The sequence below is a fragment of the Mytilus edulis genome, chromosome 9 (assembly GCF_963676685.1).
Source record: "Mytilus edulis chromosome 9, xbMytEdul2.2, whole genome shotgun sequence".
Lineage (NCBI taxonomy): Eukaryota > Metazoa > Mollusca > Bivalvia > Mytilida > Mytilidae > Mytilus > Mytilus edulis.
In genome coordinates, this window is record NC_092352.1 from 18,253,079 (window position 1) to 18,387,850 (window position 134,772).

Consider the following 134,772-nt stretch of genomic DNA (forward strand, 5'->3'; position numbering starts at 1 on the left):
CAATTTAAATAATTTTATGAACGTTTCCCATATGTAAACATCACATGGAGATAATTAGATCTGATAGAGGTCAAAATGATGGACTTATTGATTGATTTTTGGTTTCATAAAGCCACTTAAGCACATATGCATGAAATGAAAGTTTGGATTAAAAATATGCAAGAAAATAAGTATATAACAAGGTTCAACTCTTTGTAAAATAAATTATTGTAAACATTTCTGCAAGAAAATTGAGGTTAAATATGCCATAAATTTATTGTTTACTGTGAAAGTACTTTTATTCGTGGGGTACCAATTTTCGTGGATTTCGTGGATGACTTTATCCACGAATTTAAGTGTCCAACGAAATAAAACAACCATTGTCCAAATCAAGACATGGAAAGATCCCCATCGGTAGGTTTGACTACAGTAACTGATCAATATGATCTAGAGAATATATTGAATAACGCCAAATCTGAGAATACTTTAATAGCAGTCACAGAACTACAACCACATGCAGGATTATACCCATTTAATCTTTAATAACATAAACTGTACAACTTTTGATCTTTAAATTCTCATAAAAAATATTTTTGATCGATGAAAGTTAGATTTCCGGAATGATATGCTAATTGATAAAGTGTTCATTTTATATCCTCCTAGTTCTCGTACATATGGGAAATAATAATTTCATGCTGGGCTTGATTTTAATAAGAATTATTTGACAATTCAAGATACGTTTATAGCATTTGTTTATGTTACTGTTTTCTTTAGGTGACATGTTTATGACCTAATTAACACCTTTTGTAATCTTTAATCTGCTGATCACTTTATCATGGGTTAATTAGTGTTATCACTACGATTTAAACAGGTCAATGTTTACTTTGCAATTTCCTTCAATCCAGAATGTTTGGGTGTCATCCTGGTTTGCCCACTTTTAATTACATGTATATGTAAACATAGAGGGAATTGTTGTTTTAACAATTATAGTTTATTTCTGAATTATAGTCATATTTTTTACCTTGTAACCTTCGTTTCTAAAGGCTTTAATCTTTCATTTTTTTTTTTAGAAAACTAAAATCCACGAATTTAAAAACCCACGAACATGTAAATATTGCTCAAACCACGAAAATTGATACCCACGAATTAAAGTACTTTCACAGTATATAACATTTTGGAGATATTACGTTCCACATACCTGACTTTGTCTGTCACATGGATGATAGGTAGGGTGTGGATATAAGTTCGGGAATTCTTCTGGTGGAAATAAAATAAATCTCTTATATCCATAAACTTGTGCAAAGAAATTCTCTTGTTCATCATAATGGACTGGAGTTATGTTTCCTACAATGTACACTTAATTTGTAAACAAAAATACATGTAGAAAATATATAGAAGTGCCATACAGGTACATGTATTAACTTAAAACATAATCATTTCCATGGACAACTAGAAGTTGCACTGTTTGTCATGTTAAATTATCCCTGCTGATAATTCAAAGTTTGGAAGACATGAAGTACATGTCTGACAAATCCAAAAAGCACTCGAACATTAAAACCCATAGCTGTAATGCTGCTGACAAAAATTGTTGAGTAGTTCCAGAGAAAAGTGTGACAGAAATAGTTGTTAGACAAAAGGGCATTAACTCTCAAAAACACTTTTTAACTCAATAAAGATCCTTTCAACTAAATATATATCGAAATATGTCATTAATTTCCAAGGGGCATAACTGGTTATTTACTCCCATTAAATTTTCTCATTGGCATTGTTTTCCATCTTTTAAAATTAAAACGAGTAAAATGCTCGGTAAAATGTAATTTACGTAATCTGAATAGTTATTCAACTTTAAAGATAGCCAATCCTTGATACAAGTGTATGAACAATGTACTTATTGTGTTTTATTTTTATGCCCCATTTATCGTCATTATGTTTTCTGGTCTGTGTGTCGGTCCATCTGTTCGTCCATCCATCCGTTCATCCCACTTCAGGTTAAAGTTTTTGATCGAGGTAGTTTTTGATGAAGTTGAAGTCCAATCAACTTGAAACTTAGTATACATGTTCCCTATGATATGATATGATCTTTCTAAATTTAATGACAAATTAGAGAATTTCCCCCATTTTCACGGTCCACTGAACAGAAAATGATAGTGCGGATGGGGCATCCGTGTACTGAGAACACATTCTTGTTGTACTATCAACTCTTTAAATATTCAATTTCCTTTGGGTCAGTGGGTATGACTCCTTTCTGTACCTCTGTTTAAATTGTGATCGCTTTTAATATAATACAACATCTATCAATAGAACAAGTTAATTTTTCTCGACATATTTTTGTATTTTGATTCAGAATTGACGAAAGTATAAGGGAGACAACTCGAAGCGATTATATGGAAGACTCCATTTCGGCTGAAGGGGTGTTCTAGTTACACCTTTACCTTGTGGACTAATTTAAATGATGCATATGATATAAAATTATGCAACAACAATAACCCGCAATAGCAGACAGACATAGAAAGGATCATGTGAGTTTCAAATTAATCAATGGGGAGGGGATCAAGAGCAACCATTCAATCTGATACCCCTTGAAGTCAAGAAAACTATACCCATGCACATAATAACCTAAACAAATCCTAGACTTGTGATTTGTAGCAAGGACCTATATTAAATGTTAATTAAACAACCTCCATTTTATTTATGGAAGTACAATATCAAATATCAGTTGCATAACAGTGACATATAAGAAAACTCCACTTCCACTACATGACAGAAATAGATTTATCGATCGAAATTCAGAGAACTCTTGCATGTTATCAAAACTGGGGAATTCCCTCTGACATGTTTCTAAATTCATGAAAACACTAAATAAAAAAATGTATAAATACTGCTTAATTCTGATTTTCCGGGTTGTTAAAAACATGCATAATACGTCAAGGGAAATATCCAAAACATGAAGATTATGAGAAGAAAATTATAGGACAGTTGTTTAAATTCAATCCTTTTGTTTGTTTTTACCATTTAAAGCAAGACAATCTTAAGAATCTGAGATGTTCCTATGTTTAGAATAAAACGGTTGACGTGAGGGCATGGCCCTGAGTCAATGGTAAAAGTCTACAGATTGCTTGAAAGCAATCGTATCCCAAAAATCATTTATTGAGTTAATCGATGAAATCTATTCTTTCTTAGATAAGAAGATATTTTATAAAATTATTTTGTTTTGTATGGCGTGTTTTGTTTTCCTATTACGGTTTTTCATTCAAAAATTGTACAAGTCAAAATTGGGAACTTATAAGAAACAAAAAGTTTGATATACCTTCTTGGCCTATTAGTAACATGTTATTTGTAAGAGGACCAAAACTGTTCTTTTTCTGTTGAGCTGTTACCCAGTTCCAGTTAAATCCCAGGAAGTCTGAGACAATGTTCTTTCCAACTGTCTCATTTAGTGTCTGTTGTAGGTAACATCTGTCAAAAAAAATAATACAAATAATATATAATAGATATTTACTATTCATAAAATATTACAATTTTTTTTTGTTACATACATGTTAAGGGTTATCATAAAACATATCCTTGTGCTTAGCTAAACATGTAATAACTTTCTATGCAAAAACAGGACTTAATTAGTATTTAAGTAGAATTGTCATGGATGTTTGTTAATGAAGGCCTTATGTTGACATCAAATTGTTTGGTCATGATCTTCTCTGATATAGCAGACTTTATAATATGGATAATGATTTTGTTTTTTATTGAAGGCTACACAGAGACCTACATAGCATAGTTGATTATATCTCCCTCATTTAGATTATAGTGGATAGTTGTCTCATTGGCAATCAAATCACATTTCCTTCTATTTATAGCTTTATTAAATTCTATTTAACATGATTTAAACTGTTTTGATATTTTGGAGGGAAAAATATACCATACCTTTGTCCTTTTGATTTCCCTTTGTTAATTTTTTGTACAAATTCATCAAATGTCAGCTCTTCTTGTTCCATTGGCTTCTTGAAGCTTTTTACGTTTGGACATTTTTTATCATCATAATATTTGAATTTTTTACTGCTTGAAAAATATGTCATAAACTTTCCATCGCCAATGTTATCATGGAGGTAATCTATGTTCCAATGCCTGGCTGATGCAACTAAATTTACATCTGGAATTACTACTGGCAACTGAAAAAATGAATTATAAACATGCGAAGTTGATTATTTATTTCTTAAGACTTTATCCCACATATTAACCATAACAGAGATTCAGGTATCCAGGTTAATGTGATAGCAATAAGGTGAAGTGTATTGTTGTATACAATTACATAACAATAGGCTGTCAGAGGGACAGTAATTTTGGATTTTCCTGCAGAGGTTGAACTCTGATCAGTTGAGCAAGTATAGACACAACAAGCTTAAAGCTTAAGCTTAAAACAACTCTGAATTAGGAATGGGACTGTGGAATATTTGATACAGCATACATGTAGGTTTGTGACACAATATGAATGTGATCAATGAACTGAAAATTTGGAATTTGACATTAACCTATTATGGTCCAATAACCAAATTGTAAGTACATGGCTAGAATCAGCATACCAAAGAACCCAAGAATTCATTTTTTAATGAAATACTTATCAAGTAAACCACTTATGTTCAAAGTGAAATAACTCAAACTTATTTCCATGACAGCAAAAATAGTTCTCTAAAATTAGATATGATTTAACTACTAAAAAATAGTTCTCTAAAATTAGATATGATGTTATATCTATTTTCAAATTATAATCAAATTTAATTAATAGTTCCTTTCATTTGCACAAACTAATATAGATGTGCAGCTTATCTATCAATGTCAACAACTTTATCTACTTGATTTAATGTAATGAAATGTATCCTTTAATAAAATTAGATTATTACTAAGAAAATGATATTTGCAAATGTAGACCCTCAAACATGTACAGGATCAAGTAAAAAGTAAACATTAACACACACACAACAAAATTGAAATAACACATAACAACTGTGATATCCACCTTCAAAACACACCTGACTAAAAAAAATAGTTATAAAGGATAGTTTTTACCACCCTAGAGTCCAGACTAATCAATTCATTGTTAAAAGACTATTTATACATTAACTTATAAATTTCTGTTCAAAGGGAAATAACTCAATCACATAATAAGTACAAAAAGAGGATCAAAAACTCAACAACGAGAAAAGCTAAAGTTGAGTCCTGATAATTGAATCAAACATTCATTTAGTCACAAGAAACAACATACTTAAATTTGAAAATAAATGGACACGTACTGCAGTCGCCTGCCTCCCACTGCACATCCCTAAATCAATTACAGATTTTCCAAAATCCTGTTAAAAATTCGATTGTTTTGTTCTATATACATGATATATGCATGAACTTAGGGTGACAACATGAAAGCTACAAAGCCTGAGAAACTAAGTTCTACTACACTATTGACTGGTATTGGAAACCGTAAAAGATTCTGTAGAAATTTTAAGAATTCAATGCCAACTAATAAAAGAAGTCATTGACTTAAGATTGTAGCACAGATCCAGGAATCCAGGTAATGGCAATAATGTGTATATTTGTACTGTTGTAATAAATTATAGATCAATCTCAATAGTTTTTTTTATGAATATTGAACAATCGGTTCTTTCTTTATGTAATAATGTAAGCTTTCTTACATAGGAAATGTTGGGGATAATGCACCAATATGTTAGTTGTCTATACAACCATATAAACATTAAAGTATATAATTTTTATAAATTTTTTAAATAAAATAGATAAATTTATTTTTCAAATTAATATTATTGATTTTCAATTTTCATTAACCTTAGAATTATAATCCTTAAACTATATCATGTAGGATTTTAAAATTACCACAATTGCTAATAATAAAAATAAAGCTGATTTATTTAATTTAATATGTCTCTGATTTAATTTGGAGAGAGAAAAAAATGACTACATGACATGATGTATCAATGGAAACCGAAAGTTGACTCTAGAAATGAAACTCGAAATAATTCATTTGGAAACATACTCCATTTGCGATACGTTCTTCACATTCTGGATCATGACAGCTCAGTCTAGGTATGACTTCGGTGGCGAAGGTGTATTTTTTCACCTCAAAACTTTTTCTTCCGTCTGTGAGACGTGTTGTTTGTGACATTTTGTTTACCTTCTCAGTTATCTCCCCTACACATGAACTTTTCTAATAATACATTTTATTGTTGAAAGGTGCACAGAAGTTCATTACCCTCTGTATCAATCTGAATTATATATTTTTTTTAAATTAATATGGTGATATAATTTGTAAAGTAAAGTAAAATAGTCTAAAATAATCCTTATGGCTTGGGACTATATTTTAGTAAGCCGTATTCAAGAAAGTTCCGGAACTATTTTCAAAAAATATTTTTGATGGTCAGTGTACATAATCAAACTTTACCCCAAAAAACATAAAAAGGAATCTCTGTATGTATTTATCGATACACTCAAACTATAAATAACGAGATTTGTAATATTAATATAAACAGACAGTTCAACATCAAATAGAATAGTTTCACTTGTTCATCTGTCTTTTCAATTTGTTCAATCATTTGACAGGCCTTGACATGCCCCACATGGTGTGTTCAAGTAATCACATAATCTCAACTTGACTTTTTCGCCAATATATCATCATCACTAATTATTTTTTTAACAATATAATCAAATTTATCAAAAATATGAATTTTCAAATAATCAGAAAATATTTGGTCTGGTAATCAAATAATTCACTATAAAAACGACAAATTTTAAAAAGTAATCAAATAATCAAAAACTCCACTAGGAGGCTGAGCACATGCATAATCAAAATTATTATTCATCAGTCCCATAAAGGTTCAAAGGTTAGACCAAAGGTTAGATCAAAGGTCGCATAAGGCTATGTTTCAAATAAGCTTTTTTTTTTTACTTATTACAAAACTAACTATTTCTGTATTCCGCTTTTATAAATGTTGAAAATATGTTTTTTTTCAATTTTGATCTTGATCATTGCGTGATTAATTCCCTTAATGAGGTTTTTGAATGTTTTCCTATATTATGACAAGTAAGCGGGACTAAAACATCGACAGCATATCGTAGTTAACAAACTGAAACAGAACACTTGATTTTTATTGGAAGAAAAATCAAATATAAAAAAAGAAGATGTGGTATGATTGCCAATGAGACAACTCTCCACAAGAGACCAACATGACACAGAAATTAACAGAAATATATATATTTATAGTCAGCTATAAAAGGCTTCGAACTTATGATGACAATAATAAAACAATTCAATCGAGAAAACTAACGGCCTTATTTATGTAAGACTATCTATCTATCTATATTCCCGTCAAGGAGTGGACTCATATTTGAGTGTATATGTTGTGTACAAATTGTAATGTTGTACAAATTATAATTTGTACAGAATTTTTGTACAAGTTATCAGTGTTTTATGACCTGCTGAACAAAAATGGATGATGCAAGCACCCAGTCTTTTGCTCCGCATATTTCTGTCAATTTTTCACAACTTCATGATACAGTCTCATACTTTGCTTTGATACAAAAACATTATAAGACCTCACAAGGATTTTGTATAGATATGAATATGGTATAAAGAAAAAATTAAAATTAGAATTTAAACCATTCATGTATCCTCATTTCCAGTTTGAAGGCAAGGAGAATAGCACTTAATGTTAGGTTGACGTATATTTGTTTGAATTTAAAACATTACACTGGTACATTTTATAAGTTAAACCTGTATCACCTGTTGCAAGAAGGTAGGTGTCAAAAAACTTATAACTTGTACAAAAACCCTGTACAAATTATAATTTGTACAAACTTACATCTTGTACACAACATATATACTCCAGCGTGAGCGAACAGCTAAAAACCTTCAAGTATGTACAGTTAAAAAGAGATCTGTAAACGGTGCTGTAATTTAGATGTGGAGTAGTGTCGACACGCTGACATCTTGGATGGCGTGTCGAAAGTGTTCCACAGACGGGGAAGCTCGAATATCTGGTGGTATGTTGTTCCAGGATATGATGGTGGCTGGGATGAATGAATATTTAAAGCAGTCCATTCTGGGCCTTATCTGTCTGATGTTATTTGACACGGAACCACGGGTTCTGGTATCATGATGGCTGAGCAGATGGTGAACAGGAACTTCTACAATATGGTTTATTATCTTGTAGAACATGATGACTCTGCTCCTGGCTCTCCTATGTTCCAGTGGTTCCCAACCTAGTTTCTGAGTCATTTTAGTCACGCAATCTGGTTCCCTCGAGAAAAAGTCCCCCATTACGAATCTAGCAGCCTGGCGTTGTACGTTTTCCAGTTGTTGGATTTGTTGTTGCTGGTAGGGATCCCAGACAGCGCTGGCGTACTCGAGGACGGGTCTTACTAAAGTTGTGTAGGCTTGGCTTTTTACTTCCTGAGGACAACTCCTGAGGTTCCTTCGCAGGAACCCAACAGATCTGGCTGTGGTCTGGTTAATGTGCTCACGCCAAGACAGGGCCTTGCTGATGTATAAGCCAAGGTATTTCCCGCCTGGGACGCTTTCAAGGGTATGGCCATGCAGATGGTAATCGCATATGGTGGGTTTGCGTTTCTTGCTGATATGGATGGTGGTACATTTTTGCGGGTGGAACGCCATTTGCCAATCATTTTCCCATTTTTCTAATTTATCAAGGTCGTCTTGTAGTTTGGTGGAATCGCTAGTGGATCGAATAGGACGATATAACAGGCAGTCATCAGCAAACAATTTCACGTTAGAGTTAACCGATTCAGGGAGGTCATTGGTGAAGACAAGAAAGAGCAGGGGTCCCATTACTGTACCTTGTGGTACACCGGAAACTACCTCTGCTTCGTCTGACATTGTTCCCTCCACTAGAACATGTTGTTTCCTACTGTTCAGGAAGCTCTCCACCCATTTGAGAGTATAGTCACTGACTGTATAGTATTGGAGCTTATGGAGAAGTCGCTTGTGTGGCACCCTATCACAGGCTTTGGCAAAGTCTAATAGTATTGCGTCGATTTATTGGCCATCTGATAGTCCATTTGCCAGTTCATGAATAGTGGCAATCAGCTGAGTCTCACATGAGCGGTTTGTGCGGAACCCATGTTGGGCTGGTGTTAAAATGGAGTGTTTTTCTAGATGTTCCATTATCTTTGAGTGGAGTATGTGCTCCATCACTTTGGAGCAAATTGCTGTTAGAGACACGGGACGGTAATTTGCCGCAGTACTCTTGTCTCCTTTCTTGAAGAGGGGCACCACATGTGCCATGCGCCAGTCTTATGGAACTTGTCCGACATTAATTGAGAATTGAAAGATGTGTGCTAGAGCAGGCGCTAATTCTGATGATAACCCTTTAGACTGTATCAAGACCGTTTTTTAAAAGACCATGCAGCCGTCACAACACCAGTGAAACCTTTAATTGAATATGCAGCTATCGTATCTAAACTTACAAGCCAAAGAAAAAAATCTAGGTCTTGAAAAATATGCAAAGAAGAGCAGCACGCTTTATCACAAGCAACTGTATACGCCACCACTGGCAACATGTTAACAACACTTTTTTTGGCAAAGTCTTGAACAGAGAAGACTCTATAGTAGACTGTGTTCAATATACAAAATTCTAAACACCAGCTTTGAGCAACACTTGAGTCATAATAACAGCCAGGGACTTTTTATACTAAAGTATAGAAAGTCCCTGTAACAGCAGGAGGTCGACATTGATTCTTCTAAGAACGATATAATATTAGTAAATACAGAAACTCCGTCATAAGAACAATCCGATATCGGAATGTACCAGCAGTCAGCGTAGCTGCTGCAGCCACAATAGAGGACGGAGAGTGGTTAACATTGGAGTTAGCACAACCAGTTACTATAGACAGGGACCCTATTTATACAGTTCAAAGTTTGATTATACAAGTAACTTATTTTTGTAGATTTAAATATATTTTAGATATAGATATATAAGGGGACGACTACATGTCACAGTACGCGCCTGACATGAATAGCCCAACATAACTTTTAAAAGTCGACAACGACTCTCGTTTAATAACCAAAAGAACACTAGCTACGTACGAGATATATAAAAACTCTAAAGTATTTTTTTTTGTTCAGCCATAAAGAATGTGGCGGGTTACACATTTGTGTGAGTGCTCAACCCTCCCCGTACCGACTGGGGCAGTGGTACATAACATACGCATATCGGAACAGGAATCTTTGAACCCTCGCCTACCTGAATCAATCCCTGTCCCGTTTGACGTTATTTGCAGTCGAGACTCTAAGAACCGTAAAATCATATATATTTTTTAAAGAGAAACTACGATTGGTCAATGATCAGAACTAGGACTGAATAATATAGTCCCATGCAGATCCAATCTAATTAAAATATTGATACATATGTAGTATAACGAAATCAGAGATCAGTATTTCAATTAGATTGTCCCAGATCATAATCTTCAATGCCTAAAATAAAAGTTAGCTTCCATGCTTCATTCAACACTTGTCATCAATCCTATCTTAGGTTAAAGTTATCCACGTGAACAGACACATATCATATGTCTCTGACGTGCAGTAGTTTTCAAATAAAGATAAGATACCCGCCCGCCCGCCCGCAAGGGTCAACAATTTTTATTTCTATTTCTATATACGTTGTGTTTATCAGTTTGTTTTGAAATAGTTGAGCATAAAGAATCATCCTTACTTTGTCTAAATAATGATGTTTTTCTCGCTATGTTGAAGGCCCAATGGTGGCCTTCGGCTGTTTTCTGCACTTTGGTAAGGTTGTTGTTTCTTTGACACATTCCACATTTCCATTCATCATGATTCATTATTTTTTTTTTGCTGATAAATTTTGTGTTTCGCCTTCCAACTGATTTTGTAAAGTAGTATATAAATCGAGACATACATGTATGTCAGTGGTTTACTTTATTAGGCAGTTGCTATTTTCCGGACTCCGTCAAAATAGCCTTGTAGGGACCGTGCTATTTTTCCGGCTCCGGCAAAATAGCGATCTACATTGTATATAGAATTTTGCTCTTTTGCCGGTCTTATTACAGATTTTTTTTCAGATTATATGAAATAAATAGAATTGAGGCCTTATGCGACTTCTTGCGCTGAGAGAATTAAGATTAAGATAATAAAAGTTTTCATCCACAAATGATATATGTGAATGGCTAGATGTAAATAACCTTTTAGTATTTACTTTGCTTTCAGGTCTTTGTAACACTATAGTACATGTATAACATTTTCAGGTTATTGAATGTTACTTCTTCAAAACTATTGGGAAATCTTTATTAATAGTTTTAATTAAAATGTCGATTTTTATATGGGTGTGCATGCTTTACTTTAACTTTTCGAAATACTTAGGATTTTCTTATCCCAGGAGTAGATTACCTTAGCCGTATTTGGCACAACATTTTGGAATTTTTGGGTCCTCAATGCTCTTCAACTTTGTACTTGTTTGGCTTCAGTTTAAATGTTTTGATATGAGCGTCACTGATGAGTCTTATGTAGACGAAACGCGCGTCTGGCGTATAAAATTATAATCCTGGTACCTTTGATAACTATTTTTTAATATAAAAATGTTATCAAAAAGACAAAATAAATCGAGACTTCCTATTAACTTGTAAAGACTGGGACTAGTATATCTAAACAGGAACATATATATTATTAGATATACTGTTCCCAGATCTAATACAGGTCTACCAATATTTATGTTCCTGGAAAAGCATATCAATTTCAATATGCATGCTTTGTAATTATACTGAATTTTTGTCTTAGGCCTAAATAAGACCTGTAGCTATTTGTTCAGTTAGCGATTTTTTTATTTTTTTTTATCAAAGTGAATGTTTCAATATTTTTTCTATTCTTTTAAAATTTATTAAAACAGATAAAGCAGGACCGGCAAAATAGCAAAATTCTATCAAAATAGCCACTGCCTCATTATAATTTCAAAATTAAAGATCCAGGCTAAGGATACTATAGTCTATACAAATCCTTGTTCCAGGTTAGCAGTAGTGACCTTTACTATACAAATCCTTGTTCCAGGTTATCAATAGTGTAACCTTTCAGTTCCGGTTACCTTACATATTACTACGCCGTGTTGACAGTTCCACACCTGTTTCAGAAGACCTGTTGATAATAATATTTCGTGAATATGTTGCCTTGTTCTTTTCTTGGTTTGTTTACAATGTGTCTAAAACAGGCGGACAAATTATAACAATGACTAATTTAAAGTGAATTTGTACGATTAGATATAAGTTTGAAAGTACTGGGAAAGTAATGTAAACAAAGTGTAATGGCTCTTAAATGCAGAAAGTTTGAACCAAATATATTCAACAAACTTAAATGTCAGAGCTGTTTTGGAGCAAAGGAACATCATTCTGCAGAAGCTCTTCAAAATAATAAGGTATGATGACTGCACATTCCCACCTTAAAGCTATATAAATACTTAAAAATCTTCACAAATGTGACCCTCGTTTCATTGATAAAACAAGGGATTTAAGAGGGTGCGAAATCTCTTCAACTGGTTATTTCGGCTTTAGTTAGTGTCAATTAATTTATGAATTTACTGTGATTTTCCGAATTATCCTGATCTGCAATCATCAGAGGTCTCAAATAACTCTCGCTGTCGTTATTGAAAATAACTAACATGTTTTGTCAAAATCAGTAGATTTTTTTATCGTCTACAAGAAAGTGTACATTTTATCGTCATGCTGAAAAATGACTGTTATTAACGTCATTTGGCAAGAATTTTTGCCGTTATTTGTACCTGAATGTTAATTGTAAGACCCGCATGTAAAGGCGAATCTTTGGTGTTAAAACAATTTGTTGGGAACCTGTATATGAAATTCACTTATTTCCAAACAGATCTGCTTTATAATTATCAAGCCAAAAGAAGTTTTATGGGTTACAAATACTTCACTTAACTTGATACAACTTTTAACACGTTGAACCACACACAAGTCACACCAAGCACATGCCTCCTTCACAAACAGTTCTCACCTAACATGTTCACACCTTACATGTACACGTTCATACAGTGTACCTTTTAATAAGTTTGTGTTAAAATCTTTTTGGAGTTGTGTTAAAGTTCATGTATTCTTTGAATGTCTTGCTAGCACTCTCACATCATTCACATGTATAGTTCTTGCTAGATTTTTATAAACTTCTTCGAAAATCAGTTCAGACCAATTATTTTTAAAAGATTTACATGATTTATGTCCCTAAGAAACATTAATTACATGTATATAAATTTTTTTGTAATCTCTCTTACATGTTGAAGGCTGTACCTTGAACTATAATGGTTTACTTTTTAAATTGTTACTTGGGTAGGGAGTTGTCTCATTGGCACTCATACCACATGATCTTCCTATATCTATATACAATGTATTTGTTTAATTCTTGCCAAATTTATATCATTTCATAGGCTTTATTCCGCTTATACCAGAAATGTCTTGACAAGTGCAAAAATCAGTGCCTATCAAATTTTTAAAGAAGATATGCCCTAGAAAATATTGATTATATCGAAATTTGCATTGTTAACGCTTTTTGTGTACAATTCTTGTCGGAATGTTTTGAAACTCATGTTAAAGGTTTACATCATTTAATGTTTTGGAATACAAGTTGTAGTTTGAAAATCAGTGCCTATCAATTATATTGTAAAGAGTTATGCCCCTTAGAAATGTTGATTTACATGTATATTGAATATTGCATTGTACATGTAAGCACTTTCTATCTCATGTACAATTCTTGCAAGATTTTTATGAAATTTTTATCCATGTTTCACACAAATTTGAAAATCAGTGCCAATCAATTATTTTTTAAAAGAGTTACAAAAATGTACATGTATTCCCTTGGAAAATTGCATTGTTTGCACTCTTGTGTACAATTCTTGCATGATTTTTTGAATTTTTATATAGGTTTATGAATACGTGATAATTTATATTATCCATGTCTCATATAAATTTGAAAATCAGTGCTGATCAAATATTTTAAAAAGATTTATGTCCCTTGGAAATTTGATTATAAATATGGAAAATTGCATTGTTTGTGCTCTCATGTGTACATTGATTCTTGTCAGAATTTTATGAAACTTATATCATAGCTTTATATCAGCAATGTGTTTGACACGTAATGAAAGAAGTGACCAAATATTTTTAACTAGTTATGTCCCTTGGAAAAATCAATTACAAAATGTATAACGGAATTGCATTACATGTACATATACATTTGCTCTGAAGCCTGATAATATTAAATAAAAATAGAATAGAAGAACCAATGTTTTATATAATTAATGAAGGGCAATATCCATGTAGGAAGCTTTTCTCTCTCTCAAAACTTAAATTAAGCTTTTAAGGTACATTTTGAATCATCAATGTAAATGAAATGCCATTTAAAAAAATGAAATGGTGTTCTCTCGATCAACAGTTTTAACAGTAAGTGTATTCACAAATAAATAATCCTTAATGCAGTAAGGGTTATTTTCTGTTGCTTTATTCAATGAAAGTGTCTTGTATTTTATTTCATGTTCTAAATCCATACATTTAGCTAATTTTACATATTTACATTAGTTCTCCACACTAACCATACAGAAGGTACTGTAGTGAGATTTCAATAACACACTGTGATGCACCATTTAGGAAATATATTTAAATTGCATTTGCCTTAGGAATAATGGACTGTTGCCTGTATTCAATGTTAAATTTATACATGTGTTGTCCAGCTGGTATATCTTTAAGAAATGATGTTTTCTTGATAAAAATATATCAAAATAATTATAAATATGCCCATAAATAAATACATATTTCTTAAGGGGTTTTGTGTTGTTAGGTTGTTGTTGTTGTTGTTACATCTTTGACTCATTAAAAGCCAATTTTTATGAAACCAAGTTTGGATAGGTTGGTTAAGGTTTAGATTCTAGCCAAAGCTGTTATTTGCATCACATGAATCATACATGTATGTGAAGGGAATAATTACAATATCAGCTGTTTGGGCTGATCAGGAACATACACTACCACTTCTGTAAACAAATTAGAACTACAAAATAAACAAATCAACAGATAACCAGTACACATTTTGTTTAATTATGCAAATTGTCAAATAGAATATATCTACAACTACATGATTGTAATTTTATAAATGATATAGACTTTATAGCTGTTTACTCCTTAATTTGAAATCGGTTAAAAATTTGCAGGTTTTTTAGTATCAATTAACTTTATTTCTGTACATTTATTATAATTTAATGATCTTTGGCTATGAAATGCGCACATCTGCCTTTATCAAAAAGGTAGTAAATATTATTTTATTGATTGTATGTATCAGTGGCTATGTAATTATGCACTTTAAAGTTAATAAATGTAGGTGTATAAAGTATAAAGTGAATAAACTCCTTAAGATTCCAAAAATGTTTTTCATATTTTCATTAATAAATATCATCAATGTCCTTGTAATTATTCATCTTTTCTCCCACAAATATGTTTAAGTAATAATACGCTTTTGAGCATAGGTGACTAACTACGACCACTGCCCTAGGGTCTGGTATGAATGTGTTGTGATTGATATGGACATGGCTAGTCATTTGGATAATCATCTTCCTTAAAAACATTTTAACAAATACACATATTATTTTAAAGTATCATCAATGACCCAAATAAAAAATCTTCATGACAGGTTTAACGATTTACAATTGAAACCAGTCACCCGTAAATAATATTAAATACAAGCACCTTAAATTACCTCGTTTTATAACATTTAATTGAGTGAACACTGAGGTTTATACAATGTTATTATATAGCATTATATAATGGTACATTTATTTCTGACCATGGCCCCTCTGTCATATAATAAATGACAAATTTCTACTTCATCAGGACACACTTGTCATAGGTAGATTTTATTGTGATAAATTTTCTTTAAAACCTACTTCTTTTGTGGTTATGTTGGTCACATAGGTACAGAACAATTATATAGTATACATGTGTTTTCTTCACTCAGACAACAAAACAACATGAAACAAATATTATGGTCCTGTAACTTTTGAAAAAAATGGTTATACTGGAGAAAATATTAAGACTCCAGTATTTTCACTGATGGTTTTAAGACAATGAGACCTTTAGAATGTCACACTTACATATACTTCACTTCATCTACAATGTATTAATTATTGATATGACTAGTAACTATGAAATGTAACCACAATTTACAAAATGTTTATTGATTACAATATACATGTAGAAAGTTTCCAACTTTGGTAAAGAAGTTTGGTCCATCTGACTTTTCCACATTTTCTATTTTTGTCAGACTAGGAAAGAAAACATCTAACAATGTTTTAATATTTTCCCACTTCTTCCTCATTTTCTTTTAGTAGGGGGTAATTTATTATTTTATATTTATTAGTATTCATTAAATTCCTTTTCCTTCAAATTTTTACATGTACATTGTATAAACTTATTCATATAATTAACTGATGGTTCAATGAAATGGAGTACCAATAGTACAAAGTGTGCTTTCCTCCACACCATTTTGACTCTTTTGGATAGTTGTCTCATTAGCAATCTTAATAAATCTCATTCTGTTTGAAGTACAAAATATAGTTCATTTTATTACTAATGAGCCATTTATATACAACTAACTACCATAACAAAAGATCAGAGATTCTAAGCAAAGTAAATATATATAACCAGTCTACTTTACATTTATTATATCAAAGTCACCCTAAAAGGGACATTATTATTTAATGATTAGTTGCATACAATATGCAAATATATGTACTAAACTGTTTAAACATGTAAAAGTACTTGTAATATATATATAACTTCACCTGATATTTATTTCTGTATATCTGAAATATCATTTGGGTTTCAATAAACATGAAATAATTCTACTTATCATCTAAATCGTTTTGCTACTGACCTGAATGGGTTGTTAAGGGCATTTAACACCCCATAGCAGTAGTACATTTTGTGGGGTATGGCTTATTATGTAGTATATATACATTGTATAAATTTTATAAAATTTTTGTCCTCAATGCTCTTCAACTTCATAGAACTTCATACTGTATTTGGCTTTTTTTTTAATTTTGTTTCGAGCGTCACTGATAAGTCTTTTGTAGACAAACGCACTTGTGGCATACATACAAAATTTCAATCCTGGTATCTTTGATGAGAATATTGTATACTCACCATTTTCAAAATAATAGGGTTAAAAAGAGAAATAAAAACACTCATAATAGTCCCTCCATTTTTTTGCTCAAAACATGGGAGCATTCTCTGAGCTTATCACTAATTGATATAAAACGAAATTATGAGAATGATTCATTTTCTAAGTGTACATGCACTAGACATTCATTGCAATGCACCAAACCATTAACTTTTTTTTGCATTCCATTATCAAAATAAAAGATTACCAAGTACAATTTTTAGGGGAGAAAACAGCATGGTGTATGCACATGTTTATCTGATCAAACTGATTAAATTGTAGTTTAAAACATATATTTCATGAAATTTATGTCTAATGGCATTATGCAATTGTACATGTAAGCATGATAAAGCATCAATTTGAAAACTTCAAATAATTTCGAATATTAGAGTACTCATTAAATTAGCATATATATATTTGTTTACAAAGTCAGTAGGTACATGGAGATAACATTAGGATCAATTCTTATGTCAGGGAGAAATCTCAAGTTAAGTTTTAAACATATGGGTTATTATCTTGACACTTACAAGGTTACCAATGTTTGTAATGTGATATATTATTACAGGTGAAACTTGTGTTAAATAGGGCATGTATATACTTTAAAATAATTTAGATACAAAAAAAGGATAGACCCGCTATTGTTTTGTCTTTTAATTTACATATGTTCAGTACATGTCATTTTTTAAGTTACAAAAAAAGGATAAGACCACCAGTGTTTTGTCTTTCAATATACATATGTTTAGTACTATTCATTTTTGGAGTGGCGATTGAAGCCTTTTTATCTGATTTTAATATACCTTCCTATAAAATAAAAAATATATATATTTAATTGTGAACATGTTTCTTACAAACACTTTCCCACACAGGTTTAACAATTTGAAAGATTAGGAATGGACTCCCTATTAGATCTGACACATTCTTGATTTTATAACCATCTGTAACATGTTGTGTTGTGGGATCTACTTTTCTAAAGAGAGCTGCATACTCATAATTCATAAACACAAATTATTATCTTTTTTTTAAAAAGAAATACCTAAAACAAATACAATGTACTTATCTGTGGAACCTGCAAGTCTCATGTAGAAAAAAAGGGGGGGGGGGGGGGGGGGGGGGGGGGGGTTGGTCTGTTGGACAGGGTGGATAAGGTACAAGTTTAAATGATCCTGTGTTTACTCCCATTTGACAGGGGGGAAAGAAAACCAATCTAATTTTATTTCGGAGTCAATGCATACATGTGATAAGTTCACTGCTCAAATGCCTTCAGTGAGAAGGAAGATTTTTGTCGAGCCTGCAACTTTTGTTGCAGAAAGCTCGACATAGGGATAGTGATCCGGCGGCGGCGGCTACGGCGGCTACGGCGGCGGTGTTAGCTCACTTCTTAAAAGCTATATATTTTAGAAGGTGGAAGACCTGGATGCTTCATATTTTGTATATAGATGCCTCATGTTACGAAGTTTCCGTCAGTCACATGTCCAATGTCCTTGACCTCATTTTCATGGTTCAGTGACCACTTGAAAAAATAGTTCAAAATTTTTGTAACGTTGAATTCTCTCTTATTATAAGTAATAGGATAACTATATTTGGTATGTGCGTACCTTGCAAGGTCCTCATGCCCGTCAGACAGTTTTCACTTGACCTCGACCTCATTTCATGGATCAGTGAACAAGGTTAAGTTTTGGTGGTCAAGTCCATATCTCAGATACTATAAGCAATAGGGCTAGTATATTTGGTGTATGGAAGGACTGGAAGGTGTACATGTCCAACTGGCAGGTGTCATCTGACCTTGACCTCATTTTCATGGTTCAGTGGTTATAGTTACGTTTTTGTGTTTTGGTCTGTTTTTCTCATACTTGATGCAATAGGTCTTCTATATTTGTTGTATGGAATGATTGTAAGGTGTACATGTCTAGCAGGCAGATGTCATCTGACCTTGACCTCATTTTCATGGTTCAGTGGTCAAAGTTAAGTTTTTAAGTTTTGATCTTTTTATCTAATATTATATGCCAAAGGTCAACTATATTTGGTGTATGGAAATATATTATGATCTATATGTCAGTCCCGCAGGTTTTATTTGACCATGACCTCAATTGCACGGTTCATTGGACAGTGTTAAACTTTTGTGTTTTGGTCTATTTTTCTTAAACTAAGTAATAGGTCAACTATATTTGTTGTATGGAAGCATTGTTAGCTGTACATGTCTGCCTGGCATGGTTCATCTGACCTTGACCTCATTTTCATGGTTCATTGGTCTTTGTTTAACTATCTTGTTTAATGTTAAGTTTATGTGACAGTTGTAATAACGCTTTATACTTAGGACTATCAACATAATATCAATGATTAGTAAAGAAGGCGAGACATTTCAGTGTGTGCACTCTTGTTATAACATATTATTCACACATGAACCAGTGTGCTACATGTACTTAGGCCTGTATTAGATATGGATACAAAGTTTCATTTCAATTCATGAACTTCTCGAGTTAGACAGCTATACAAAACAATCAATATTCTGTTAAAACATTACCTTAGATTTAATTTAAACAGATAATGCAATTTTCATCTCCCTCTTGGAGACATTTCAAAACTATTGAATTCTTAGAGTCTCGTCTTGAAGTTACTAGTATTACGCTTTTTGGGATGGCATTATCAAGATGTGTGGCCTTTCTTGAAGGAAATAGGAAATTTTATCCATGCATTGCTAAGAGGTATTTCCCAGCGCTATGACAGCAGTTATTGAGGCTCCAATTCTCTGCTGATTCTTTTACATAATTTGGAATACTCAGACTACATTTGTTCTCTACAGATTATTTGATAGTAGACGATTGACAGTTGTGAATACTATTTTCACAACCTCGACTCTATTTTCATCCATGTTTAACATGTTTAAGTGACATGAGGCCGTTGAAAAGCACATGCAGAATCTATATCATAGTAAAAGTATACATGTCATTCTTGAAGATGTTTTCTAAACTTGATTTACCAATATTTATATATGTTGAATAAATATATATTCCTCTGAATGTGTTGCTTTCTATTTGATGCTAAGATATTTCTAAACCAGTTGTTGACGAATGGATAGAGAATTCAGAAGAAGATCATCATGTTGACATTTATACATGTATTAAAATGAATTATAACAATCAAGGTTCAAAAGCTGGCATATAATATTGATGATAATTGTAAATTTGATAAAACAATACCTATACTTGCAAACTGTTAACTTTCATTTCAATGTATTACTTGACAGTCCATTCAGTGCATAGATACATAATTTGGATATATATGATGATAATAATAATAATAATAATTCTTTATTTAAAGAGGGGTACACAGTTAGCTAAAAAACTAATCCTCCCTGAGGCCCTCATGAAATACAATGTAATATAACAAACAATTACAAAATATCAAACAAACAAACACACATACATGAATAATGAAATAAAAAATAGTTACGAAATATACAATTTTAAAAACAGGTAAAAGTTAAAAATTCATATACAATATTGGCATCAACAATATCATAAGTTATAGTAAGTGTGTGAAAATTATTATGCATATAAAATCGCACAGCTTCTTAATGTATTTAATTGTGTTTTTTTTGTTGTATTTCAGGCTTCCAGAAAAGTTTCAAAGTGTGGCTACCTGTTTGTTGCTCCAGATTACGATTTTAATAATCCTTTAGACAAATCTAGGGTAAGCTCTCACTATCAACAAATATATTTGTATTTCATTCAATTTATAATGGTCAATATTTCAAATAAAAATGTGAAAGGAATTTTACATTTAACACAATCACAACACTGAAGGAATGACAAATGTTTCCTTGAACATCCACTGATTGGGAAATCATCAAAATAAAATGAAGAGAAATAAAATATACATTTCACAGATAGATAACATATTTAATTGCTTTATAATGATATGTTATTTTTAAAAAGACTCATTTTTATCTCGTTTATGTAAACTTGAAACGTAATTTATATATCTCAAGGTTTTAAAAATGAAGAATGTGTTTTTTGGGCATAAATATTTAACAAGAAGAAAGCAAAATTTACAATAAGTATAGGGAGGTCTTCCATGGGTGGAATGTGTATAGCCAGCTTAAACTGAGCAACACTGGAATCTACCTCTTTCAGTATCACAGTTAATCCCAAAAGTTGCTGTTAAAGTTTCTGTGCAATGCAGGGCCGTAACTAGCCTCTTTTAAATGTGAGGCAAAATATTTTATATTATATATAATATATAATTTTGGGCGAGGGGTCGGGGGGGGGGGGGGGGGGGGGGGGCGCTGAAAGCCTCCAGACGCTCTGAGAAAAATAATGCAAAATCGTGCATTCTGAGCTATTTTTCAACAATATTCTGGTCTCATAGCAATAACAAAAATTCATTGTATTTTAAAACTTTTAGGTTCTAGGGATAACATTAAAAAAAGATCGATATATACGTGATGGGTAAAGCAAAAATCGTAATTCTCATAATTCTTAATACCGAATCTGTCTGTCTGTTCTTGTCTTGTATTGTACTTAGACTTTGGTGATTTTTTTATGACTAGATTTGAATATAGTGACAGTGCAGTATTATACTTTAAATACTAGTACTGTTAAAGTCGACACTAGGGACCATCTTGACCTTGTTTTACGATATTAATGATTCTTTTATTGTTGGAGACCATCCAGCAACTATCAAGATGAAGAACAGGAATTAAACTTGATCAATTGATCATTCGAATCGTATTTTTCTATACATTGACTTTGTGTGCGATTAGGTTCCGCGTGCACGTGTACTCAATATTCCTTTTTTTCTGTTAAAAGAGTCTGAACATGACTTAATGCAAGGATAACCCTTCAATGTAAAAGGTCATATGGCAATACATTGTTGTTGGGTTTTTTTCTCAAATTTTTTGATACCACGGAATTGGTGACCATATTTCAATTTAAACCATGTCAGCTTTCTATTTTTTAATATCTACAAAAAAAGCCAGTTTTGTTCTCTTTGATATCAAGTTCAATTCTCCATGCAGAAACAACAATTTTTTCCGTGTCCAGTAGCATCGTATATTCTTAAAATATTTTCTCGCACATTGTCTGGACATCGGTTGGCATGCAACATTGCAAAACCACACGTTTACAAATGAAAATCAACACTCAGACTACAGTCATTAAGTAGGACAATAAATTAACAAAAGACAAACCCGGGACATAGAAGTACAAACAATAGACCATCAACTCTGATAACTAAAAGTAAAATAGAAACATGGATCACGAAAAACATGAAGGGGCTACATCAGAGAGTGAAGGGCTTCTTGCAAGACACTTTCCGTCAAAACAATTTGACAATCTTTTTGTTTCAGTTTTTTTTTTTTTTTTTTTTTTTGAAATTTCAAACATGAGGCATTTGCCTCATTTGCCTCAATGTAGTTACGGCCCTGCAATGATTATTCATACATGTAAATTAAGAACAACTTTAAGTTGCAGATTACAAAAATCCACATCCAATTAATAAATCTATTAATGGATTTTCGAGCATTCTTTAGGGTCCAATAAAAGGAGTCATAATCCATGGGAATAGATCCAAAATTATGCAGAATTCTTATATCAACCAATCTTACTAATTTTCTTTCCCAAATTATATTTTAAAAACTTTTTAAAAATGATAGGAAAAGGACCATTCTTCCATATATATGTAATTGGTTCAAGAACATATCATAATAGGTGAAATTGAATGATATCATATTGATTCAATCATTGCTTGTATTTTACATCCCCTTTATTCACACAGTCACCCAAAAAAAAAAATTCGCCACCATCATCAAAATGTTTAAAAGACCAGCAAAAAACAAGAACACAAATTTATATTCATGAATATAGGAAAATTGTACTGTAGTGAAGTCTTTTATAATTTATAAATGAAAGGAGATAATGGTATATTTCAATGAGGTAGCAACCCAGCATTACAAAAACAGAAAACAAAATTTGAAGTCAACATGCAATCTTCATTGATAGACAAGTGTGGCATGCTCTGAATGAGAGAATATGGAAATTCCAAGAGATCTACCATCAACAAAACAAAAAAACTAAGATATAAGTTATAATACAATGATAATAGACTATACTTTCACTCTGAGACTACCACTTACAAGGCCCTTGACCTTAAGACATGCACATTAACACATGTAACATGTAGTGGTCTTACAAAAATTATGAAAATGGAAAAATAACTATAACCATTAATATTTTTGTAAATATTTTCAGAGATGGCAGCGTAGATTATTTCGATTGTATGACGATGGAGAACTGTCATACTATGTGGATGAAGATGTAAGTTATACTTATAATAACAAATAATTCATATATCCATAGTTCTTAAATTATTCTATTTTCAATTTTGGGACTAAAATCTTACTTGGAAATCTCAGAAAGGGGAGATAATTAAATTTCATGTCTTCTTTCTATTCTGGGAATGATAGCTATGGTAGATATTACCATTGTAGGTTAATCTAGTAAAGATTCTAATACATTTAAGGTGGTATGGGTGTCTTTCGCCATCTTGGATTGTAAAAAACAGAGAACATAAGGTCCAGATTTTCAATCAAGTTAGCAAAATTTGATGAATGAATGGAGATATTTGATGTGAATTTTCATTTAAAAGAACCAATTTATAAGAATATTACTTATAAATATTAATATTTATACAAGTGTAGATCATTTTTGGTTGTTTTCAAATGTTTTCAAATTGGCATTTTAAGGGGAGGTAACTCTAAAACAGTGCATTTTCTGAAGGAATCTACATGGAATTTTCCTATTTTGTATTTGAGCCTGAAAAAACGTACGGTGACCCTATCTTTTCTTTTGATATTCTCAAAGCATTGTCAGAAAGCTATCTTTTTCTAATTTAATTTACAATTCTATCATTTTGTTAAGTTTCTAATCACAAAATGGTGTTTTTTCCTGTATAAACCATACAAAATGTGCCATTTTGTCACGACCTGTAGGTTGAGAAAATGCGCGGTGACCTATCATTTTTATAATATTTTTTAACATATATCAATAGATACTACCTTTTTGCAAAGTATGAACAAATTCTATCATTTTCATTTTAGTCTCCCATACCACCTTAAGAATGAATTATGTACATAATCAGTGATGGAAGATTTTGATTGTGGAGAGGCCTGTCTGTGGATCAAGGGTTCTCAAAATATTGTAAATACAGAGATGAACTGAAATTGAAAGTTGCCATTTATGACTATTACCTGATTAATTTAAGAGAGTGTATAATTGCCTTCTTCTTCTTATTTGTTTTTCTTCATTTCAGCCTGACACTATACCCCAACAGATAGTAGATATGAACAAATGTACGGAGGTGAAGGATGCAGAAAAACTAACAACCCATCACTGTTCCTTGGCCGTCATCACACCAGACAAGACAACATACATTAAAGCTGCCTCAAAGGAAGAAATTATGTGGTAAGGTCTATTTCTTTGAACAGAAAGGGCATCAGTATTCAGTCATTTCATATAAAGACCAAAAATGGTATTTTTTGTGTCAATTAATTTTTTGTGATAATCATACAGACGGTTTTTGTGATGAACAAGTACACCTTCCTACCAATAGTGTTCAACTTTATATAAACATATTTTATATTATCTAATATGTACAAATGTATATAATCAATTTAAAGAAGTACTGTGTGAAATAAATTTTCACAAATACTTTCATTTTTTTGCTTTATATGAATAAACTCCTCATAGATACCAGGATTAAATATTGTATTTACGCCAGACGCATGTTTCATCTTCATAAGACTCATCAGTGACGCAAGTACAAAGTTGAAGAGCATTGAGGACCCAAAATTCCTAAAAGTTGTGCCAAATATGGCTACGGTAATCTATTCCTGAGATAGAAAAGCCTTCGTATTTCAAAAATGACTAAACACTGATGTTGTTTTAGTTAAAGAAAAACACATAAATTTCAATGATTTCATATAATTCTGTACTTATAACATGCAAAAAACAAACATGAACAGTTTGATGGATCATTAGAAATCCAAAATTAAATGCATACAAAAGATCTGCTTTAGTTGTCTTAAAATTAATGACTCTACATGATAAGCATTAATAATAAAAAATAATTTGCTTAACTTTTCTATTCAGGTGGCATGATGAATTAATAACTAAAAATAATTTGTTGTACTTTCTTATTCAGGTGGCATGATGCTCTTGTAGTGTATCCAAGAAGTCTGCAGAAGCCAAAGAATAGACGATTTACCATGCCAATCTTCAGTAGCAAAGACAAAATAGCAGTAAGATATATATTTATTAAAAATCTAATCAAGTTTTATTATTCAAATATATCATTCAGTGAGTTACTTTCACAATTCATTTTTGAAGTGGATAACGAATACATCAATTTGAAAATTTTACATTCTTAGGATGTTTTACTCCATGGTCTTCCAGACATTAATATTCAAATTTGCACCTGATACAGGTTATTGTGTAATTCAAGTTTTAAAACCAACCAATTTAAAGCATTATGAATTAATGTAAGCTTAAAGCACTAAAATATAAAAAGTTCGCTTTTTCTTAATCTTTGGCTGCTAGAAAAATAAATAATTTGGTTAAAAAACACAACACAGAACCCTCATTACAATGGGGCCATATTAACAAAGTAAATTCTAATATGGATATATGACATGAGTTAGGAATGGACATTGTCTGATCGGCACTCAAACCACATTCTCTTATATCTATGGAAATGCCTTTTTGAAGAATCTCCTAATATGGTACTTTATTATTTTAGCCTTTGGATAGTGGTAGATTGTCAGGTGAAAGTGCTGACACAGCAGCTGTAACTACAGGTAGATTTCAGGTAGAGAAAGTCAAACCAAAGGAAACTCATATGACCTACCGTGGTGTTCGAAATATGAAGCACAAGGGAGATAAACACTTACAAGATGGTCTGCGTAAGAGTAGTAGTCTACATGATTTATCATCAGATGAAGTTGGACTAGATCTGGCTGCTTCACGATATCTCAGCAGGTCAGGAGAACAATTAGATAAGTTAAATGGTGCTCAAAATATTCTTAATGATCCAAAGGTTGTAAATAACCCCTACTTCACATTACCAAGGAATACCTGGCAAACTCTAGCTAATAATAGTCGACAGACAGCTTCACAGCCTGCTTTGACACAGCCACTAGCCCCACCTAGTAGTGCAACAAAGAAACCAGAAGAGAGATCAGGCATCACACGACCAAAAAATACAAATGAGAGGAACAGATTACATAGAGAGCGATCATCCAGTCTAAAAGATTTCCATTCACAGTTTACTCTGGCACCTGAAAAGGGTAATAGGACATCCTTATCTGGTATAGATAGGTTGACAACACATGCTGATTCAGTTGATGGGACCAGTGATAGAGGAAGTGTAAGCAGTGTTTACTCATCCAAAGACAATGAAACAGATGAACTCAAGGTAGGACTTTATTAGATTTGTTTACAAGAAATGAGAATGCCTAAAATAGGAAAAAACATGTATAAATTTGTTCTCTTATTGTTTTAGTGTAAATGAGAAGTAGGCTTTTATCTGCTCTTTGGTCTGGTTGTTGTCTCTTTGACATATTCCCAAATTCCATTCTCAAATTTATGTTTGTCTGTATTTACTCCAGTCAAGGGGAGATAAATGTTATTGCTTATGCCGGAGAGTAGGCATAAAGTATCACACTGTATTTCTTCTGTTATTGTGGATCTTTCAATTGCATGCAATGAATTTTTTTGTGATATGCTTAAAAATAACTTAGTACATACAACAGGAACATGCAAAAAGTACTTGTAGAATGCCAAAGGACACAAAAAATGATTGTCAAGTAGATGAATACTTGTTTTACATCATGTACAATGTAACTGTATGAAATAAATTTATTTTGGCTTATGTTATTAACCAAGCTTATTATGGAAGGGCAAGAGATAGCCAATGTTTATTGTCAAAAGAAACTCACAGCCACTTTATGCAGTTCCCATGCATTTGATAACACCTTTTCAAAATACATTTTTAAACAAGCTATTTTCAGTCAAAAGCCAATGGTTTTAAAATGTTATTGGAATTACTGAATAAACATATTGACAATATAGATACATTTTATCAATCTTTACCACTGGACATTAATTATATATAAATTAATAACAATCAATAATCAATTGTTGATTTATAAATCATAAGAAGGGGAGATAATTCTTTTGAATTGATCTGTTTGGAAACTGCATTAGTACAACAAAAACATATACATGTATAATGAATTGACAACAAATTTATGCTGTTTATTAGAAACATATACTTTATATATATTTAAACTATCAGTATCAATGCGAAATACAATATAGTCATTTACAATATCTAAATGATCATTTTTGTGAAAATCCCCCAAAAATGCTTTAAAACTCTTATTTGTGAAATTTTTTTGTATTTATTGTGCAGGAATTTTGTCAATTTTGCAAAAAAATAGAATCCAGCTATGGTTCTTTATGTCACAAAATACAATTTTTTTAACTTCATCTTGTGTCATGACTCAAAATACTGCCACTGGCGTATTTTTGGTGCCACTGCTATCCCTTTATCAAATTTTTTTATTCTTGACTATGATGGTAATAATATCAAAATATAAGGGACAAATAGTGGTAAGTTAAGTTGTTAGGTAGCACATGCTGAAATCTCCTTGAATTTATTCATGGCTTTCTATTTCTTTTATAAACAATTTAAATGTCACTAATAGACCCTAATAGCTGAGTAAACCTGTTGATCATCAAAACATTGCTCTCTATGACCTCAGAGGGAAAATTGAAAATAATAACAATAAACTTTAAAGGAAGTAATAATTTTATACAGTACTCAAATACTACTCTTTGAAAATAATAAAACAGTAATGAGAATAAATCGTCCAATGTTATTATTACATTAAAATTATGAATTTACAGTTTTTCAGTTTTTTCAATACTATAAGTGTCAATGTAAACTGCTTGCTATTAAAGACAGGAATGCTTTTCATATAGTAACTGATCATGATGATCACCTTCATTTAAAAAGTTTGATTCATGCAGGGGTTTCATTATCTTTCATGTTGACTGGTACTTTCCACGTTTCTAGGTGGTACTTTTCAATTAATTCCATGAATATCTTATATAAAAATTCCTACATTTTTTGGTCGTATATTGCTATCACGTTGGCGTAGTCGGCGGCGGCGTCGGCGTCGTCGTCATCGTCCGAATACTTTTAGTTTTCGCACTCTAACTTTAGTAACAGTGAATAGAAATCAATGAAATTTTAACACAAGGTTTATGACCACAAAAGGAAGGTTGGGATTGATTTTTGGAGATGAGGTCACAACAGTTTATGAATTAGGGGCCAAAAAGGGGCCCAAATAAGCATTATTTTTGGTTTTGCACCATAACTTTAGTATAAGTAATTAGAAATCTATGAAATTTAAACACAAGGTTTATGACCATAAAAGGAAGGTTAGGTTTGATTTTGGGAGTTTTGGTCCCAACAGTTTAGGAATAAGGGGCCCAAAGGGTCCAAAATTGAACTTTGTGTGATTTCATCAAAAATTGAATAATTGGGGTTCTTTGATATGCCGAATCTAACTATGTATGTAGATTCTTAATTTTTGGTCCCGTTTTCAAATTGGTCTACATTAAGGTCCAAAGGGTCCAAAATTAAACTTAGTTTGATTTTAACAAAAATTGAATCCTTGGGGTTCTTTGATATTCTGAATTTAAAAATGTACTTAGATTTTTAATTATTGGCCTAGTTTTCAAGCTGGTCCAAATGGGGGTCCAAAATTAAACTTTGTTTGATTTCATCAAAAATTGAATAAATGGGTTCTTTGATATGCCAAATCTAAGTGTGTATGTAGATTCTTAATTTTTGGTCCAGTTTTCAAATTGGTCTACATTAAGGTCCAAAGGGTCCAAAATTAAACTAAGTTTGATTTTAACAAAAATTAAATTCTTGGGCTTATTTGATATGCTTTATCTAAATATGTACTTTGATTTTTGATTATGGGCCCAGTTTTCAAGTTGGTCCAAATCAGGATTCCATATCAAGTATTGTGCATTAGCAAGAAATTTTCAATTGCACAGTATTGCACAATAGCAAGAAATATCTAATTGCACAATTTTGTGCAATAGCAATTAATTTTCAATTGGAGTTATCTTTCTTTGTATAGAATAGTAGTTGATAATATATGTTGGAAATTTGCCAGACATGACTATGATGTCATTTTCTATTTTTATTTGCCAATAACTTTATGTAAATAACTTCATTGGAAATTTGCCAATTATAAAATGTTGCTGATGAAGCTTTTTTTCCTTATCTTATCTAAAATGTTTTTAGATAATGTATGTTGGACATTTGCCAGACATGACTATGATGTCATTTTCTATTTTTATTTGCCAATAACTTTATGTAAATAACTTCATTGGAAATTTGCCAATATAAAATGTTGCTGATGAAGTTTTTATACGACCGCAAAATTTGAAAAATTTTTCGTCGTATATTGCTATCACGTTGGCGTCGGCGTCGTCGTCGTCGTCGTCGTCGTCGTCGTCGTCGTCGTCGTCGTCGTCGTCGTCCGGCGTCCGAATACTTTTAGTTTTCGCACTCTAACTTTAGTAAAAGTGAATAAAAATCTATGAAATTTTAACACAAGGTTTATGACCACAAAAGGAAGGTTGGGATTGATTTTGGGAGTTTTGGTCCCAACATTTTAGGAATTAGGGGCCAAAAAGGGCCCAAATAAGCATTTTCTTGGTTTTCGCACTATAACTTTAGTTTAAGTTAATAGAAATCTATGAAATTTTGACACAAGGTTTATGACCACAAAAGAAAGGTTGGGATTGATTTTGGGAGTTTTGGTTCCAACAGTTTAGGAATTAGGGGCCAAAAAAGGGCCCAAATAAGCATTATTCTTGGTTTTCGCACAATTACTTTAGTTTAAGTAAATAGAAATCAATGAAATTTAAACACAATGTTCATGACCACAAAAGGAAGGTTGGGATTGATTTTTGGAGTTGAGGTCACAACAGTTTATGAATTAAGGGCCAAAAAGGGGCCCAAATAAGCATTATTTTTGGTTTTTGCACCATAACTTTAGTATAAGTAAATAGAAATCTATGAAATTTAAGCACAAGGTTTATGACCATAAAAGGAAGGTTGGGTTTGATTTTGGGAGTTTTGGTCCTAACAGTTTAGGAATAAGGGGCCCAAAGGGTCCAAAATTGAACTTTGTGTGATTTCATCAAAAATTGAATAATTGGGGTTCTTTGATATGCCGAATCTAACTCTGTATGTAGATTCTTAATTTTTGGTCCCGTTTTCAAATTGGTCTACATTAAGGTCCAAAGGGTCCAAAATTAAACTTAGTTTGATTTTAACAAAAATTGAATCCTTGGGGTTCTTTGATATACTGAATTTAAAAATGTACTTAGATTTTTAATTATTGGCCTAGTTTTCAAGTTGGTCCAAATGGGGGTCCAAAATTAAACTTTGTTTGATTTCATCAAAAATTGAATAAATGGGTTCTTTGATATGCCAAATCTAACTGTGTATGTAGATTCTTAATTTTTGGTCCAGTTTTCAAATTGGTCTATATTAAGGTCCAAAGGGTCCAAAATTAAACTTAGTTTGATTTTTTAAAAAATTAAATTCTTGGGCTTATTTGATATGCTTTATCTAAATATGTACTTTGATTTTTGATTATGGGCCCAGTTTTCAAGTTGGTCCAAATCAGGATTCCATATCAAGTATTGTGCAATAGCAAGAAATTTTCAATTGCACAGTATTGCACAATAGCAAGAAATATCTAATTGCACAATATTGTGCAATAGCAATTAATTTTCAATTGGAGTTATCTTTCTTTGTATAGAATAGTAGTTGATAATATATGTTGGAAATTTGCCAGACATGACTATGATGTCATTTTCTATTTTTATTTGCCAATAACTTTATGTAAATAACTTCATTGGAAATTTGCCAATATAAAATGTTGCTGATGAAGCTTTTTTTCCTTATCTTATCTAAAATGTTTTTAGATAATGTATGTTGGACATTTGCCAGACATGACTATGATGTCATTTTCTATTTTTATTTGCCAATAACTTTATGTAAATAACTTCATTGGTAATTTGCCAATATAAAATGTTGCTGATGAAGTTTTTTTTATTGTTTTATACAATAAACAATGTATATTCACTTTTACTACCAACCAATCTTTACCATTCAGTGATAACAAGCACTTTATTTTACATTTTAATATTTTATGATGTATTTAAAAGAGTAGTTATTGTTGCAAACTCCATTAGAAATTTGAATTGATATCAGTTTTGGAAAAAGGGAAACGGGGATGTGAAAAAAAAGGGGGGGGGGTTAAATTTTTCTCATTTCAGATTTCATAAATAAAAAGAAAATTTCTCTAAACATTTTTTTGAGAGGATTAATATTCAACAGCATAGTGAATTGCTCAAAGGCAAAAAAAAACTTTTAAGTTCATTAGACCACATTCATTCTGTGTCAGAAACCTATGCTGTGTCAACTATTTAATTTTAGATTTAAAAAGTTTGAAGAAGAAATCTTTAATTGATTTGTAAAATCTTGACATTTGTTTTGTGTAAAAAAAACCCATGTAATGTCAAAAATTTGATCACAATCCAAATTCAGAGCTGTATCACGCTTGAATGTTTTGTCCATACTTGCCCCAACTGTTCAGGGTTCGACCTCTGCGGTCGTATAAAGCTGCGCCCTGCGGAGCACCTGGTTTTTATTGTTTTATACAATAAACAATGTATATTCACTTTTACTACCAACCAATCTTTACCATTCAGTGATAACAAGCACTTTATTTTACATTTTAATATTTTATGATGTATTTAAAAGAGTAGTTATTGTTGCAAACTCCATTAGAAATTTGAATTGATATCAGTTTTGGAAAAAGGGAAACGGGGATGTGAAAAAAAAGGGGGGGGGGGGTTAAATTTTTCTCATTTCAGATTTCATAAATAAAAAGAAAATTTCTTCAAACATTTTTTTGAGAGGATTAATATTCAACAGCATAGTGAATTGCGCAAAGGCAAAAAAAAACCTTTAAGTTCATTAGAACACATTCATTCTGTGTCAGAAACCTATGCTGTGTCAACTATTTCATTTTAGATTTAAAAAGTTTGAAGAAGAAATCTTTAATTGATTTGTAAAATCTTGACATTTGTTTTGTGTAAAAAAAAACCCATGTAATGTCAAAAATTTGATCACAATCCAAATTCAGAGCTGTATCACGCTTGAATGTTTTGTCCATACTTGCCCCAACTGTTCAGGGTTCGACCTCTGCGGTCGTATAAAGCTGCGCCCTGCGGAGCACCTGGTTTTTTCATGATTTTTCACACAACAACATTTCGGAAGAGTACACTGACTGAGAAGAATCAATAAATAAAGACTTTTTTAAGGATTTTAAACTTATTTAAATTATGATTTTAAGATTAGAAACAAAAAGGAAAATTTGTATTCAGGGAAACGTCACCTGATTAAATAAATGAAATTTTGGTAAACAAGATTAAAAACATGCCAACCTGATTACTCTTTTTGTTTTCGTGTAGAAATAATTGGATTTTTAATTACATAAAACTTTATTATGATAAAAAATGTTTACATAGATAATGACATCATAAATAAAGTGCCTAAAAACATGATCAACATCAGGGACAACTCTGTATTCCAGATTATTTTCAACAAATTATGCAAGAAATTCAGTAAACTTGGTTATTTTATTGTTGAGGCCTCGATCGTGAAGATAAAGATGGATGATATTTCAGCTTTATATTTATATAACCAATTATTGTATGTGATTTTGTAATGTCATTGCACAGAGTAAAATAATTAAATAGTAATAAAAACTTGATGTTGGAACAAAACTTATTATAAGTTTATTGAATTAATCTAGATTAATGCAGTTTAACATACAATATAAGTAGAAGGGAGTTCATCCTCGTTCATACGTAACATCTCTGCCTCATACTATAAGCTGAAAAACTATCAAATTGGTTTAAATTATGAAACAGTGCTTTTCTGTACTGGTGTTTTCCAGTCTTGTTCCACATGTTCTCCTTAATACTGTAAATCATTGTATGTGAACATTTAAGAAATATTATCATAAAAAGGGGCATTTAAGTGCTACCTTGACCTTCAGTCTGTCCCATTTCAGTTTCTGTACTCTACCTAAGTTTTCCTCATCCAATTTACTTATACACAATATATGTATAAGAACCAAAACTGGCAGGCAGAGTTTGAATTTGGGTATTGAATCAATTATTATTCTAGAGTTATGACCCTTTTCAACTTTTAAAATTGTAAAGCTTTAGTAGGGGCATTCCTGTCCTCAGACACATTTTTATACGACCGCAAAAATTGAAAATTTTTTGGTCGAATATTGGTATCACGTTGGTGTCGTCGTCGTCGTCAACGGACTACTTTTAATTTTCGCACTCTAACTCTAATCTATGAAATTTAATCACAGGGTTTATGACCAAGAAAGGAAGGTTGGGAATTGATTTTGGGAGTTTTGGTTCCAACAGTTTAGGAATTAGGGGCCAAAAAGGGCCCAAATAAGCATTATTCTTGGTTTTTGCACAATAACTTTAGTTTACATTTGTAAGTCAATAGAAATCAATGAAATTTAAACACAAGGTTTATGACCACAAAAGGAAGGTTGGGATTGATTTTGGGAGTTGAGGTCTCAACAGTTTAGGAATTAGGGGCCAAAAAGGGGCCCAAATAAGCATTATTCTTGGTTTTCTCACCATAACTTTAGTATAAGTAAATAGAAATCTATGAAATATAAACTCAAGGTTTATGACTATAAAAGGAAGGTTGGGTTTGATTTTGGGAGTTTTGGTCCCAACTAGTGAGTTTAGGAATAAGGGGTCCAAAGGGTCCAAATTGAACTTTGATTTCATCAAAAATTGAATATTTGGGGTTCTTTGATATGCCGAATCTAACTGTGTATGTAGATTCTTACTTTTTGGTCCCGTTTTCAAATTGGTCTACATTAAGGTCCAAAGGGTCCAAAATTAAACTTAGTTTGATTTTAACAAAAATAGAATCCTTGGGGTTCTTTGATATGCTGAATCTAAAAATGTACTTAGATTTTTAATTATTGGCCCAGTTTTCAAGTTGGTCCAAATCGGGTTCTAAAATTAAACTTTGTTTGATTTTATCAAAAATTGAATAATTGGGGTTCTTTGATATGCCAAATCTAACTGTGTATGTAGATTCTTAATTTTTAGTCCCGTTTTCAAATTGGTCTACATTAAATACCAAAGGGTCCAAAATTAAACTAAGTTTGATTTTAATGAAAATTGAATTCTTTGGCTATTTTGATATGCTGAATTTAATCATATACTTAGATTTTTGATTATGGGCCCAGTTTTCAAGTTGGTTCAAATCAGGATCCAAAATTATTATATTAAGTATTGTGCAATAGCAAGAAATTTTCAATTGCACAGTATTCAGCAATAGCAAGAAATCTTCAATTGCACAGTATTGTGCAATAGCAAAAAATGTTCAATTGCACAGTATTGTGCAATAGCAAGAAATCTTCAATTGCACAGTATTGTGCAATAGCAAATATTTTCAATTACACAGTATTGCGCAATAGCAAGAAATATCTAATTGCACAATATCGTGCAATAGCAAGACATTTTCAATTGATTGGAGTTATCTTTCTTTGTCCAGAATAGTAGTTGAATCAACTTAAATCATTGTTTTATACAATACACAATGTATATTCACTTTTACTACCAGCTGATAAATTAAAACAATCTTTACCATTCAGTGATAACAAGCACTTTTTGTTACATTTTTGGAAAATGACGCAGTCATTGTTCCATAACTGCCGACCTGATTTCTCTGCCTACCGCGCTTGGTTTCGTATTTACTAATTTCAATACAAACTGGAGGAATGTGCTTGTGTTATCATTATGCATGAGCATTGTGTAGTAATCAGCCAGGAACCAGTTTACAAACTAACTGGTTTCTGTTTGTATTCCACTACAGTCGAAGAAAGTGTTGTAGTTTGACAGGAACCAGTCCAGAATTTTGTAAACTACAAAACGTAATCGGTTATTATCATTCCGTTTTGGTGTTTCATACCGACTTATATGGTTTGAATAAGCTTAAGACCCTTCAAACATTAATGTGATAGGTATATTAAAGACTGTTTTACAAAAGGATGAAACTGTTTTGCTTTAAAAGTCGTACTATAGTGATATATGTTATGTACGGATTTCCACTCTCACCGGTTAATTTCTTCTTTTACACGTGCTTTTGAAACTTCCTGTTTAAACATCGCAAGTTTTAACATTGTTTTTTGAGTGAATTAAACTTATTTTAACAATCACGAAGCGTTCGGGAATCATTTCAAGCAGTTTCTTCTTCTCTTTGATGATGGAAAATAGGCTTTCTCAAGAAAATACCGCAAACGATCGCAGAGGAATTGAAACGTACAAGTCAAGTCGGCACCTGGTTAAATTGGCATCTAGTCAAATCGGCACCTATTTGACGTCAATTCGGCTTCCAATAATATTTATTATAATATTTTCTATTCAATTAATTAATAACTGTTACCAAGTACATAGTGAATATTAGGTAAACAACGAGACCAAAGTGAATATGTTGTTGTGTATAAAAGTAAACAACGAAGCTATTGTTTTAACCATTAGACAATTATTAAAATTAAATGAAAAACTATGAGTCCCTTTCAATAAATCAAACTTTCATGCCAAATAATTAGCAAATTTAAGGTGGTTTTTTTTTCAGTAATGTTTAAACAGCATTAAACAAACAATCCTGTAAAAGACTTAACTGGTTAAATAATGCATAAAAATATCCAATAAGGCTATTTTATTTTTTTCTGGGACGCCTTCCTAAGACGTTCGTAGGAAGGCGTCCCAGAAAAAAATTAACATAAGCCTTGTGGTCATAGGAAGGTGTCCCAGAATAAAATTTAAAAAGCCTTGCCAGACGTAATAATTATTTGGACTACTCATATATATCATTAAAAATACACCAAAAAATTCATGTAGTTGAGAAAAATAAATACATTCAAAATGTACATGAACATCCAAAAAAGTGAAAGTTAGTATTAACTCTTTTTGCTTTAAAAATTTACAACTGCATTTAAGTATTGAATGCTTTCTTTTGTAAATTCATTGAGGTGTAAAAGCGTTGACCGAAGTACTTTTTGTATGAAGCGCGTAAGCGCTTCATTCTAAAAATGTGCACACGGTCAACGCTTTTGCAACCCTATGAGGTTACAAAAAGAAACATTCAATACTTATAATTACTTTTTTTAGCTAGGATCATGAAAACACGAATTTTATAACTTTTTTATTCAATTCATCTGTGCACTTTATTGTGGGACCACGTGTTATCATGAATGAAAAGTTTTATAGAGTGATGCAATTGCTTGAGGAATAACATGTGATGTGCAGTTAGCCAATCAGAATAAAGTATTATAATGAAACATATATCAAATGTAATTATAACAAAATACATTACGTTGTAAGAGTTATCTCCCCAAACACTGTTTTTCTTGTGGCCACCTCTCCTTCGTAACCGTAAAAGATTTTATTTTACCAAATTGCTCGTTACATATTTAGGATAAGAATATTCGTTTGAACCATAGCTCTATGGGGACTCCATATGAGAGTTATTCCCCCTTTTTCATTTGATTCAAGCGATATGCATTTTCAACTGGTAAACCATAACTGATAGAGACCTAGGGTCTTTATGAGGTCATTGGTACTAAAAATGAAAATGAGGTCAATGTCAAAGGTCAAGGTCATATTATAAATTTTGATTTTGGCTTATTTTCACTTCTTTTCAAATACTGTATGACATTTTGACAAATAATTTTTCATAAATTATTAGTTGCGACATGTCCTTACTTGTATATTTTGGTTGAAAGGCTGCGCATACAATAAAAGGGAGTTTTTGTCCATCTTACATTTAAAATTACGCGTCAAGTGGTAGTACTCATTAACCAAACATATTAAAGACCTAGGATATTTTGATTCAAGGTCCATGGTTTGTGACCTTGAAATTGAGGTCAAGGTCATAGGTTAATAGGACGTCATAAAGCCATAGGAACTAACATTTTAAACTGATTTTTCATATTTCAATATAAAAATAGATCTTTTCTAGTGGAAAGACTTCAATTGTTCTCTGAACAATTTGTTTTTAATTTACATCATATTTTCTGGGAGAAGGGGGTTCAGACTATGTGGTATCAGGTCTGTTTGCGCCCAATACACTTTCGCACCTCGCACGTTCACACCCAAGGTCCGTTCGCACTCTACTCATTCGCGCCCAATTTTAATTCAAATTCAAGTTGAATAATTGGAAAATCATGATTGTTGTTTTAAATTGCTTTGGTGTAAATACTGAATGTATTTTTAGCTTGGTATGAGTAAAACATTGAAGATTTTAAAGGAAAAACACAAAAGATAATTGTTTTTAAGCCCTTTGATCTGAAACAACAAAACAATAAAATATAGGAACCAAAATATAGCAATCCACTATTATAACCAAACATGATAAAATTTATTCAACACACAGAAAAAAAATAGTCAGAATCTCACTTCATTATGAAAGAGGTCAATGAAACAAAGTATAGCAATACACTAACCAAAACATGATTAAGAGTTATTCAACGCTAAATAAAACGTTGACAAAATACCACTTTATTTAGAAACGATTATTATTATCTTTAACAATACGCTATCCAAAACATGATTAAGATTTATTCAACACAAAAAAAAAATGCTGTCTCACTTTATTTTGAGACAATGACAACAATTATACTTATAAGAAAACACTTGCTTACAGAGTTATTAAACACAAAACCAATTAAGATTAGTTGCGAACATGTAGGGTGTGAAAGTGAAAGGGGGCGAACATGAGTTGGTGCAAACGTGAATGGGCGCGAACGGACCCGGATTCAGCCTATGTACCAGTGAGAAATATAGAAGCCTTTCTACGGTATTTATTTGTACAATTCAGGTAGTCTTGACCTATTCATTTGTCTTAAAAAAAAAACCCAGCCAGTTGGCACCTTCACTTCACACACACACATATACGAATATCAATTATATGCTTACGAGACATGTTGCATTGTTAAACTAATTACGGTATGTGAAAATCAAGACTTGCATAAAAACTATCCCAATATTAGAGACAGTGGCGTCATTTTTCTTCAGAGCTTTCAGCTCTTTGATTATATTTTATGATGTATTTAAATGAGTAGTTATTGTTGCAAACTCCATTAGAAATTTGAATTGAGATCAGTTTTGAAAAAAGGGAAAGGGGGATGTGAAAAAAAAATGGTGGGGGGGGGGGGGGTTAATTTTTCTCATTTCAGATTTCATAAATAAAAAGAAAATTTCTTCAAACATTTTTTTGAGAGGATTAATATTCAACAGCATAGTGATTGCTCAAAGACAAAAAAATTATTTTAAATTCATTAGACCACATTCATTCTGTGTCCAAAACCTATGCTGTGTCAACTATTTAATCACAATCCAAATTTAGAGTTGAATGTTGTGTCCATACTTGCCCCAACCGTTCAGGGTTCAACCTCTGCGGTCGTATAAAGCTGTGCCCTGCGGAGCATCTGGTTATTTTTGTTAAATGTCATTCACCAATGTATCAAATAAATGGTGTATGTAATTGTATTCCTGTACGAGTTTTAGTTCTTAGTGTAAAATGACTTGTGTTTAGTAACAAGTTTCATTCCTACTTTATGTTTGCCCAGTTACAGTACCTGAAAATAGATACATTGTACATGTAAGTAAACAACTGATAAACCTTGTGCTTTGATCAAATATCATATTCTTAATTAAACTCACTTTGTCAACTTTAAATTGATTCAGAGTTTGTTGACAAGAACTTCCCAACAAAATGGGGTATTGTCCGCCATAAATCTTCAGGTAGTAATAAAAGACAAGATAACAGGTACATTAATATTCATCTTTAAAATGTGTATCCTTCTGTTACTGTCACATGACAGAATACTTTACCTTTATGAATATTACCGTATTTTGGGGAAAATTACACTCATTTATTATTACCAAGTTTTAACGGAATTTTTATTACAATATTAAAATGAATTTAGAATATCCTGTTGACAAATGTATTTGTAAGTATCTTCGAAACAGTTTGATTTCATACATGGTCCTGTATCTGACACCTATTCAATTATTTGCTTGGAACTAGCAGAACATTAATCCGCTCTTTTCATGTTCAAAGATAACTATAGTGTACACTTCAGATGAATCAAGGCTTAGCTGACCAATGTCAATAACATGTCAATAACATCAAAACTTTGTGTATCAGCTTTGAATAAATAAAATTTGTAAAGTTTGTGAAATATCAAATAATTGTTTTAACAAATCCAGGATAATCCTTTACAGCTGCTAAAGAATTGATGTTTATTTAGTTTTGATTTTAAATGGTGTGGTAATTCTAATTTATCAATAGTTTTGGGATTAACTTTTGTTTGAAGTTGACACAAGATACTGAAATTCACCAAAATATTTAGACATTGGATAAATTTTGCTGCTTTGGACTTCTTTTTTTTTCAAAGTTCAAATTGATACTTGAAATACAAGTACATCGATTATATTCTCAAGAACAAAACTTTTAATTGTCAAGTAAATCAAACATTTTCTGATCAGATTTATATTGAAGCATGTGATTTAAATTTTATTGCGATGATAAAATGAAGGATTATGCAAATTTATAAGACATTTACGAAGACTAGCACATCATAAAAGTTTTATGATTCACTATTATATGGAAATGATTATCTGAGTTGCACAATGGATGATACAGATTATTTATATCTTATAAATCATCTTGATCTATATGTTGACTTGTACATCTGGAAAAATCGTCTAATATGTCAGGTGAGAGGGACATTTTTATACTTTCTATCAAAATATTAAGACCTACTACACATATGACATTATTAAACATTGACTTCTTCCGAACTGGATCCTTCAAGCAAAAGAACAGTACTTAAATCTGTAACATATTTATGTAAAATATAAAAAAAAACTTCGGTGTCAGCTAAAACAGTAACTGATGCTTTTTCTCATCCAAAGTATTGTTAAGTCTGGTAATGCCTTAAGATGAAGAAATTCAGACAAGAGTGATAAGAAAGATTCTTTATAAAATCTATGTGAACAGAGAAAAATATTGAATCTCCTTGTTATATAATATATGAAAAAAAGAATTCATTCTGCTTGAAAAACAAGCACAGATAAAGTTATTGTATGTAGTTTTAAGTTTGTCTTTCTTCTTAGAATATGAAATCCTGTATGTAATGTTCACTCTGAACTAAATTTGTACCATTCCATAGTTTGCACAATCGTCCCACCATACATGGTGCATTACTCTTACATGAGTTGACATCTGATTGCTCTTATTTGCCAAATACTTAAACATAAATACCACAAATACCAATGGTTTGTGGTTAACCTTGGCTGGTGATTCAACTAATGACATCCCTATTACCTAACCACAATGCAATACGAGAGCATAAAACCAATAGACCATGTTCAACTGATTTGTCACATGATTGAACAATTGATCTGATAACAAAACAGAGACACCTCCTGATTTGTCTCTAATCCTAACAAAAAACAGACAGGACAATTTTTATGAATTCATAATACAAGCTATGGTTTCACTGTAAAAATAAGCATAATTACTTTAATAATCTTTATTGTGGTCAGATCTTGATCAAAATTAAAAAGAAGGCAAAAATCATCCTTGATTGTGGTCACTTCTCTTTTGAGATTTGTCAACTTTTATAGTATATAATGGAAGAAATGTTGGTTAGAATTTTTGTACAACAAAGTATCCATAAAAATTTCTACAATTCACTCATTTCTGATAGGTCTTACTTTGACATTAGTTATTAGACCTTTCATAGTGTCACATGAATTGTATTAATGTATGTGTGTAATAGATACATAATGAAGAATGAAAAAAAGAATACTAGTAAAATAATAACATTTAAAGTAATTATTAGTATTGACAAGTTTTATGTCAAGGTGATGGAATGTGTCGTCCCCGGTCCCCAGGCATTTAGATGGGTAGAAGACATTATGAATTAAATGACGTATATTGACTGTATGATTTGGTGTACAATTACATCAAATTAGGCAAATAAAAATGAGAGATACCCCCAATTTTAATGTTATATCAATCAAATAAGATTCATTATTAACTTCTTTAAGTCTTTCATCTAGAATTTAGTGGTGCATTAAATAGAGTCAAAATGAAGTACAATCGCTAACAATTACAGAAAGATTTTCCTTTAGATCGGAATCATAGCCGTTTAATTAAAGGTTATGTAATATAACATTAAAAGTAAGTACACAACCATTGTTTTGTAAGAAGGTTTAGATCTCACTTTTTATCCACTATAAGATGGATGTTTTGGGAGGATTGTAGAATTGATAGATTGGATGGTATTACACACCTGTATAATTGTGACCTGATTGTTGTATTATTTACATAAATTACAAATTCTGACAGGTATCTTATATTTAATGGTATCATACTATAAGGATTGTAGTGTTTTAAATGTACAAAATCATTGGAATTTGGGATTTTATTGAAAGGACAACATTGTTTTTAGTGTAGAAAGGATACATTTAAAATGTTTGTTAAACCTGGGATTGGTTTCAAGTAAGCTTATTTCATTACATGTTTTTCATGAAGAGTATACACATGGCAGGTATTTGTTTATTGCTGGATTTAGTAAATAAATTTCTTCTTTGACATGAGGTATGGGACAAATTGTTTGCTAATGTAATGCAGCCATTTTTGTTATGCCTCAGCTCTCTGACAGCGATAAAGAATATTATCAGGCATTGGCATCAATAGATAATGTTGAGTTTAATTCTCTATGTATCTTAGTTAGAACTTCTCTTGATAATACAGGTTTGCTCTTATTGCAGATTTTTACTCAAGGTATATTTGCATGTAGACAAAATCTCTGATTTTCAGTTTTATTATTTGGAAGCTAGATGGCTTTAACTGTTATAGTCTTAAAATTTCCTAGCAGATGTTATTCTGGTTTGCTAGAAAGGATATTTATGAAATTTATAGTGTTTTATTCCATCTGCAGAGAGACAAACTTTTTTTTTAATTTTGACAATTTTCTGTGTTGTTTCTTGTTATGAAGTTCAATTTGATAAATTTATATATATGTCTCATGATTATTATTGAATAAACTTTTTTTTTTGTATGACTAGATCTTCATAATATTTTGTTCTTCCTATTAATTTTGAAAATCTACTTTTCCAGTCTTAGTTATTGGTCTGTAATTAATTAGAATGTGACAGTTGAGCATATGTCATCCTAACTCAGGTGTTTATAGTGTAGTCGAGATCATTTTAGAAACATTTCATAAGCCCTGACTATCTATTTTCTACAGAGTAACACATATGTATAAAAAAATTTTGTGAAAGATTATTTTGAAATCAGTGGCGGATCCAAAACTTTGTATAAGGGGTGAGTGGGGTGGGGAGTGGGGGCACTGACTGCCATAAGAGGGGGCGGCTACAGTCATACTATACAATACACCAAATTTTCCCCACAAAATGGCGGGCTCAGGCACTACAGCCCCACTCCCTTCTGGATTCAACTATGCTAATCTGAAACAGAGAATGTCATTCAGGATTATATTTAATGCTTCATTTATTTTTTTAAAACCCAAGTTAAGGTCTAAGAAACTAACTTTGAGTCATGAACTATGATATATATTGTTACACTCCTTTGTCTGGTGGCTTCAATGAAAAATTGGTCACCTAACCTACTTTTGATGTTTCACTGACTTTCAAGAAATTTGAATTCTGACTACTAATTCTCTTATAGTTTGTCCTGTAGCCATGATACTAGTAACCATATTTTCAGATGCATCTTTCAGTAAATATTTTCTAAAGTATTATAAACCAATTATTTGAATATTTCATGCTTTTTCACTTTGAAATTCAATTCTACTTCAATAACAGATTTAATTACCATTTGATTTAAAGAGGCTGTAATTTATTATAAGAATGAGTCAAAGTTTGTAATTGTAGACAACTTATCTTTTACTTTCACAAACCTTCAGATAGGTTAAAAATGTGATGTTATACAATCTAGTTAGAAAGAAATATAGTACAAATTGTAATCCCTGATGCAGTATTTATCTCTATACAACTTGTAGTTGGTGTGGATACACTTTTTTATCAAGACTTAGAATTTATTTCTTGATTAATATCATTTTGTAAAACTACAATTAGACCAGAACCGATAACACATATTAATATCTGATGGATTTTATGCATATATTGCATGTTATGAGAGGCAATAAAATTAATTCTGTAATTATTGATATCAGTTCTGGGAGACAATTTGTCTCCAGAGATGATGAATTTGGAAAAGGTATTGATTTGAGGTATGAGAATAATTGGAAGTCCATGTTTAGTTTGCTTTGATAATTATACAGCAGACAAGCATAAAACTATTGGTTAATGTCATTTTAATAAATAATATTATCTTTTATTACAGATGGCTAAATCTAGTGAGTTACAGGCTGCAGGAAGATCACAGTCAGCTTCAGCCTTGCATCCTGCAGGGTCACAGGCTAGTGTAGGGACCAGATATGAGGTAAGTTTTAAGAATAACATTGGGACAGGTTGAAGATGAGGAGAAAATAGAATACAAGATGCTCTTGATGAAAATCAGTCAATTATACTTGTAAAATTCTTCAAATGTTAAAAAAAAGAAATTTCAGGCTTGGGTTCTGGGATTTAATATATTGGGTAAAAACCCATATCAATACACCCTCAATCATACAGGTAACCAGTCAAAGAGAGAAACCAGGTCATAATAGGGAGCAAATGGAAATGTTGGAACTGGCCTGTGGTCTGCTTATGTACAAAGTTAGATATTGTAATGCAAGCAAACAAAAGGTAAGAATAGCAAGTGTTTGCAAGCTTGATAAGCTTTGAGGTTGTGTATGCAAAGCAGAGCCATAGAGAAACTTTAGTAGAATTATCAACAAGCACTTTACAATGGTCTGTTTACAGAGTTTCCATATACGGTTTGTCACCTATAGTCAGGTAACAATTAAGTAAAGCGAGAAGCATTCAAAAGTAAAGCAGTGAGTTTCTTTTTGATTATAGTGTAAAACTAGGTATTGGTATGCATTAAACAGTGTTAAGCAAGTTATCTTCTAGAATTATAGGTTTTACTTTTTATTGAAGTGCATCCAAAGGAAGGTCTAAATGCCTTCATTGATTTGATTTAATTTTGAGTTGGATGTATACTAAAGTAAAGGACTGCCTATAATTAAAAAAAAATTGTTTTAGAAATTTTATTGAATATGGAAAGATTTCTTGAATATTGCAATGCTTTGTTTGATTTCATGTTTTATACTTTCAAATCTTGTCCCGAGAAAACTTTCAGCTTTTAAGTAGAATTATTTTGTGTGAAGTGAGAGTGAGCTAGACAGCACAGCATTTTAAAGCATGTTTAAAATAAATGAAGGATTTCTGGATTTTGTTTTACATTTAATATGTCTGTATAATGAAAGCTTAGCGACCATGATTAGAGGGTACTCATGATTTTGTTAAATCAGGAAGCCAGAGATTTAGAAGTTGATATGTAGCTACAATTGAAGGCTAAAAGAGCAAAATGGGAAATGAAATCAGAATGATTAATGCTTGTTATCAAGAATGGACTGTTAGACTTGCCAGTAACAAATTAGCAAAAATTGGTTGTTTATTCAAATAAATTTAATGCTGTTTATTGAAAATAAAGAAAAAGAAGGGTTGATTAATTTAGAATACAATATTTGCATGTTTTCTTAAATCTAATTGAATGGTATTTAATTATTCAAGGTTATAGGTTTATCTTGAACATAATAAACTTCTACTTTGATTTTAATCAGAAGTAAACAATAAGTTCATCAGAGAATAGAAGGTTAAATAGAAATATATCAACAGAAAAGATTGTTATTTAAACAATGTTGAAAAAGGTATGCTTAATCTTACGACGCCGCTGATTTTAAGCATGCCTGTGTAAGGTTGTTACTTTTGTTTTGAATTGTTATTGATACTTATTTGTGTAAGAGTTTTCTGTGTTTAACAAATCAGTTGAAATAAAATCCAAACAGATGCTTAAAGCAAGTTTAAATGTCACTGAACCATGCGTACTAGTTAAGTCAAGGTATGAATTTGGTGAAAATGTTGAGTAAAATAAACTGTTTGATTTTAGGATCTGATGTACATGAAGAAAGGCTGGTTGATCAAGCAAGGTCTATCAGAGAAAGATTGGAAGAAGCATTGGTTTGTCTTGACTGGAAATTCTTTACGTTATTATAAAGATGCCAAAGCCGAGGAAACAAACACTTTAGATGGTAGAATAGATCTATCTACATGTTACGATATTGTTGAAGTCAGTATTGGTAGGAATTATGGATTTCGTATAAAGGTAAGTTCAAATAAGTAATCATTTTGATCTTAATTTTTGTAATGGAGCTAGGATTGATTTGATCTTTATTGTGCATTAACTCTTTCATCAGGTTTTAGTAAAATATAAAGAAATACCCTATATATTCAATTTGAAGGATGATTTTCAAATAACAAATTTTTTATAGTCCTACACTGTAAACCAACTTATTTTCACGGATACTTTATTTCGCATTAATATAAAAAAGAAGATATGGTATGATTGCCAATGAGACAACTCTCCACAAGAGACCAAAATGACACAGACATTAACAAATATAGGTCACCTTACAGTCTTCAACAATGAGCAAAGCCCATACCGCATAGTCAGCTATAAAAGGCCCTTTATATCCCTTTTTGCTGCAATTTAATTTCACGATTTTCAAATTAACTTTAAGTAGTTGAACGATCTATGATTTACATATTCCCGATGATATATATATTCGCGTTATTTTTCTACTCTCAAAAATAAGTTGGTTTACAGTAAGTTGAATGTCTCTTTCTGACTTTGTTTGTTTTTAGCCAAAGTAAGGTTAAAATGTTATATTTCTACTTGTTGCAGACAAGAAATGGAGAGTATTTGTTGTCAGCAATGACCTCCGGCATAAGGAACAACTGGATGAAAGCTGTTCGCCTTGTTATGGATTTACAAAACTCAAATGTAAAATCAGAGTCTAAATCTTCTTCCACTGACTCTTCTCGTCAAGGTTCAGAAGAATTAGACCAGGCAGTTGTCAACGGTAGACTTGGCACTGCAGCTACTAGTGATAGTAAGCAAGACACTAAAAAGAAAGAAAGTTTGAAAAATGCTCGTAGACATCATTCTGATATTAATTTAGCTGTGAATGTAGGACAGTTGTTGAAGGTGAATGAACTGAGTGATAGTTTGGAAGGTCTTGACCTGGGAAATGTTCAGGTTCCAGAACAATCTACTCTATCTAGGGATATAGCTGATGCAGGTGATGAACCAAAGCTCAGAATGTCTGCTAGTGAATCTGCTGTTGATAGTCTTCCATTAAATAGATTTGTAGAAGGTAGTGAAAACGTAACTCCAGTATCCGCATCAGCCAATACTGCTGATCCAACACGGCCTAAAAAGAGTGAGAGTAAGAAAGAAGAAGATGAAAGAAAACAACGAGCAAAATCACCTAGTGCCAGAATCAAGGACAAAACAAGGTCAAAAGCTCAAAAAGTATCTTCTGATGATCTAAGAATGGCTATACCTGGGTCTGATAAAGATGATACTAAATACTCTAGTTCTGATGGAGATACAGGGGATCAGGAATCATCTCAAGCTGTAAGTTGTAATTATTCTTTATTCAACATGGATACAATAAAATTGATATTCGTATATGAATATTATATATAAATGTGAGGTTTTTTGGCATTTTTTTTTTTTTTTTTATAGTAGATACAACGAAATTGTCAGTAAAAAATTATTAGCAGGACAAGATCTTTCCATCCTAATCCTGTTACCTTCACATTTAGAAATCTTTCTATCAATGGACAGGGTGCCATTATTTTCCCTTATTTTTCACTGAAATTGGAGGTTTGATAAAAGATTTACAGTTATGATTTTGTTAAAGTTGAGATACTGCAAAAAAAACTAAAACTTGGGGTTGAGAATCCATGATTTCACAATAAAAGTATATGTGAGTCAATGAAAAGTCACTAGAGATGAAGAAATAATAGAGTTTGGTCAGTTTCTATTAGTTTTTGGATCACAATTCTGGAGCACATGAAAATTTTGATTAAATAATTTACCATGATGTGTTTGTCATTATAAATAACATCTCTCATTTAATAGTTTTTGTGGAACATGCTTGTGTGCAAAATTTTTATGTTAAAAATGTGTCAATATATGCATTATATCATAATGTGTATATAAATTAAATTTATTCTGTGCTTAGCCTTTGGAGTATAAAATCTACATAATTGTTAATAAAATTTGATAGATCTGATGGTTTAATTTTTGTTCATACTCTTTAATCATTTTTACACTTTAAGGGGCTTATTGTATAGTACAAAATGTACTTCAATTTTTTGGTCCTAAAGTGGCAGAAGTGAATCTCGTTTCCTTTGGAGACTGGGTAAATGATGCTTTATAATTAATATAAACATAAGGTGATGTGGAATAATACTTGTATCCACCAAACTTCCAAAGAGAAAGGCCACACTTAGAAATATTTTGGTTTGCCCAAATCCTTTTCTTGACAAAGAGAAATTTAAGTGTTCGATGCAGATGTTTATTAATCTTCATGCTTATTTGATAAAAAAAAATTCACGTCAGGACAATAAAATATTTTTGAGTAGGCAGCTATTTTCTGGCTAGGTAAGTTAGGACAAACACACAAAGGATATGGATGTAGACAGCTTCAAACCACCAAATACAGCCTTTAACAATGAGCATGTATTTTACATTTTCTTTCCTTTTTTGCATAGATTGAAAGCAAATAATCAGTAAATCTATTTTAGGAAATAATCTCTTAGTCTTACTTTTCTAACTTTAGTAACGTTCTCCTACAATTTATTTATAATTAAAACATGTATGATATTGATCTATGTCTAAATGTTTCACAATATCTGCAAATTAGAAAAAATCATATTAATATTGATGGTTCTTCTTTCACAACACATGTGTATCTTGTCTTCTATTTATTTTGTAACATTTATTTTGTCATTGATTATTGATTATTTTTCACCACATGTTGCATATTCTTACACCTAATAACAGGACTGTATCTTTATCTGGTAGTCAATTTTATAAAATACTTTGTGTTAATGTACCTTGTAAGACTGATTGAGCACTTTGTTTATGTTAAACTAATGGAATTTAAACATTCTTATGTTTTATTCAAGTGATGTTGTGAGTGAAATTTATAAATGTCCTTTAATTTTATAGATTGGAACTTATGTAATGGATGTTGTTGACAAAGCTTTAACATGGAAAGCACAACCTTTATATCCGTACATGATGAGATACAAAGATATTTGCATTTTGACATGTGTCACATGTATGCTTTTAGTGCAGTTGGAAAGAAAACTGATAAATAAACAATGTGGATATCATTAGAATAGGATAACATATAATATGTAAATGATGTTTATGTTTGTTACAGGAGACGTCCTACCATTCTTTGATGGATGATAACCTGACCGCTTCCTCTGGGGATGGCATGTTGGTGGAACTACTAGAAACTGAGGTGGGTATATCGTATGTTACATATATTTTTGTGAGGATTTAATTTTCTTCGTGCATAGCTGTGTGGTCTATATAGTTGTAGTCCTGTCAATACTTGGGTAAAGGTTCAGGTGTCACTCCAGTACACATCAGGTGAAAGGTCAGGCATCACATCAGTACACATGAGGTTAGAGTTCAGGCATCACTTCGGTAGTATTTACAGCTATAAATGGATTTTAGAATTTTTACCTGCGTTTATAAAGGTAATCTTTTGGAAAGTCAGTCATTTCCGTCATTAGAACTCACCTTAATGAGATTCATCATTATATATTTATACAAAAAAGTAGATGTGGTATGATTGCCAATGAGACAGCTATATCCACTAAAAACCAAATGACAGTGAAGTACATAACTATTAGACGCTTTATGGCCTTCCACAATAAAAAAAATAAACATATTGTATAAACTACTAGACACTTTATGGCCTTCAACAATAAGGATAAAAATACTGTATAGTACTGATTGACTGATTAGAGATTGCTGTATGCCACATCGGGTACATTATAGTAAGGTCTCTGGCATATCAAAATTTGAAAAAAATTCAAGAGAAAAACCAACTTTTATTGCTTAAAACAACATACAAAAAACATATAATCATGTAGTCCTTGGTGTAGAAAGTGGCATTATATCTTTGATAATCAGACTATGTAATAAGATAAACTTTGTGATAGATAACCAAAGTTCAAAAACTCTTAGCTGAATTGATAGGAAACTATTCTTAAAAAACAAAATTTCATACAACTTATATATACAGTGAGAAAATTTATCACTATTTGAAATGGTTGCAGGTTTCTGTTTAATTTCTTTGTCTTCCTATATGCATTAGTAGATTGTTTTACTTGTATTTTTGGTTGCAATTTTTTAAGACAAATGTTTAGTCAGATAAGGGTAAAATTAATTGCTTTCAATTCACTTTTACTGTGGTTATAGTTAGATATAAGCTACATATAAAGACAGTGATTACATTTCACCTTACTTAGTTTAATATTTTACTGATTTTCCCAGATAACAAGGTGTAAATGTAGTCCAGATTTCTGATTTATTAAAGATTTGATTGATTTTAAACCACCCCAAAACAGCAAACCTTGTACTTAGCAAGTAGAAGTTAATTTTTACACATTTATCTTACAAGCTAGAAAGTTGAGGAAAAGATTATTTTTGATTGACAAAAAGATTATATTTACTGTAATTATCTATAAGACATGATAAAAGTAGCTAACATTCAGATAAAAGTCCCATTAGGTCAGGTAAATTTACCAGGTAAGGCCATGAAAAACATTTCCTTCATTTTCGGCAGCAGTTCAAATAGAATAAGATGGGAATTTTGTTTGATGTTTAGACTTCAGACAAAAATAGTTTTTGATTTATTGTTAATAGAAATTGAAAGGGTTAGAGTTTATTAAATATGATAAAATCTTGAATCTATGTAACAATCGCTATGTTTAGATTCATTGAAATTGATTTGATCCCGCCTTGACCATTGATTGATAGTTGATTGCAAGTAGCCTTTGAATTATTGATTCTTGACATGGTAGTCATCAAGTCATAAAAGTTATCTTGTTTTAAAGCTCCCCAATAAACCTAATCACTGTTTTATGGACAAAGCAATAGCATAAAATAAGGATCAGTTTTAAAGTGCATTAAGAAAGATAGATTTGATTGTGAAGCTGCCAATATTTTGACTGGTGATTCAATTTTGCAGCTATGTCTCAGAGCAAAAAATTGGTAGGATAATTTTAGTGTTTTGTTTACAGTTGCACTTTAGTTTCTGGAGAACAATCGTAAAAATGGGATAATTGATATGATATTCTTTTGTGATCTTAAGGGATAACTCAGTCTCTTGGTGATCAATAACATTTTCATATTTGTGCCTGACTTTGGAAGAAAAAATAAAGACAATAAAGTATCTGAGGGATTTTAAGTAAACAGCCGTGTTGTGTAATTTTGCAGCATTTATTTATAATTCTGAGATTAAACAAGGAAAAATTATTTGACAGTTGTGGTGCTTAACACACTTTACTTTCTTTACAGCATACCTTTTGTTTACAGTATGATAGATTGATTTATTTTTGTGATTTTCTTTAATAAACAGATTGTGACACAACTGATGATTTATAAAACATTAAAACAAGACTGGATAATAGTTGGATAGGAGGGGTAATGGACTATCACTTAATTTCTCCTCACTTTACATTGTACCTTAATTGGAGACATTTATACAGCAATTAATTCAGAAATGATAGCACAAAAAAATTATCAATAATTCTCATTATTGCAATTTTCTAAATTTGTCCCTGTGAAGAAATATTCATTGTTTTAAGAATGATTAAAAGTATAATGGTAATATAATTGCAGGTTGATTCCCTCAAGGACCAGTTGGATCATACTCATGACGAAATTGTAAAATTACACGAGACAAACATGGATTTAAAGAATCGATTACAAACTGCAGTACGAGAAAAGGACGTAACACAGGTATACAAGTTGATTATCTCCCTCTAGCATGGTTCTGCCGTAGATCATTCGACCGTAGATGAACACAGGCAGATAGTTTGCACAAATATGTAGATATGATGCTACAGAGCTTCATTACAAATTCTGCTAATCTTATGTTTGCCATGGTTTGCTTTAATTTGTAATTTAATGTTTTTGTTGTTTTTGCTTTCTTTAATTTTATCGCAAAATTGAGTGCTTCAGAAGCTGCCATTAATACTTATCATTTAGATACTTCAAGTTTTTATTTTCCAATTATTGAAATGAATATCAAAATGTAATATTTATATGTATCTATTACATTCTAATATAAGGAAGTTTGATCAAAACGTCTTGACCAATTGAAAATGTGTACCTAAATATACCTCATGGTATAAAGCAAATATTTGTAAACTAAAAATATTTTTTGAGAAAAGATATGTCCAATAACATAGAAAATGATGGTAAATAACTGGACTTATTTCAGTCATTCATTTTATATATGTCACATATGTTTAATGAAATAGCATTTCATATAAAGTTTGGAACTTAAAGTACAACACTCTGTATTTAAAAACAAATATATATATGTTAAGATTTAGGCAACAAATGTATATTGTCAGAGAACAGTTTGAATTAGAATTTAGGCATAGTAGATATTTTTGGATGAGATGCTAGATTATAGTGATAGCTTACATTATGCCTATTAAAGGACATAAAGCTTAATTCAGCTTTATAATAAGCTCAGGGCTATTCCAGGAATATCTGAATGGGAGTGTTAAAAGGCATTTTTATTTTTTACATGAAATCATCATGTTTTTAAAATTACACCATATTATGCTAGCAACTAGTACAAATCCAATAGACAACTTTCGAGTTCGATGCATTTCCGTCAAAAACTCTGGTTTTAGTGAACGTCATTTGTGCGTTAAGGGGCGTCGTCACTTCCATTCCAATGTTGAGCGAGTGGTTGGAAAACTATAATTCTATAATTGTACGAATTATACGACAAATTGAATTCTCAAAATTGACAATCCGCATTGATGTCATTAGGGAATTGTCATTAAGTACCTACAGAACAACCATTATTTCTAGTTTATCCTGCACAATGACGATCACCAAGACGCTTGATGAACGTAAATAGTGCAGGGATACAGGCGACCCCCTCTATCTGGTAAATGACGTCATAAAGGCGCGTATAATTGACGAGTTTTTTCCGGTGACGGATGAACTCGAAAGTGGTCTATTGTTAAAGGCCTTGCAACACCTCAAATAGATATTTTTGAGTAGCCCTCATTATGTTTATGAGTTTTAGCTACTTCATTTGCTAATTTGGTTTAGTTTTCTTATTATTTCAGTCTTATCTGTAGCCATTTGCATGTTTATTACTTTCATTTTATATATTTTTAATTTAATTGTACAAATCTTTATTTCATAAATTGTTTGAGACAGGTAATTGTACTAATTTTAACTGAAGTGAACATTAATTATTGCAATGAATAAAAAAAGAAATGAAATTTTCAGAAAAATATCAATACAAAAAAACAACATTATAAAGTTGAACATGTCATATGGTTACAGAAATTGAATTAACTATTGATTCATGGTCACATGTTGCTTGATAATGTTTTTTTATCTTACTTTAAGAATTTCTTGTGGGATATTGTCTTGTACAATGTATTAACTTAAACAGAGTAGAAAAAATGATAATGCTTTGAAAGGGCTAGACAAAGGAATGTGGTGATGGTCTTTATAAACAACTCAAGTAACATGTGACCATTGGTTTTTAGTGCTTGCTATTTCGGCTTTGTTACTAAGCTTTGGTTAACTGTTTTTACAGCCTCAGACTGGGTTAGAAAGTCCTATAATACGTAGTATGTACAACGATCAAAATCAAGATTCTACGCAGGTTTGTATGAAATGCTCTGTTGCTATATATACTGTATATCTGCTTTATGTTTGAGGCTGAGATGATGAAATGTTCACATGTGTAGCATTGCTAAGTAACTAAAAGAATGTTTCATTTGACTTCAAGTCAGATGTTAAAATTTGTAGATGTCAGTACACATGAAATCCATGTTGTGTTTTGAATATTGTTTTGCTTTTGTATTTCAGTCTATATATTATGCATGTGAGGATTTTTATTTTGTTTGTGCTTTGTGTTATTTGTTTCAACTCTTGGATTAACTATGTTTATATATTTAAAATGGTCACTTCATTATGTTACTCTGTATGTGTCAAGTTAAAAGTTAAAACTTTTATCCTGTCAACAAATTTGAATGCAACAGAATGCAGGACATATTGATGCATATTAAGATGCAGTTGTTAACCTGTATAAAGCTTTATATTTAAGAAGGTACCAGTAATCCTACTGTAATCTTGTAAACAAATGTGATATAAAGTTTCTGTCTGGAATATAAATGTTGTCCTTGACTTTATTTTCTTGGTTCAGTGACTCGATAAAAAATATTTTTATGCCCCATTTATGGGCATTATGTTTTCTGGTCTGTGCGTCAGTTCATCCGTTCCTCTGTCCCGCTTTAGGTTATTGGTTTTTGGTCAAGGAAGTTTTTGATCAAGTAGAAGTCCAATCAACTTGAAACTTAGTACACATGTTCCCTATGATATGATCTTTCTTATTTTTATGCCAAATTAGAGATTTCCCCCCATTTTCACGGTTCACTGAACATAGAAAATGATAGTGCGGATGGGGCATCTTTGTACTGGGGACACACTCTTGTTTATTAATAACATAATCTTTTCAGTTCCTGTGAGTAATATTTCAATTATGTTTGGTATATTGATTGGATGGTATTTTAATTCTTTTTTACATGGTTTATCTGACCTCAATTACATTTTGTGGTTTCTTGCTCATATATTAAGTCAGCTTCTCAGGTACATAGTAATACATCAACTATATTTGGTGTATAATGATTGTGATGTCCATCTGACCTGGAAGTTGTTGCCATTATAGTTCATTAGTCATTTGATGTTTTGGTGATTAGATCATATTTTCAGTCTCTATAAGTAAAAGGTGAAATGTATTTCTTGTGTAGAAACATTTATGGTATAAATGTCCTTATGACACGATTTATCTAACCTTCCCCTCCTTTTCATCGTTCATTGAACAATATTTTTCATAATTAGATAATAATCTCAGTTACTATTAACAATAGTTTGACAACATTTAAACATTTAGATCTGCAAAGTTTCAAAAAAGGTTCACTCATATTTTATTAAAACATGCAAGATATTTGGGCATCTTCAGTTTTGCCTGTAAACATAACTTTTTGAATAAAATATTGTTATATGATTAAAAAAATTGCAAACAAACATTCAGACTTTACTAGTAAAACTTGACCCTTACCGTTCTACCAATTGCTTATTTCAAACTTCAAAATGTAACAATGTTTGATAAAACATTGTAAAGTAAATATATGACTGAAAATTCATAATTATTTATTTTACAGGTTACAACAATGAGAAGACAAGTGAAGGAGGCAAGAGAAACAATTCAAAAACAAAAACAAGATATCGAAACACTTCAGGCAAAACTTGCTATGTCTACATCAAAACTAACTGGAACTGAAAAAGCTCTTTCAGAAGCACTGAAAGAACTGAAGCAGGAAAAAGATAAATTCATGAAATTATCTAATGACTGGAATAGAAAGATACGTAGTTTAGAAAACCAGTTAAAGGAAGTAAATGGTCAGTTTGAACGGCAGAAAAGCAGCGTGACTGCAAAAGAAAATGACAATAAACGCCTCGATAATGAATTAAAAGCGAGTCATGTTAGATGTAACGAACTTGAAAGACAAATAAAATCATACGAATTAGAAAAAAAAAGATTGAAAGATAATTTAGATGATACCAATAGGAAAGTAGCCTTGTTGAAAGATGAATTAAAAATGAAAGAAGGAAAACTTCAAGAAATAGAATCACATTATGAAAATCAGATTGCAGAGTTAGAGCAGGAATTTGCACAGGAGAGAGATGATGTTGAACAACACATGGAAGATCTCAAGAAGCAATGGATGGAAGCTCAACGTAAAACTGACGAATCCGACTCTCTGACAAACAATATGGCTGATATTATAGGAGAAAAAGATGAAATAATCAATCAGTTAGAAGAGAAAATGATAGAATGTGACAAGAAAATGTGCGATGTCACTGAAGAATACAATTCAAAACTACAAGAATTGAAAAACTTGCAAACTTCGTCTAAAAAACTCAAGGAAGATAATAAAAAACTAGAAAAGAAATTGGAAGATTTGGAAAAGTCAAAATCTAAAATTCATACAGACAGAAGTAAGATTGACAGTGAAACGGAATCATATAAGAAACAATATGATGATGTTAAGAAAGAGAACATAAGCTTAATGGAAGAACTTGAAACTGAAAAGCAATCGCTATCAGACTTGATAAAAGAGAAAGCAGAGCTTGAACATGCAGTAAATAGATTAGAAATGCAAGTACAGGACTCTCGTGGAAGGTCCAACGATTCAACTTCATCGGATAATTCCACGGTAAAAGAAATGATACATAATTTTATCATGATTGAATCGGAAATGCAGGAGTTGACCCAGTCAGTAGAGGATATACAGACAATATTTAGTGATTATCTCTGTGATAAAGAGGAGGAAGACCATGTGGAGTTAGTGGGTGTGGCTCAAATGGTGGACGATGTTCATAGTCATTGCAACAAACTGTTAGATATTCTAAAGGAAGGATCAAAAGAGTTGGGTATGGAATCTCCCGAGAAAGACTCGTCATCTTCTGAAATGAGTAGCAAATTTGAAGAGGCAATGTCTCAAGTTAAAAAGTTAAAATCTGAATTGAAGGATTCACATACACAATATGAATTGATGAAAAATAGTGAAAAGGAACTTACCACAAAACTACGCAATATGGAAACCAGATATCAAGGGCAGATTGATGCAATGTCAGAGAAGCTTGAAAAGTTATACAGTAGATGTGAGAAAAGTGTCAAACAAATGCCTAAAGCACAACCAAAAACCACTGAAAAGGGAAGACATTCCTTAGAATTATCAGAACAAATTGAAGCACAGTTAAGTCAGTTAGAGGAGAAAATTAGCATAGTGGAACAAGTTTTACCAAACATTAGCCTCCCACCTTCTGAGGAGGACGAGGATACAGGAAGTGAGATTGACGAGGATTCTGATAGTTTTGAAAGTTCCGAAGAAGATGGTAGTGAAAGTGATGATGAAAGTGAACCTAGTGATATCTTGAGTAAATTAAAACAAATGAAGTCACAGTTAGAAAGGACCAACAATAGAATTCAGGACTTGACATGTGATTTAAGTGATCAAACATTTAGCTCTGCCAATGATTCAGCTGCTGATGGTGACAGTCAACAGCTTAGGTCAACACTTCAGAAATGTGGAGAAAAAATCGACAATTTAACTACTCGATTTACAGAAAATGTTAGAATGGCTAAGTCTGGTGTTGTACCTGGAAGTTTTGCTTCTGTTCATATGTTTAAAAATTGTGTGAATGACGTGAAACAGAAATTAAAGGACATTAACAAAATAGTTACAGAACATGAAGTACTAGATGCCAAAGGTCTTAAAGTTATTAACGATAAAATTTACAAGTTATTTGAATATCTTGCACCGTACCAAAGACTTCAAACCTCTGACTTTGAAATAATTGGTCAGGTTTTACAACAAAAAACAGTTTGCCAGTCTGCTCTTGTTGATAAGGAACATGCTGCCAAAAGAAAACATTTAGGATATGAAGATAAGCTTCATGTTTATGCTGACAGGTTGTCAGTAGAGGCCATTGTATTAGGGCAAATGGCTTCATTAATACAGCAACACCATGTGACCAATTTATATCGGGACCAATTAATGAATGAAATAAACTCTCTAAACCAAGTTCTGTATGAACTCAAAAAGAAAGTAGATAGTGTATCTCACTCACCAACTAGTGGTAATGTTGTGTCGATGTATGCTTCTGTACTTGCCGAAAAAATCATTCTTGAAGGTCAGCTGGCATCATGTGCTGTAACTGATGACCATCACCCAACAGATGATACTGCTATTTTGTCTTCACTTAACATTTCTGACAATCCTTCAATTATGGCTATGGAAGTGTTTCTCCGTTCACAAGTAGATTCCTCTGTGTATCGACAATTACAACGATCAGGAGAATTATTAGACAATGCCACTGCTCAGGTAGTCACTCGATTTCTTTTACAAGGGGAAATCACCCAAGCTTTACAAAAAATCAAAGATAAATATAGAACTGATACTGAACATGAAAAAGTTCAAGATTTAGTCATTCGACAAAGAAAATTTTGTACAGAGGAACTAATAGAGAGACATGAGACCGTGTCAGAAAGTATTGATGTAAATTTAAAACTAGTTCTATCTCTAATCAAACAATCACAAAATAAAAAACAAGCTTTAGAATCATTTATTAATCTACTCAAAAGAATCTTTCAAAGACAATCAACAGAATTGCAAGAACTTCATTCAGGTAATAGCTTTGAACAAAATAAAAGTCAGCAGATTTGCTCAACTCTTCAGTCTGACCTTGATCAACTGCTGTCTCAGATACCAAAGATATTTGATGAAGTAAGTGATCCATCAACAGACGTGGAAGAAACTGTTGAAACCTTATCTACGCAGGTAGCAGATATGTTACTTCAGAAATCTGTAACCAAAGGATGGTTAACATACATTTGTCATTTAAATCAATCTAATAGTGTACCAGTTGTAGTTGAGGTAGAAAACCAGTCCATTGATGGACATTCTCAAGCTCTTAGTCAATCTCTAATGGATGAAGCTACTTCAAAGCAAACTTTATCTGTGGAATTGAAGTCTCAAAACAAAGAATCGGAAAAGTTGACAAACTTTGTCAATTCTTTACCTGATATTGGCTTGTTCAATCCAGAAAATATGGATTCTTATTCAGAAAATTTAGTAAAGGAAGCCATATTTCAATCACAGTTGACCTATTTGACCTTCAAAATGAAATTAGAACATGAACGACAAATGAGAGACTTGAAAATCAAACTAGAGTCTGGTCAAAAAGTTGCCTTGACTTCAGTAATTAGTAAAGATTCAGAAGGCGATATTCAGTCTTCATTATCTGTGTTTGAGGAAATATTAGAGACCAAGTTTGAAGATGAATGTGAAGTTCTGAGTAATTTGGATAAGGAACTTAAACAATTACAATCCATCACAAGTGATAATCCAGAACTTAGTAAAGAATTAACAAACTTTGCTTCCATGTTTGATCACGAGCTTTCTGTGGCACAAGAAAGACATGATATACATTTAGATGTACTGCGACAAGAAATGACGGCCATTTGTATCAGAATGGAAACTGTGGCTGAAAGCAATGAAACCGAAAAAGAATCTCTGATCTGTGAATATGAGGATCGTATAAAGAGAATGCAGGATGAATTGGTGTGTGTTAAGATAGATCACGAGGAGGAGTTAGAACAAGTTAGGCAGGATATAATGACAGCTGTCTGTGCCATCAAAGCTAACGAAGAGGAGGAGCCTGATCACATAAAACATAAAATGTTACAACATAAACATGCTGTGTTGGTAAGTTATTACTTTATATAACATGAAATAAAGCATAAAATGTTACAACATAATTATCTGATTTTGGTATAATACTTTATAACATGACATTAAACATATAACATGACATAAAGCATATATTGTTACAACATAAACATATAACATATAACATAACATAAAACGTTTAATGTTACAACATAAATATGCTATTTTGTTAAGTTATTTCTTTATAGCATGACATAAAACATAAAATGTTACAACATAAACATGCTGTGTTGGTAAGTTTTTATTGTATATAACAAATCATAAAACAGTTAATGTTACAACATAAATAATCCATTTTGGTAAGTTATTTCTTTATAAGATGACATAAAACCTAAGATGTTACAGCATAGATGTGCTATTTCTGTACATATAAATCATTTCATATGTTTTTACAATGATACAATACAAATATATTTATAAACAACACAATGATTCAATGCAAACATAAAAACTACAGTGACATCATGAACATGAACACAACAGAATGGTTCAATACATATTTTCAAAACAACAGAATGGTTCAATAACCAATATAAAGAAACAAATTTGACACAATAAAGAAAAAATAAAAAGTAATCATGTAGATATTTTTATTGTAAGGAATGATTTCATTACCAATGATAACATTGGACAGTAAAAATTGCTAAACTGCATAGATAATTAACCAATGATGACTTGATATTTCAGATACTATTAGAAGACATCCAGTCGTCACTTGGAGGTGTCAATAATGATTTGGTAAAGAAACTGAAAGAACAAATAGAGGAACTCAAAGCAGTCTTCCTGACTATTGAGGTAAGCTTAAATTTGTCTATATTTTTTATTTCAAAGATTTATTTTTCTGAACCACAATCAACTGAGCATACAGTGAATGAAGTAAACATATTTAAGTGAGAATAAAGGAATCATGTGTGAATTCAATTGATAGATTGTTTGTATAATATTCAATGACAAATGATAGATTGTTTGTATAATATTCAATGACAAATGATAGATTGTTTGTATAATATTCAATGACAAATATTTTGTGCATATTGTAAAAAGGGCAGAACATAACAAAAAATACAAGTCTGCAAAGTGGCAGGTATGAGATGAAGGATTGAAAACGCCACTGGAAAATTAGTTTATGTTGGATAGGGGCAGATATTTCTAACATGCCACCTACACAACTGTTATTGTAAGGTTTCTTAAATGTGGAGGAAGCATGATACTCTTCCTGCATGAGGCGTTGAATTTAATGTCACCATTCCAAAAGGATCTGTTTGTGTATTTCTACATCCTGTTCAGCCAATCAGAGGCCCATGGTTACACAGAAAAAAATATGCATTTGAATTATAGGGAAAATGAATCATGCAATTGTTAGTATCAGTTTGAAAGAATCTTAAATGATTCATGAATAATTTTGTTCATTGAGTTCTTGCACATTTTGTATTTCAAAGGAGAAAAAAAATAACTTTATTTTATGAAATGTTTTATACATGTATCACATTGCCTCAGTTCCTTCTGTCTATAACACTATAAAATAATAACACTTTTATTGTCTTTTATTATAGGATCCAACAGATGATCCAGCTGCAGTTATGTCCCCTGTTGCTAAGGATGGAGATGTTTACCCAGATAGAAGAATATCCATCTCAACATCTAACTTAGAAGTGAGGGACAAATTATTAGTAAACAATATATATTTTTATCCAATATTTATGTCTATTATAGTGATTGGGTTATTTATGTGTTTCAGTGTAAAAAAAATGTTTAAATGGTTCCTTAATTTCTTCAAATTTTGGAATCCCAAGCATATCAGATTCTGTTTGTAAGAGGAAAGAAATTTGACCAAGCTCCAGTTAGTTCTGATTGATATGTAATGTAAAAGATATACCTTTTTTGTTGTACGTTTAGGCTTAAGATGATGCATCATCATTTAAGGACTTATCTCATTTTAAAACCAATTTTTCATAAATTTCATTAGTTAGAAAGGATTTTAGACATGCATAACATACACATGATTTAAAAATTTTAAAAGAACAAATGTTGAATGCTAATCTTTTCATAAACAGAACAGGAAATATCAAACAAATTCTAAACTTATTAAATCTTACATTTATATCAAGTATTTGGTTTAATTATAGCCTCCTGGAACCCCAGGTCTGGATATATCTCACCATGAGCATGAACTGGAACTTCTCAAGAAACAAAAAGATGATGCCCTGGCAGAGGAAATCAAAACCACAAAAGCAGGTAAGTCTTTGGAACATATTGCCACAGTTAAGTATTTTAGACTATTGAGAGTTAAAAATGTTTTTATATAAATATGAGATATCAGAGTACTATGATTTTTCTTAAAAGATAGAAAATAAATTATATGTATAAGAATCAATATTTTGCTGATGTATGATAGACACAACCCATAGCTAATTTTCAGTTGTCAGTTAAAAATTTATCATTCTCTAAAATGTTGTATGCTGCAGTTCTATTTCAAACTACTGCATGTGTGTTAAGTTCTATTAATCTGCCTGTAGATGAGAAGATTTTTGGTAATAATTGTTTGTTAAATGTATAGTTATAGATGAATTTGTATTGTGTTCCATTTGAGTTTCTCCTGTTAGGATGTAAGAATGGGAAGTTTAATATTCCCAAAACACTATAATTGTGTTTAATTAAACCTTATTTTGTATTATTTGTTATTTACCTTAGCTTTGGATGCCATGAGAAAGGCATATGAAGAGGATTTAGAAGAAGAAAAGCAAAAATACAGAGATGCTCTGAAATCTATGTTTACTGATGATTTTGTGGAAGAAATAAGGAGACGTCATGAGTATGTATACTTTCTTTAGATTTGACATGAGCAAAAGAACAAAATATGGAGAATATGTGTTTCAGTAGTACAAATTAGAAGAAAAAAAACAACTATAGGCTACTATACAGTTTTAACAATGAACAAATTCCTAAGCTTAGTCAGTTTTTAATAAACAGCAATTAATGAAAACCACTAAATAACAGACTTCTGATTTGGGATAGTCTAACAACAAGGTCATGTGCAATTTTCAAATTTGAAACTCTTTTCTTTCCACTATTATGAAAATATTGTTAAGTTGTGTTACTGATCATGGCAAAAATTGAACAAAATTGGACTCCTTGATCAGTACGAAAATCTTAGCTGTTAATGAATATTAAATGTATTTTTTCTATTGGCACTGGGTTTTTAAATTCTTCACCAATGAAAACTGAGTCAAGAAAAAGCACATCAGTGCTGAAAGTGGCGTTAATCACTGATCAATCAATCAATCCAATTTATCATTAAAACCTTACAATTATATTCCATTGCTGTTCTTGAAGTTATGTTTATATTTATTTTAGGACTGAAATGAGTAAAACAACAGAAGAATTGAAGCAGTTAAGACTACATTACGATTCAAAATGTGAAGATTACAAAGTACTAGAATCTAAGAGTGGAAATACAAAATCAGCTTATGAAACTCACATTAAACATCTAACAACCAGGTAATGTTTAACATCTAGATCAAAAGTGCTAAATGTCTTACATGAAAGTTCTAGATATCATGTTTTAAAGAGCTAGATATCATGTTTTGAAGTTCTAGATATCAGGTTTGAAAGCTTTAGATATCATGTTTTAAAGTTCTCAACATCATGTTTGAAAGAAATATATATCATTTCGAAAGTGATAAAATTATCATTGATATGGTTATATTTTAAATTAACTGTTTACAAAATTTTGAATTTTTGAAATACTAAGGCTTTTCTACCTGAGACATAGATTACCTTAGCTGGATTTGGCAAAACTTTTAGGAATTTTGGTCTTCAATGCTCTTCAACTTCATACTTTATTTGGCCTTTTTAACTTCTTTGGATTCGAGCGTCACTGATGAGTCTTAAAAGGCGCGTCTGGCGTATATAAAAAAACTAGTTCTGGTATCTATGATGAGTTTATATATTAGAATACTTGCAAAATTAGAAATTTTGTATTTTCCTAGAATCTTCAATCAGTAACACAAAAATAACACTGTCCAAATGTGCATAGCTTTCGTAACTTTTTAGAAATTAAAATGCAAGTTCACATAAAGATTGTGCTATTGTAACAATATATGAATTATCATTTTGTATAACAGTAAAATGTATTTTAGCCTTATCTCAATTATAAATTATATTTTCAGTAATCAACAATTACAAGACCTTGTCAATGAGGAGATAGGAAAGTTAAAGGACTTCATACAAAACAGAACTATGGCCTCTGTTCCAGGAAATGGTACCATAGAAGAAGAACTTTATGATGCTCAGGTAACTTTATTCAGAAGTCATGTACATTTGAAAGCTGTCTGTATGAATGTAATAAATGAGAGATGTTTGAGGTGTATAACACAAAAAAAGTTTCATTAGTGAATGCTGTTATTGGAGTTATTAAATTGGAAGATGTATTTGAAAATTGTCTTTTAAAAAATTGGTGAGATTAAAAAATCTTTCTAACTTGCTTGACAGTGATTACAAACAAACAAAAAGCAATAGAGTTGAAATTTGTGATTTTATGAATTATCTCCCTTTTCTTTCAAAATGATGATCTGTTAGTTTACAAATTTTTCATGAAATTTCAGATTATGGTAAGAGTAAAGGATGCTGAATTACAGAAACTTCGATCACAAACAAAGAATTTACAGAACAGTTTGGATAGAAGTTCTGAGGTTAGTTATTTTTATTGTTTAAATGACCTATTTAAAATGTTGTATCATTTTGGAGAGCATGATACTCAATTTTAAGTTTTCAAGTTATTTATTTACCCAATCATGGCAAGCAATTCTTTGCTTGTTTGCACTATTACATGATAAACTTAGGCGGGTCCAGGGGAGGCCCTGGGGGGCCCACCCCCCCCCCCCCTTTCGTGGTAAAAATTTGGTCGATTATATAGGGAATCACTGAAGCATGACTGGAGAGGGCCCCCCCCTTAGGTCAGTCAGAGCCCCCCCCCCCCCCTTAGGAAAAGTTCTGGATCCGCCACTGATAAATTCAGTTTAAGGGGACATGCAAATATTAAGTCAACGATATTCGATATGCAGAAATATTAGCATTGTCACATCTCTTTCAGTGCAGATTCTATGGCCCCAGCCCCTTGGTCATGTTCTATTGACTTTGAAAGTTTTTGTAAATTTAATAAAATATGGAGTGGAAATGGGAAATGTGTCACAGAGACAAAAATGCAACCAAAGAGTAAAAAAAAAATGTTACCATGCTTATTTCAACATTTCATCATACTATCAAAACTACACATTGTACCATGTCCTAAAGATACTTTTTATGTATATAGCATATATTGAGGACACTTTGTAATCTTTCAGTTAAATGATACCTTCAAAGTATTAAATAGGTTATTTCTTATTTATAGTATACATAAGACAAACTGATTTTCAGGATTGTTAATTAACTCTGTGCAGGCTTTTATAAAATTTAGTACAAGCGATTGTTATAAAGGATCCATATTTTTCATTTATAGGAACAACGTGTAAGCATGACACAATATTTCCAACTGAACAAGAAATACCAGGAATCCCAGAAACAGTTAAAAGAAATATTAGAAGAGAAACGTGCAGAGGAAGCCAAATCATCTAGATCCCTGCGTAGAGGTATGTTATTATTCTTACCAATATTTGTATCAGATAGAAATGGGTCACTTTGATATAAAGGAGTTTTTACCAATAATTCAAATTCAAACTTTAAATCATTTTGGAAGGTATAACACCATGAATTTCAAGACATCATACATTCTCAACCAATGGTCTTAATCTGTTGCAAGAAAAAAACATTTTAAAATTATTTGAATATATGTAGAAAATTAAAAACTTGAGTGACTTAAATCTTCAGATTGATGAAGATTTTTTTGCACACAAAGTATGAGTGTTTGATGCATGCTATAATATAGTATTGGTTTATTTTCCAGCTCCATCCTTTCACCATCGTGCTAGAAGTCCAAGTCCCCAGCCTACAACTTCTCCTAATAAAAAGGATGCTGCTGAACATCACAGTAGAGATTCACATAGAAGGAGGCATATTGATGCAAGAGGTAAACTTTTGTGTGAATCATATTTTTTTAAAATTTCAAAATAAATATTTGTATTGATGTTTCCTGTTTTATGTCCAAGCTGTAATCTTAAGCAATGTTACTTTTTTTAATAAAAAAAACTCTACACACTTTCAAATCTATATTATTCAATTACTTCACAAGTTTCCATTGGAAAAAAAACTGTGAAAGAAAAGAAATTGAAAATAACACATAGGATCATGGCTGTGCTACATATTTCAGATATTAAGTGTAGTTACCACAACTGTGTTTGTTTATATATATAATGTTATAAATGAAAACAACTAAATATTAAAAAAAAACAAAAAAACAGAATTTAAAAATCATATTTATTTTAAATAAAGAAAAGACAAAACCATTGCCAAATGAAATAAAGAGACATGAAAAGAAACATTGTCCTCTCATCATTACAAATAAACATTTGAAAACTTCAAACCCATAGCCAACAGTCGTACAGAAATTTTTTCCATTATATATGTAGATATTTTTAAAAGCAATATATTTCTTCCATTAATGTATTATTGCTACATTTCAAGCTTCCATTTCATTTTGGAGTAATGATCTAGACAAATCTTATGTTCATTTCAGGGTAAAAAGTAGTCTCTATATTCAGCTTACTCCAAATTTGTTTGTATTTCTTGATTATTTTTATCTTTGTGCCAGCTCATACACATAACTCTTTCTTCCATTTCAGACTTAAAAAGATCAAAAAGCAGTCCCTCTATTCCATATGTATTTGATGGTCGCCCAGTCGGAAGTCTTGGGAAAAGCAAAGATTTGAAGAAATTGACAAGATCTCCTAAATCCTGATGAGATTGTATATTCAGCAAAAGATACAATAAAAAGTTACAGGAAAATCTTCATGCCCATTTCATGCCAAATTATATTTGTCTTCCTTTGAATTGTTTTTGTATCAAGACCATAATATGAAATGGACAGAGCAAAAAAATTACTGCCAATCATTTATCTACCATTAGATAAACCATAAAAGTTTTACCTGCAATATTTTGACGAGAAAATGTTTTAATAGATGATTTTTTTCTCATATTTGATCCACCATAGACATACACTTTTCTTTATATGCCTTACGTTTACAAATATTTACAAATTAAGTTGTCATTTGTAAAAATTTGACAATAATTGTAATTACATAGATTGTTTTCAAAACCTGTGTATAAATTGAAGTGTTTGATTTAATACGGACGAAGGATGTTTTAGAAAAAAGTACAAAATAAATAAAAAAGAAAGTATTATCTGAAATTGTAAAATTAAGCTTGAAATATCCACAAAATGGAAACTTTTAAAAGATTTTCGTTATTAAAGTTTTTTTGATACTGATAGGTTGTTAATTGTTAGGTTGTAAAAGTTTAAAAGAAAGATTCACAAATAACAATACTTATTGTTTTATTTTATTTTTCTCACTAAATTACAAATTAAATTAAACGCATACCTAAATAACCAGTGCTTTATAAAGCTACTGTATATTTTACTAGAATTAATATTTTTGTGCACTATGACAAAAGTCTTTAACAGGACTGAACCACTGCAGGTGAAGGGCAATTAACAAAAAACCAAGGTTGAGGCATGTACTTATTTATATTTGACGTATTTTGATATTGCTTTTGATGTGAATTGTGATAATTAACCAGTGTTATATAAGTGATAGTTAACCAGTGTAATATCAGTGATTATTAACCAGTGTAATATGAATGATTATTAACCAGTGTAATATCAATACCGTAGATCTGTTGCCTATATATCATGTAATACCATATCCTAGACACCTTTACATAGAAGTATTATATTGAAGTTATTCGTCTTCTGTATGTAGTACCATATACTAATCATTTATAATATTGAAGCTTATCATTCCTGTGATCTTTAGACAAGTCTTTATAGCAAATTGTAAATGGAGTCTGCAATACAAAGTGGACCATATTGTGGGTCCATTACAGAAATTTAGTTGTCCTTCTTTCACAAGAAAATTTATTTGAAAATTGGTAGCTGCCAATATCAAAATACCCATAGTAATATATGTCCAAAAACGTTGTTGGTTCATCAGTTCATCTATATGTGTGTAAGGAAATAATGATAATATGCATGTTGATTTTATATGAATTCAATTTTTCAGACTTTACAAATCCTTTGTGAGTATCAAATCAATGTTTTAAATTTCTTTGTTCAGTACCACTGAATTATACATGAATTATACATGATCACCATTGAACTAAAAATGACCAAATCTCTCGTTTTCTCATTATTTTCTTGTATTTTATGATTCCATTTACATGATTTAAAGACTTGTAAGTGTACCATACCTACATATATATGTGTGTATTAGTGTGTTTTTGTTGTATGTTTATCGGTTGTGTGTATATGTAACCATGACAATTAATCTGTCCATTAAATTTACACCATATCATATATTTTTATAGATATTGTGATCGTACTATATATATAATCATGTGTAATTTATATGATTATTGTGCCTTTTTATTCAGGAATTCTAGCTAGTTTATTATTTAACCCTTGAATGTGTATTTTTTGTCACAAAATAACAATTAAACCAGACTGTTTATTTTGTCTTACAAAATAACAATTAAACCAGACGATGGAATGTAACCAAGATGAAGTTGGTTCATAGTGAGGGCCCTCATGGGGTTTTTGATTATGTGATTACTTGGCCGTTTTTTTAATGATTATTTGATTATTAAGCCAAATATTTCATGATTATTTGATTACCTAGGACTGTATTTTTAGTTTATGATTATTTGATTACTAAAGATAAGCAAATATTTAATGATTATGTGATTATATTGGCCAAAAAATGGTGATTATGTGATTACTAGGACCCCCCCATGAGGGGCCTCCATAGTGTATAGTTTAGAAAACCAAACATGTATATTCATTATAGGATTTTTGAAGTCCCGTTGTAGATGTGTGCAAAAAATCAGTAACTTATGATATTTCATATTATCTTGTACTTAATATATAAAAGATCAATTTTCAAATTCAGATTTGTTAAAAATTATTACAATTTATGCCAACAAATGATGAGAGAAACTTAAGTTATAACAAACCAATTATTTATTATATATTTTTTTTAAAGTAAAAAGTTTTCCTTCCTGAAAAAATTACCAATATTTATGATTTACCATTTGTTAACCATATAAAACAATTATTTTAGTCATAACCAATGTATATTGTATTTACTACAATTGTTATAGACATGGAAAATCTTGAAAGAAATTGGTGCAGATTTCCATAGGAATTAAGGTGGACTTTTATATAAAGCAAAAAAGGTTGTTGTTTACTAAGTTATGTTGCTGTTGTAGTACTTTGATGTGAAGAAAGATTTGTAAGTCAGTGCTAAAGTTAACATATTTATTGAAAGTTAATTTAAAAATGTGTGTGGGTTGGGTAATAATTTCAAAGTCTTTAACCGATTTACAGCCAAATATTTATACAATACCATTTTTATATTAAAATAATTTAATATTTATTGCTGTCTTTGTTTGTACTTCTACTGGTTATTCTAATACATGAAATATATATCCTACTATTATAGATATATTAAATATTAAGAAAATGTGGTATGAGTGCCAATGAGACAACTCTCCATCCAAGTCATAATTTGTAAAAGTAAACCATTACATGTCAAAGTATGGTCTTCAACACACAGAACCCTGTGATTGCTGCTGTTGGTGTTAAAGTGTTATGTTGACTTACAAAGAGAATCCAAATTCCAAATACAGAATTTTATAAAAAAAAAAAAAGTCCAAACACTGAAATGTTTCACCTACTGACCATTGTTTTTATGTTGCAAGTCCTTAAAAAAAAAACATCACAGAAACTAAGGTCAGATTAATGCTGTCAGACAGACATTTTCACATTACAATTTTTTTATTCACAAAATATAATTGACCTATTGCTTATGATAATTGAAAACATAAAAAAAACACAAACTTAAAATTGACCAATGAACCATGAAAATAATGTCAAGGTCAAACTATACCTGCCAGACAGACATATACACATTAAAACCATTCCATACACCAAATATGGTTGACATATTGCTTAAAGTACTTGAAAAACAGACCAAAAAAAACCCTAATAACTTTATCTTGACCAATGAACCATGAAAATGTGGTCAAGGTTAAAAGATACTTGTTAAACAGACATATACACCTTTCAACCATTCCATTCACCTAAAATAGTTGACATATTGCTTTTAGTACTTAAAAAACAGACAAAACCACAAAAAACTAAAATTGACTATAAACCATGAAAATGAGGTCATGGTCAGATGAAACTTGCCAGACTCACTCATCACAGTCATACAAAACACCACATATAGTTGACCAATTGCTTATAGTATTTGAAAAAAGAACCAAAACACAAATTGTACATAGACCAAAGGTTAGATGATACCTGCCAGATAAGACATATAGGTACACCTTACAATCATTCCATACACCTACAGTAGAACATGTAATATAGTTGATCTGTTGATAATGGTACTTGAAAAACTAGAGGCTCTAAAGAGCCTGTGTCGCTCACCTTGGTCTATGTGCATATTAAACAAAGGACAAAGATGGATTCATGACAAAATTGTGTTTTGGTGATAGTGATGTGTTTGTAGATCTTACTTTACTGAACATTCTTGCTTCTTGCAATTTTCTCTATCTGTAGTAAACTTGGCCCTTTATATACAGAGGAAAATATTTTGTAAAAATTTACAAAAATTTACCAAATTAATGAAAATTGTTAAAAATCGACTATAAAGGTCAATAACTCCTTAAGGAGTCAACTGACCATTTTAGTCATGTTGACTTATTTTAGATCTTCTTTTGCTGAACATTATTGCTGTTTACAGTTTATCTCTATCTATAATAGTATTCAGCAACCCAACAACCAGTTGTCTCATTCATCTGAAAATTTCAGGGCAGATAGATATTGACTTGACAAACAAATTAACCCCTTGTCAGGTTTGCTCTAAATGCTTTGGTTTCAGAGTTATATCCAAAATCTACGTTTTACCCTGGTGTTCTATTTTTTGCCATGGCAGCCATCTTGATTGGTTGGCTGGGTCACCGCACACATTTTTAAAACAAGATACCCTAATAATGATTGTGGCTAAGTTTGGTTAAATTTAACTCAGTAGTTTCAGAGAAGATTTTTGTAAAAGATAACAAAAATTTACGAAAAATTTGTAAAAAGTGACTATAAAGGGCAAAACTCCTTAAGGGGTCAACTGAACATATTGGTTATGTTGACTTATTTGTAGATCTTACTTTGCTGAACATTATTCCTGTTTACAGTTTATCTCTATCTATAATAATATTCAAGATAATAACCAAAAAACGCCAAAATTTCCTTAAAATTACCAATTCAGGGGCAGCAACCCAACAACAGCCTGAACAGGCTGTCTGATTCATCTGAAAATTTCAGGGCAGATAGATATTGACTTGACAAACAAATTAACCCCTTGTCAGGTTTGCTCTAAATGCTTTGGTTTCAGAGTAATAAGCCAAAATCTACATTTTACCCCTTATGTTCTATTTTTAGCCATCTTGGTCGGTTGGCCGGGTTACTGGACACAATTTTAAAACTAAATACCCTAGTGATGATTGTGGCCAAGTTTGGTTAAATTTGTAGTTTCAGAGAAGATTTTTTGTAAAAGTTTACGACGGACCACGATGGACGACTTACCAAGAATTTTTTATGTCTCATGTAGTCACTTTGGAACATACCTCATCTTTAAACTAAACCTGATCATTTTGGCATGAAATTAAGATCAAAGCTTTTATGACTAACATATACTCCTCGTAACCAATGTAAAGACCTAATATTGTCAACCTAAAAGGTTTAAACAAATGTCATCCTGGAAACAAACAGACCACCAGGGTGTTAAATTAAGTTAAGGCCACATAACATATAACAGAGACACATACTAATAAAATCTTTAAACCAAATATTCATTTTTTACATTTAGTAACTTTGAGTACTCATAGGTCAGCACTTTCTGTTTTTTGTTATTTTGATGTTTGTTTGGGCTTTTTATTAATTTGGAAATAAGGACTTGGTATTGTTCCCAATGAGAACAATGTCTAGCGAAGATGTATTACAACGGGTTAACATACTGCAAAATACAATGAACAAACTGATACTGTACAGTAAGCTATCCCTGATATTTTGTTTTATGACATAAAAATTTTACGGGAACCTGTGTGGTATCCAGTAATGGCGGACAAATAGCGACAAGGTGTATTCAAAACACTATAATTTATTGTTCCAGATGTTAGATTAAGTGTATGATATTGTCAACATATTTTTGTGTGTGAATTGATCACAAAGATAATACTATTATGTGCCAAAGGTCTGTATTTCTCTTTGGGCACTCGACTTCTTCCACCAATAAATACTGGCTGTCATAATGCAGACAAGACTTCTAATAGTGACATTAAACACCAACAATCCATCAATCAATAAATTTACTCTTATGTCTGCCTATCACATTGCCTATACCCTTATGTCTGCCCGTCACATTTCCTATACCCTTATGTCTGCCCGTCACATTGCCTATACCCTTATGTCTGCCTGTCACATTGCCTATACCCTTATGTCTGCCTGTCACATTGCCTATACCCTTATGTCTGCCCGTCACATTGCCTATACCCTTATGTCTGCCTGTCACATTGCCTATACCCTTATGTCTGCCTGTCACATTGCCTATACCCTTATGTCTGCCCGTCACATTGCCTATACCCTTATGTCTGCCTGTCACATTGCCTATACCCTTATGTCTGCCTGTCACATTGCCTATACCCTTATGTCTGCCTGTCACATTGCCTATACTCTTATGTCTGCCTGTCACATTGCCTATACCCTTATGTCTGCCTGTCACATTGCCTATACCCTTATGTCTGCCTGTCACATTGCCTATACTCTTATGTCTGCCTGTCACATTGCCTATACCCTTATGTCTGCCTGTCACATTGCCTATACCCTTATGTCTGCCTGTCACATTGCCTATACTCTTATGTCTGCCTGTCACATTGCCTATACTCTTATGTCTGCCTGTCACATTGCCTATACCCTAAATTTCAAGCTTTGGTCAGGTTGTTGTCTCTTTTGACTTGTTAGTACTTTTCATGGAATTGTTGAGTTTTTAGGGAAACCTTGCTTCATTTAATCAAAAGCATTTCAAATATGTGTATACCCAAACTATTTCGATCAATTAATATCACATGATCCTTTGAAATATAGATAATGTCTAGTGGCAAATATAACATGCATATCAGGACTAGGCTTGTCAATGTGATATGAATATAAACCCTGCTTGCAACAAAATGCTAAGCCCAATATTTTAATATGCCAGTTAACACAGTAACAGCAGAAAGACATTTCACTCTACCACAACATTACTCTGACATTGATGACATTAGCTTTTACTAGTAAATGCTTGGGGAGAAGCAGCAAACATTTTTTCAACTGAAGATTGAAACCCATGACCTCTATTACTCGATGCAAGCATGCTACAATGAGTTCAACGAGGAAGTGTGTAAGATATGGACCTCTAACATTATTTTTTTTATATTTAGTGATTTATACAAATTATACATATGTGCCTGTCCCCAGTCAGATGTCATATTTGTTTTTCAAAATTGTTTTGTTATAAACTAAGGCCGGTAGTTTTCTCAATTGAATTGTTTGATATTGTTCATGTCGGGGCCTTTTATTGACAACCATACAGTACAAGTTTTTCTCATTGTTGAATGCTGTACAGTTACCTATAATTGCTTACATCCTCTTCATTTGAACTTTGGTGGATAGTTGTCTCATAGGTAATCATATCACATCTTCTTCTATTTAAATGACCAATTGGTTCAATAGACACTTAGATTTCAGGGGAAAAGATCCTGTTGTTTAACTTTTCCTGGATATAAAGTGTTCCAGCCAAACTACAGCAAAGGCTCCTTAGAACTTCAAATATTTTGTAAGCCAACACCTATCTAACAATTATGTATAACTAAAAAATCTGAATTATGTGTAAAACAATGTTATGGATTCTTTTTTTAATGAAGTGTTTACAAATTGTCTGATTTTGTCAGTAATAATAGACTAAGATGGATTGCTCTTTTCAGAATTTTTCCATCTTGCTTGTTTAAAAATCACTGTAATACATTATTCTGATGGTCTGTTCAACATCAATTTAATATTAAAATGGTTTGTACAATTACTACTGCAAACATACACACATTCAGTCTAACACTCATCCAAATACATAAATGATAACATTGTTTTTATCATGATGTTGGTGGCATTGGTGGCATCATTCCTGGCATCATGGGAGAACTTCCACCCATAGCTGCATTTGGTCCCAGCAATATCTGTAAAAACAAATAAAATTAACAAACTTTAAGTGATGTACAACAGTCATGTAAGTCTAATTTGGTAGGTTGTTATTTGATAGTAATATTTTTTTCTTCTTTATTTGCAATATTTTATAAGGAATTCATGGTTCAACTAATAAGCAAGCACTCATGAATCTTCCCAACTAAGAACACACTCAACATGCTCAATGGTTATAAAGCCAATAGACATATTTTTTGGGAAATCTACAAATATTCGTTCCCATTATGATTATATGATCTATTTAGGATTTGAGTAAAATATTTATCAAAAGACTTTGAAGATATGGCATGTTTTTGACAACTTTAAAAACAGATTTTTGAAGAATGTCTACATAGTATGCACCAAACTTGTAGGAGATGTTTAACACTGAAGATATTCTCTAACTTTACATGTTCACTTCAAAAAATCATGAATTCATTGCATACCATTGATGCTCTAACCATTTTTATGTATTGATACAGATGTTGGTTTTTGTTTGATTTGTATTTTAAATTTATCTACTAGATTTATTATCTTACATAATTCATCTCTTTAATCTGAATCACTGTTTTGAATTAAAAATTCACTAAATTAAAAAATTTACAATGATAACAGTAAATCAACTTTTTCTGTTACAACTTTTTATTTTAACATTTAGCCTTTTTGTGCTATTTATTTTTACTTTTTTTTTATTTTGTTGGTGAAAACATATCAGAGACTTTCGAAGTTTGATCATTGAATGGCTTATTATTTTCAAATGTGAAAAACAAATTTATGAATTGGTTGGATAACAGTAGACCCATAATTTTTTGAAATTCAGATTTTTTTTATCACCTGTCTTTCTTGCTGTCTTTGTTGTTCTTGATGTTGAGCCCTTTCTTTTTCAAACACAACAGGTAAGACTAAAAGTGTTGCAGCAGATGTGGCCACCCACAGTAAGTTCCTGGTCAGACCATATCCTTGTACTGTATATTTTCCTGATAAACTGACAGCTTGACTGCAGAAATTTCTAAGGCCTTCAGGAAACATTTCTGTTAAACCAACCAATCTCTCAACAACGGTTTCATCCATAACCTCCTGAAAATAAATCATATATATATAATTTCCATAAAAAATGATGAAGACATCACAAATTAACATAAAGAGATATGTCATGTGCCATATACATCTGTCGATTTTTCAAAGAAGTAAAAATGTCTGAATCGATGGGTCACTGTGAAAACTGTCTAATTATGAGAAAATAAAGGATGGCAGGTAGGTGAAGCTTACATAAATGAAGAGATAAATGAACTAGAGGCTCTAAAGAGCCTGTGTCGCTCACCTTGGTCTTGTGCATATTAAATAATGGACACGGATAAATTCATGACAAAATTGTGTTTTGGTGATAGTGATGTGTTTGTAGATCTTACTTTACTGAACATTCTTGTTGCTACAATTATCTCTGTCTATAATGAACTTGGCCCAGTAATTACAGTGGAAAATATTTTCTACAAATTTACAAAAATTTATGAAAAATGTTAAAAATTAAAAAAGGGCAATAACTCCTTAAGGGGTCAATTGACTATTTTGGTCATGCAAACTTATTTGTAGATCTTATTTTGCTGAACGTTATTGCTGTATACAGTTTATCTCTATCTATAATAATATTCAAGATAATAACAAAAAACGGCAAAATTTCCTTAAAATTACCAATTCAGGACAGTAACCTAACAACGGGTTGTCCGATCCATGTGAAAACATCAGGGCAGATAGATCTTGACCTGATAAACAATTAAACCCTGTCAGATTTTCTCTTAATGCTTCGGTTTTTGAGTTATAAGCCAAAAACTGCATTTTACCCCTATGTTCTATTATTAGCCGTGGCAGCCATTTTAGTTGATTGGCCAGGTCACGCCACACATTTTTTAAACAAATTACCCCAATGATGATTGTGGCAAAGTTTAGTTTAATTTGGTCCAGTAGTTGCAGAGAAGAAGATTTTTGTAAAAGATTACTAAGATTTACGAAAAAATGGTTAAAAATTGACTATAAAGGGCAATAACTCCTTCAGGGGTCAACTGACCATTTTGGTCATGCTGACTTATTTGTAAATCTTACTTTGCTGAACATTATTGCTGTTTACAGTTTATCTCTATCTATAATAATATTCAAGATAATAACCAAAAACAGCAAAATTTCCTTAAAATTACCAATTCAGGGGCAGCAACCCAACAACAGGTTGTCCAATTCATCTGAAAATTTCAGGACAGATAGATCTTGACCTGATAAACACTTTTACCACTTGTCAGATTTGCTCTAAATGCTTTGGTTTTTGAGTTATAAGCCAAAAACTGCATTTTACCCCATATGTTCTATTTTTAGCCATGGCGGCCATCTTGGTTGATTGGCCGGGTCACGCCACACATTTTTTAAGCTAGATATCCCAAAGATGATTGTGGCCAAGTTTGGATTAATTTGGCCCAGTAGTTTCAGAGGAGAAGATTTTTGTAAAAGATTACTAAGATTTACGAAAAATGGTTAAAAATTGACTATAATGGTCAATAACTCCTAAAGGGGTCAACTGACCATTTTGGTCATGTTGACTTATTTGTAAATCTTACTTTGCTGAACATTATTGCTGTTTACAGTTTATCTCTATCTATAATAATATTCAAGATAATAGCCAAAAACAGCAAAAATTCCCTAAAATTACCAGTTCAGGGGCAGCAACCCAACGGGTTGTCGGATTCATCTGATAATTCGAGGGCAGATAGATCTTGACCTGATAAACAATTTTACCCCATGTCACATTTGCTCTAAATGCTTTGGTTTTTGAGTCATAAGCCAAAAACTGCATTTTACCCCTATGTTCTATTTTTAGCCATGGCGGCCATCTTGGTTGATTGGCCGGGTCACGCCACACATTTTTTAAACTAGATACCCCAATGATGATTGTGGCCAAGTTTGGTTTAATTTGGCCCAGTAGTTTCAGAGGAGAAGATTTATGTAAAAGTTAACGACGACGGACGACGACGCCGGACGCCAAGTGATGGGAAAAGCTCACTTGGCCCTTCGGGCCAGGTGAGCTAAAAATGAACAAATTGATACCCAATTTATATAATTCCAAGGCCATTAGTTAGCACAAAAAGCGGCGAAGCAGCGCATCTATTTTGACGGGCAAATATCCACTTTTTGATATGGGACGAGCTCTGACATCCCACAACCCTAGCTTGTCTGTCAAAACAGCCGTTGGAAGTCAGAGTAATCTCGGACTAACCAAAAGTGTAATCTATATAAAATTATAAAACAAACAAGAAACACTTATGAACCACATCAACAAGCGACATCTAATGAACAAAAGGTTCCAGAATTAAAACAGGTGCAAACAAATGCAGCAGGTTAATTTTTTTAAATAGTTAGCAACCTTCACCCTTACCTGAAACGAATTATAGTTAACCCGTACCAATGTAAACTCGTACCAACGTCAACTCGTACCACTAAAAAATAACTCGTACCAATGTAAACTCGTACCACTGCTAACTCGTACCAACTTATTTGAATGCATTTGATTGGTGTTTAATTATGAATATATACTGTTATTTTTCTCAATACCTTTTAAGTCTGTAAAATGTATATAATTTGAAAATGACCAATCTGTAGCTAATGTTCCATGTGTATTAGATATAGACAATACCTTGGCAGATTTGATTTGTTGTCTCCCTTGAATTATTCTTTTTTAAACTTATACTGATAACCATTGGATTTAATTTTTAATCATTCCAAATCAGTTACATTGGATAGATTTGGGTACTTTTCTTTTGTTTCTCGAATGAATTTTATTCACTGAAAGAATTAATTCAGTGTGTTTTAAAGGTTGTAAATTGTTTATGACCAACATGTTAAAAGTATTAAATTTTTGATATATAATATTTTGCACAAGGTATGAATACCGACCAAGCAAGGCTTGCATAGCCAGTGAAGGTTGTTTTGTTAGTTGTAATGATAAACGAACGAGGTAAGGACAAAATAGCCAGTCACGATCGTTAAGTACTTCTATGTATTGTTATCAAAATATGACAACTTCTTTTAAGATTTTAAGTAATGTCATGTTCATTTAATGTGTGAGATATGCATTGCTTTGAAAAAGAGTAGCGACACCTTCACAGGAAAGTAAATGAGACCTGAAATCTAAAAACCTGAAAACAAGTTGATTAGTTAATAATCAACCAATAATCACACAATCAAAGGAAAGTATTAATTTGGTCACACAATTAAAAAAAAACGTATTTTTGTCCAAGTTTTCATTAAAATCCAGTATAAAATTACAGTAATTCAACTTTTTTTTAATTAATTTTAGAAAGAAAAAACACCACAAAACATTCGTATTTTTTAATATATTTTTAATGGTACGACTTCCCAGTGGTACGACTTTAAGTTGGTACGAGTTAACTTTTTTGGTACGAGTTAACATGGTACGAGTTTCCGTTGGTACGAGTTAACTTGCTTCCCCTGAAACCTAAGCCTGAAACAAAATTATAGTGTACAGAACAGAACAGAACATATTTTATTTCCAATTAAGGGCCCACAAGGGGCATACAGAGCATACATGAATAAGGCAAAAGAATATTGATTTGCATAGATACATAGATACAAACAATTTTTTACATACAGTTACAATACAATTACTAACTCATATTCACTTTAATAAATTTACCAACAGCATTAAGGACCTGATTGTCTTCACAGTTTAATAAATAAATAAATTTATGCTGATTATCAAGTGTAGAAAAATTCGGAATTCTTTGGCAAACAAAGTCAAAGAGAGCATCTCTATCCAATTTAAAATTTTCACAGTTAGTTAAAAAATGGATTTCATCTTCAACACAGCCAGAGGAGCATTTTTTGCAAATTCTTTCATTTCGTGGAATATTTGAAAAACGACCAACTTCAATTTGAAGCTTATGAGCAGAAATACGTAATTTGCATATAGATCTTCTAAAATCAAAGTTCTTAATTAAAGAAAGATAATTTTCATAACCAAAATTCTGCTTAAATTTTACATAATTAAACAGTTTTCCATCAGAAGCTTTATTTTGGCTAGCATACCAATTGCTAATATATTTAGTGTGAATTAATTTACTAGATATGTTCAAAAATTTATATTGTCCAAAATGTTTTACTTCTTGTTTAATTTCAAAAACTTCTAATACTTTTTTAACAAATGAGAACCAAGAAGTTATGTTAGATTTGAGAAGCTCTTGACTGCATTTATAAGCATCTTTCAATAGACTGAAATCAGTTGTAAGATTTTCAAATCTATACCAGTATTTTACAATTGACTTTACAATATCATAATGTAAGGGGAAACGTCCCAGTTCTGATAATACAGCAAAATTGACACTCCTTTTGTGTACACCAAGTATAAATTTAGAAAATTTAAGATGGAGATTCTCACACTTAAGATTTTTAAAAACATTTTCAAGATTAAATAAGGAAGACTGTAATTTATTACAAGAGACATTATAACCTCCCCATACCTCTGAATTATATAACAGAATGGGTTTAAGGGTATGATCAAAAATATGAACACAAGATTTTATTCCAGGAGACAAATTGATAAAATCCTTTCTAAGTTTATAGTAGGCCTTAAGAGCCTTATTATAAAGTTCAGTTTTAGCTAGATGAAAACTTCCAGATGCAGTAAAGTGAACACCTAAATATTTGTTATGAGCGACACAGTCAATCAAGTTATTCTGCAGTCGAAAATTTGCCTGAATTTTCCTTCCAGCCTTATTAAAAATTATGACTTTAGTCTTTCTAATATTAACTTTCAGGCACCAGTCAGCACAATATTTTTCTAGCTGATCAAGTCTACTTTGAAGCCCTGTGGCTGATGTTGACATAATCACGATATCATCCGCATACATCAAACAATTTAATTTCTCTGAGTGCAGGGAAACTGCATCCAGACAGGAGTCAAGATAAGATGGGAAGTCATTTATAAAAATTTTAAATAATGAAGGACTCAAGTTGTCTCCTTGTCTTACACCTAATTTAATGCTAAAAGGGTCAGTGAGAGAAGCTCCAACTCTTACACATGCTTTACTATTATTATACATATCTGATATAATATTATAAAATAAAGTACCAACTTTCATATTAATAAGCTTCAGTTTAAGACCTATATGAATGTACATGTATGATGTAACATCACAACTAACTGTCATAGAAAGACACACTAATAGTCACTTTAAAATATCAATTGACGCATGCTTAAAATCTTATTCAACACAAAACTTTTAAAAAAAGGGTGCAAACGTTTGGGATTTCAAGGTGAAAGGGGACGAACGAGAAATCGGAGCAAACGTTATTTTGCCATTTTGGGCGAATAGACTCGGTTTCCTCTTCGATCGAATTTCTCCGTCAATGAATTTATTTCAACTCTTACATCATCATCTTCGTCGAGAGGTATGTCTTCAATCTCTTTTGGTGGGGATCCCTGACCGTCAAGTGACATTCTGATTTTGTCTTAAAAATATCGGCTACACTCGTGTATTCGATTTTCTGTCAACGTTAAAATGAACTTGATTCGAAAATATACGTTTACGTCTAATCAAACGCCAAACTGATTTTGATATTTTAAGTGGAAAAAACAAGAAGCCTTTCGAATGCGTATACTGGTTCTTACTACTATTTTCAGTTTCATCTCTACTTCTGTCCAAAATGAACCAGTTGTTAATTCATTCGGAAGTACCCAGGAAAAATAATGTGATTTACATTTGTTCCGTCTGCACAAGTAGATAAAATGGTTTGTATTTAGTGAAATAAATAAGCATAACTGAGGCATTTATATTCTGACAAAGTCATGTCCGGTTTTAGAGTTAGATTAGGGCCAGGTTAAGAATAAGATTTAGAGATACAGTGCTCACAGAAACAGAGAAGATGAAGAGATGATATGATACAACTTTATACAGGCTTTCAAAATTATAAAACTAAAAGGTTTCAAATATATATATCATCTGTTAAGACTCAGATCAAAGTCCGTTCTGTAATAGGGCTCTTCACGGTTAGTTCGGCCATATTGGATAGGGGGCAGATTTTTTGGAAGGAGGTGGAAATGGTATGAAAGTGTGGGAAATCCTATGTGTGTTTCCAAGCAACAGCTCTGTTTTAATGATGTTTTCCCGTATTTTTCACACCATTTTTACCTCTATTATGAAAATCTGCCCCCTATCCAATATGGCCGAACTAACCGTGAAGAGCCTTATTGACGTCCATCCATCAAAACAACGTCATAATCAGACATGGAATACTCTAATCTTGAGTCTAATGCAACGTAATGATTAACCATTAACATTTAGCTTTGAATCTGGTTCCTTACCTGGAAGAAGAAGAAATCCGGTTCCTTACCTGGAAGAAGAAGAAATCTGGTTCCTTACCTGGAAGAAGAAGAAATCCGGTTCCTTACCTGGAAGAAGAAGAAATCTGGTTCCTAATTACCTGGAGGAAGAAGAAGAATGAATCACAAAATGACATCCAATAAACATATTTACACTTTTGGTATTCAGCTGAAATTTGTCCCAGAATGACAATGGTACAACGGAACCTACTTCCTACATCAGCAATGCTTTGTACAACAGTCGACGGCTTCAAAGAGCAGATTTCTATATCTGCTCCTCACAAATATTCTAAAAGCTGCATAACATGTACATAGATTTACAAAAAATATATGCATAGGATAACAATCCACAATTTTTTTTATTAAATCACTGTTATATTTTTACTTTATTTTTCTATGCACCAATGCAATGTAACGTAATATTACTGAACATTTATTTCTTTTAAATTGTTAATAAATCAGGCATGTAACGGCATGTAATAGTCAAAGTTGTGACCGAGTGCGGAAATATGAAGACAGATACGAATGTACAAATGTAGATAGATAGACCTTAGATCTACTCTGAATAACCTTCTGATGCAAGAACATTCACTTTTTAAGTGTGACGTCAAATGTTTTGAATTGTGATTTTAAAATTTAAGGGAACCTGTGTCGGTGTGATTTTACGTAATGGCAGACGAATTTGCATACAATTGTAAATAGTCTATTGATAAGGAGACTATAATCGTGATCATGATGAAGTGTAGTTTCATGCAATCATTTATTTTTTTTTAAATTATGAAATAGTTCTTTCATGCCATGTTTTACAAATGTATATGCTCATTTTAACATGAGTAGTCACTTAAATTCATTAATTGTAAATATCAGTATAGTGATCGAGTATTAGCAAGTTGTAAAATGTTGACAAATATCATGTTTACCCATGTTAAAATGAGCATATAGAACATGGCATGATTGAACAAATTTCAATTCTAACAATAAAAATAAGAACTTATATACATCAAACCGGACCTTAGCGTTGGAAAGTCATCTATTTTGATTTGATGTAGCCAACCGTCATACAATGTCATAGAAAATCAACTGTTTACCTATTAAATAGTGAACAGACACATGTAAACTCAGCTTAACTTTAGAATTATTTTACTTAATTTAGTTGCTAGCAACAAGCATAAATGACAAGATCATAAATGTCCATTTTTATTTCTGGCATTAATCAAAACATTACTGACATTGCAATTTCAATTGGGACGTCAATCATGTGCAGTCCATGTTTTATTGGAATAAGGACATGGCTTTGTTCTAAAGGGGAAGAAGAATGTCATATTAGAATTGATCTTTTTTTATTTTATCTGTCTCATTAGGTCAAAGACAAAAGATAATTGAGAGACATCTAGAGGACAATACACAGATTCAAACAATAGAAACAATTAAAAAAATCTCTCGCCATCCTCAGAAGGGCTTGAAAATCTGTTGATTTAAATTCTTAGGAAATACTCCAACAATTGATGTTTGAACTATCAATGACTATTGTAATTAAATAAATATATATTTATTTTCAGGCTTCAGATGAAAATTCCTTGCAAGCCTTGGAAGGACTTATGAATGAATTCTTTGCTGGGCAAACAACTAATGAAAGGAAGAGAGAAATTGGTATAAATTATATATATAACAATAATTACTAACCTGACTTATACATGTTATATATGAATCTTCATCTTTTAATATTTACATTCATTTTTACCACAGTTGTCTTTGATATATTTTCAATTACAATTGTATTGGGTAACTTTCACTCATGAATGTGTTGCCATTTTTGTCTGCCATAACTTGGAATATATATGACTACATTGCAATTGTGTACTAATACATGTATTTAATATCAACATGGTCTGTAGATGGTGGTTTCTCCGTTATAACTGTGTTGTAGTTGACCAATCATAGAATATGAATACAATGTTTCTCGGCAAAAAACAAAGGCTAGTTCGTTTCTTAATGATTCAAAAAGGAAATAAAAAAGAACATGTGTTTCTAGTTTTACCTGTTAACAAATACTACAAAGAATGACACACCTTTTACTCATCTAGGATCATTGTCAACTCCAAATATCATGTTTTTTAGCAAGTCCATTAAAAAATAAAAAGTTTTAAAGAACAAAAAAGTGCTTATTTTAGTTATTGCCCTTCAGTGTACATGTATGTTGGATAGATAAGATATGTGCAATGCGGAGGACATTTGAATCCTATTCTTTTCTTTATAGCTATGTAGAAATCAAATTATGTTTATGAGTTATCTTTGTACATATACATCATTATGTAAAAACTGATATTTGATACTTTTAGAAACAATTCTAAACAGTTTTTGTCAGACAAGAGATGCATGGAGACATAGTTTATACTTCTTAGCCAATACACGGAATGAATATGTTATGATGTTTTGTATGACAGCAATGGAGGTATTTATAGTTTAACTTATCCTTAGTCATGCTTGTGAAAAAGAAGATGTAGAACTTTTCTTCCAATATATTTCTTTGGTCTGTTCATCTGTTTCATAGCAGTTAAAACAAAGAATTACAAAGCTAAATTGATATTTTTATAGCCACGTCTTGGCAGAGGGGGTATTAAGTGTTAACCCTGTATGCTATACATACATTTGTATGTCTTCCATATGTACATCCCAAAATCAGTTTCAGTTCTCTAACTTTAATTTGCCTCAACCAAATGCTATGAAACTTAAACGTAATAAGTATTGCCACGAAACACTGATTAATATAAAATTTGGGTGGCATCACTTTTATCGTTCTGGAGTTACAAATGTATACCCCTTTTAGTATGGAAAAATAGCTGATATCCATTCATAACTTAAACCTGCCTCAACCAAATGTTATGAAAATTATACACAATGCTTATTATCAAAAAAAATGTTTGAATTATGAATATCTTGCACTTAAATATATTGTTATTATTTTTTAGAATATGATAAACAGACAGTGGATTGGTCTGAGTGCAGAAGACAAATTAGTGATTAGATCAACATTAAACCAGTTTTTACTTGAACATCATACAAAAGTTCCAAATTATATACGAAACAAACTGGTGAAAGTGATAGTTGATATAGGAAGGATTGACTGGCCACATTTCTATCCAGACTTCTTGTCAAACATCTTACAGGTTTGTATTGTGTGTAAGAAGAAGATGTTGTATGATTACCAATGAATCAACTATCCACCAGAGACAAAATGATGTCATGGATGTAGATGCTAGCATCTGGGTCAAGATGCGTATTAGGTTCTCCATAGGCCGTAATGGTAACGTTTTCTTCTGTTGCTCAGTCCATATCGCTAACTTGGATATGTATGATGAGACATTTTCACCCATGTGGTTAAATTTATCGGGGTACGAAGCGAAATTACTTTTTCCGTAAATTAGCAAACCCAGAGTATCCTTTTGTGATGCGGCTCCTCGTGGTAAAAAATCCCATTTTTAACACAATAAGTTCCTTTTAAAATTTAATACTTTGAACACATTTCAAGGCACATTAGGGATATTGTCCCATCTATAGAATATTGTATCCATTAATGAGAAAACTACTGTATAGAAATCTTAATTTATCATACATTATTTATGAAAAAAATCTATAGCCTAGTGAATGATAGTTCATTGTTCACTATATGACAAAGTCTGCCCTTTATTGGATAAAGAACTAAGGTGTTATTTCATTTAATACTATTTTGTTTATTTAGGATACCAGATACAAAATTATTAAAAATACTGTTTTGTCCCTTTATAACATTATATGCAAGCGGTGTCATCATCTGTGTCCCATGGACATTCTCCATTTGATTTGTTTCTAGAGATACTTAGTACCACATGGCAGAATTTTTAACATCCTTGACCATAATATTCAATTTAAGTTCAATTTTGCTAGTGGAATTTAGTTTTTCCAAAATATTTGAATGCAAAAAAAATTTAACCAGGATTTAAAAAATTAAGAAAATCTTTTATGCCTTAATTAATTTGTTCTTTATATCACTTATGTTTAAACCTTTATTTGTTACCACTAATACAGTAACTTAAATTTTATATTTCAGTTGACATCTCAAACAGACACTGTATTATTAGGAGTGATAATCCTTCAAACTGTATCGGAAGAATTAGCAACACCAAGGGAAGATCTGAGTATGGCTAGGAAGGAAGAATTACAACGTCTACTGATAATTCAAGTGCCAAATATACTTAGTCTTCTTAACAGTAAGATTTGATAGAGGATGCTGAGACTGTTGAGGACTTAGAGCTATTATTGCCAATAATGTAGATTTTTGCATGATCCAATTGAGAATTATAAGTTTGATATTTTGGATTGTTGTGTCAATCTTGACTTCATGGTTTTGAAGAAATATAATAATTTACATAACTTTTGTTGCAAATAAGTAATATGTTCAACATATGAGCAAAGACGGGGCATTAGCTGTCAAAGTCATGTTCACCAGTTTGACTCAAATTTTATTTATAACATACTTCAAAATGTTTATCCAAATTACAAAAAGTAAAAAATCAACAATTAATAATACATGGAATGGATAATATGTATCAGCATTGCATGTAAAATTGAGAATGGAAATGGAATGTCTAAGAGACAACAACCTGAATAAAGAGTAGACAACATGTGTTCTTTTGTCTATCAAAAAATTGAGATGACATCTGAAGACTGGTCATAACGGTCATATAACCTGATAAAAAACATAAATATAAATAGATAGAGAACACATGCTATTGAATTTTTTGGGGAAAGACGGCTTCAAGCCGTCAATCCCCTATGGGGTTGACCAGAGTGACATTCCCTCACATCATTCATTTTGTTTTTATAGTGTGGAAAACCCCCCAACAAATCTTACTAAGAATTATGAGATGGGGAGACACAAATGAATAAATTGACTTTAAACACTTTTTTACACATTTCCCTTCTGATTCTCTCGAAATTATCGTATATTGGGCTCTCCATTTACACTATTTAGTTTTCTTTTACAATCCGGAAAAATCAGTATGACGATATAATCTAAATATATCCAACCTACATTATATTTAATTTTGACGTCATTGTTGGAATGCCACACTACGCAGAAACAGGGATATCCATCACTGGTTATTTAAATCATTCTCAAAGATTGTGCACTAATTAACAAATGGTATTTGTTAAATTTAAACATAATTATGTTTGCTGTAGATGATTCAAACATCAACATGCAATACTTTAATATGTAGGTCAACTCTACTTTCAAAATAAACAAAGTCCGAGGGCTACATGAGATTGGGGAGAGAAACGATTTTTTAATTTTTTTCTGTAAAACTCTGTTTTGAGAATCTTCCTCCAAATCGGGAGCACCTCAATTTATGAGTAATTATCCACTAAAATAAACACTTAAAATGTGACATTTAGTATATGATAAGTAGTCTTCCATTAAAACTAAATTTTGTGTACCAACATCATTGTATTGTTATGGTAACAAAAAAAACATTTAATACAAATGTTGCATTTGTAGTTTAAACCTATTTATTCATGAAATTTTACAAATATTTCAAAATGTAGGATTTGGAAACAAGCTTCACACAGTTTACATCAATCATATTTTTATGCAGTTAAGCTGCATTATGCGAGCACCCTAGATTTGTGTTCTACCCAATAAATCATGAGATACTTGCCATTGTTATTATCTACCTTGCTACTATGTTATATATAACTAATTGAACACTTTTTTAATACTTTTTATTCTGGATTACAAAAAAAATGACCAGAAAAACCTTAAATGATCGTCGATTTATCCAAAAGTTTTAAAGTTACACATAGGAAGTAGTGCTTATTAAGAATCCTTGTGTAGTTCATTATGACTTGTGCTTTTAGCTAAGATGTCAAAGAACAATTGTATGAAATATTTAATCGCCGAAAATCTCTTAAGACAAGCAGTTTAGATTTCCCAAATGACAAAAGTCGTAGGAATATGGTTTGTCATCAATACGTAGTACAACTACGTCAGTAGTCTATTATATAATAAGTTCAACTGTTCATGCTGTTGGCGGCAATTTCAAATTAGAAAAAGAAATTTTCGTAGCTTTTCAATTTGGAGGCAAGTGTGCAAATTAGCGGTGGTCCGAGGTCCGCGACCTTCCACTTTTGCAAGCGGAATTTCGACTAGGATAGTTGGTTTCTAGCTACGCCCGACGTAGTCACCTTACATTTGAAAGAAAATAAGAAATTACTTTGCAAACCTTTTCACCATCAAAGTCTCCAATTAAACAAGCTAAAAACCTATTTTTATCATTATTATTCATGACGGCGATGTTCATTTTGTTCAACCGCTAGCTTTATACAGAAAATCGCCGACAAATATTGTATAAATTCGAGTAAAATCGTATCTGATTGACAAAAACAACATTGTAAACACATAACAATGGCGGCCGTGAAGACAAAATTTTACTAAATCGGTTTCGATTCCGGAAGCGGATAAGGGTAATTCCGGGTTTGGCGATCATTTACAAAATAAATCCAAGCAGGTGAAAAAATACATCTATGCATGGTAAATGAATATAAACACTGGTATTGTAAACCAAAAGAAAGAAAAAGCAGAAAAATATTTTATTCAGAAACTCAAAATTACTTTTTGACAAATTTTAATTTAAAAATCCAATACAACGTGACAGCTGGGAACAGTATATATCTAACAATATACATGTTCATGGTCAGTCTAAATTTTCTTTATAAATGATAAATGATGATAATGCATGTGAGATGCTTTTAAAGTGTAAACATATTACTGCAATTTCGAGGGGTTATTTGTTTTTTCTCAGGGCAATTTTGAAGGGTCAATTAAAGTAGCTGAAAGTTTCATTCTTTATTTTCACAAATAATGCAACTATATTATATATACCTTAATGTAAGTACATCATATGATATATAGGTGGCATTCTTTGGGACACTCTACCCCCTCCTGTTTGATAACTTGGAAACGGTCGAGCTCCCCAACCCTAAACCATATGAGGGGCAGATCCAGGATTTTAGGTTAAGAAGGGCGCAAACTTAAATTTTCGCCGAGCAGAGCGAGGCTAAAAAAAAGAGGTAAAATTATCGGAATATTCTTTATTAAGCTGAGAACAACCCATGCTTTGCAAATTTAAGCGGGGTGCAAGCCCGCAACCCTCCCCCGTCTGAATCCGCCCCAGCATATATTCAAGTATAGGACAATATAATAAATAAAAAATGAAATATAGGGGGAGTCCCTGGAGTTACCCCACCCCTCCTATTTGAGAACTTGGAAACGGTCGAGATCCACACCCCTTAACCATATATATTCATGTTTGTGACAATATGAAAAATCAAATGAAATCTAGGAAGAGTCACTAGGGGTCACCCCACCCCTCCTGTTTTAGAATTTAAAAATGGTCGAGATCCCCATCCCTAAACCATATATATTCATGTATGGGACAATATAACAAATCAGATGAAAGATAGGGGAGTCCCTGAGGTCACTGTTCACCCTCCTGTTGAGAACTTGGAAATGGTCAAGATCCTTACCCCTAAACCATATATACTCATGTATGGGACAATATAACAAATCAAATGAAATATAAGGGAAGTCCTTGTGGTCATCCCAACCCTCCTGTTTGAGAACTTGGAAACGGTCGAGATCCCCACACCAAAACAATATATATTCATGTATGGATCAATATAACTAATTAAATGAAATATAGGGGCAGTCCCTTGTGTCACCCTACCCTTCCTGTTTGAGAACTTGGAAACCAATGAGATCCCCATCCCTAAACCATATATATTCATGTATGGGACAATATAACAAATAAAATGAAATGATGGGGAAGTCCCTAGGGTCACCCTACCCCCAGTGGCGGATCCAGAAATTTTCATAAGTGGGGCCGACTGACTGACCTAAGAGGGGCCCGCTCCAGTCACGCTTCAGTGATTCCCTATATAAGCAACAAAATTTTTTCCCAAAAAGGGGGTCCAGGCCCCCTGCCCCCTAAATCCTCTGCCTACCCCTACCTGTTTGAGAACTTGAAAACCGTTTAGATCCCAACCCCCCAATTTATATATTCATATGTATGGGTTAAAATAACAAATCATTTACATTAACTATGGGCAAGTCAGTCAGACCTCACCTTTGATCCCTGTTGTAGTGAACATTTGTCTGATTCGTGTCTCATAACTTTTGTACTATGAAACACAAACTCAGTTTTCTTTCCAGGGAAACCAGTCCATTCATACTATTACATGTTCATACTAAGTCAAATTGAACTTCTAGCAGTCAAATTAAACCAAGGTTAACTACCAAGTAGAATAAAATGCAATCATTGGGAACTTGTACCACTGCAGACTCACCATAAAAAATATACATTGATATATGCATTGCTTTTGAAACCTTGATAACATATAAACTATTTGCCTTAATAAATAAATCATTAGATAAACATGAATGTACTATATATGAATGTTTAATGTTGAGGCAACATTGCCACAGTTTTCATAATTACTGTTGCCTTGGTTTTTGGTTAACTGCCTTCAGCGCTTACAGCGCTTTGATTTTTTTTATTAGTACCTGTATCCCTGTGATGAGTGTTGTAACTGGGAACTATATCAATGGAAATTTAAAACTGAATAGATTTTCCAGTCCTTACTTTCTTAAGAAAAAATAAAAAAAATTAAGAGTACTGTCACAAAAAATGGAAAATGGCCCTAGCCTGCAGTTCAGTCGTACACTATTAAGATTTTAACAAATATTGTAGTTGTTGTTAAATGACAGAATTCAACTAGTTGAATTTTAGATAATTATAACTATCAACTTTAATTGAATGTTTAGATTTAGGAGATGCAGATCTCTTCCATTGGTCTAAATTGAATCCTAAACTAAAGAAACAAAATTACATTAAACAACAATTGATTTCAATATTGTCAACCTTTCTACATGTTCTAGCTGTTCTTTTTTTCATTCTTTATATGAAGACCATCATAAGATACCCCCCCTAAAAAAATGAAATAGAAACAAGGGCCGTCTTTCCCCTCAGAGATATTCAGCTCTTTGATTAAGTCTGTTTCATTTCATTTTGTAGACTAAAAATTATGTCCATCATCTTTTTCGCTGTATAAGAAAGATTTTTTTTGTGGATTGAATCAGATAACCAAATGGAATATCCTTGTTTCACTTTCAATGTTGGCATTCTTTTCCTTTTAATAGCTGAATACATATGTAACCCATCTCCAGCTAAGGGGTTTAGTTGAAGGTCACATGAATATGGATTCAATGAAGTCTGATTATTCACTTGCAAGTGAATAATTCATCAGCAATGTTTCTTAGCTTAATTTAAAGTGGAGAAATATTGTACATGTAGCTGTTACATAAACAGAAGGAAAATTTGTTTCCCCTATTTATTTTCCTGTCTTTCTTGTATAAAATCCAATGACCAGTTAGTGCAACAATTACACCATTACCAACAAAGCTCACAGTTACATTTATACATTATAATACTATGTTACCAACCATGGCACCTAGAATTACCTGTTTATTTTGTAAAAGACGATTTAAAATAAATGTGTTTCCCTAATCACTTTATTCAAACTGTATCAATGTTCCAACCAATAGAATTTATATATTATGATACACATCTTCATGTCATATGATTTTAAAATTCCAAAAACTGTTATTGTGGGTTTATTAACATATTGATAGGCACAAACTAACATTGTAAATTCTAATTTAATCCAAAACTATAAGTATATGTACTTGTTATCTATAACAATGCTTAATTTCAGATATATTAGAATCTGTTTTGGAGAAACACCGACACTTGGTGGCAGCGACACCCCCACCCTCTCCAACATCAGGAGAACGAAATAATCATAGAGGATTGGAATCTTCAATGTTACTAATCTCATCTTCACCATCAGGTAAATTGTCTGTTAAAATGTAGATAGGGGCTAAATTAGAATTGTGGAAGATGTTTTAACATTTTATTTGTTGTAGCAAATAATCTTTCAGACTTGATCGTTTGTGAAATATTATTTCCAGATTATCTAGAGTTATTTCCCTTGTTTACTGATTCGTATAATTAATTTTATTGAAAATTATATCTTTTAATTTTCCTGCTATATTAGAATTGAAATCAAGTAGGATATTGGTTAACTGTAGAACTGTATTATCAATAAAATCATATGCAATGAAATTATAATGAATAGTTTTGATTTGCATTACGTAAAAATGACGACCATCCTTATTTGGGGTAAATAAACCTGTCACTTAAAACATGACATTGTTAAATTTTGACAGGATTGTTAAACTTCAATATAGGAAGAAACTGTATTAGGGGAATGTTTGTTGTGCTGTAATAAACAAGTAGGGGGTTCTTTTATTGTTTATTTGAAGTGAAACATGACATGGCCATGGGTACAATGCACGGCTCAGTGTATATGATTGTCAATTTTTATGTGGGTTGATGCAATCCCAAAAATATGTTTGATTGTATCAGAAATTTATACAAGGACTGATGCTAAAGAAATTTTATATCAATATTTTTTATGCCCCATTTATGGGCATTATGTTTTCTGGTCTGTGGGTCCGTCTGTTCGTTCGTTCGTCCATTCATCCGACAATACGTCCGTCTGTTCCACTTCAGGTTAAAGTTTTTGGTCGAGGTAGTTTTTGATGAAGTTGAAGTCCAATCAACTTGAAACTTGGTACACATGTCCCCTTAGATATGATCTTTCTAATTTAATGAGAGAATTTCCCCCATTTTCATGATCCACTGAACATAGAAAATGATAGTGCGGATGGGGCATCCGTGTACTGGGGACATATTCTTGTTTTAATATAAGATTTTGCTATATTTTTTTATAAATGAACTTAATCATATACTTAGTAGAAAAATGAATTAAAAAAATGGGGTCACCGTTCATTTAAGCTCACAATCTGCCTCCGAAAGAAGCATACATTTTTGTTAATGTCCTTTTTTTCTGTTAAGCTAATAGGAGAAAAAGAGGTACTATCAAAATACAAAAAGAACTAAATTATAGAAATTGCTTAAATTTTACAATTATTTAGTTTATGTACAGCTTATTTGAAAACAATAGCAAAAAATATAGGTCACCGATGAGTTAAAAAAGATATTTCAATTGTAATGTCAAAAAATGGCATGTTTGCACCAAAGAGAGATAATTTGGAGCTTTTTCAATGATAATAACATTTTAAAAGTCATCTGGGGCCAAACCGAATCGATTTATTTGGTTGATTTTTGTACCATATCATAAAGTAATAACTAATAGTGTAAAAATAAAATTTGTAGTGAAAAAACAAATGTTTAATTTTTTGCTGAAAGTTTTGTACCTGCGAGCCTCCTTAATGGTCAGATTTTTTTTGCAGATTCCATCCTAAGTAACATGTTCAAGTCACCTGGTCGCCATGTCCAAATAGAAGCCTTGCCACCTCTGGATGATCAGTCGAAACTTTTATGTACACATGCATTGACAACATTATCACAATATTTTAGTTGGATACCTCTATCATCAACAATAACACCACAATTATTAAGTACTATATTTCATTTTGCTGGTTTTGGATGTGAAACAAAGTCATCTTCATCATCATCCAACTTTAATACGAATACACAATCTTTAGGAATTTTAGCAATGAATTGTATCAATGAATTATTGTCTAAAAACTGTGTTCCTGTGGAATTTGAAGACTTTTTGTTACAAATGTTTCAACAGACATTTTATCTACTACAAAAGTTGACAAAGGACAGTAGTACAAATTCAACTGGAAATAGATTGTCTGAAATAGATGAAGGGTATGTTGATATATTAATTCTTTATCTATATATTACTAGCAAACATCAATATACAGAAGAAAAAAAAATTTTTGTTTGAATATTTATTAAATCTAACAGAGTAATATCTCATGGTATATGTTTCTCTCATATTTTCTATGTTCCATGATAATGTTAACCTGTACTTTTTCTGAACAGTTGATATTTTTTTATGCCCCACCTACGATAGTAGAGGGGCATTATGTTTTCTGGTCTGTGCGTCCGTTCGTCCGTCCGTTCGCTCGTCCGTTTGTCCGTCTGTCCCGCTTCAGGTTAAAGTTTTTGGTCGAGGTAGTTTTTGATGAAGTTGAAGTCCAATCGACTTCAAACTTGGTACACATGTTCCCTATGATATGATCTTTCTAATTTTAATGCCAAATTAGAGATTTTACCCCAATTTCACGGTCCACTGAACATAGAAAAATGATAGTGCGAGTGGGGCATTCGTGTACTGAGGACACATTCTTGTTTTATCAAAGTCAATATCAGTTTTCTTAGCTCGTTGTTGGTCAAAATCTTAAAATGATGATAAAATTCTTCCACAATGCTCTGTTGTTGCCATTGTTACTTCATATGATTTATCAAAGTTCTGTGTTAGGGGATATTATATAGAAAGAAAACAGTGTTTCCCAGATCACCAGAAACAATGTCAAAGTAGCATACATATATAAGATTATAATTTTTAATAAAAATAGGTTTAAAAATCAGAAGATGCACTAATGAAAAATATATTTACTTCAAGTTACAGTTTGATTTATTATGAAATTGGACAGCACTAATTTTGGTGCAAACAATATATGCTATGGTAAATCTAGATGATAGAACTTGAAAGCTGTATTCATAGTAGAAATTTGGCTAAAAATATAGGGACCTGAATAGACGAACTAAAAATATAAAAAGATTTGCTTTTGCCTTTATTTTAGCCACTGTTATGTTTTATTTATTTTTTGTTTCTTGGATACAAGAAACTAATTTTAAACTTCTTTTAATTTTCAGATATTTAGAGAAATTTACAGATTTTTTAAAGTTGTTTGTTAGTATACATTTAAGACGTTTCGAAAGTAATCCCAAATTTTCTGTGATGGAATTTTTAGCTTTGTTCCTTAAATACACTTTTAGACAAGTAAGTGGTATTTAGTTTTGCATGCAATTTTAATGTGTATATGATGCTATTGATTTGCTTCTATATTAAGAATACACTAAAATGAGTTTCGCTAATAAATATTAGACAAGTTTATATGATTGATGATGAAGAAAACTATGTTTTTGGAAACTATTTTACCTGAAATAAATACAGAATGAAATAAAAGATCCAACCTAAAAAAATCAATGAAAGCAACAAAGAAGAAAGCTAAATAGATACATTTCTATCATATGCAGTGGCGGATCCAGCCATTTTAAAAAGGGGGGGGGGGGTTCCCAACCCAGAGTAAAGGAGGGGTTCCAACTATATGCTCCCATTCAAATGCATTGATCATCCAAAAAAAAGGGGGGGTTCCAAACCCCCCCCCCCCCCCCCCCCCCTTTCCCCTGGATCCGCCACTGATATGTTTTGCTTCACAAATACTTTTGGATTTTATATAAGCTCTTCTTTGTAAACATATGATAATGGTCTATTACTCATGTCTTTATTATTGAAATAAAATATTTACATGTCTTCAAAGTTAAAATACAGGGTTGACCATATTGAAACTCACAACATCAGATAAGTCAAATAGTTATGTTTGGTCTCATAATCTTTGACTTATTGAGGTTTAACATTTATTTGTTTTAACTTTTTGGAGTTAAACATTTAACCATATTTTATTATACATGTAACTGCTATGAATCTTATAATTTCCATTCTACTATTAAGGTGGATTTTGTCGAGGTTTTGAAAAACACAAATCTATTCAATGAAACGAAATAATTATACAAATTATTTTCAGCCAACTTTTGATGGATATTATAATTGTTTAGATACTTGGAATACATTCCTTGATTTTATCCACACAAAGGAAAGAACTGCTGAATGGAAATCAATTATTACAAGGTATACTCTTTTTTTTTGAAATTAAGCATAGTAGAAGTTCATATGAAAGAAATCGGAAAATCAGGGCAATTTGATGTTTTGATGTTGACATCCCTTCTATTATCTCTTTTAGGCTCTGGCTAATTTTAAGTTAGATAAAGACATCTGTCTGGGGTTTTTTTTTTTTTTTTGTGTAGTTGAAGGCTGTATCTTGAGCAGATACCCCGCATTTCAATTTATGCATCATTATAATCTCAGAATTTAGAGCAACAAGTTTAAACATAGTTTACCAAATTGTTATATGATCAATGCACTATCATTAATATCAGATTTTTCCATTGTAATTAAGAATTCACTATAATGGCTTTTCATACAATAGTTTAATTTAATTGTAGATACCAAGAAGCTTTACTTACTCTAGTATCCCATATTTTAAATAAGTTACAGTTTAAATATAACCAGTCACAGTTGGAGGAACTAGATGATGATATACTGGATGATGATGTAAGTTTAGAAATATTTTGATGGACACATTGATAGTCTAAATGTTTGTCAAATTCTTTTTGTAGACCTTTTATAGTTTACTTTACATATATGGATTTTGCTCATTGTTGAAGCCATACAAACACCTGTTGATGTTAAAATCCTTGTCATATTGTCTTTGGTGGATAGCTGTCTAATTGGTGATTATATCACATCTCTTTTTCATATTTTCTTGTTTTATGTTATTAGTAAAAAGAAAAAACCAGCTCTTGTTAAAATTGCTTGGAGAGTCTTAACATTTAATTGCCTTCAAAATGAAGACCTCAGTAAAAGTATTATTAATTCTTTTATGTACCTTTATTTTGTATTGTCTTATGTTTATTCTTTCCAATTGTTTTCATACCTTCAACTGATAATTTATTGTTGTAGAGTGAAACTGAATGGCAGCAGTTCATAAGGCAAAGTTTAGAAGTTGTGGCTAAAGTGGCTGAAATGTTAACTGCAGAAACTTTCCAGCTTTTGGTATGTTCTTTAAAAAAACCTAAATATTCCATGTAGTTTCAAATTGGTTTTTAACAACAACATATTATACTTGTTATTTAATGTTTTTGTACAAATTCCAATAATGATATTGCAGTCAATACCAATATGATGATTATGCTTACTGAAATTTCTCAAGGAAAATCTAAATGGTTTAGGAAACATGCAATACTATTTATTGTATAAATGGCCATTGGAATTAAAAAAGATTGTTTTCCTCTTAAAATTGTTGAATATATTTAACAATTTATAAAGATGTTTTTATAATAAGATGCATAAGAGAAGCATTTAAGAATTCCAAGTTAATGTTTAAAGAACTAATGTAATGATTGTAAGTAGTATTAACACTGTGTCATGATAAGTGATTGTTATACTTTGACAGTACCAGCCATTCAGTGAAAACTTGCATGTATACCACAGCTTAGAACAGTATATTGCTGCTAGTGGTAATAAAAGACATCTAATAATCTCTGCTGAAAATGAATGTAGACGCTTACATTGTGCCTTGAAAGATCTGTCATCATTACTGCAAGCCTTGGGGAGAATGGCCGAACATTTTATTGGTGAAAACTTCCCACAAAGGCTGTCTGATGGGACCATGCTTTTAGAAAAGTAAATACTGCTATGTTTGTAATATGATAATTGAAATAAGGAAATAAGGAAGGTCTTTAAAATTGTAACAATATCTTTTTTTTTTATTTGATTGTTATTATGAAATCTTTATTATCATCATAGATGCGTAAATTTAGATGTATATTGAAACAAAACTTTATGAAAGTGACAGTCATATTAAAGAGTAGCATTTTCTGATACTTTGAAGATACCCAACAACTTTTTAATATTCCTAATTTAAGCATGCAAATGGTATCAGATTAGAATAATTTTTGTGGTTATACACTTGACACAATTTTTTAAAAGAAAAACTGTTATTTGTACTACAGCATCAGATAGACAAGAGTTATGTAAGAATAGTATGGAATCTGATCTTACTACTTAACCATTTGCTTATGTTTCGGTAACTCAAAAAGAAAAGTATGATATATCTTAAACTTTATGGAAAATGAAGATCAAAATGGTACAAATTATAATTTGTTTTCATCTCATTGATTAATTCTATTTTTTTTTCAAGGCTTGTAAGCTGTGTAGAATATGGTACAAAAACTAAGTTATACGAAGTGAGATCTACAGTACAGAATGTGTTAGATGCTGATTTTCAGTCAGTGTAAGTAATTTTTTTGAAATGCAGTAAAGTGTTTTTGGTCTATTTCTATGCCCCATTTATGGGCATTATGTTTTTATGCCCGACCTATGATAGTAGAGGGGCATTATGTTTTCTAGTCTGTGCGTCCGTTCGTCCGTGCGTCTGATTGTCCCGCTTCAGGTTAAAGTTTTTGGTCAAGGTAGTTTTTGATGAAGTTCAAGTCCAATCAACTTGAAACTTAGTACACATGTTCCCCATGATATGATCTTTCTAATTTCAATGCCAAATTAAAGTTTTGACCCCAATTTCACGGTCCACTGAACAAAGAAAAAGATAGTGCACAGCTCAGGTTAAAGTTTTGGTTAAAGTTTTTGGTCAAGGTAGTTTATGATGAAGTTGAAGTCCAATCAACTTGAAACTTAATACACATGTTCCCTATGATATGATCTTTCTAATTTTAACGCCAAATTAAAGTATTAACCCCTATTTCACAGTCATGTAAAATGATAGTGCGAGTGGGGCATCCGTGTACTATGGACACATTCTTGGTCTGGTCTGTGCTTCCATTCATCCATTCGTTCGTCTTTCGGTTTGTTTGTCTGTCTGTCCCGCTTCAGGTTAAAGTTTTTGGTGAAGGTAGTTTTTACCCCAATTTCAGTCCACTGAACGTAGAAAATGATAGTGTGATTTGGGCATCTGTGTACTTAAGACACATTCTTGTTTCATCTGTAAATTTCCAATCTTTTTACTTAAACCAGTCAAATGGTACCAAACATTACTCCTGAATACTTATGGTATTTTTAGACTGTGAAATCTTTTTTTATGCCCTGCCCTCCAATGTATGCAGCATTGGCATTAAGTGTTACCCTTAACAATCCTACTAGCTGTCTTCTTTTTCCATTCATTTTCCTGGCTATCCTTCCGTCCTATTTTCGTTTTCACATTCTAACATGAGCTTTCCTCATCCAAACTTTATGAAACTCATACGTAATGCTGAGAACCTTATCGCACGGACAAAGTTTACATTTTGGCAGAGTGTTACATTTCTAGAGGTATACTCCTTTTTAATCTGAAAAATGCAAAGCTTAAGCAGGGGCATTTATGTCCTAAGACACATTCTCCTTTTATTTTAAAAGTGCAAAATATGGAACTTGTTATCAAATAATTATATGTAATGGAAACACTATAGTAACGTTCAATTCCTTATAGTCCAGTGGATAGATTCCATTGAAACCTTCAGAGGATCCATGTTTTTTTTATGTCATATTTTACTCTTAGAAAAAATAAATTCTATATTAGGTTGCATATCATTTCAGACAAGCACAAGCCATAGCATCAGTTAAGGCATTTTGTCACTGGTTATCACAGTATTACAATGAAGTTAACAAAGAACCACAGATGAAGCAGAAGTTTATATCTATGATGACTACATTGTTAGAAGCTGTTACACCATTATTTTCTAGTCAGGTAATAACACAAGGGTTGAGTTTCCTTGAAATATTTTAAGGTCATATGAAAATAATTTACAGTCCAAACTACCTGACAAGTTGACTTTATATAGCAGAAAAATACCATTACAGGACACTGTCAAGATCCTTGTTACATTCTCATAGCTTGTAATATTAACCTTTGTGCAAAGGTAACATATATTGCTACCATTTGAAGCCCTTTATGTATTGGTTTGTTAGCAGTTAAAAATCAATTTTCTATTTGATTTCAATAGTTAAAGGATAAGTTAGCAAAGTTAGATTAAAAATAGTTAAATTTCAGCAGTTATTTCAAATTTTGAAATCAGTATGGAAAATGAATTGGTGACTACTGTAATTTTATATTATATAAAAAATGTGACTAGTTTATTAACTCCATTTCTCATTAATCTACAGCACTACATAGATGATAATTTATCACATTTACTATTTTCATGATAATGTTATTTTTTAAAAATTGTTGTCACACTGACCTACATTTCATGTTGGTATATTTTAGGTACCAGAAAGAATAGTACATTCTGCAGCACATGTTGTTTTATCCATAACAACTACAGTAAAACCTGCCTTTCTGCTCCAGCTTCCATGTATACAGAATTTGTTATCATCTGTAACACAAGGTGCACTGGACAGTCTAACAACAGAGGTCAGTATAAATAATTGTAATAAATATAATACTTGTTTTATAATCTGCTGAAAATGAAACATTTTAAAAACCACATCTACATAGATAAAAACCTATGTTCAATTTCTATTTATTCTCTTTAGTCTGAATAAGCATAAAATATTTGGTGGTTTCAAGGTGGTCACTTCAAGTGCTGGAGGTTATGGTTTGATCCCAGACCAAGGACATCCGAATTGGTATTTCCTGCTTCTCCACCGAGCATTCCGCATCAATGATTTGGTGGCTTAGAATCAGAATAACCATGGAACATTAGAACCACATGAAAAATAATACACACACGAAAAAATTCCATAATAACATATTTACTAAGATTTAACCACAATAAAGTGATAAAAGCATAATCTGATGAAAAAAATTTTTTTGCACATCAAAGGGATTTGCTTTATTTAAATTCGGGACCTCGGGATTTCGTTTTTTCAAGTCCGGGATTTCGGGATCAAGACCCCTCCTATCCCCTCTCAAAGGTCCATCAATTAAATGAAGAATATTGATTTTGCATCAACAGGTACAACTTCTAGTCTACAGATCGATGTCAAATGCCTTAATTCTTCCATGGCCAAATGAGTCTGATGCTGGTCAGAACTGGACAGAGAGAGCTTCACATCACCAGATTTATGTACAACAGATAGCTAGGAACGTGCTCCTATTGAAGTCTGAACTTGGTAATCACAAACATCTGAGGGAAGATTCTACAAGTAAGTGCTTATTGATTTTATCAAATGCTGCTGTGTGCAAAAATGATTAACTACACTTTTTTTCAATAAAGCAATTTCAAAGTTATGGATCTACAATTGTTCAACTGAATAAAACACTTTTCACATATCAGAAATACATGACACCAATTATAATGTTGTAAATAATGAATAACAAATGTGCACATCACAAATATACCATGCTGCAAAATTACTGAGTAACATATTAGTAATTACAATTAAAAAACTGCAATGATGTTATTTTGACCCTTGTGGCTTTCTCGTTTGTCCGTGATGAAGACGTTTGCCTCTTTATTTCTTTCTGTTATTTATGTCATTGGGTTGCTGCCCATTGATGTATGACCAACATCTCCATTATTTGCAAGACCCCATGGATGAAGTTAAGGTATTTTTAGAATATTTATAGCAAATAACAAAAGTTGTATGAAACTTAAATATGAACTAAATTGAACAGTTTCTAGTTATTAATGTATAAAAGTATGCTCAATACTCATACCTTTCTTGAAAGAATTTATATCCTCTTTTATTATAGGTAAACAAGTGATAAGAAAGGCATTGAGTATATTCCAGGATTGGATTGAGGCTGTTTCTGGAGAAGTTGTTAAAAGTAAACAGATCTGTTATCAGTCATTACAAGAAGTTATCCAAGTATCAATAGCACTGTTTCCAATATATCTGCATCCACCAGGTAATTCATTTGATAATGGTTACTATAGTATGTGACACATCAATAACATGTCGTATGTTTATTTTAAGATACTAGGTTTGAATTTGTTACAAAAAAGACATCAAGTATACTTTTATTGTATGTAAAACATAAAACATCTATTAAATAGAATGGTTGTATTGTAATATTTGTATATGCCAAATACTTATATTTAAAAAGAAGTTGCGGTATGATTTCCAATAAGAGGAGTTTACATCAGAGACCAAATAGTGTAGAAGAAATAATTTATAGGTCAACATGAGGCCTTCAGCAATGAGCAAAACTGCATAATCTGCAAGTCAAACTATAGTCAGTTGTTTTAAGAATTTTAAATAATCTTTGGTTCTATTTTTTTTAATTTTTCTTTAGCTAGTGAGAAACAATTTAGCCCTTAAAAGTCATATCAGGAATTGAATTGTTTTTGAATCAGGACAATTATATCACTACACATATTTAATTTTTATTTAGTTTGATGGTTTCTTTCCACATCACTTATTTAACTCCACAAACCTATGGGACAAATATATAAAATGCTGATTATATTATAAGTCTATTTGAAATAGAATTGAAACATCTTTTGTACAACATGTTTATGAAAAAAATGACAAATTTGTTTCAGAGGTAGAAGTTATAGAAGCAATGATGAGTTTCTTTTTATCCCTGTTCCAAGGATTGAGAGTACAGATGGGTGTTGCATTCACTCAACAGACAATTACGACATTTATGTCACTTTTTACACAGTAAGTTATTTATTTTATCCCTGTAACAATAGTCAGTTGTGTGAATGTATGCATCAGTCTCTAAAGGTAAAGATGCATTGTCATTCCTTCAATGTACACATGTATGTATCATTTACTCAAGGTATAGATGGGTGTGTCATTTACTCAAGGTGTAGAGAGCTGTGTCATTCACTCAAGGTGTAGAGAGCTGTGTCAGTCACTCAATGTGTAGAGAGCTGTGTCATTCACTCAAGGTGTAGAGAGCTGTGTCATTCACTCAAGATGTAGAGAGCTATGTCATTTACTCCAGGTATAGATGGGTGTGTCATTCACTCAAGGTTAAGATGGGTGTGTCAGTCACTTAAGGTAAAGAGAGCTGTGTCATTCTGTCTAGGTATAGATGGTTGTGTCATTCACTCCAGGTTTAGATGGGTGTGTCATTCACTCAAGGTTTAAATGGGTGCGTCATTCACTGGAGGTTTAGATGGGTGTGTCATTTTGTAATTTTGATATAAACATCAATCTATTTATCATTTCAGACAACAGTTGGCAGAGACAATTTTCCAAGAAAGTAGTGCTGCCCACAGAGTTGTAGAAAAGTAAGAATATTTTTATACTGCCATGAAAAAAATATAATTAAATATATAGGATTTTAAAGTTTTTATTCATCTGCAGCCTGATTTTGATATAAACTATATGCAATGTTTGAAATATTTATGAATGTTCTACAGTTAATATCTATCACATAGATTTTAAATTTTGCAAAAGCACCTTACATTAAAGATGCCAAGTTCCATTTCTAACAGATAATTGATTGGATCAGGATAGCATATAATACCTTTTTGAAATGATATAAAGATTGTCTTGGTTGTATCTTGTAGATTTTTAAAGATATTAGAATTAGTGGTACAAGAACCAGGTTCAGCATTCAAGTCATTCATACCAAGTGTTATATCCATATGTATAGATCAAATCTACCCTATCATTGCTCAGGTACTGTATTATATCCATATGTATAGATCAAATCTACCCTATCACTGCTCAGGTACTGTATTATATCCATATGTGTAGATCAAATCTACCCTATCATTGCTCAGGTACTGTACTATATCCATATGTATAGATCAAATCTACCCTATCATTGCTCAGGTAATGTATTATATCCATATGTATAGATCAAATCTACCCTATCATTGCTCAGGTACTGTATTATTGTCGAGAATACCGCGGGGGTCAAGACGTCGCAATTTACCGTTATGTATCTAGGGTTGACGTCAGTGTGCGACGTCGCCTTAGCAGTTATGATATAATGAAGTAAACGTCAAACTGTATGGTTGTATTGTTTTCTGTATACGATATTAGAAGTTAGCCTCGACATTTATGGTGCCGTGACCAAAAGGGAAAATGGATACAAAGCTGAAAGCCATTCGTTCCGGACATAAAGGAGCAATTACAAGACTTTGGAAGAATTTTGGAGACATACGAGACACTTCCGAGATAGAAATTGAGGACGTCACAGCTATTTTAGATTCCGTGTTACAGAAAAGGGATATTCTTAAAGATCTGAATGATAAAATTGTGGACGCAAGCTCGGATGAAGACGTGGTGGATGAAATTCAACAAACAGATGAGTACATGTTCTATTTAGATTCAAAAATTCGTCAAATTAGAAAACTCATTAATCCTTCCCAGTCGAAAAGTCATAATTTACCCGTCAATACTACCGTTTTTCAAGCTAATAACGTTACTGCCTCTGATACACCCATGCATACCTTGATTTCACCTACAGCAAATAGTATACCCGCAAGCGACTCCTCTCAATTGAACCCGCACGCCAATTGTTTCACGTCGACATCTCATGTACAATCGAATGCAGCCTCGTTTTATACAAGTAACCCCGCTATATCAGAGATTATTCCTACTACGAACCCGTCTATGCATATTCCAAGTTTACATTCGTCTTCTAGCACAAATAATCAGTACCACAAATTACCAAAGTTGAACTTGCCTACTTTTAAAGGGAATATTTTAGATTGGCAATCCTTTTGGGATTCATATGAGACATCTATTCACACAAATCCAACACTCAGCGACGTACAGAAGTTTAACTACTTAAAGTCACTGCTACAGGGAGAAGCGTTTCAGACCGTATCAGGGTTTTCTATGACAAACACTAATTACGGCAAAGCTATTTCGTTGTTACAAGAGAGGTATGGACAGATACATACTATAATACAAACATACATGCAAGCTCTACTTGAGATTTCGCCGCCAATTTATACTTTAGTAAGCCTCCGCAATTATTATGACAAAACTGAAACTTACGTACGAGGTCTAGAGTCACTCGGACAGACTACAGACACTTATGGTTCACTACTGATACCCGTTATTCTGAACAAGTTGCCCGCAGAAATACGCCAAAACCTAGCAAGACAACACGGACCGTCAAGTTGGAATTTGAATGATTTGAGGAAGAGTATACTGAACGAAATTCAAATCATGGAGGCAGGACAAAATACAGGTACTTATCTTGATTCTATAGACCACCAGTTTGCAAACTCATCTATAAGTACATTTCACAAAGGAAATAATTCACCACAAGGAAACACAACACACAACACGAAGAAAAGCCAGCCCCGGAATATTAAGGAGAGACCATGTGTTTTTTGTAAAGACATACATCCACCAACATACTGTACCAAGGTTAGTGATCCTAAATCCCGCATATCTATAGTCAAACGAGACAATTTGTGCTTTAATTGTTTAGGAAATCATCATGCTAATGAGTGTAAATCTAAAAGAACGTGTAGACACTGTGACAAGAGACATCATTCCAGCTTATGTAATGTAAGTAACCATGGTAACAGGGAAACTCAAAACAACCCAGAGATACAGAACAATCAAAGTCAGAATCAATCTACATCTGTAAGTCTCATCAATACTACTGAAAACAAGGAAGATACGAACATTTTACATTCATCGACACAGATGCGCACAACTGTGCTATTGAAGACGGCTGTAGCTCCTGTATGGTCAGGTAGTATATGTACGGATACGAATATTTTATTTGATGAAGGTGCACAAAGATCTTTTTTAACAGATGATCTAGCGAAAAAATTGAATTTGAAAACTGAAGGAGTTGAAGTTGTACACCTATCGGCATTTGGAAAGGACAACACTAGCATGAGAGAACTACGTAAATCCACCGTACACATTGAAACAGGAAATAGGCGTAAATTTCCAATTGAAGTTCTAGTTGTACCTACAATAGCAGTCCCACTTCAGAATCACATGCACAACGTTAACCGAGATATGAACTATCTAAAAGGATTGAGACTCGCTCATCCAGTTACCAAAGAAGATTCTTTTGAAATTTCTTTACTTATTGGTGCCGACTATTATTGGGATTTTATTGAAGAAGAGGTTATACGAGGAGATGGACCGACCGCGGTAAGATCAAAGCTTGGATATTTGCTATCAGGACCCTTACAGTCAGGTATAGCACGTTCGTCTACGACAGCTGGCATCTTTAACTTACTAGTTTCGCACAAATCAGAAGAATTTAACTTGGAAGCGTTCTGGAAACTTGAATCGATAGGCATAGATTCATCCGAAAATCAAGAGAAAGAGACAAATTATTTGAAAGACTATCAGGAGTCATCAATTGAATTTCTAGGAGATAGGTATTCGGCGAAATTACCATGGAAACAAGATTACGAAGAATTACCGTCAAATTATGATGTCGCAAAAAGGAGAACGGAAAATGTTATCAGAAGAATAGGCAAAGATGCGACCATGTTAAAGAAATACGGAGATATTATAAAGGAACAGGAACTTCGCGGATTTATTGAGAGAGTTGATGAATTAGAACCGACAATTAACAAGGTACATTATATACCACACCATGCCGTTGTTAAGAAAGATTCCAGTACAACACCAATACGCATAGTGTATGACTGCAGTTGTAAGATGTATCAAAATCAACCTAGTCTGAATGATTGCTTAATGAAGACTCCTCCAGAGTTAAACGACTTATCCAAGATCTTGGTAAGATTTAGACTTCATCGTTATGCTATCACTACCGACATTGAGAAGGCTTTTTTACATGTAGGACTCAACAAAGACGACCGAGATGTAACACGATTTCTATGGTTAAGTAACCCTTCAGACGTAACCAGTCCGTTAATGACGTATAGATTTAAAGTGGTACTATTTGGAGCAACTTGCTCACCATTTATCTTGAGCGCTACTCTCTTAAAACATTTACAGCAAACCAACAGTAATACCGCAAGAATGCTTGAACGTGATTTATATGTGGATAACATTTTGACAAGCATTGACAGAGAGAGTGACGCTTTGAACTTCTTTGAGCAAGCAAGGGAAATGATGAGTAAGGCAGGATTTAATTTGAGGTCTTGGAATTCGAACAGCATAAAGGTACGACAACAAGCAGTATCTCAGACTGTTTTAGACACGGACACAGACACGAAAGTATTGGGAATGAGATGGAATAGTAAAACAGATTATCTTTTCTATCCACACAAATGCAAGGAAGAAAGTACGACAAAACTTGTAACTAAACGAGAAATATTGAGATATTCGTCAGGAACTTACGATCCGCTAGGATTACTGAGTCCAGTGACTATAACGGCTAAAATTTTGTTGCAAGAAATATGGAAACTTGGATTACAATGGGACAGTATAATAGAAGGAGACATATGTAACCAATGGATCGGCATACGCGAGAATATTGAGACCGCTACACAAACTGTATTTCCTCGATATTATTTCACTGAGACTACAGGATCAACACAACACAGTCTTCACATATTTGTTGACGCAAGTACAAAGGCATATGGTGCGGTAGGATATATATGTAATGGAGAAGAGACAGCACTTGTAATGGCAAAGTCACGAGTAGCCCCGTTAAAGGAACTGACACTCCCACAACTTGAGTTAATGGCAGCCGTAATCGGAGCACGCTTAGCTAAACACCTTCAATCAACGTTGGAGTGCGAAAACATCACGTTTTGGTCGGATAGCCAGATTGTTTTACACTGGCTTAAGTCAACAAAGACATTAAAAGGTTTCATACAAAATCGTGTGAATGAAATAAACGAATTGACAACATCATGGGAATGGAAGTATTGCCCTACAAGCGATAACCCAGCTGATCTAGTAACACGAGGGATAACGGCCGAGCAATACACAAACAGCAAATTATGGATTAAAGGTCCGCATTGGTTAACAGACAGTTCAACATACCCAAAATCAACATCAATCGATACGTCTTTATCAGTTTTGTTAACAGAAAATGAAAGTACATGTATTAGCCAATCAAAGGACGATTCAGTTTGTCAATTTGGAATTAACTTTATTATTGATATTGAACGTTATTCGTCGTACCAGAAACTGTTACGTATCACGTCATATGTACTGCGGTTTATAGAAAACTGTAGAATTGAAAAGAGTTTAAGGACACTAGAACATTTAAAACCAAGTGAATTATCCAAATCTGTTGAGTTATGGATTCGAAATTGTCAGGAAACGGCTTTTGCTACGGAATATAACGCATTGAAGTATAACAGTAAATCACGGAACAGTTTACCGAGAATCAGACAATTAAGATTATTTCTTGACGACAGGAACATCATCAGATGTGGAGGAAGAATCCAGAATGCGCCCTTATCGGAGTCCACTAAATTTCCGTATATCTTACCTAACGATCATACAATTTCTAAACTTATTGTATTAAATGCTCATGAAAGAATTTGTCATTCCGGAGTAAATGCCACAATCGTACATCTGAGACAAAGTTTTTGGATACCCGCTATCCGACAGTTTGTTCGAAAAACACTCAGGAAATGTGTTACTTGTAGGAAGGTTGTTGGACAACCATATGCAGCACCGGATCCGCCGCCATTGCCTAAAATTCGACTACAAGAAGCTGACCCTTTTACAGCTACAGGGATAGATTTCACAGGCGCATTACAAGTAAAAGATAACGAAAATGTCATAAAGAAAGTCTATATATGTTTATTCACTTGTGCCTCTACTAGAGCGATACACCTTGAAGTCGTTACAAATTTGTCAGAAGAAACATTTTTACAAGCTTTTCGGCGCTTTTCAAGCAGAAAATCTTTACCAAAAGTAGTTATGACAGACAATGGTTCTACTTTTGTATCCGCGTCAGAAGACATCAAACAACTTTGTAATTCAAAAAAGTTAAAAGAGACATTATCAGCACAAGGAATCGACTGGTTTTTCATCCCTAAACGTGCTCCATGGTTTGGTGGATGGTGGGAGCGTCTTATTGGAATGACGAAAACGAATCTGAAAAAAGTACTAGGAAAATCACTTGTAAATTTAGAGACTCTTCAGACAATCGTTACAGAGATAGAATCCGTCTTAAATGATCGACCCTTAACATATGTGTCTTCAGACCCGAAGGATCTTCAACCACTTACGCCAGCTCATCTTCTTTATGGACGTAGGATAAATACATTACCGTACATGGATACTCGTGAAATTGACATGTTTAATGAGACATTTATGAACAAAACAAAGTTTATCAAACGTGTTCAAAGACAATCATTACTCTTACAACAATTCTGGAACAGATGGAAAACAGAGTATTTGACGTCATTGCGTGAATTCCACAAGAAAACGGGAAACAATTCCACTATAATCAGAACAGGCGATATTGTTCAGATTCATGATGAAAACAGAAGAATAATGTGGAAAACCGGGATTGTGGAAAACCTAACCAAAGGAAATGATGGACTAGTTCGTTCCGCTATTATTCGAACCAAAACTGGAACTACATCACGTCCGATCGTCAAGTTGTATCCCCTTGAACTTTGTACAGACATCGAAACATCAAAGGACGAAGAAGCTCGACAGAAGAAAGAACCAAGTGCGACCACAAGCCGGATATTGCCAAACCGAGAAGCAGCCACAAGAGCCAGGGAAAATATTAAAAAATGGACTAAATAATGCGTAACCTATTAACTGTTCAGATTTATCATGGACTTTTACGAATATGCTTGATTTAATTGGCTAAGTGCAAAACCAATTATTTGACTATGTGAACAGGTGCGCGGAAAATATAGACACTGTTAATTATCGAAATAGACTCATTGTGATCCGAAAGATAACTAGTATGGAAGCTAGTGACTGTGCTAAAGTTAAGTTTAAGTTTTGAATTTGAGAGACAATAATTTTAATTCATTTTTTTCTTGATTGTAATTTAATTTTGATATTTACTTTTCGCCGCCCGGAGAATGTCGAGAATACCGCGGGGGTCAAGACGTCGCAATTTACCGTTATGTATCTAGGGTTGACGTCAGTGTGCGACGTCGCCTTAGCAGTTATGATATAATGAAGTAAACGTCAAACTGTATGGTTGTATTGTTTTCTGTATACGATATTAGAAGTTAGCCTCGACAATTATATCCATATGTATAGACCAAATCTACCCTATCATTGCTCAGGTACTGTATTATATCCATATGTATAGATCAAATCTACCCTATCATTGCTCAGGTAATGTGTTATATCGATATGTATAGATCAAATCTACCCTATCATTGCTCAGGTAATGTATTATATCCATATGTATATATCAAATCTACCCTTTCATTGCTCAGGTAATGTATTATATCCATATGTATAGATCAAATCTACCCTATCATTGCTCAGGTACTGTATTATATCCATATGTATAGATCAAATCTACCCTATCTTTGCTCAGGTACTGTATTATATCCATATATATAGATCAAATCTACCCTATCATTGCTCAGGTAATGTATTATATCCATATGTATAGATCAAATCTATCCTATCATTGCTCAGGTAATGTATTATATCCATATGTATAGATCAAATCTACCCTATCTTTGCTCAGGTACTGTATTATATCCATATGTATAGATCAAATCTACCCTATCTTTGCTCAGGTAATGTGTTATATCCATATGTATAGATCAAATCTACCCTATCATTGCTCAGGTACTGTATTATATCCATATGTATAGATCAAATCTACCCTATCTTTGCTCAGGTACTGTATTATATCCATATGTATAGATCAAATCTACCCTATCATTGCTCAGGTAATGTGTTATATCCATATGTATAGATCAAATCTACCCTATCATTGCTCAGGTAATGTATTATATCCATATGTATAGATCAAATCTACCCTATCATTGCTCAGGTACTGTATTATATCCATATGTATAGATCAAATCTACCCTATCATTGCTCAGGTAATGTATTATATCCATATATATAGATCAAATCTACCCTATCATTGCTCAGGTACTGTATTATATCCATATGTATAGATCAAATCTACCCTTTCATTGCTCAGGTAATGTATTATATCCATATATATAGATCAAATCTACCCTTTCATTGCTCAGGTAATGTATTATATCCATATATATAGATCAAATCTACCCTATCATTGCTCAGGTACTGTATTATATCCATATGTATAGATCAAATCTACCCTTTCATTGCTCAGGTAATGTATTATATCCATATGTATAGATCAAATCTACCCTATCATTGCTCAGGTAATGTATTATATCCATATATATAGATCAAATCTACCCTATCATTGCTCAGGTACTGTATTATATCCATATGTATAGATCAAATCTACCCTTTCATTGCTCAGGTAATGTATTATATCCATATATATAGATCAAATCTACCCTTTCATTGCTCAGGTAATGTATTATATCCATATATATAGATCAAATCTACCCTATCATTGCTCAGGTACTGTATTATATCCATATGTATAGATCAAAGCTACCCTATCATTGCTCAGGTAATGTATTATATCCATATGTATAGATCAAATCTACCCTATCATTACTCAGGTAATGTATTATATCCATATGTATAGATCAAATCTACCCTATCATTGCTCAGGTACTGTATTATATCCATATGTATATATCAAATCTACCCTTTCATTGCTCAGGTAATGTATTATATCCATATGTATAGATCAAATCTACCCTATCATTGCTCAGGTACTGTATTATATCCATATGTATATATCAAATCTACCCTTTCATTGCTCAGGTACTGTATTATATCCATATGTATAGATCAAATCTACCCTATCATTGCTCAGGTAATGTATTATATCCATATATATAGATCAAATCTACCCTATCATTGCTCAGGTACTGTATTATATCCATATGTATAGATCAAATCTACCCTTTCATTGCTCAGGTAATGTATTATATCCATATATATAGATCAAATCTACCCTTTCATTGCTCAGGTAATGTATTATATCCATATATATAGATCAAATCTACCCTATCATTACTCAGGTAATGTATTATATCCATATATATAGATCAAATCTACCCTATCATTACTCAGGTAATGTATTATATCCATATGTATAGATCAAATCTACCCTATCATTGCTCAGGTACTGTATTATATCCATATGTATATATCAAATCTACCCTATCATTGCTCAGGTAATGTATTATATCCATATGTATAGATCAAATCTACCCTATCATTACTCAGGTAATGTATTATATCCATATGTATAGATCAAATCTACCCTATCATTGCTCAGGTAATGTATTATATCCATATGTATAGATCAAATCTACCCTATCATTGCTCAGGTAATGTATTATATCCATATGTATAGATCAAATCTACCCTATCATTGCTCAGGTACTGTATTATATCCATATGTATATATCAAATCTACCCTTTCATTGCCATATGTATAGATCAAATCTACCCTTTCATTGCTCAGGTAATGTATTATATCCATATATATAGATCAAATCTACCCTTTCATTGCTCAGGTAATGTATTATATCCATATATATAGATCAAATCTACCCTATCATTGCTCAGGTACTGTATTATATCCATATGTATATATCAAATCTACCCTTTCATTGCTCAGGTAATGTATTATATCCATATATATAGATCAAATCTACCCTTTCATTGCTCAGGTAATGTATTATATCCATATGTATAGATCAAATCTACCCTATCATTGCTCAGGTAATGTATTATATCCATATATATAGATCAAAGCTACCCTATCATTGCTCAGGTAATGTATTATATCCATATGTATAGATCAAATCTACCCTATCATTGCTCAGGTACTGTGTTATATCCATATGTATAGATCAAATCTACCCTATCATTGCTCAGGTACTGTATTATATCCATATGTATAGATCAAATCTACCCTATCATTGCTCAGGTAATGTATTATATCCATATGTATAGATCAAATCTACCCTATCATTGCTCAGGTAATGTATTATATCCATATGTATAGATCAAATCTACCCTATCTTTGCTCAGGTACTGTATTATATCCATATGTATAGATCAAATCTACCCTATCATTGCTCAGGTAATGTATTATATCCATATGTATAGATCAAATCTACCCTATCATTGCTCAGGTAATGTATTATATCCATATGTATAGATCAAATCTACCCTATCTTTGCTCAGGTACTGTATTATATCCATATGTATAGATCAAATCTACCCTATCATTGCTCAGGTAATGTATTATATCCATATGTATAGATCAAATCTACCCTATCATTGCTCAGGTAATGTATTATATCCATATGTATAGATCAAATCTACCCTTTCATTGCTCAGGTAATGTATTATATCCATATGTATATATCAAATCTACCCTATCATTGCTCAGGTAATGTATTATTCAGATTAGTAATCATGAAAGATGTAGGAATCATGGAAAAATGAACTTTTGTTTTAATGTTTCATATCATGAAAAAGTATTTTTCCCCAAATGTAAATAAATAAGAGATTAAAAAGAAAGTTAAAATATGTAAATCTACAGTAACAAACTATTCGAAGCCATAACACCATGAAGTTTGTGATGTGGTTCTGAAGGATTTGAGAAAATAAATGGGGATATTGAAGACATATGCTTGCTACATATATTTTCAATCAACTTTTTCCATAGTAGATCCATGTTTCTAAAATATTGCCCACCAGATTTGTATTTTTAAGTGTATTTCATCATGCCTGTAGTAATTGATATGATGCAACTTTGATAGGACAAATTTAAGCATATTTTGTGATTTGAAACAAAACATGACAATATTTAGTACAAGATGAGTTTTTATGTTACAGAGACCATCACCAGATATGAAACTAGTCCTGTACAATCTACTTCATGAACTTCTGGTTCATAACTGGAGATATTTCTTTAAAAGTAACGTACTAATGAAGATGAACAACGAACCTGAACAAGTCGAGAATGTTCAACAGTTCACATCAGTTTTACAGGTAACTAATCTTATTGTGTAGTTCAAAATAGGGTTACTTCAGAAAAATATTCAGCAAGTTCCACATTATAAAAGTTGACAAAACATGAGAGTGAACACTCAGCTGTTCATGATTCTTAACGAAATTGCATGTTCTTCTTACAACAGCTATGTCAAAGACCACATGTTCAAAATCCAAACATCAATAAACAATATTTGAAGAAAACAGTAAAGCTTAGGCCAAAAGTTTATAAACATCAACATAACTGAAAAGGAATACAAGATTTTTCTGTGGACATAGATTTGTGTGTGCAAAGGAGTAGGTTCAATAAGGCCCTTAAATGGCCCCCTTATTTAGCTTAAATTTAAAATGAGGATTTATTGACCAATATCACAATGGATCATTGTTAATGCTTTGACTAGATAAGAAATAAGCCTTTTTGTTGAAAATTTACATTCCTGCATTTTGTTCATGCATCACAAATAGTACTCATTAATGGGTAAATTTTCATTGGTTATTGGACAAGAAACAACGTCGACAAAAAAGATCTTTGAACATAATGTTCATAATAACATTTTCATGTCCAGTTTGAATATTTAATTTTTATTTTGTAACATTGAACTTTAAAATCGGGGCCAAATATGGCCCTTACCGACTTACTCCTTTCCCAGTAAAACAGAATTTTGATACAGGCAACTATTCCTTTGTTTAGAAAAGATTCTGCAAGGCATTTGATTTAAAAGTATAAAAATTATTCAAGTCAAAAGCTTAGAGTGCTAATTTTATTGGGACATTTTATTTACAGTACTGATGTAAGATTTTAGTCATAGAGCACATCTTAAGAAGTCAATTATTAATGTTATGTCATATAAGTTATATGGCCTGTCTTTTCTGCAGACAAATATTTATTGTTTTCTTATTTCAGTCATATGGCCAATCTTTTCTGCAGCCAGATATTGATGTCTTCAGACAGAATTTAGAATCATTAGAAAATCTCAACTTCAAATGGAAACTCTACAGCAAGGTAATACATTGAAATATATAAACACTAAGCTTTGTGTAATTTACATTAAGGGCTATTGCAGAGTGGTAATGATGATGTAAAGAATCTTCCTATTTGTATTTAGTGTTTTTATTAAGGAATTACCTCTTCTTAATATGGATTAGACATGTATTTCCCTTTGACTTCCTTCATTCTGCTGATTTTAGGTGATATTTACTTGGTATTTTATGTATAATGCATAATGCTAGATCTGTTTAAAAATGAATAGGGACTTTTATAAAAGTAAAAATGCATTGAATGTGTATAAAGTAACCTTTTCCAAGCTTACATATTTGTACCACTTGATTTACTGAAAATGTATTATTTATTAAAATTCCACTAAGATAATAGTTATTTTAAAGAGTGTACTCCTTTAGTAAGGTTGTTCAAAAAATTTTACCAATAGGAAAGTAATAGTAACGCTTGTTAACTTCATGACCACAATATATTTACAGCTCTTACTTACTCTAATTAATTTTATTTTAAATTCCAATTATATATATATATATATATATATATCCAAATTTACACCAAAGACATATTTTTATTCTTGTTTTTTATATAAATACCTCGACTGATATAAGAAGGATTTTTTCGTGATTTTTGTCGAGCCTGCAACTTTTGTTGCAGAAAGCTCGACATAGGGATAGTGATCCCGCGGCGGCGGCTACGGCGGCGGCGTTAGCTCACTTCTTAAAAGCTTTATATTTTAGAAGGTGGAAGACTTGGATGCTTCATACTTTGTATATAGATGCTTCATGTTACGAAGTTTCCGTCAGTCACATGTCCAATGTCCTTGACCTCATTTTCATGGTTCAGTGACCACTTGAAAAAAAGTTCAATTTTTTTGTAATGTTGAATTCTCTCTTATTATAAGTAATAGGATAACTATATTTGATATGTGCGTACCTTGCAAGGTCCTTGTGTCTGTCAGACAGTTTTCACTTGACCTCGACCTCATTTCATGGATCAGTGAACAAGGTTAAGTTTTGGTGGTCAAGTCCATATCTCAGATACTATAAGCAATAGGACTAGTATATTCGGTGTATGGAAGGACTGTAAGGTGTGTATGTCCAACTGGCAGGTGTCATCTGACCTTGACCTCATTTTCATGGTTCAGTGGTTATAGTTAAATTTTTGTGTTTTGGTCTGTTTTTCTCATACTATATGCAATAGGTCTACTATATTTGTTGTATGGAATGATTGTAAGGTGTACATGTCTAGCGGGCAGATGTCATGTTACCTTGACCTCATTTTTATGGTTCAGTGGTCAAAGTTACGTTTTTGAGTTTTGGTCTTTTTATATAATACTATATGCCATAGGTCAACTATATTTGGTTTATGGAAATATTTTATGATCTTTATGTCAGTCACGCAGGTTTTATTTGACCGTGACCTCATTTTCACGGTTCATTGCACAGTGTTAAGTTTTTGTGTTTTGGTCTATTTTTCTTTAACTATAAGTAATGAGTCAACTATATATGTTGTATAGAAGCATTGTTAGCTGTACATGTCTGCCTGGCATGGTTCTCTGACCTTGACCTCATTTTCAAGGTTCATTGGTCTTTGTTTAGTTATCTAGGTTAATGTTAAGTTTATGTGACAGTTGTAGTAAAGCTTAGCTTTATACTTAGGACTATCAACATAATATCAATGATTAGTATAGAAGGCGAGACATTTCAGCGTGTGCACTCTTGATTGTTTATCTGTATTGTTTAAATGTTAATTTTCTTTTTCAGACAATCTTTGCACAAGGAATGTTGACACAGTTTCTCAATGTATTATTACAAGTTCTTGTACATAGATCACATGACCTTCTTCAAGAGGAGATAACTGTGACTATTCACAATATGGCATGTGTAGATTTTGAAAGATTTTATAATGACTTCCTACATCAGTTCCTATCAGATTGTGAAGGGCTTTCTCCTGATCAGAAAAGTGTTTTACAACAAAATTTCAAAACAGAAAAGGTATGTTTGAATTTTTAAATAATTTCTACCCCACACTACAAAGTAGGGTGTATATATATATGTCAGTCTGTCAGAAATCTGTGTTTCCAGATAATAAATCAAATACTAAATATACAATGACAAATTTACTTAATATGTAACATGTAATGAGACAATTTATGTATAAAGCAGGTTTTGTAAATTCAGAAATCATTTATAGATACCAACCATTATGATTTTTCCGTAATTTTTCCAATTTTGCGATAAAAACTACGCTATTACAGTCAAAGTTGAATTGTTACCGATTCCCAATCATCGCCGTTCAATTTTGTAAACCACAGATTTTTATCATTACTTTTCCGTCTTGGTCCGGTATTTAGAAAACGCCAATGTAATGCTTCCGGTTTCTCGGGAGTTATCGACCTATTGTTGGGTAACTAACTGACTTCCGAAGAGGGAAACTTGCAATTTTTGAAGTAGCTTTTCCCCAATCACTACTTCTCCTTGACAAAACCAAAATGTACGAACAATCAATGAATGGAATACATACTACATGTTTAACAAAACATGTTACTGTACATCACTTTGCAACCACTCGTCAGTTATTTTTATTGGTAAATGCACGTTTTTGAATGATTACTGAAAACTTTTCAAAAATACGGAAAATTTGATAGTTTGTTACTGATTGTGTCAAAAGGGGGTTGGCATCTATGAATCACTGCGAAAATTGCAACAGGGTTATAATTGCAATAAGTTAAACCGGCATTTTTATTTTTTTTTAGATAAATTAAACTGGATTTTTTTCAAAATCCCTATAATTAAAATTGCATTTTGGTCTAAAGTTATTAAATCGCAATAATAAATGCAGGCAATAACTTCTGAGTTTACAGTAATTTGGTTGCATTTACAATAAATCTATGTTCATGATATCACTGATTGGTTGTTTCTTGTGCTTGCAGGACTTGCCATCATTCAGTCAAAGTATACAGAGATTGGTTAATGATCTGAGATATTACAGACAAGTGAACAGTAGTCTACCAGAAGGATCTGTTAAATTCTGAAAATATGCAATGTAATCAGTAATGATTACCATAAAGTATGCTGTCATTGATGATTGATGGTATTATAACCAGTTTGAACATCAGGGACATATTCAGAACATTGTAAGCAGTTTGAGTTTAGACAAACCATATAAAAAACTGAGTGCCATCAGATTTATTTTTTAAACAACAGGTTTGCTGTAGCTCTTGTCATAGACTGGTGAACATAAATTTCACATTTTATTCATTCTACCTTTTCTAAGATTGATTGGGATCAAAAGATACGAAATATTTAAACAGATGGGTCAGCACAACATCTTTATGGAATATATCATTATTTCTCATGTTTTGTCTGACTTTTTTATATTGAATATTTGCTAAAACCAAAATGGATTTTATACTATAGGAGGGAAAGAATAAACTAATCATTGCACCTGCTGTGCCAAACATTTACATTTATGAGTACTTTTTTTTCTAATAGTACTGAATCCTTATTACAGCTATATTTATTTGTATATTGCAAAGCTTTGTTGACGTTTTTATTAGTGTATCCTCTAGAAGCCTCGTAACATGAACGAGAAAAGTTTGTTGATATCATGTGCTTGTATTACTGTGATAAATATAGCTATAAATAAACTATATAATTTTACCTTCACCTTTTTGTTAACACAAAAATTCATGGCTTCAAATGGGATATGGGATGGATCCACATGAGATAACATTCTTGGCTTGAAAATGGAGATGAATGCAACATGAGATGTCATTCTTCAAATATTCTGGGTGATAACATACCATGAGAAAAAAGGACATTAGCGGAAAGTTTTTTTTATTATGTACAGTATTAAAACCATTAAAAAGATTTTTTAAATGTGACAGTATCAAAATGTTTTTAATTTTTACAGTATTGGAAAGAAACATTTTAACAGGACATGAATTGTAATTTATTTTTTATTTTGACAGTTTTGAAAGTTATTTATTTTGACAATATTGGAAAGTTTTTTTTTATTTTGACAGTATTGGAAAGTTGCTTCTGACAGTATTCTAAAGTATAGTTTAATAACTGATATTTACGTCATCGAAGAAACATTCTAACTTCACATCTGGTGTATTGTTATCATTATCACCTGGTTATACCTCTGCTTGCGGACTAAGTTGGTGAGGTTAGCACCAGCCCATTTGCTCAGTATTTCTATCAAAATATGAATGCTGTTTTAAATAATTTTCAGCAAAAGGAAATCATTTAAAAGAAGGAATTATAAGATAGCTCCTAACTGAAGTTGATATTCAGAGATAGCCATTATATAGATTATTGAAGGTACACACATTGAAGTACTAATAGATTGTGGTCTCCACAGAGCCCTATATCATTTGGTACTATGTATTTAACCATGGTGTATTCTGAATAGATTTTATAATAGAATGAATTTTGGGAAACTGCTATTTCTATTTTCATGGTTCTTTTTTAAAAATACTTTGTAAAACGCTTGTCTTCATATAAAAGTTTGATTCTTTGCCAGTCAGTAAATATTAAAACAAAAACAAATACTTAAAAAGTCTTAGTGTACATAAAGATATTTGTAGGACTGGACAGTGGAATTAGGGTATTATGGTGGCAATAAAAATATTGAATGGAAATTGTATTAAAACAGAGACTCTGCTCAAAGAATTTGAAGAAAAAGCAGAGATTATTGTTGTTATAAAAAAAAAAAATGAAAATCTGTAGCATCCACCAATAAATAACTTATTAAGTTTTTGTATATAAACCATAAAAGTTTCAGATTTTTCATGTATGCTAGGGTATAATATTTTGTTGCAGAAAGCTCGACATAGGGATAGTGGGGGCGGTGGTGTTAGCTCACTTCTTAAAAGCTTTATATTTTGGAAGGTGGAAGACCTGGATGCTTCATACTTTGTATATAGATGCTTCATGTTACGAAGTTTCCGTCAGTTACATGTCCAATGTCCTTGACCACATTTTCATGGTTCAGTGACCACTTGAAAAAAAAGTTCAAATTTTTTGTAATGTTGAATTCTCTCTTATTATAAGTCATAGGATAACTATATTTGATATGTGCGTATCTTGCAAGGTCTTCATGTCTGTCAGACAGTTTTCACTTGACCTCGACCTCATTTCATGGATCAGTGAACAAGGTTAAGTTTTGGTGGTCAAGTCCATATCTCAGATACTATAAGCAATAGGGCTAGTATATTCGGTATATGGAAGGACTGTAAGGTGTTCATGTCCAACTGACAGGTGTCATCTGACCATGACCTCATTTTCATGGTTCACTGGTTATAGTTAAATTTTTTTGTTTGGTCTGTTTTTCTCATACTAAATGCAATAGGTCTACTATATTTGTTGTATGGAATGATTGTAAGGTGTACATGTCTAGCGGGCAGATGTCATGTGACCTTGACCTCATTTTCATGGTTCAGTGGTCAAAGTTAAGTTTTTGAGTTTTGGTCTTTTTATCTAATACTATATGCTATAGGTCAACTATATTTGGTGTATGGAAATATTTTATGATCTTTATGTCAGTCGCGCAGGTTTTATTTGACCCTGACCTCATTTTCAAGGTTCATTGCACAGTGTTAAGTTTTTGTGTTTTGGTCTATTTTAAACTATAAGTAATGGGTCAACTATATATGTTGTATAGAAGCATTGTTAGCTGTACATGTCTGCCTGGCATGGTTCATCTGACCTTGACCTCATTTTCAAGGTTCATTGGTCTTTGTTTAGTTATCTTGGTTAATGTTAAGTTTATGTGACAGTTGTAATAAAGCTTAGCTTTATACTTAGGATTATCAACATGATATCAATGATTAGTATAGAAGGCGAGACATTTCAGTGTGTGCACTCTTGTTTTTCTTTTGCATGATTTTTTGTTAGGCCATTAGATGGTCTGTGTTTTATCTGCCACTTGTAGTTTTTCATTTCCCCATTTGTTTCTCTTACCCCTTCACTTTTTAGAAAGGCGAATATAATATAGAGGCAGTATACAGATTTTCTGGTAATCTTATTAGATCGGGTATAGAATAAAAGGTACTGTATCTATTTTGAGCTATGTTTATGCAGTTTCATCAGTTTAAGTATAAATTATAAGGTAGTCAGGACTCTAAATTACAGCATAGATCAAAAGCGCTGCAAATGTGAATCCATAAATGTGGACTCGTTTACCTACCACAGATTTGAACTGTATACTACTTACATGTTCCCACCACTCTCCAGAACCGATTTTTAACCGGATTTTTGTGACAAAAATGTCGGTTATTGATTTGGGGATGTATGGCGGGCGGCCGGGCAGTCGAGCGGGCGGCAATCAAATGTTGTCCGTGCATTAACTCATGAACCCTTCAACCAAAGCTTTTAAAATTTTAATATGTTGTTACTGACAACTAAATGAAGGTCAAGTTCAATAATGGCGATTTTGACATTTATCGTTCAGGAGTTATGGTTCTTGAAAGATTGAAAAATGGAGTTTTCAGTCTTGTCCGTGCATTTACGCATGAACTTTTCAACCAAAGCTTCCCAAATTTTAATATGTTGTTACTGATGACAAAATGAAGGTCAAGTTCAATAATGACGATTTTGACTTTTACCGTTCAGGAGTTATGGTTCTTGAAAGATTGAAAAATGGTGTTTCCAGTTGTGTCTGTGCATTTTCTCATGAACCATTCAACCAAAGCTTTTCAAATTTTAATATGTTGTTACTGATGACAAAATAGAGGTCAAGTTCAATAATGACGATTTTGACTTTTACTGTTCAGGAGTTATGGTTTTTGAAAGATCGTAAAATGGCGTTTCCAGTCGTGTCCGTGCATTTACGCATGAACTGTTCTACTAAAGCTTCCCAAATTTTAATATGTTGTTACTGATGACAAAATGGAGGTCAAGTTCAATAATGACGACTTTGACTTTTACCGTTCAGGAGTTATGGTTCTTGAAAGATTGAAAAATGGTGTTTCCAGTCGTGTCCGTGCATTTTCTCATGAACCATTCAACCAAAGCTTCTCAAATTTTAATATGTTGTTACTGATGACAAAATAGAGGTCAAGTTCAATAATGACGATTTTGACTTTTACCGTTCAGGAGTTATGGTTCTTGAAAGATCGTAAAATGGTGTTTCAATTCACATTGTTGCATTTACTCACGAACCATTCAATCTTAGCTTTTGAAATTTTAATATGTTGATACTTATGACAAAATGGAGGTCAAATTTGATATTGACGATTTTCACTTTCACCAATCATCAGTAATGGTTCTTGTGATATTGCCAGGACACAAATAAATGTTAATAAATCCGGTTTGCTGTCGTTGTGACAGCCTCTTGTTGAATAGATAGTTTATATTTAGTCCATTGCACACTAGAAGCCCAAACATCCTTTGAAAGAAGTAGACACAGTAGAAACAGTAAACAGCTGTAACGTTACAAAAAGTACCAACTCCACCAAATTAAATGTTCTTAAATTACCACCCAAAGGCAACCTACGTATAACTGCGGCAGTATCATGGATAAAGCTGAACTTTCTACTTCCATAAACTACATCAAACCAGATATCATATGTGTACTGAATATTAGCTCAAAGGAATAAAACCAGAGAATCAAATGAAGAAAGATGTAATTGAATCACCTGGAGTCTTTCTAGATAACTTCAAAAATGACAGAGGCACTCTTTGGGCAGAGTATTCTTTGGAATACATGAAGATCTCATTTCAACTGAATTCATTGATCCCTTCACAGACTTAGAAACAAACGGTCCAAAATAAAATTGAAACTCAGCAAAGTACTACGCATCAAATTACATGCCTCACAGAGATATGAATGACAACAATCTTAAACTATCACTAGAAGAGATAACTACAGGAAAACCTTAACACATTATTATTGCTAGAGACTTCAACTGCCGTGACATTGACTGGATAAATATGGAAATACAAACAGGTGCTCCCGATAAACGAGTAGAACAAGCACAAATGGGTCTATCTATTAAACACGGCCGTGTCCAAATCCATGAAAAATCATCAAGAAGGGGAAATCAATTGAAACTTGTATTCACAAACAACCCTTCTCTTATATCAACTGGAAAGGCACAATGCATTTTAAATCATGACATCGCTATTACACTCGTTTCTAAAACAATACTACTATAAGCAACGTACACAAAAACGATACATCGTTGGAAGAGCAAACGAAATCAGACATAAGTTAGATGGAATTACATAAACGACATCATAAATGCAGGATTCGAAAAGAATTGTTCTATACCATTCTGGAACTATATGAAATCAAACAAACAAGACAACATCGGAGTAGCAACACGAAAGTCAAACGGGGGCCTGAATATGCCAACAAAGAAAAGACAGAAATTTTAAACAACCAGTTCAAATCCGTATTTACAGAATGAGATCAAAAGTCACAAAAACCAGTGCTAAAAAAGAGAATAATTTCAATTTTGGACATAACATCGGAAGGCGTACAGAAATTATTGAAAAATGTAAATCCATCAAAAGCCATGTAACCGGACGGAATTGGAATTGGAACACTGTCATAAATATTGTGCTGAAGAACTGCACAGAATATCATCGCCATCTTTCAAAATCAATTGATACCAGGATCCTACCTGAAGATTTGCTGAGTGCAGGCATAGCTTCATTATTAAAGCAGGGTGACGTCCACGCTGAAGTAAATAACAAACCAATATCACTGACCTATGTATCCTCTAACCTTTTGGATCACACTATCTGTAAACACATCCTCGAACACCTCGAAAAGCACAATACTGACAAATGTATAACACTATCTCAGATCAGGTTACTCATGTACAACCCAGTTGTTAGTCGCAACAGAAGAGTTTTGATACTACCATACAACTTGACATGAGCATACTAGACTTTTCAAAGGCATTTACTGTGATTATCCAATAACCTTTGTGGTACTGAATTACCTTTTGCCTGACCAGTTTAAAAATTGTCAATACAATTTGCCCATTTAAATTGTACTATAGGTATTGTGAGAGCTATTATCAACAGGTGGTCATTTAACTACCTGTATATTTACCTGGATGTTTTTGACAGAGCTTATTTAAATGACTGATAGCTAGCTTACTTTCCTCATGTCCAATGTCCTGAATGGACTTTTCTATTTAGGTATTGGACATTTTACTTTTAATGCACAATTTGTTCTTTCTAATAAAGATATTTATTGTAAATTTATTTATTTTGCTAACAATCACAAATAAATCATTGCTGGTAAATCCCACTTTCATAATAAAGAATAAAGCACTGAAATTTCTATTCATTAAGCCATTTGTACTTTTTATGATATATCGAAAATAATTTTAACAGTAATTCCAACTTAGCATCACTACTATTCCATTTCAGAAATTGTAATATTACATGAACATATATCCAATTAGAAAACACCAAGCTACACATTATTCACAATTAGATGGGCTATCCAAAAAAAAAACCACTTCAATTTCATATTAAGAATCAGAAACTTAAAATACATTCCACATTAAAAACACCATGATGCAAACATTATATCTACTTTTTTTATAAACTAAATGCACTGATTGAAATTTCCATCTTGCTTGTTTAGAGACACAAAAAGAAATGGCTTAAAATGTCCCATACATGTATCTAAATAGAATAGTCTATTCCGGATATTGGCCATGATACATGAGGAAAGCAAGCTAGCTTTCAGTCATTTAAATTTTACCTTTTAGTAGGTCATAAACTGGGAAGATTTTTTACTGGGTTGTTAAATGACCACCTCGCACAATACTTATTGTACAATTTAAATGGACAAATTGTATTAACATTTTTTTATACTGGACACACCATAGGTATTTAAATAGCACAAAGGTGACTGAAAAGAGACATTGTAAAAATCCCAACTTCGTTTATTTGCAGACGACTGCCTACTCTATCGAGAAATCAACACCACGAAAGACCATCAAATTATCAAGAAGATCTAAAAGCTCTGGAAGTATGGTCATTAAATTTGGGAATTAAATTTAATGCCAAAATACTATATAATGAGCTTTAAACAAATGTAACACACTTATACCAACTAGACAAGATATATTAGAGCAAGCCCAAACAAATCCACACCTAGGCCCGATGACCTAAAAGGGACCATCCACATAGGGGAAACTACAATCAAGGCAAGCTATACATTAGGATTCCTAGAAACTTATGCCAGTGCTCCCAAGGTGTTAAAAGCTGGCATTTGTAGCCATGCTTATATCGGTACTAGAATACGGTTCTAACATTTGGACCCATTCACCACCAGGAATATAGAAAATATGGAAAGCATACAAAAAAGAGGTGCACGTTTCATACTTCCAGAGATATTGGATGTCTTACGAATATGCACTCTAAGCAGGAACTACCACATCTTCAAATACGGAGATAACACCTGAGACGGACTATGAAGTAGTTGAGAATCGGCTATTCAACCATCTAACTACCTGCAAGAAATCAGAAACAAACGTAAAGTCAAAGCAAAAACAGATCAGTGATTTCCAATACACGAACATCGTAGAAAGACAAGAAACCCGAAATAGAAGATCATTTAAATTGATAGACAGCAACACAGACATCCGAAAGAATTCCCTTTTTTCCTAAAATGATAGTGCACTTGAACATGCATCTGGAAGAAAACATCGCATGTCAAAAGAGAGTTGAGGGATACACGGCTGCCCTACAGTTCACACTATACGGACTTCATATACAGAAGTGTGCTCCTTACACAGAAACTGCTTCAACAAAGTTATGAGGAGGACAGATTAAAATTGACACTCCGTAAATTTTATGGACACCATCACGAATTAGTTGATCCATATGATGTGTCTTTGACCAAACTAGCTAAGGACATTTTTACCACATGGTAGATTGTGGTTTGTCATTACGTCGTCTAATCTTTTAATTACCGAACGTGACTTATTCCCGATTGTGACTGTTTTGCTGAGTGTGAATTTGCATTACTATAAGACGTGTTCCGGTACTTATCTATCCAAAATTCATGTATTTAGTTTGATGTTATATTTGTAATTTTCATCGGATTTTGTCAAATTGGTCGACGTCTTTTCTATTTAATTCATGTGTTATGGTAAAGAAAATAATCACCGCCTTCATTTATTAGTTTTGATTTTGTTCAACGTAATCTGTACGATTTTTATGTTTGAAGTAAGATTCAAAACAAACCAGACATATGTAAAATATATATATTGCTATTGATTAGTGTTGCAATGTGCATTGTGTTTAAATGTAATATCAGTATTTAGTTCTATTATAATCTTAAATCAATCCTATTTCTATCTTATTTTTTAGACATAATTTTTCAAATATGACGTCATATTTGTGCTGTTTCAGAAATTCACATGTCTGCATGACGTAATATTGTGCCATTTCACCACTTCGTTTGTGACGTCATGGTTATGACTTTTTGCGTTCAGGCCTGGTTTGTCACCGAGTCGGGTGTGTCTATTTTCTGTGTTGGTCTTCATTGTATTATGTATTCGGGTTTTGTTTTCTGTAATTAGTTAAGACGTCAGTTTTATCATGTAAATCTTTTATATTCATTTGATAAAATTTACTGTTCGCAATAGCATACATTGTTCTATATAATAAGGATGTTCTTATCACAAGCAAAAAACCCAAGCCGTATTTGGCACAACCTTTTTCAACTTTTGATCCTCAGAGCTGTACGAGGCGCGTTTTTGACGTAATGAATTTTAAACCTGATGCCTTTTGTTATCTATTATTCATGTGTTTCTTTGCCTAATACGTTCTGCTATTTATTTGTATTGTAGTCCTGTATTATTATGTTGTCATTTTAATGTTATATTTAACAATGCCATCAAAGTGCAAGGTTTGGCATGCCACAAAACCAGGTTCAACCCACCATTTTTTTCTTTAAAAATGTCCGGTACCAAGTCAGGAAAATGGCCATTGTTATATCATAGTTCGTTTCTGTGTGTGTAACATTTTTACGTTGTGTTTCCGTTGTGTCGTTTGTTTTCTCCTATTTCTGAGTGTGAATTCACATTACTATAAGACGTGTCACGGTACTTTTCTATCCCAAATTCATGTATTTGGTTTTGATGTTATATTGGTTATTCTCATCGGATTTTGTCTAATGCTTAGTACGTTGCTATGTGTGTTACATTTGAATGTTGTGTAGTTGTTCTTCTCTTATATTTAATGCGTTTCCTCAGTTTTAGTTTGTTTTCCCCGATTTTGTTTTTTATCCCTATATTTTCGATTTTTGAACAGCGGCATACTTCTGTTGCCTTTATTCATGTCATCTAATCAGTCCAGGTATACAGTATTCGGTACTTTACTAATGTTCATGTAATCTAATCAGTCAAGGTATACAGTATTTGGTAGTTTACCAATGTTCATGTAATCTAATCAGTCCAGGTGTAAAGTGTCAAGTAGTTTACCAATGTTCATGTAATCTAATCACTCCAGGTATAAAGTATTCGGTAGTTTACTAATGTTCGTGTAATCTAATCAGTCCAGGTATACAGTTTCCGGTAGTTTACTATTGTTCATGTAATACAATCAGTCCAGGTATACAGTATTAGGTAGTTTACCAATGTTCATGTAATCTAATCAGTCCAGGTATAAAGTATTCGGTAGTTTTACGAATGTTCGTGTAATCTAATCAGTCCAGGTATACAGTTTCCAGTAGTTTACTATTGTTCATGTAATACACTCAGTCCAGGTATACAGTATTCGGTACTTTACTAATGTTCATGTAATTTAATCAGTCCAGGTATACAATATTCGGTAGTGTAATAATGTTCATGTAATCTAATCAGTCCAGGTTTAAAGTATTCGGTAGTTTACCAATGTTCATGTAATCTAATCAGTCCAGGTTTAAAGTATTCGGTAGTTTACCAAAATTCATCTTATCTAATCAGTCCAGGTTTAAAGTAGTCGGTAGTTTACCAATGTTCGTGTAATCAAATCAGTCCAGGTATACAGTGTTCGGTACTTTACAAATAATCAGTCCAGGTATACAGTATTCGGTAGTTTACCAATGTTCATTTTTTTCTAACCAGTCCAGGTAATAAGTATTCAGTAGTTTACCAATGTTCATGTAATCTAATCAGTCCAGGTATAAATTATTCGGTAGTTTACCACAGTTTATGTAATCTAATCAGTCCAGGTATAAAGTATTCGGTAGTTTACCACTGTTCATGTAATCTAATCATACCAGGTATACAGTATTCGGTAGTCTACTAATGTTCATGTAATCTAATCAGTCCAGGTATAAAGTGTCAAGTAGTTTACCAATGTTCATGTAATCTAATCAGTTAAGGTAAAAGTGTTCGGTAGTTTACCAATGTTCATGTAAAATTATCAGTTAAGGTTAAAAGTATTGGGTAGTTTACCAATGTTCATGTAATCTAATCAGTCCAGGTATAAAGTATTCGGTAGTTTACCAATGTTCACGTAATATAATCAGTCACGGTATAAAGTACTTGGTAGTTTACCAATGTTCATGTAATCTAATCAGTCCAGGTATAAATTATTCGGTAGTTTACCACTGTTCATGTAATCTAATCAGTTCAGGTATAAAGTATTCGGTAGTTTACCACTGTTTATGTAATCTAATCAGTTCAGTAATAAAGTGTTCGGTAGTTTACCACTGTTCATGTAATCTAATCAGTTCAGGTATAAAGTATTCGGTAGTTTACCACTGTTCATGTAATCTAATCAGTTCAGGTATAAAGTATTCGGTAGTTTACCAATGTTCATGTAATCTAATCAGTCCAGGTATAAATTATTCGGTAGTTTACCACTGTTCATGTAATCTAATCAGTTCAGGTATAAAGTATTCGGTAGTTTACCACTGTTTATGTAATCTAATCAGTTCAGTAATAAAGTGTTCGGTAGTTTACCACTGTTCATGTAATCTAATCAGTTCAGGTATAAATTATTCGGTAGTTTACCACTGTTCATGTAATCTAATCAGTCCAGGTATAAAGTATTCGGTAGTTTACCAATGTTCATGTAATATAATCAGTCACGGTATAAAGTACTTGGTAGTTTACCAATGTTCATGTAATCTAATCAGTCCAGGTATAAATTATTCGGTAGTTTACCTCTGTTCATGTAATCTAATCAGTTCAGGTATAAATTATTCGGTAGTTTACCACTGTTCATGTAATCTAATCAGTTCAGGTATAAAGTATTCGGTAGTTTACCACTGTTCATGTAATCTAATCAGTTCAGGTATAAAGTATTCGATAGTTTACCAATGTTCATGTAATCTAATCAGTCCAGGTATAAATTACTCGGTAGTTGACCACTGTTCATGTAATTTAATCAGTCCAGGTATAAAGTATTCAGTAGTTTACCAATGTTCATGTAATGTAATTAGTCACGGTATAAAGTACTTGGTAGTTTACCAATGTTCATGTAATCTAATCAGTCCAGGTATAAATTATTCGGTAGTTTACCACTGTTCATGTAATCTGATCAGTTCAGGTATAAAGTATTCGGTAGTTTACCACTGTTCATGTAATCTAATCAGTTCAGGTATAAAGTATTCGGTAGTTTACCAATGTTCATGTAATCTAATCAGTCCAGGTATAAATTATTCGGTAGTTTACCACTGTTCATGTAATCTAATCAGTCCAGGTATAAAGTATTCGGTAGTTTACCAATGTTCATGTAATATAATCAGTCACGGTATAAAGTACTTGGTAGTTTACCAATGTTAATGTAATCTAATCAGTCCAGGTATAAATTATTCGGTAGTTTACCACTGTTCATGTAATCTAATCAGTTCAGGTATTAAGTATTCGGTAGTTTACCACTGTTCATGTAATCTAATCAGTTCAGGTATGAAGTATTCGGTAGTTTACCACTGTTCATGTAATCTAATCAGTCCAGGTATAAATTATTCGGTAGTTTACCACTGTTCATGTAATCTAATCAGTCCAGGTATAAAGTATTCGGTAGTTTACCAATGTTCATGTAATATAATCAGTCACGGTATAGAGTACTTGGTAGTTTACCAATGTTCATGTAATCTAATCAGTCCAGGTATAAATTATTCAGTAGTTTACCACTGTTCATGTAATCTAATCAGTTCAGGTATAAAGTATTGGGTAGTTTACCAATGTTCATGTAATCTAATCAGTCCAGGTATAAAGTATTCGGTAGTTTACCAATGTTCATGTAATATAATCAGTCACGGTATAGAGTACTTGGTAGTTTGCCAATGTTCATGTAATCTAATCAGTCCAGGTATAAATTATTCGGTAGTTTACCACTGTTCATGTAATCTAATCAGTTCAGGTATAAAGTATTCGGTAGTTTACCACTGTTTATGTAATCTAATCAGTTCAGGTTAAAAATGTTCGGTAGTTTACCACTGTTCATGTAATCTAATCAGTTCAGGTATAAAGTATTCGGTAGTTTACCAATGTTCATGTAATCTAATCAGTCCAGGTATAAATTATTCGGTAGTTTACCAATGTTCATGTAATCTAATCAGTCCAGTTATAAAGTATTCGGTAGTTTACCAATGTTCATGTTATATAATCAGTCACGGTATAAAGTACTTGGTAGTTTACCAATGTTCATGTAATCTAATCAGTCCAGGTATAAATTATTCGGTAGTTTACCACTGTTCATGTAATCTAATCAGTTGAGGTATAAATTATTCGGAAGTTTACCACTGTTCATGTAATCTAATCAGTTCAGGTATAAAGTATTCGGTAGTTTACCAATGTTCATCTAATCTAATCAGTCCATTATAAAATGTCAATTAGTTTACCAATGTTCATGTAATATAATCAGTCTAGGTATAAAGTATCCGGTAGTTTACCAATGATCATGTAATTTAATCAGTCCAGGTATAAAGTATTCGGTAGTTTACCAATGTTCATGTTATATAATCAGTCACGGTATAAAGTACTTGGTAGTTTACCAATGTTCATGTAATCTAATCAGTCCAGGTATAACTTATTCGGTAGTTTACCACTGTTCATGTAATCTAATCAGTTCAGGTATATAGTATTCAGTAGTTTACCACTGTTCATGTAATCTAATCAGTTCAGGTATAAAGTATTCGGTAGTTTACCAATGTTCATGTAATCTAATCAGTCCAGGTATAAATTATTCGGTAGTTTACCACTGTTCATGTAATCTAATCAGTCCAGGTATAAAGTATTCGATAGTTTACCAATGTTCATGTAATATAATCAGTCACGGTATAAAGTTCTTGGTAGTTTACTATTGTTCATGTAATATAATCAGTCCAGGTATACAGTATTCGGTAAATTACTACTGTTCATGTAATATAATCAGTCCAGGTATATATTATTCTGTAGTTTACTAATGTTCGTGTAACATAATCAGTCCAGGTATACAGTATTCGGTAGTTTTTCTTATATTCATGTAATGTAATCAGTCCAGGTATAAAGTATTCGGTAGTTTTTCCCATGTTCGTGTAATCTAATCAGTCCAGGTATACAGTATTCGGTAGTTTACCAATGTTCATGTAATATAATCAGTCCAGGTATAAAGTATTCGGTAGTTAACCAATGTTCGTGTAATATAATCAGTCCAGGTATACAGTATTCGGTAGTTTACCAATGTTCATGTAATATAATCAGTCCAGGTATAAATTATTCGGTAGTTTACTAATGTTCATGTAATCTAACCAGTCCAGGTATACAGTATTCAGTAGTTTACTAATGTTCATGTAATCTAATCAGTCCAAGTATAAAGTATTCGGTAGTTTTACCAATGTTCATGTAATCTAATCAGTCCAGGTATACAGTATTCAGTAGTTTACTAATGCTCATGTAATCTAATCAGTCCAGGTATAAAGTATTCGGTAGTTTTACCAATGTTCGTGTAATCTAATCAGTCCAGGTGTACAGTTTTCGGTAGTTTACTATTGTTCATGTAATATAATCAGTCCAGGTATACAGTATTCGGTAGTTTACTATTGTTCATGTAATATAATCAGTCCAGGTATACAGTATTCGGTAGTGTTATAATGTTCATGTAATATAATCAGTCCAGGTATATATTATTCTGTAGTTTACTAATGTTCGTGTAACATAATCAGTCCAGGTATACAGTATTCGGTAGTTTTTCTTATATTCATGTAATCTAATCAGTCCAGGTATAAAGTATTCGGTAGTTTTACCCATGTTCGTGTAATCTAATCAGTCCAGGTATACAGTATTCGGTAGTTTACCAATGTTCATGTAATATAATCAGTCCAGGTATAAAGTATTCGGTAGTTAACCAATGTTCGTGTAATATAATCAGTCCAGGTATACAGTATTCGGTAATTTACCAATGTTCATGTAATATAATCAGTCCAGGTATAAAGTATTCGGTAGTTTACTAATGTTCATGTAATCTAACCAGTCCAGGAATACAGTATTCGGTAGTTTACTAATGTTCATGTAATATAATCAGTCCAGGTATAAAGTATTCGGTAGTTTACCAATGTTCATGTAATCTTATCAGTCCAGGTATAAAGTATTCGGTAGTTTACTAATGTTCATGTAATCTAACCAGTCCAGGTATACAGTATTCGGTAGTTTACCAATGTTCATGTAATCTTATCAGTCAAGGTATAAAGTATTCGGTAGTTAACCAATGTTCATGTAATCTAATCAGTCCAGGTTTAAAGTATTAGGTAGTTTACCAATGTTCATGTTATCTAATCAGTCCAGGTATAAAGTAATCGATGTTTACCAATGTTCATGTAATATAATCAGTCAAGGTATAAAGTATTAGGTAGTTAGCCAATGTTCTTGTAATATAATCAGTCCAGGTATACAGTATTCGGTAGTGTAATAATGTTCATGTAATATAATCAGTCCAGGTATACAGTTTTCGATAGTTTTCCCATGTTCATGTAATCTAATTAGTCCAGGTTTAAAGTATTTGGTAGTTTACCAATGTTCATGTGATCTAATCAGTCCAGGTAAAAAGTATTCGGTAGTTTAACCATGTTCGTGTAATCTAATCAGTCCAGGTATACAGTTTTCGGTAGTTTACTAATGGTCATGTAATCTAATCAATCCAGGTATAAAGTATTCGGTAGTTTTACCCATGTTCGTGTAATCTAATCAGTCTAGGTATACAGTTTTCGATAGTTTTTGTATTGTTCATGTAATATAATCAGTCCAGGTATACAATATTCAGTAGTGTAATAATGTTCATGTAATCTAATCAGTCCAGGTATACAGTTTTCGGTAGTTTTTGTATTGTTCATGTAATATAATTTGTCCAGGTATACAATATTCAGTAGTGTAATAATGTTCATGTAATCTAATCAGTCCAGGTATAAAGTGTCAAGTAATTTACTGATGTTAATGTAATCTAATCAGTTCATGTATACAGTTTTCGGTAGTTTACTATTGTTGATGTAATATAATCGGTCCAGGTATACAGTATTCGGTAGTTTACTAATGTTCATGTAATCTAATCAGTCCAGGTATACAATATTCAGTAGTGTAATAATGTTCATGTAATCTAATCAGTCCAGGTATAAAGTATTCGGTAGTTTACCAATGTTCGTGTAATCTAATCAGTCCAGGTATAAAGTGTCAAGTAATTTACTATTGTTAATGTATTCTAATCAGTTCAAGTATACAGTATTCGGTAGTTTACTAATGTTCATGTAATCTAATCAGTCCAGGTATAAAGTATTCGGTAGTTTTACCCATGTTCGTGTAATCTAATCAGTCCAGGTATACAGTTTTCGGTAGTTTACTATTGTTCATGTAATATAATCAGTCCAGGTATACAATATTCGGTAGTTTACTAATGTTCATGTAATCTAATCAGTCCAGGTATACAATATTCAGTAGTGTAATAATGTTCATGTAATCTAATCAGTCAAGGTTTAAAGTATAAGGTAGTTTACCAATGATCATGTAATCTAATCAGTCCAGGTATAAAGTATTCGGTAGTTTACCAATGTTCGTGTAATCTAATCAGTCCAGGTATACAGTATTAGGTAATTTACCCATGTTCATGTTATCTAATCAATCCAGGTATAAAGTGTCAAGTAGTTTACCAATGTTCATGTAATCTAATCAGTCCAGGTATAAAGTATTCGGTAGTTTACCAATGTTCATGTAATCTAATCAGTCCAGGTATAAAGTACTTGGTAGCTTACCAATGTTCATGTAATCTAATCAGTCCAGGTATACAGTATTCGGTAGTTTACTTATGTTCATTTTTTTTATTCAGTCCAGGTATTAAGTATTCAGTAGTTTACCAATGTTAATGTAATCTAATCAGTCAAGGTATGAATTATTCGGTAGTTTACCAATGTTCATGTAATCTAATCAGTCCAGGTATACAGTATTTGGTAGTTTACTAATGTTCATGTAATCTAATCAGTCCAGGTATAAAGTATTCGGTAGTTTACCAATGTTCATGTAATCTAATCAGTCCAGGTATAAAGTACTTGGTAGCTTACCAATGTTCATGTAATCTAATCAGTCCAGGTTTAAAGTATTCGGTAGTTTACCAATGTTCATTTTTTTTATTCAGTCCAGGTATTAAGTATTCAGTAGTTTACCAATGTTCATGTAATCTTATCAGTCAAGGTATGAATTATTCGGTAGTTTACTAATGTTCATGTAATCTAATCAGTCCAGGTATAAAGTATTCGGTAGTTTACCACTGTTCATGTTATCTAATCAGTCCAGCTATAAAGTATTCGGTAGTTTACCAATGTTCATGTAATCTAATTAGTCCAAGTATAAAGTATTCGGTAGTTCACCACTTTTAATGTAATCTAATCAGTCCAGGTATAAAGTATAAGGTAGTTAACCGATGTTTAGATAATCTCATCAGTCTATGTATAAAGTAAAAGGTAGTATACCTGTGTTAAAAAGAAACCTAATTAATCCAGGTATGATATATTTAATACTTTATTGGTCATGTGATATATTTAATACTTAATTGGCTAGGTATGAGTGGAATAGTAAGTTTATTCTTCCCTGGAGTGCAGCTATTGTCCTTGTGGCGGTCACTCTATAGTGATTAGACTGTCCGTCCGTCAGTAACAAATTGCTTCCACTATATATCTAGAGAACCGTTATTATTTCTGACTTTATGCTTGACATGTATCGTAACCAACACCAGAGTTGTCATAATGCGTGTACAACTTCCGAGGTCAAAGTTCAAGGTCATGTTTTGTTTCAGTTGACAACTTCATGTTCTATGGTAAAGATTGTGTCCGCTCTATATCTTGATCGCTATGACTTCAAAGTTTATACTTGACATGTATATTAACCAACAAGAAAGGTCAAGGTAAAAAAACCTTTGGACTCAGTTGACAACCCCATGTCTTATGGGGTTGTTATGTCCGCTCTATTGCTCATGATTTTAAAAGTTTAAACTTGATCGACATGCATATGAACCAACACTAGAGGGTAGGTCATAATGTGTTTACAACGTCCTAGGTCAAAGGTCCGCCCGTCCCTTATCAATTGTGTCCGCTCTATATCTTGCGAACTGTTATGATTTCATACCTTAGACATGTATATTAAGAGACATTTATTGTCGAAATGCGCATCTAGTGCAGGAAAATTGGTACCGTTAATGTTATAACTACCACTGGGCCGATGCCTCTGCTGGTGGACTGTTAGTCCCCGAGGGTATCACCAGTCCAGTAGCTGGCATTAAAATACGGATTTTAAGCTCACCTGACCGGAAGGGCCAAGTGTGTTTTTCCCATCACTTGGCGTCCGTCGTCCGTCCTCCGTCGTTTTTTTAGGCATTTCAGCTGTATTTGTACTCGGCTCGAAACAGGTGTAGTAGCTCGCTAAAAGCTCGCATACACCTTGTTTCCTAGCCTCGTACAAATACAGCTGATATTTAAAGACACTAAACAGTTATTGTCTATGTATTGGTTCTAAAATCAACTATCAACAAATTGTCGTCTATAAGACGAACAGGTATAAAATTTGAAAAAAATCGTGGAGCAGTTGAGTTACTCAGCAATATAACTTTG

General features: G+C 32.2%; 5 protein-coding genes across 11 annotated transcripts in view; 2 read left to right on the forward strand and 3 right to left on the reverse strand.

Moving 5' to 3' along the window:
• Positions 1–6,175, reverse strand: part of LOC139487745 (hypoxia-inducible factor 1-alpha inhibitor-like) — a 10,598-nt gene extending 4,423 nt beyond the window's left edge. The window contains exons 1-4 of the mRNA XM_071272788.1: positions 6,011–6,175; positions 3,898–4,142; positions 3,287–3,435; positions 1,178–1,323 (exon numbers count right to left, since the gene is read on the reverse strand). Coding sequence (XP_071128889.1) covers positions 1,178–1,323; positions 3,287–3,435; positions 3,898–4,142; positions 6,011–6,139 — 669 coding nt within the window. The 5' untranslated portion in view covers positions 6,140–6,175. The remainder of the gene's footprint in view (positions 1–1,177; positions 1,324–3,286; positions 3,436–3,897; positions 4,143–6,010) is intronic.
• Positions 6,176–12,068: 5,893 nt separating this feature from the next.
• Positions 12,069–67,771, forward strand: LOC139487766 (protein outspread-like). 7 transcript variants are annotated; one of them, XM_071272834.1, is made up of 24 exons: positions 12,088–12,407; positions 20,810–20,890; positions 23,449–23,514; positions 24,509–24,660; positions 25,400–25,496; positions 25,994–26,668; positions 43,859–43,957; positions 44,149–44,262; positions 45,569–45,784; positions 46,364–47,098; positions 48,921–49,004; positions 51,398–51,517; positions 53,355–53,423; positions 54,985–59,094; positions 59,806–59,913; positions 60,672–60,770; positions 61,245–61,353; positions 61,810–61,930; positions 62,473–62,616; positions 63,288–63,411; positions 63,723–63,809; positions 64,616–64,745; positions 65,060–65,182; positions 65,895–67,771. In XM_071272834.1, the coding sequence occupies exons 1-24, from the start codon at positions 12,297–12,299 to the stop codon at positions 66,008–66,010; spliced, it is 7,890 nt and encodes a 2,629-aa protein (XP_071128935.1). In that variant the 5' UTR covers positions 12,088–12,296; the 3' UTR covers positions 66,011–67,771. The 7 variants fall into 7 exon arrangements, with proteins under 7 accessions (XP_071128937.1, XP_071128938.1, XP_071128935.1 ...); XM_071272836.1 differs by lacking the exon at positions 44,149–44,262 and having other exon boundaries at positions 12,069–12,407; XM_071272835.1 differs by lacking the exon at positions 53,355–53,423.
• A 3,910-nt stretch (positions 67,772–71,681) lies between these two features.
• LOC139489849 (putative per-hexamer repeat protein 5) lies at positions 71,682–73,055 on the reverse strand. The gene is made up of 2 exons (XM_071276695.1): positions 73,008–73,055; positions 71,682–72,299 (listed from the first exon to the last, which is right to left on the reverse strand). The coding sequence occupies exons 1-2, from the start codon at positions 73,053–73,055 to the stop codon at positions 71,682–71,684; spliced, it is 666 nt and encodes a 221-aa protein (XP_071132796.1).
• Positions 73,056–73,398: 343 nt separating this feature from the next.
• LOC139487748 (mitochondrial import receptor subunit TOM22 homolog) lies at positions 73,399–80,230 on the reverse strand. Its single transcript, XM_071272790.1, has 3 exons — positions 80,025–80,230; positions 74,432–74,674; positions 73,399–73,593 (listed from the first exon to the last, which is right to left on the reverse strand). The coding sequence occupies exons 1-3, from the start codon at positions 80,091–80,093 to the stop codon at positions 73,510–73,512; spliced, it is 396 nt and encodes a 131-aa protein (XP_071128891.1). The 5' UTR covers positions 80,094–80,230; the 3' UTR covers positions 73,399–73,509.
• On the forward strand, positions 79,817–117,392 carry LOC139487747 (exportin-6-like). Its single transcript, XM_071272789.1, has 24 exons — positions 79,817–80,384; positions 82,535–82,625; positions 83,315–83,427; positions 83,945–84,142; positions 85,063–85,222; positions 90,786–90,920; positions 92,389–92,815; positions 93,830–93,956; positions 94,762–94,865; positions 95,240–95,348; positions 95,757–95,849; positions 96,250–96,479; positions 96,997–97,089; positions 98,385–98,535; positions 99,055–99,201; positions 99,746–99,935; positions 100,486–100,641; positions 101,279–101,399; positions 101,918–101,977; positions 102,260–102,371; positions 112,578–112,733; positions 113,638–113,736; positions 115,494–115,724; positions 116,663–117,392. The coding sequence occupies exons 1-24, from the start codon at positions 80,382–80,384 to the stop codon at positions 116,762–116,764; spliced, it is 3,408 nt and encodes a 1,135-aa protein (XP_071128890.1). The 5' UTR covers positions 79,817–80,381; the 3' UTR covers positions 116,765–117,392.
• Positions 117,393–134,772: the final 17,380 nt, after the last annotated feature.

Excerpts from the sequence above, each read along its gene's own strand:
- LOC139487766 (XM_071272834.1), top strand. The coding sequence starts at position 12,297 with ATGGCTCTTAAATGCAGAAAGTTTGAACCAAATATATTCAACAAACTT. Across the intron at positions 61,931-62,472 it reads GAAATAAGGAGACGTCATGA|GACTGAAATGAGTAAAACAA; the intron begins GTATGTATACTT and ends TATTTATTTTAG. Across the intron at positions 63,412-63,722 it reads AAGAACTTTATGATGCTCAG|ATTATGGTAAGAGTAAAGGA; the intron begins GTAACTTTATTC and ends ATGAAATTTCAG.
- LOC139487747 (XM_071272789.1), top strand. Across the intron at positions 93,957-94,761 it reads TTAAATACACTTTTAGACAA|CCAACTTTTGATGGATATTA; the intron begins GTAAGTGGTATT and ends AATTATTTTCAG. Across the intron at positions 113,737-115,493 it reads AATGGAAACTCTACAGCAAG|ACAATCTTTGCACAAGGAAT; the intron begins GTAATACATTGA and ends TTTCTTTTTCAG.
- LOC139489849 (XM_071276695.1), bottom strand. The coding sequence starts at position 73,055 with ATGATTACCTATGAGACAACTATCCACCAAAGTTCAAATGAAGAGGAT. Across the intron at positions 72,300-73,007 it reads AAAGTTCAAATGAAGAGGAT|GGTATAGGCAATGTGACAGG; the intron begins GTAAGCAATTAT and ends CTTGAAATTTAG.
- LOC139487748 (XM_071272790.1), bottom strand. The coding sequence starts at position 80,093 with ATGTCACTTGACGGTCAGGGATCCCCACCAAAAGAGATTGAAGACATA. Across the intron at positions 74,675-80,024 it reads CTCTCGACGAAGATGATGAT|GAGGTTATGGATGAAACCGT; the intron begins GTAAGAGTTGAA and ends ATTTATTTTCAG. Across the intron at positions 73,594-74,431 it reads AAAGACAGCAAGAAAGACAG|ATATTGCTGGGACCAAATGC; the intron begins GTGATAAAAAAA and ends TTGTTTTTACAG.